Below are 144,179 nucleotides of genomic sequence, written 5' to 3' on the forward strand. Positions count from 1 at the left end.
TCTCTAGCACTGTGACCCACATCTCTAACACTGTGACCCCCATCTCTAGCACTGTGACCCCCATCTCTAGCACTGTGACCCCCAACTCTAGCACTGTGACCCACATCTCTAGCACTGTGACCCACATCTCTAGCGCTGTGACCCACATCTCTAGCACTGTGACCCACATCTCTAGCACTGTGACCCACATCTCTAGCACTGTGACCCACATCTCTAGCACTGTGACCCACATCTCTAGCACTGTGACCCCCATCTCTAACACTGTGACCCCCATCTCTAGCACTGTGACCCACATCTCTAGCACTGTGACCCCCATCTCTAGTACTGTGACCCCCATCTCTAGCACTGTGACCCACATCTCTAGCACTGTGACCCCCATCTCTAACACTGTGACCCACATCTCTAGCACTGTGACCCACATCTCTAGCACTGTGACCCACATCTCTAGCGCTGTGACCCACATCTCTAACACTGTGACCCACATCTCTAGCACTGTGACCCCCATCTCTCTAGCACTGTGACCCCCATCTCTAGCACTGTGACCCACATCTCTAGCACTGTGACCCCCATCTCTAACACTGTGACCCCCATCTCTAGCACTGTGACCCACATCTCTAGCGCTGTGACCCCCATCTCTAGCGCTGTGACCCCCATCTCTAGCACTGTGACCCCCATCTCTAGCACTGTGACCCCCATCTCTAGCACTGTGACCCCCATCTCTAGCACTGTGACCCACATCTCTAGCACTGTGACCCACATCTCTAGCACTGTGACCCCCATCTCTAACACTGTGACCCACATCTCTAGCACTGTGACCCCCATCTCTAGCACTGTGACCCCCATCTCTAGCACTGTGACCCGCATCTCTAACACTGTGACCCACATCTCTAGCACTGTGACCCCCATCTCTAGCACTGTGACCCCCATCTCTAGCGCTGTGACCCCCATCTCTAGCACTGTGACCCACATCTCTAGCGCTGTGACCCCCATCTCTAGCACTGTGACCCACATCTCTAGCACTGTGACCCACATCTCTAACACTGTGACCCCCATCTCTAGCACTGTGACCCACATCTCTAGCACTGTGACCCACATCTCTAGCACTGTGACCCACATCTCTAGCACTGTGACCCCCATCTCTAGCACTGTGACCCCCATCTCTAGCACTGTGACCCACATCTCTAACACTGTGACCCCCATCTCTAGCACTGTGACCCCCATCTCTAACACTGTGACCCCCATCTCTAGCACTGTGACCCACATCTCTAGCACTGTGACCCCCATCTCTAGCGCTGTGACCCCCATCTCTAGCACTGTGACCCACATCTCTAGCACTGTGACCCCCATCTCTAACACTGTGACCCACATCTCTAGCACTGTGACCCCCATCTCTAGCACTGTGACCCCCATCTCTAGCACTGTGACCCGCATCTCTAACACTGTGACCCACATCTCTAGCACTGTGACCCCCATCTCTAGCACTGTGACCCACATCTCTAGCACTGTGACCCCCATCTCTAACACTGTGACCCACATCTCTAGCGCTGTGACCCACATCTCTAGCACTGTGACCCCCATCTGTAGCACTGTGACCCCCATCTCTAGCACTGTGACCCCCATCTCTAGCACTGTGACCCACATCTCTAGCACTGTGACCCCCATCTCTAGCACTGTGACCCACATCTCTAGCACTGTGACCCACATCTCTAACACTGTGACCCCCATCTCTAACACTGTGACCCACATCTCTAGCACTGTGACCCCCATCTCTAGCACTGTGACCCCCATCTCTAACACTGTGACCCACATCTCTAGCGCTGTGACCCACATCTCTAGCACTGTGACCCACATCTCTAGCACTGTGACCCCCATCTCTAGCACTGTGACCCACATCTCTAGCACTGTGACCCACGTGTTGTCCAGGTAGAGGGTGTGTATCCGGGCTCCGTCCCGCAGCGGCTGCAGCTCCGCCATGGCGTCCGTGGCACGGAAGTCTCCGGTGTGAAGGAAGCGGCGGCCGTCGAGGCGCTCAACGAGCAGCATGGCAGCACCTGGGCAGCTGGCGGGGGTGCGGGGGTGGGGCATCGTGAACCTCACTCAGTCAGTCAGTCAGTCACTCAGTCAGTCAGTCAGTCACTCAGTCACTCAGTCAGTCACTCAGTCACTCAGTCAGTCAGTCACTCAGTCAGTCACTCACTCAGTCAGTCAGTCAGTCACTCAGCCACTCAGTCAGTCACTGAGCCACTCACTCAGTCACTCAGCCACTCACTCAGTCACTCAGCCACTCAGTCACTCAGCCACTCACTCAGTCAGCCACTCACTCAGTCAGCCACTCACTCAGCCACTCACTCAGCCACTCAGTCACTCACTCAGCCACCCAGTCACTCACTCACTCAGCCACTCACTCAGCCACTCACTCAGTCACTCAGCCACTCACTCAGCCACTCACCCACCCACATACTCACTCTCACACTCACTCACCCACCCACTCACTCTCTCACTCACACACTCTCACACACACTCACTGGTTGGCGTCCAGCAGCGTGAGTTTGGTGTCCCCCACCCACCCACACTCACATTCTCACACACTCACTCACACACTCTCTCACACACCCTCACACACACACTCTCACACACACACACTCTCACATACACACACACACACACTCTCACACACACTCTCACACACTCTCACACACACACTCACTCTCACACACACACACTCTCACACACACACACTCTCACACACACACACACTCTCTCACACACACACACACTCTCTCACACACACACACACACTCTCACACACACACCCACTCTCACACACACACTCACACACTCACTCACACACTCTCACACACTCTCACACTCTCACACTCACACACTCTCACACTCTCTCACACACACACACACACTCTCACACACACACACTCTCACACACTCTCACACACTCACACACACTCTCACACACACACACACTCTCACACACACACTCTCACACACACACACTCTCACACACACACTCACACTCTCACACCCCCACACACTCTCACTCACACACACACTCACACACTCTCACACTCACACACTCACACACACTCTCACACACACACTCTCTCACACACACACTCTCACACACACACACACACCCTCACACACACACTCTCACACACACACACTCTCACCCACACACACTCTCACTCACACACTCTCAAACACACACACACACTCTCACACACACACACTCACACACACACTCTCACACACACTCTCACACACACACACCCACACTCTCACACACACACTCACACACACTCTCACACTCCCACACACTCTCACTCACACACACACTCACACACACTCTCACACACACACTCACACACTCACACACACACACTCTCTCACACACACACTCTCACACACACACACTCTCACACACTCTCTCTCACACACTCTCTCACACACACACTCTCACACACACACTCTCACACACACACGCTCTCTCACACACACACTCTCACACACACACACTCTCACACACTCTCTCTCACACACTCTCTCACGCACACACTCTCTCACACACACACTCTCACACACTCTCTCTCACACACTCTCTCACACACACACTCTCTCTCCCACCCACTCACTGGTTGGCGTCCAGCAGGGTGAGTTTGCTGTCCCCCACCCACACACACACTCACACCCACACACACACCCACACACACTCTCACACACACTCACACTCTCACACACTCACTCTCTCACACACACCCACACACTCTCTCTCTCACACTCTCACACACTCACACACACTCTCACACACACACACACTCTCACACACACACTCTCACACACACACACTCTCACACACACACTCACACTCTCACACCCCCACACACTCTCACTCACACACACACTCACACACTCTCACACTCACACACTCACACACACTCTCACACACACACTCTCTCACACACACACTCTCACACACACACACACACCCTCACACACACACTCTCACACACACACACTCTCACCCACACACACTCTCACTCACACACTCTCAAACACACACACACACTCTCACACACACACACTCACACACACACTCTCACACACACTCTCACACACACACACCCACACTCTCACACACACACTCACACACACTCTCACACCCCCACACACTCTCACTCACACACACACTCACACACACTCTCACACACACACTCAACAACAACAACAACAACCGCCATTCGCCACTAAGTGGCGGTGACGTCACCACGACGCTTGTGCCAGGCTATGTGCACCCTGAGGCCACGTGAAGTGTCGAACGCCCGCTGGCAGGAGGTCACGGGGCAGACCCAGGTGCCACGGGTCGACTGACTGAGATGACTGGCTGATGCACCACCTGTGCCCCCTACTGTGCCAACCTGCTGTGCTTTAGCCACCCGGCGCTCCGCTCGCTGTTGTGAGCGTCGCTCCTCCGCCCTCCGTAGTTGTTGGAGCGCGACTGCCTCCTACTGCCCAGTAGCATCCTTCACGAGCCTCCTCCACAGAGGCCGATCTTGACACCGCTGGTACTAGTCATCGGCAAGTCCACTCAGCTCCACGTCCTCCTGTACCACATCACTCCATCTCTTCTCTAGCCCGTGCCACGCCCGCTTAGCCCCCTCAATCCGGCCAAACAAAAGCTGTTTCGGCATGCGGTGGCTGGGCATGCGGGCTACATGACCCAGCCATCGCAGCCTTGCCTGCCGGAGGAGCTCACCGATGGGACCCTGCCCAGATCTTTCAAGGATTTGTGAGCTCCTCACACAATCCAGTCTGGTTAAACCCAGGATGGATCGTAGGCAGGTCAGCCTAAATGTTTCTAACCGGCGAAGATGTTCCATTAGGGGGGTCCACGTTTCGCAAGCGTAGAGAAGGGAGGGAATGACCGTGGCCGAGAAGACCTGAAGCTTAGTGCGGAGCGACAGACCAGGTAGCTTCCACACAGCGTTACGCAACCGATGAAAAGATATTGCCGCTCGACTGATTCGGAGTGAGACCTCTGCTGTTAAACTGGAGCCAGTCATAAGCACACTGCCCAGGTATGGGAAACTCTCCACTCTCTCCACAACTGCCCCATCACCGATTGGGAGTTGTGGGGGTGGAGTGTCCGATGGTACAAAATACCCAGGCAGGTGCTTAGTTTTGGTGGGGCTGATGGTAAGGCCCCACCTCTTAGTGGCACGCTCCAGTCTCAGCAGCAGCGTCTCCAACTCCTCCTCTGACTGAGCAGCTATTACCAAGTCATCAGCATACATAACGTGGTTGAGCAATAGGGAGCCATCCCTTGACCGCACCCGGGCATCGATTAGCCTCCCATTATATCTGTACCATATGGAGATTCCCCCGGTACAGCTATTGAAGGCTTCACGAACTACGTGGTCAAAATAGATGTTAAATAATGTGGGAGCCAGAGGACATCCCTGTCGCACCCCAAGGTGTACAGGGAATGGCTCTGACTCCCGGCCACGTAGTTTTACCCGGGCCCGCTCACCATCATGAAGGTCCTTAATGATCGTGAGCAGAGGGTCAGGTACTCCAAAAGCACGAAGAACGACCCAGAGCCCAGGCCTACTGATGGTATCATAGGCCTTGACCAGGTCAATAAAGCAGAGATGTAGGTCTTGTTGGAATTCCCTACACCTCTGCTGTAGCAGACGGACAGAAAATATGGCATCTGTGCAGGACCGCCCTTTCCTGAAACCGCATTGGGGCTCCGCAAGCCTCTCCTCAGCGTGCCTGGCAAGGCGATGCTGAATAATCCTTGCCAGGACCTTTCCCGGCACACTGAGGAGTGAGATGCCCCTGTAGTTGTTACAGTCTGTGCGGTCCCCCTTCTTAAAAAGGGGGACCACCAGGGCATCCTTCCAATCCTGCGGAACCCGTCCAGTGGTCCAGACTGTTGTTATGATGTCATATAGGGCAGTCTGTGCACAAACGCCACCCTCCCTCAGCATTTCGCTTGGGAGATCATCTCTGCCCGCTGCCTTTCCTGGTCTCAGACTCCGGATCGCCTTCAATACTTCCTCAGCAGATGGCACCTCAGCCAGCCACTCACAGGGGGTGACTTCATCCAATATTTGAGGCACCGCAGCCTCAGCAGGGTCATCCTCACCCTGTGCCACGATGTTTTCCTGGCTGTGGGATTTTCCCTCCCCCCGGACCTCACAGAAATGCTCAGCAAATCTGCGAACCTGTTCCTGGGGGTCGGAAATTGGATCACCGTTTTTTCCCCTAATGATGGTAATAGGTGTGGCGCTGCAGGTTACTCTTTTGATGGAGTTAAATAGCGATTTGTGATCACGGGCCACTGAGGCAGACTCCATCTCCTCAGCAACCCGCGACCACCACCCATCCTTGCAGCGCCTCACGGCTCTCCGAACCTCCGAGCGAAGGCTGCGGTAAGCCTCCTCATTCTCTGACGTGGGATTCTGTAGCCGATGACAGTGGGCCTGTCGCTTTTTCTCAACCATCCTGAACAACTCCTCTGTCATCCAGGGTGTCTGGGGAGGTCTGGACCGCGTACCCAAAGCAGCCATTGCAGCTGCATGAGTCACAGTCCTAAACCTCGCCCATTTACCCTCGACATCAGGAGGAGTCGGGGACGATGCCAATCCCAGCCGCAAGCGATGATGAAATTCTCGCTTGCAACTTTCATCAGATAACTGAGACCAGGCCACTTTAGGTTGGAATGGGGTCCTGGGTGTACACCCACCACCGGAGTGGAAGAATGGCAGGCGCATCTTACAGATGACTAGTCGATGGTCAGAGGGCAGATCAGCTCCACGGTAGGTCCTGGTGTCAAGGACATGGGCTCGCATTCGCTGGTCCGTCACTATGTAGTCCAGCAGATGTTCTTGCTTGGACCCGGCATGCATCCATGATGTTGTGTGGATGCGCCGATGCCGGAACAGCGTGTTGGTAATTACAAGCCCATGGGCTGCACAAAAATCTAGCAGCCTCCTACCGTTGTTATTGAGCTGATCTGGCCCATGCCCTCCAATCACTCCAGACCAGGTGCCAGTATCATGACCAACTCGGGCATTGAAGTCACCCAACATGATGACTCTATCCCGAGGGGCCACTTTAGCCAGCACCTGTGACAGGAGGTCATAGAAGGCATCTGACTCATCGGCTTTGCCTGCATCCCTCCACGGATGTTCATCTTCGGTGGGGGCATAAGTAACCACGACCACCATTCCTCGCCTCCGGTTGATGGGAAGGCGAGCCCAAAGTAGCCTGGGGCTTACAGCTTCCCACACCTCACCGCCACGCTCCCACGCCCCCTTCATTCTTTTATTCAAAAGAAGACCCACACCCTGTTGTTTGGCAGTCTGCTGCCCCGAGTAGAGGACTGTCCACCCCTCATGGTGGCAGGAGCCAGAGCCGGTCCACCGGACCTCCTGAATGCCGCATAGATCCAGGCGGTACCGGTCCAGCTCCCGACAGAGGAGTGGTAGCCTCTCCTCTGCAGTGAGCGTTCGAACATTCCACGTGGCCACCCGTAGTGGCTTTTCGTTGTTTCTGGAGTAGCCCCGAGGGTAGGTATTCAATCTCCTGGCTCCGCCAATTGGGGTTTGGCCAGGAGACGTCATAGACGCCTGGCCCCCCGGGGCCTCCGGCACAAGCTTAGTTGTTACATATTTCACTTTAATTCGTGGTTTTGTGGTAATTAATTGAAGGTGGAGGGGTTACCAGCCCCTCGCACCCGTCCAGAGCCCCCGTTTAGCCCCTGTGGTGGACACATATGCCATGAGGGGAGGAGCCAATCAAAATTGGAACTCCCCCCACAGCACTGTCCACGACAGAGTTGCCCGTCCGGCACCGCGAGGAGGTAGGGGGTTGTTTTGCCGGACACACACTCACACACTCACACACACACACTCTCTCACACACACACTCTCACACACACACACTCTCACACACTCTCTCTCACACACTCTCTCACACACACACTCTCACACACACACTCTCACACACACACGCTCTCTCACAAAAAAGACAAAGACAAAGATCCCCCGTATAGCCTACAGACTGTTGGGGCAAGTGCTGTTAGCGAGCACCTATGAAGGCCGGAACGGTACACGAGGGGGTGGGTGGCCAGCACCACGCCCGACCGCCTTTGTCTCCCTAGTGGCAATGTTTACACACCGCACCAGGTACTCATTTGAGGCTGAGTCGACCTAGGGGAGGCCCGGGACCGGTTCAGATAATCGTCACTGGTGTTGGCCGTGAGCGGGAATCGAACCCGGGTCGCCAGGTTCATAGCGCAGCGCGCTAACCGCTACACTATCGCTCTCTCACACACACACTCTCACACACACACACTCTCACACACTCTCTCTCACACACTCTCTCACGCACACACTCTCTCACACACACACTCTCACACACTCTCTCTCACACACTCTCTCACACACACACTCTCTCTCCCACCCACTCACTGGTTGGCGTCCAGCAGGGTGAGTTTGCTGTCCCCCACCCACACACACACTCACACCCACACACACACCCACACACACTCTCACACACACTCACACTCTCACACACTCACTCTCTCACACACACCCACACACTCTCTCTCTCACACTCTCACACACTCACTGATTGGCGTCCAGCAGGGTGAGTTTGACACACACACACACACTCACACACTCTCACACACACACACACTCACTGGTTGGCGTGCAGCAGGGTGAGTTTGACACACACACACACTCACACACTCTCACACACACACACACTCACTGATTGGCGTCCAGCAGGGTGAGTTTGACACACACACACACTCACACACTCTCACACACACACACACACTCACTGGTTGGCGTCCAGCAGGGTGAGTTTGACACACACACACACTCACACACTCTCACACACACACACACTCACTGGTTGGCGTCCAGCAGGGTGAGTTTGACACAACAACAACAACAACAACAACCGCCATTCGCCACTAAGTGGCGGTGACGTCACCACGACGCTTGTGCCAGGCTATGTGCACCCTGAGGCCACGTGAAGTGTCGAACGCCCGCTGGCAGGAGGTCACGGGGCAGACCCAGGTGCCACGGGTCGACTGACTGAGATGACTGGCTGATGCACCACCTGTGCCCCCTACTGTGCCAACCTGCTGTGCTTTAGCCACCCGGCGCTCCGCTCGCTGTTGTGAGCGTCGCTCCTCCGCCCTCCGTTGTTGTTGGAGGGCGACTGCCTCCAACTGCCCAGTAGCATCCTTCACGAGCCTCCTCCACAGAGGCCGATCTTGACACCGCTGGTACCAGTCATCGGCAAGTCCACTCAGCTCCACGTCCTCCTGTACCACATCACTCCATCTCTTCTCTAGCCCGTGCCGCGCCCGCTTAGCCCCCTCAATCCGGCCAAACAAAAGCTGTTTCGGCATGCGGTGGCTGGGCATGCGGGCTACATGACCCAGCCATCGCAGCCTTGCCTGCCGGAGGAGCTCACCGATGGGACCCTGCCCAGATCTTTCAAGGATTTGTGAGCTCCTCACACAATCCAGTCTGGTTAGACCCAGGATGGATCGTAGGCAGGTCAGCCTAAATGTTTCTAACCGGCGAAGATGTTCCATTAGGGGGGTCCACGTTTCGCAAGCGTAGAGAAGGGAGGGAATGACCGTGGCCGAGAAGACCTGAAGCTTAGTGCGGAGCGACAGACCAGGTAGCTTCCACACAGCGTTACGCAACCGATGAAAAGATATTGCCGCTCGACTGATTCGGAGTGAGACCTCTGCTGTTAAACTGGAGCCAGTCATAAGCACACTGCCCAGGTATGGGAAACTCTCCACTCTCTCCACAACTGCCCCATCACCGATTGGGAGTTGTGGGGGTGGAGTGTCCGATGGTACAAAATACCCAGGCAGGTGCTTAGTTTTGGTGGGGCTGATGGTAAGGCCCCACCTCTTAGTGGCACGCTCCAGTCTCAGCAGCAGCGTCTCCAACTCCTCCTCTGACTGAGCAGCTATTACCAAGTCATCAGCATACATAACGTGGTTGAGCAATAGGGAGCCATCCCTTGACCGCACCCGGGCATCGATTAGCCTCCCATTATATCTGTACCATATGGAGATTCCCCCGGTACAGCTATTGAAGGCTTCACGAACTACGTGGTCAAAATAGATGTTAAATAATGTGGGAGCCAGAGGACATCCCTGTCGCACCCCAAGGTGTACAGGGAATGGCTCTGACTCCCGGCCACGTAGTTTTACCCGGGCCCGCTCACCATCATGATGGTCCTTAATGATCGTGAGCAGAGGGTCAGGTACTCCAAAAGCACGAAGAACGACCCAGAGCCCAGGCCTACTGATGGTATCATAGGCCTTGACCAGGTCAATAAAGCAGAGATGTAGGTCTTGTTGGAATTCCCTACACCTCTGCTGTAGCAGACGGACAGAAAATATGGCATCCGTGCAGGACCGCCCTTTCCTGAAACCGCATTGGGGCTCCGCAAGCCTCTCCTCAGCGTGCCTGGCAAGGCGATGCTGAATAATCCTTGCCAGGACCTTTCCCGGCACACTGAGGAGTGAGATGCCCCTGTAGTTGTTACAGTCTGTGCGGTCCCCCTTCTTAAAAAGGGGGACCACCAGGGCATCCTTCCAATCCTGCGGAACCCGTCCAGTGGTCCAGACTGTTGTTATGATGTCATATAGGGCAGTCTGTGCACAAACGCCACCCTCCCTCAGCATTTCGCTTGGGAGATCATCTCTGCCCGCTGCCTTTCCTGGTCTCAGACTCCGTATCGCCTTCAATACTTCCTCAGCAGATGGCACCTCAGCCAGCCACTCACAGGGGGTGACTTCATCCAATATTTGAGGCACCGCAGCCTCAGCAGGGTCATCCTCACTTTGTGCCACGATGTTTTCCTGGCTGTGGGATTTTCCCTCCCCCAGGACCTCACAGAAATGCTCAGCAAATCTGCGAACCTGTTCCTGGGGGTCGGAAATTGGATCACCGTTTTTTCCCCTAATGATGGTAATAGGTGTGGCGCTGCAGGTTACTTTTTTGATGGAGTTAAATAGCGATTTGTGATCACGGGCCACTGAGGCAGACTCCATCTCCTCAGCAACCCGCGACCACCACCCATCCTTGCAGCGCCTCACGGCTCTCCGAACCTCCGAGCGAAGGCTGCGGTAAGCCTCCTCATTCTCTGACGTGGGATTCTGTAGCCGATGACAGTGGGCCTGTCGCTTTTTCTCAACCATCCTGAACAACTCCTCTGTCATCCAGGGTGTCTGGGGAGGTCTGGACCGCGTACCCAAAGCAGCCATTGCAGCTGCATGAGTCACAGTCCTAAACCTCGCCCATTTACCCTCGACATCAGGAGGAGTCGGGGACGATGCCAATCCCAGCTGCAAGCGATGATGAAATTCTCGCTTGCAACTTTCATCAGATAACTGAGACCAGGCCACTTTAGGTTGGAATGGGGTCCTGGGTGTACACCCACCACCGGAGTGGAAGAATGGCAGGCGCATCTTACAGATGACTAGTCGATGGTCAGAGGGCAGATCAGCTCCACGGTAGGTCCTGGTGTCAAGGACATGGGCTCGCATTTGCTGGTCCGTCACTATGTAGTCCAGCAGATGTTCTTGCTTGGACCCGGCATGCATCCATGATGTTGTGTGGATGCGCCGATGCCGGAACAGCGTGTTGGTAATTACAAGCCCATGGGCTGCACAAAAATCTAGCAGCCTCCTACCGTTGTTATTGAGCTGATCTGGCCCATGCCCTCCAATCACTCCAGACCAGGTGCCAGTATCATGACCAACTCGGGCATTGAAGTCACCCAACATGATGACTCTATCCCGAGGGGCCACTTTAGCCAGCACCTGTGAAAGGAGGTCATAGAAGGCATCTGACTCATCGGCTTTGCCTGCATCCCTCCACGGATGTTCATCTTCGGTGGGGGCATAAGTAACCACGACCACCATTCCTCGCCTCCGGTTGATGGGAAGGCGAGCCCAAAGTAGCCTGGGGCTTACAGCTTCCCACACCTCACCGCCACGCTCCCACGCCCCCTTCATTCTTTTGTTCAAAAGAAGACCCACACCCTGTTGTTTGGCAGTCTGCTGCCCCGAGTAGAGGACTGTCCACCCCTCATGGTGGCAGGAGCCAGAGCCGGTCCACCGGACCTCCTGAATGCCGCATAGATCCAGGCGGTACCGGTCCAGCTCCCGACAGAGGAGTGGCAGCCTCTCCTCTGCAGTGAGCGTTCGAACATTCCACGTGGCCACCCGTAGTGGCTTTTCGTTGTTTCTGGAGTAGCCCCGAGGGTAGGTATTCAATCTCCTGGCTCCGCCAATTGGGGTTTGGCCAGGAGACGTCATAGACGCCTGGCCCCCCGGGGCCTCCGGCACAAGCTTAGTTGTTACATATTTCACTTTAATTCGTGGTTTTGTGGTAATTAATTGAAGGTGGAGGGGTTACCAGCCCCTCGCACCCGTCCAGAGCCCCCGTTTAGCCCCTGTGGTGGACACATATGCCATGAGGGGAGGAGCCAATCAAAATTGGAACTCCCCCCACAGCACTGTCCACGACAGAGTTGCCCGTCCGGCACCGCGAGGAGGTAGGTGACACACACACACACTCACACACACACTCTCACACACTCTCACACACACACTCTCACACACACCCACCCACTCTTACTGGTTGGCGTCCAGCAGGGTGAGTTTGCTGTCCCCCACTCTCACTCTCACACACACACACCCACACACACTCTCACTCTTACTGGTTGGCGTCCAGCAGGGTGAGTTTGACACTCACACACTCTCTCACACTCCCACTCACTCACTGGTTGGCGTCCAGCAGGGTGAGTTTGACACACCCACCCACACCCACCCACTCACTGGTTGGCGTCCAGCAGGGTGAGTTTGCTGTCCCCCACCCACACACTCTCACACTCACACCCACTCACACTCTCTCTCTCACACTCTCACACACACACACACACTCTCACACTTACTGGTTGGCGTCCAGCAGGGTGAGTTTGACTCACACACTCTCTTACTGGTTGGCGTCCAGCAGGGTGAGTTTGACACACACACACTCACACACTCTCTTACTGGTTGGCGTCCAGCAGGGTGAGTTTGCTGTCCCCCACCCACACACACACTCACACACTCACACACACTCACACACACTCTCACACACACACTCACACACTCTCTCACACACTTACTGATTGGCGTCCAGCAGGGTGAGTTTGCTGTCCCCCACCCACACACACACTCACACCCACTCACACTCTCTCTCTCACCCACTCACACACTCACACACACTCTCACACTCACTGGTTGGCGTCCAGCAGGGTGAGTTTGCTGTCCCCCACCCACTCACACACTCACACTCACACACTCTCACACACTCTCACACTCACTGGTTGGCATCCAGCAGGGTGAGTTTGCTGTCCCCCACCCACACACACACTCACACACACTGACACACACACACACACACCCACACACACACCCACTCTTACTGGTTGGCGTCCAGCAGGGCGAGTTTGCTGTCCCCCACACACACTCTCACACACACACACACACACTCTCACCCACTTACTGGTTGGCGTCCAGCAGTGTGAGTTTGCTGTCCCCCACCCACTCACACACACACACTGACACACACACACACACTCACTGGTTGGCGTCCAGCAGTGTGAGTTTGCTGTCCCCCACTCTCACACACACACCCACACACTCACACACACTCACACACACTCTCACACTCACTGGTTGGCGTCCAGCAGTGTGAGTTTGCTGTCCCCCACCCACACACACCTCTCACACACTCTCACACACACTCTCTCACACACACTCACACTCTCACCCACTTACTGGTTGGCGTCCAGCAGTGTGAGTTTGCTGTCCCCCACCCACACACTCACACACTCACACACACTCACACACACTGACACACTCTCTCACACCCACTCACTGGTTGGCGTCCAGCAGTGTGAGTTTGACACACACACTCACACACCCACACACACCCACACACACTCACCCACCCACTCTCACTGGTTGGCGTCCAGCAGGGTGAGTTTGCTGTCCCCCACCCACACTCTCACTCTCTCTCACACACACTTACTGGTTGGCGTCCAGCAGGGTGAGTTTGCTGTCCCCCACTCTCACTCTCACACACACACACACCCACACACACCCTCACTCTTACTGGTTGGCGTCCAGCAGGGTGGGTTTGACACTCACACACTCTCTCACACTCCCACTCACTCACTGGTTGGCGTCCAGCAGGGTGAGTTTGACACACCCACCCACACCCACCCACTCACTGGTTGGCGTCCAGCAGGGTGAGTTTGACACACACTCTCTTACTGGTTGGCGTCCAGCAGGGTGAGTTTGACACACCCACCCACACCCACCCACTCACTGGTTGGCGTCCAGCAGGGTGAGTTTGACACACACTCTCTTACTGGTTGGCGTCCAGCAGGGTGAGTTTGACACACACACACCCACACTCTCTCACCCACTTACTGGTTGGCGTCCAGCAGGGTGAGTTTGACACACACACTGACACCCTCTCACCCACTCACTGGTTGGCGTCCAGCAGTGTGAGTTTGACACACACACACCCACTCACACTCTCTCACCCACTTACTGGTTGGCGTCCAGCAGGGTGAGTTTGACACACACTCTCACCCACACTCACACCCACACTTACTGGTTGGCGTCCAGCAGGGTGAGTTTGACACACACACACCCACTCACACTCTCTCACCCACTTACTGGTTGGCGTCCAGCAGGGTGAGTTTGACACACACACACCCACTCACACTCTCTCACCCACTTACTGGTTGGCGTCCAGCAGGGTGAGTTTGACACACACTCACTCACCCACACTCTCACCCACTCACTGGTTGGCATCCAGCAGTGTGAGTTTGACACACACACTGACACCCTCTCACCCACTCACTGGTTGGCGTCCAGCAGTGTGAGTTTGACACACACACACCCACTCACACTCTCTCACCCACTTACTGGTTGGCGTCCAGCAGGGTGAGTTTGACACACACTCTCACCCACACTCACACCCACACTTACTGGTTGGCGTCCAGCAGGGTGAGTTTGACACACACACACCCACTCACGCTCTCTCACCCACTTACTGGTTGGCGTCCAGCAGGGTGAGTTTGACACACACACACCCACTCACACTCTCTCACCCACTTACTGGTTGGCGTCCAGCAGGGTGAGTTTGACACACACACTCACCCACACACACTCTCTCACCCACTTACTGGTTGGCGTCCAGCAGGGTGAGTTTGACACACTCACTCACCCACACACACACTCACTGGTTGGCGTCCAGCAGGGTGAGTTTGCTGTCCCCCACACACACACACACACACTCTCACACACTCTCACACACTCTCACACTCTCACACTTACTGGTTGGCGTCCAGCAGTGTGAGTTTGCTGTCCCCCACACACACACACACACACTCTCACACACTCTCACACACACTCTCTCTCTCTCACACACTCACTGGTTGGCGTCCAGCAGTGTGAGTTTGCTGTCCCCCACCCACACACACACACCCACCCACACACACACACTCACACACACTCTCACACACACTCTTACTGGTTGGCGTCCAGCAGTGTGAGTTTGCTGTCTCCCACACACTCACTCACACACTCTCACACACTCACACACACTCTCACACACACTCTCACACACACTCTTACTGGTTGGCGTCCAGCAGTGTGAGTTTGCTGTCCCCCACCCACACACACACACCCACCCACACACACACACTCACACACACTCTCACACACACTCTTACTGGTTGGCGTCCAGCAGTGTGAGTTTGCTGTCCCCCACCCACACACACACACCCACACACACTCACACACACACTCACACACACCCACACACACACACACACTCACACACACACTCACACTCTCTCTCTCACACTCTCACTCACACTCGCACACACTCTCACCCACTCACTGGTTGGCGTCCAGCAGGGTGAGTTTGACACACACACACACACACTCTCTCACACACTCTTACTGGTTGGCGTCCAGCAGTGTGAGTTTGACACACACACACCCACTCACACTCTCTCACCCACTTACTGGTTGGCGTCCAGCAGGGTGAGTTTGACACACACACTCACCCACACACACTCTCTCACCCACTTACTGGTTGGCGTCCAGCAGGGTGAGTTTGACACACTCACTCACCCACACACACACACACTCACTGGTTGGCGTCCAGCAGGGTGAGTTTGCTGTCCCCCACACACACACACACACACTCTCACACACTCTCACACACTCTCACACTCTCACACTTACTGGTTGGCGTCCAGCAGTGTGAGTTTGCTGTCCCCCATACACACACACACACACTCTCACACACACTCACACACACTCTCTTTCTCTCACACACTCACTGGTTGGCGTCCAGCAGTGTGAGTTTGCTGTCTCCCACACACTCACTCACACACTCTCACACACTCACACACACTCTCACACACACTCTCACACACACTCTTACTGGTTGGCGTCCAGCAGTGTGAGTTTGCTGTCTCCCACACACTCACTCACACACTCTCACACACTCACACACACTCTCACACACACTCTCACACACACTCTTACTGGTTGGCGTACAGCAGTGTGAGTTTGCTGTCTCCCACACACTCACTCACACACTCTCACACACTCACACACACTCTCACACACACTCTCACACACACTCTTACTGGTTGGCGTCCAGCAGTGTGAGTTTGCTGTCCCCCACCCACACACACACACCCACCCACACACACACACTCACACACACTCTCACACACTCTTACTGGTTGGCGTCCAGCAGTGTGAGTTTGACACACACACACCCACTCACACTCTCTCACCCACTTACTGGTTGGCGTCCAGCAGGGTGAGTTTGACACACACACTCACCCACACACACTCTCTCACCCACTTACTGGTTGGCGTCCAGCAGGGTGAGTTTGACACACTCACTCACCCACACACACTCACTGGTTGGCGTCCAGCAGGGTGAGTTTGCTGTCCCCCACACACACACACACACACTCTCACACACTCTCACACACTCTCACACTCTCACACTTACTGGTTGGCGTCCAGCAGTGTGAGTTTGCTGTCCCCCACACACACACACACACACTCTCACACACACTCACACACACTCTCTTTCTCTCACACACTCACTGGTTGGCGTCCAGCAGTGTGAGTTTGCTGTCTCCCACACACTCACTCACACACTCTCACACACTCACACACACTCTCACACACACTCTCACACACACTCTTACTGGTTGGCGTCCAGCAGTGTGAGTTTGCTGTCTCCCACACACTCACTCACACACTCTCACACACTCACACACACTCTCACACACACTCTCACACACACTCTTACTGGTTGGCGTCCAGCAGTGTGAGTTTGCTGTCCCCCACCCACACACACACACCCACCCACACACACACACTCACACACACTCTCACACACTCTTACTGGTTGGCGTCCAGCAGTGTGAGTTTGCTGTCCCCCACCCACACACACACACCCACCCACACACACACACTCACACACACTCTCACACACACTCTTACTGGTTGGCGTCCAGCAGTGTGAGTTTGCTGTCCCCCACCCACACACACTCACACACACTCTCACACACACACTCACACACACTCTCACACACACTCTCACACACACTCTTACTGGTTGGCGTCCAGCAGTGTGAGTTTGCTGTCCCCCACCCACACACACACACCCACCCACACACACACACTCACACACACTCTCACACACACACTCACTGGTTGGCGTCCAGCAGTGTGAGTTTGACACACCTCTCACACACACTGACACACACACTCACTGGTTGGCGTCCAGCAGTGTGAGTTTGCTGTCCCCCACCCTGGTGGCCACGCCCATGGGCAGGACGTGGAGCAGGGACGGCGACACGGAGAGACGCAGCGCCACGAGGCGAGCCGTCACCTGTCGTGGGGGGGTCACGGGGGGGTCACGGCGGGGTCACGGCGGGGTCACGGTGGGTTACCGGGGGGAGGGGTCACGAGGTGTCATTGGGGGTCATGGGGGGGTCACGGCGGGGTCACGGCGGGGTGACGGTGGGTTACCGGGGGGAGGGGTGACGAGGTGTCATTGGGGGTCATGGGGGGGTCACGGTGGGGTCACGGCGGGGTGACGGTGGGTTACCGGGGGGAGGGGTCACGAGGTGTCATTGGGGGTCATGGGGGGGTCACGGCGGGGTCACGGCGGGGTGACGGTGGGTTACCGGGGGAGGGGTCACGAGGTGTCATTGGGGGTCAATGGGAGGTCACGGGGGGGGTCATGGGGTGGAGGGTCACGGGGGGGTCACGGGGGAGGGGGCTCACAGGGGCGGTAACGGGGGCAGGGTCACAGGTCACAGGGGGTCACGGGTCACAGGGGAAGGGGGTCACAGGGGAAGGGGGTCACAGGGGGGGGTCACCGGGGTGGTCTCGAGGGGGGTCACAGGGGGGTCACAGGTGGGGTCACGAGGGGGGTCACGAGGGGGTCACAGGTGGGGTCACAGGGGGTCACAGGTGGGGTCACGAGGGGGTCACAGGTGGGGTCACAGGGGGTCACAGGTGGGGTCACGAGGGGGTCGGCTGTGGGGAACCACCCAATGAGACCGTCCAAGTGGAGATGGAACGGAGTGGTGGTGGTGGTGGTGGTGGTGAGCGTGGTGAGTGTGGTGGTGGTGGTGGTGGTGGGGAGGGTGGTGGTGGTGGTGGTGAGCGTGGTGAGCGTGGTGGTGGTGGTGGTGGTGGGGAGGGTGGTGGTGGTGGTGAGCGTGGTGAGCGTGGTGGTGGTGGTGGTGGGGAGGGTGGTGGTGGTGGTGAGCGTGGTGGTGGTGGGGAGGGTGGTGGTGGTGAGCGTGGTGAGCGTGGTGGTGGTGGTGGTGGTGGGGAGGGTGGTGGTGGTGGTGGGGAGGGTGGTGGTGGTGGGGAGCCTTGTGGTGGTGGTGAGCGTGGTGAGCGTGGTGGTGGTGAGTGTGGTGGTGGTGAGCGTGGTGGTGGTGGTGGTGAGCGCCTCACCTGATTGCAGTAGACGTGGTGAGTGAAGGAGCGGCTGAGTCCGTGGTAGTGATCCGAGTGGAAGTGGCTGAGGAAGTAAAGGCTGCAGCCTTCAACAGAGCCGTAGCTGAACGCGTCCACTGTGATGCCTGTACCTGTGGTGGCACGCTGAGTGAGTGACTGAGTGAGTGACTGAGTGAGTGGCTGAGTGAGTGACTGAGTGACTGAGTGACTAAGTGAGTGGTAGTGGTCCGAGTGGAAGTGGCTGAGGAAGTAAACGCTGCAGCCTTCAACAGCACCATAGCTGAACGCGTCCACTGTGATGCCCGTACCTGTGGTGGCACGCTGAGTGAGTGACTGAGTGAGTGACTGAGTGAGTGGCTGAGTGACTGAATGACTGAGTGACTGACTGAGTGAGTGAGTGACTGAGTGAGTGACTGAGTGTGTGAGTGACTGAGTGAGTGACTGAGTGAGTGACTGAGTGAGTGGGTGAGTGTGTGAGTGAGTGAGTGGGTGAGTGTGTGACTGAGTGACTGAGTGAGAGACTGAGTGAGTGACTGAGTGACTGACTGAGTGACTGAATGACTGAGTGAGTGACTGAGTGTGTGTCTGAGTGAGTGTCTGAGTGAGTGACTGACTGAGTGACTGAGTGACTGAGTGAGTGACTGAGTGACTGAGTGAGTGACTGAGTGTGTGAGTGACTGAGTGAGTGACTGAGTGAGTGACTGAGTGAGTGGGTGAGTGTGTGAGTGAGTGAGTGGGTGAGTGTGTGACTGAGTGACTGAGTGAGTGACTGAGTGAGTGACTGAGTGACTGAGTGAGTGACTGAGTGACTGAGTGAGTGACTCAGTGAGTGTCTGAGTGACTGAGTGAGTGTCTGAGTGACTGAGTGAGTGACTGAGTGACTGAGTGAGTGACTGAGTGAGTGTCTGAGTGACTGAGTGAGTGACTGAGTGACTGAGTGAGTGACTGAGTGAGTGACTGAGTGAGTGACTGAGTGACTGAGTGAGTGAGTGGCTGAGTGACTGAGTGTCTGAGTGAGTGACTGAGTGACTGAGTGACTGAGTGAGTGACTGAGTGAGTGACTGAGTGACTGAGTGAGTGACTGAGTGACTGACTGAGTGTGTGACTGAGTGAGTGACTGAGTGAGTGACTGAGTGAGTGACTGAGTGACTGAGTGACTGAGTGAGCGACTAAGTGAGTGAGTGACTGAGTGAATGACTGAGTGACTGACTGAGTGACTGAGTGAATGACTGAGTGACTGAGTCAGTGACTGACTGAGTGACTGACTGAGTGAGTGAGTGACTGAGTGAGTGAGTGACTGAGTGAGTGACTGAGTGACTGAGTGAGTGACTGAGTGAGTGTCTGAGTGAGTGACTGAGTGACTGAGTGAGTGAGTGACTGAGTGAGTGAGTGACTGTGTGAGTGTGTGAGTGACTGAGTGACTGAGTGAGTGTCTGAGTGAGTGACTGAGTGACTGACTCACTGAGTGAGTGACTGAGTGAATGACTGAGTGAGTGACTGAGTGAGTGACTGAGTGAATGACTGAGTGACTGAGTGAGTGACTGAGTGAGTGACTGAGTGAATGACTGAGTGACTGAGTGAGTGACTGAGTGAATGACTGAGTGACTGAGTGAGTGACTGACTGAGTGACTGACTGAGTGAGTGAGTGACTGAGTGACTAAGTGAGTGAGTGACTGAGTGAGTGACTGAGTGACTGAGTGAGTGACTGAGTGAGTGTCTGAGTGAGTGACTGAGTGAGTGAGTGACTGAGTGAGTGACTGAGTGAGTGAGTGACTGTGTGAGTGTGTGAGTGACTGAGTGACTGAGTGAGTGTCTGAGTGAGTGTCTGAGTGAGTGACTGAGTGACTGAGTGAGTGACTGAGTGAGTGAGTGGCTGAGTGACTGAGTGACTGTGTGAGTGTGTGAGTGACTGAGTGACTGACTGAGTGACTGAGTGAGTGTCTGAGTGAGTGACTGAGTGACTGAGTGAGTGTCACGCTGAGTGAGTGACTGAGTGAATGACTGAGTGACTGAGTGAGTGACTGAGTGAATGACTGAGTGACTGAGTGACTGACTGACTGAGTGACTGACTGAGTGAGTGAGTGACTGAGTGACTAAGTGAGTGAGTGACTGAGTGAGTGACTGAGTGACTGAGTGAGTGACTGAGTGAGTGTCTGAGTGAGTGACTGAGTGAGTGAGTGACTGTGTGAGTGTGTGAGTGACTGAGTGACTGAGTGAGTGTCTGAGTGAGTGTCTGAGTGAGTGACTGAGTGAGTGTCACGCTGAGTGACTGAGTGAGTGACTGAGTGAGTGACTAAGTGAGTGAGTGACTGAGTGACTGAGTGAGTGACTGACTGAGTGACTGACTGAGTGACTGACTGAGTGACTGAGTGAGTGACTGACTGAGTGACTGACTGAGTGACTGACTGAGTGACTGAGTGAGTGAGTGACTGAGTGACTGAGTGAGTGACTGAGTGTCTGAGTGAGTGACTGAGTGAGTGACTGAGTGAGTGACTGAGTGAGTGACTGAGTGAGTGTCACCGCTACCGGGGATGCGTTTGTAGCTAGGGCACTTGCGTGGCTCCGGGTTCGACTCCCGCTCAGAGCCCCCCCCCAGCCACCGGCCCCCTCCCCCCCACCGCCAGCCCCCACCCCTCCCGCGGGGGCCCGTCCCCCTCCCGGCGGTCCCTGCGGGAACAAGGAAGACCAAGCTGGCCCACGCATGGCACTCAACATTACACACAACAACAACAGATACACACACACGCAGATACACACACACGCAGATACACACACACAGATACACACACAGATACACACACAGACACACACACACAGATACACACACACAAATACACACACACAGATACACACATGCAGATACACACACAGATACACACACAGATACACACAGACACACACACACACACAGATACACACACACGTACACACGCACACACATGTACACACACAACAACAACCGCCATTCGCCACTAAGTGGCGGTGACGTCACCACGATGCTTGTGCCAGGCTATGTGCACCCTGAGGCTACGTGAAGTGTCGAACGCCCGCTGGCAGGAGGTCACGGGGCAGACCCAGGTGCCACGGGTCGACTGACTGAGATGACTGGCTGATGCACCACCTGTGCCCCCTACTGTGCCGACCTGCTGTGCTTTAGCCACCCGGCGCTCCGCTCGTTGTTGTGAGCTTCGCTCCTCCGCCCTCCGTTGTTGTTGGAGGGCGACTGCCTCCAACTGCCCAGCAGCGTCCTTCACGAGCCTCCTCCACAGTGGCCGATCTTGACACCGCTGGTACTGGTCATCGGCAAGCCCACTCAGCTCCACGTCCCTCCTGTACCACGTCACTCCATCTCTTCTCTAGCCCGTGCCGCGCCCGCTTAGCCCCCTCAATCTGGCCGAACAAAAGCTGTTTCGGCATGCGGTGGCTGGGCATGCGGGCTACATGGCCCAGCCAACGCAGCCTTGCCTGCCGGAGGAACTCACCGATGGGACCGTGCCCAGATCTTTCAAGGATTTGTAAGCTCCTCACACAATCCAGCCTGGTTAAACCCAGGATTGATCGTAGGCAGGCCAGCCTAAATGTTTCTAACCGGCGAAGATGTTCCATTAGGGGGGTCCACGTTTCGCAAGCGTAGAGAAGGGAGGGAATGACTGTGGCCGAGAAGACCCGAAGCTTAGTGCGGAGCGACAGACCAGGTAGCTTCCACATAGCGTTACACAACCGATGAAAAGATAATGCCGCTCAACTGATTCGGAGTGAGACCTCTGCTGTTAAACTGGAGCCGGTCATAAGCACTCTGCCCAGGTATGGGAAACTCTCCACTCTCTCCACAGCTGCCCCATCACCGATTGGGAGTTGTGGGGGTGGAGTGCCCGATGGTACAAAATACCCAGGCAGGTGCTTAGTTTTGGTGGGGCTGATGGTAAGGCCCCACCTCTTAGTGGCAAGCTCCAGTTTCAGCAGCAGCATCTCCAACTCCTCCTCTGAGTGAGCCACAATTACCAGATCGTCGGCATACATAACGTGGTTGAGCAATAGGGAGCCATCCCTTGACCGTACCCGGGCGTCGATCAGCCTCCCATTATATCTGTACCAAATGGAGATTCTTCCGGTACAGCTACTGAAGGCTTCACGAACTACGTGGTCGAAATAGATGTTAAATAATGTGGGAGCCAGAGGACATCCCTGTCGCACCCCAAGGTGTACAGAGAATGGCTCTGACTCCCGGCCACGTAGTTTTACCCGGGCCCGCTCACCATCATGAAGGTCCTTAATGATCATGAGCAAGAGGGTCAGGGACTTCGAAAGCACAAAGAACAACCCGGAGTCCAGGCCTACTGATGGTATCATAGGCCTTGACCAGGTCAATAAAGCAGAGATGTAGGTCTTGCTGGAATTCCCTACACCTCTGCTGTAGGAGACGGACAGAAAATATGGCATACATGCAGGACCGCCCTTTCCTGAAACCGCATTGGGGCTCCCCAAGCCTCTTCTCAGCGTGCCTGGCAAAGCGATGCTGAATAATCCTTGCCAGGACCTTTCCCGGCACACTGAGGCGTGAGATGCCCCTGTAGTTGTTACAGTCTGTGCGGTCCCCCTTCTTTAAGAGGGGGACCACCAGGGCATCCTTCCAATCCTGCGGAACCCGTCTAGTGGCTCAGACTGTTGTTATGATGTCATGTAGGGCAGTCTGCGCACAAACGCCACCCTCCCTAAGCATTTCGCTTGGGGGATCATCTCTGCCCGCTGCCTTTCCTGGTCTCAGACTCCGGATCGCCTTCAGTACTTCCTCAACAGATGACACCTCAGACAGCCACTCACAGGGGGTGACTTCCTCCAATATTTGAGGCACCGCAGCCTCAGCAGGGTCATCCCCACTTTGTCCCACGTTGTTTTCCAGGCTGAGGGATTCCCCCTCCCCCAGGACCTCACAGAAATGCTCAGGAAATCTGCAAACCTGTTCCTGGGGGTCGGAGATTGAATCATCGTTCTTTCCCCTAATGATGGTAATAGGTGTGGCGCTGCAGGTAACTTTTTTGATGGAGTTAAATAGAGATTTGTGATTGCGGGCCATTGAGGCAGACTCAATCTCCTAAGCAACCCGCGACCACCACCCATCCTTGCAGCACCTCACGGCTCTCCGAACCTCCGAGCGAAGGCTGCGGTAAGCCTCCTCATTCTCTGACGTGGGATGCTGTAGACGATTAGAGTGGGCCTGTCACTTTTTCTCAGCCAGCCTGAACAGCTCCTCTGTCAGCCAGGGTCCCTGGGGAGGTCTGGACCGCGTACCTAAAGCAGCCATTGCAGCTGCATGAGTCACAGTCCTAAACATCGCCCATTTACCCTCGACATCAGGAGGAGTCGGGGACGATGCCAATCCCAGCCGCAAGCGATGATGAAATTCTCGCTTGCAACTTTCATCAGCTAGCTGAGACCAGGCCACTATGGGTTTGAATGGGGTCCTGGGTGTACACCCACCACCAGAGTGGAAGAATGGCAAGCGCATCTTACAGATGACAAGTCGATGGTCAGAGGGTAGATCAGCTCCACAGTAGGTCCTGGTGTCAAGGACATGGGCCCGCATCCGCTGTTCCGTCACTATGTAGTCCAGCAGATGTTCTTGCTTGGACCTGGCATGCATCCTTGATGTTGTGTGGATGCGCCGATGACGGAACAGTGTGTTGGTAATTACAAGCCCATGGGCTGCACAAAAATCTAGCAGCCTCCCACCGTTGTTATTGAGCTGATCTGGCCCATGCCTTCCAATCACTCCAGACCAGGTGCCAGCATCATGACCAACTCGTGCATTGAAGTCGCCCAACATGATGACTCTATCCCGAGGGGCCACTTTAGCCAGCACCTGTGACAGGAGGTCATAGAAGGCATCTGACTCATCGGCCGTGCCTGCATCCCTCCACTGTTCATCTTCGGTAGGAGCATAAGTAACCACGACCACCACTCCTCGCCTCTGGTTGATGGGAAGGCGAGCCCAAAGTAGCCTGGGGCTTACAGCTTCCCACACCTCACCGCCACGCTCCCACGCTCCCTTCATTATTTTGTTCAGAAGAAGAGCCACACTCCCTGTTGTTTGGCAGTCTGCTGCCCCGAGTAGAGGACTGTCCACCCCTCATGGTGGCAGGAGCCAGAACTGGTCCACCGGACCTCCTGAATGCCGCAGAGATCCAGGCGGTACCGGTCCAGCTCCCGACAGGGGAGTGGCAGCCTCTCATTCCAAGTGACCGTTCGAACACTCCACGTGGCCACACGCAGTACCTTTTGTGCTGTTTATGTAGGAGCCCCGAGGGTAAAGATTCAATCTCCTGGCTCCAAATTTTGATTTAAAGCTTTCGTGACTGCAGTAATTCATATTAAAGTCACGTTGAAGGAAAACAATAAAATAATATATGATATATTTTATCATTTTATTGTTCTCCTGGCTCCGTCAAATGGGGTTTGGCCAGGAGACGTCATAGACGCCCGTCCCCCCCCCCCCCCCCGGGGCCTCCAGGCACGAGTTTCGTCCGATAATTTAGTTTTTATCGTCACCGATTCGCGATTCATTTAAAGGTGGAGGCGGGGGGGGGGGGGGGGGCTGCCGGGCCAGAGCCCCCCTTCATCTGGCCGCCGCATCAGCTGCAAACGCCGGTGAGGGGAGGGGCCAATCGGAATCGGCCCTACCTCCCCCCCCCCCCCACGGCACCGCTCGCCACAGCGTTGCCATCCGGCACCACCGATCGGCAGCTGCGGCGGTCGGCGACCCGGGTTCAGTTACCGCTCACGGGCCAACGCCGGTGGCGATTATCTGAACCGGTCCCGGGCCTCCCGCAGGTCGGCTCGGCCTCAAGTGAGTCAACTGGTGCCGTGTTGTGCAGTAGTAAACACCGCCGCCACTGGGGAGAGACAAAGGCGGCCGGGCGTGGTGCTGCTGCTGCTGCTGCTGCTGCTGCTGGGCCACACGCACCCCCTCTGTGTGTGCCACAGTGCCGGTAGGCCTTCATTGGTGCTGCTGCTGCTGCTGCTACTCGCTAACAGCAGCACTTGCCCCCGCAGCCTGCTAAGGCTACACGGGGGATCTTTGTCTTCACAGGCACATGGCGCGCACACACGCACGGTAAGACTCGTGGACGCAGAGCTACTGATGATGGCGACGACGACATTGACGATGACGTTGACGGTGACGCTGACGACGATCATTACCCCGTCCACTCTCCAGGTCTCCTGTCACCTCGCCACTCATTCCACGTCCACCTCCGTCACCTCGTCCACCCCGTCCACCTCCGTCACCTCGTCCACCCCGTCCACCTCGTCCAGCTCCTCCACCCCGTCCACCTCCTCGTCTACCCCTCCCCAAGCGTCCCCCCTCGGCTCCGCCCGACCGCTCAGCCTCAGCCTCAGCCTCCGCCTTCCGAGCCGCGGGCTGCAGGCCGCCGAAGTAGGTCGCGATGTCCGCCTGGCGCAGCGGTCGCCGCGGCGACGGCGGCGGCGGCGTCCCCCCGCACCCAAGCGCAGCCTCCCCCCGCGACGTGCCGTCACCGTCGCCACCGTCGCCACCGCCTCCACCGCCTCCACCGCCTCCACCGCCGCCACCGCCGCCACCGCCGCCACCGCCGCCGCCACCGCCGCCTCCACCGCCGCCACCGCCTCCACCGCCTCCACCGCCACCACCGCCTCCACCGCCTCCACCGCCTCCACCACCACCACCGCCTCCACCGCCTCCACCGCCTCTGTCGCCTCTCCCACGGCCCGCCGCGGAATTCCGTCCGGAACGGGGGACACGGTGGCAAAGGCTGGTCGGAAGTTCCTCCTCAAACTCAAACTCCTCCTCCTCCTCCTCCTCATCCACATCCTCCTCCGCCTCCTCCTCCTCCTCATCCCCCACCTCCTCCACCGCCGCCGATGGCCGCGGTGGCCGCGGCCGAGAGGAGAAGACGTCGTCCTCGCTCCGGTCTCCGCCGTCGTCGTCCGACCCGCTGGCAACTCCTCCGCCACCTCCTCCGTCACCTCCTCCATCACCTCCTCCGTCACCTCCTCCATCACCTCCTCCTCCTCCACCACCTCCTCCATCTCCTCCTCCTCCACCACCTCCTCCATCACCTCCTCCTCCACCTCCTCCATCACCTCCTCCGTCACCTCCTCCGTCACCTCCTCCTCCATCTCCTCCACCTCCTCCTCTGCCCACACCTCTACCTTTATCTCTCCTGGTTGCGTTTATTCCTGCACCACCTCCTCCATCACCTCCTCCATCACCTCCTGCACCACCTCCTCCTCCTCCTCCGCCGTCGCCACCGCCGCCACCGCCGGTGTTGGACGACGAGGTGGAGGAGGATGTGGTGGTGGTGGTGGTGGACGATGAGGCGGAGGAGGACGTGGTGGTGGGCGGTCGCGGTGGTGGTGGTGGTGGTGGGCGACCCGTGGCCCTGGCGGTCGCGAGCAGAGTGTGGGAGTAGTGGCGGTAGTGGAGGGCGACCGCTGACGTACAACGCAGGCCCCGGGGGCATTCTGGGAAGGGTGGGGGGTGAGTCTGTGGGTCTCTGTGTGGTGGTGAGTCTGTGGGTCTCTGTGTGGTGGTGGTGAGTCTATGGGTCTCTGTGTGATGGTGGTGAGTCTATGGGTCTCTGTGTGATGGTGAGTCTATGGGTCTCTGTGTGATGGTGAGTCTATGGGTCTCTGTGTGATGGTGAGTCTATGGGTCTCTGTGTGATGGTGAGTCTGTGGGTCTCTGTGTGGTGGTGAGTCTGTGGGTCTCTGTGTGGTGGTGAGTCTATGGGTCTCTGTGTGATGGTGAGTCTATGGGTCTCTGTGTGATGGTGAGTCTATGGGTCTCTGTGTGATGGTGAGTCTATGGGTCTCTGTGTGATGGTGAGTCTGTGGGTCTCTGTGTGGTGGTGAGTCTGTGGGTCTCTGTGTGGTGGTGAGTATATGGGTCTCTGTGTGGTGGTGAGTCTATGGGTCTCTGTGTGGTGGTGAGTATATGGGTCTCTGTGTGGTGGTGAGTCTATGGGTCTCTGTGTGGTGATGAGTCTGTGGGTCTGTGTGTGGTGATGAGTCTATGGGTCTTTGTGTGGTGGTGAGTCTGTGGGTCTGTGTGTGGTGGTGAGTCTGTGGGTCTGTGTGTGGTGGTGAGTCTATGGGTCTCTGTGTGGTGGTGAGTCTGTGGGTCTGTGTGTGGTGGTGGTGAGTCTATGGGTCTCTGTGTGATGGTGAGTCTGTGGGTCTCTGTGTAGTGATGAGTCTATGGGTCTCTGTGTGGTGGTGAGTCTATGCGTCTCTGTGTAGTGGTGAGTCTATGGGTCTCTGTGTGGTGGTGAGTCTATGGGTCTCTGTGTGGTGGTGAGTCTATGGGTCTCTGTGTGGTGGTGAGTCTGTGGGTCTCTGTGTGGTGGTGGTGAGTCTATGGGTCTCTGTGTGGTGGTGAGTCTATGGGTCTCTGTGTGGTGGTGAGTCTATGGGTCTCTGTGTGGTGATTAGTCTATGGGTCTATGTGTGTGGTGGTGAGTCTATGGGTCTCTGTGTGGTGGTGAGTCTATGCGTCTCTGTGTAGTGGTGAGTCTATGGGTCTCTGTGTGGTGGTGAGTCTATGGGTCTCTGTGTGGTGATGAGTCTATGGGTCTCTGTGTAGTGATGAGTCTATGGGTCTCTGTGTGGTGATGAGTCTATGGGTCTCTGTATGGTGGTGGTGAGTCTATGGGTCTCTGTGTGGTGGTGAGTCTGTGGGTCTCTGTGTGGTGATGAGTCTATGGGTCTCTGTGTGGTGGTGAGTCTATGGGTCTCTGTGTGGTGGTGAGTCTATGGGTCTCTGTGTGGTGGTGAGTCTATGGGTCTCTGTGTGATGGTGAGTCTATGGGTCTCTGTGTGGTGATGAGTCTATGGGTCTCTGTGTGGTGGTGAGTCTATGGGTCTCTGTGTAGTGATGAGTCTATGGGTCTCTGTGTGGTGATGAGTCTATGGGTCTCTGTGTGGTGGTGGTGAGTCTATGGGTCTCTGTGTGATGATGAGTCTATGGGTCTCTATGTGATAAGCCTTTGGCATGAGGTGGCTGGGCATGCGGTGGCCCAGCCACACACAACACCCACACAACAACACCCACCAACACCCACACACAACAACAACACCCACACACAACAACACCCACACACAACACCCACACCCACACACAACAACACAACACCCACCAACACCCACACACAACACTCACACGCAACAACACCCACACAACACCCACCAACACAACACCCACACCACCACCACTCACCTACTTCCCCAGGGCACAGCAGCACAACACCCACACAACAACACACACACACAACACCCACACACAACACCCACACAACAACACCCACACACGTCAACACCCACACACAACACCCACACACAACAACACAACAACACCCACACACAACAACACAACAACACCCACACAACACCCACACACACAACACCCACAACAACACCCACACAACACCCACACACAACACCCACACAACAACACCCACACACAACAACACAACAACACCCACACACAACACCCACACATAACAACACAACAACACCCACACACAACACCCACACGCACAACAACACCCACACACAACACGCACACGCACAACACCCACACACAACACACACACAACACCCACAACACCCACACACAACACAACACCTACACACAACACAACACCCACACAACACCCCCCACACACGTCAACACCCACACAACAACACCCACACAACACCCACACACAACAACAACACCACCACCACTCACCTACTTCCCCAGGGCACAGCAGCACAACACCCACACACAACACCCACACAACAACACCCACAACACTCACACAACAACACCCACACACACAACACCCACACAACACCCACACACACAACACCCACACAACACCCACAACACCCACGCACAACACAACACCTACACACAACACAACACCCACACAACACCCACACACACAACACCACAACAACACCCCCCACACCACCACCACTCACCTACTTCCCCAGGGCACAGCAGTACAACACCCACACACAACAACACACAACACCCACACACACAACACCCACACAACACCCACACACAACAACACCCACACACACAACAACACCCACACAACAACACCCACACACAACAACACCCACACACACAACACCCACACAACACCCACACACAACAACAACACCCACACACAACAACAACACCCACACAACAACACCCACACAACAACACCCACACAACACCCACACAACAACACAACAACACCCACACAACACCACACCCACACACAACACCACAACAACACCCACACACAACACACACACAACACACAACACCACAACAACACACCCCCCACAACACCCACACACAACAACACCCACACAACAACACACACACAACAACACCCACACACAACACCACAACAACACACCCCCCACAACACCCACACACAACAACACCCACACAACAACACCCACACACAACACCCACACAACAACAACACCCACACAACAACACCCACACACAACACCCACAACACCCACACACACAACACCCACACACAACACACACAACACCCACACACAACACCCCCACACACACAACACCCACACACAATACCCACACACAACACCCACACACACAGCACCCACACACACAACACCCCCACACACAACACCCACACAACAACAACACCCACACACAACACAACACCCACACAACACCACAACACCCACCCACACACAACACCACACCCACACACAACACCACCCCCCACACACAACACCCACACACAACACCCACACAACACCACAACACCCACCCACACACAACACCACACCCACACACAACACCACCCCCCACACACAACACCCACACACAACACCCACACAACACAACAACACCCACACAACAACACCCACACACAACACCCACACACAACACCCACCCACACACAACAACACCCCCACACACAACACCCCCACACACAACACCACCCCCACACACAACACCCACCCACACACAACACCACCCCCCACACACAACAACACCCACACACAACACACCCACACAACACCCACACACAACACCCCCCACACACAACACCACAACACCCCCACACCACCACCACTCACCTACTTCCCCAGGGCACAGCAGCACAACACCCACACACAACACCCACACAACACCCACACACAACACCCACACACAACACCCACACACAACACCCACCCACACACAACAACACCCCCACACACAACACCCCCCCCCCCCACACAACACCCACACACAACACCCACACACACAACACCCACACACACAACACCCACACACACAACACCCACACACAACACCACAACAACACCCCCCACACCACCACCACCACCACTCACAACACCCACACACAACACCCACACACAACACCCACACACAACACCCACACACAACACCCACCCACACACAACAACACCCCCACGCACAACACCCCCCCCCCCCCCCCACACAACACCCACACACAACACCCACACACACAACACCCACACACACAACACCCACACACACAACACCCACACACAACACCACAACAACACCCCCCACACCACCACCACCACTCACAACACCCACACACAACACCCACACAACACCACACCCACACACAACACCCACACACAACACCCACCCACACACAACAACACCCCCACACACAAACCCCCCCCCCCCACACAACACCCACACACACAGCACCCACACACAACACCCACACACACAACACCCACACACACAACACCCACACACACAACACCCACACACAACATCACAACAACACCCCCCACACCACCACCACCACCACTCACAACACCCACACACAACACCCACACACAACACCCACAACACCCCCCCCCCCCACACACAACACCACACCCACACACAACACCACACCCACACACAACACCACACCCACACACAACACCACACCCACACACAACACCACAACAACACCCCCCACACCACCACCACCACCACTCACCTACTTCCCCAGGGCACAGCAGCACAACACCCACACACAACACCCACACAACACCCACACACACAACAACACCCACACACAACACCACAACACCCACCCACACACAACACCCCCCACACACCCACACAACACCCACACACCACAACACCCCCACACAACACCACAACACCCACCCACACACAACACCCCCCACACACCCACACAACACCCACACACCACAACACCCCCCACACCACCACCACCACTCACCTACTTCCCCAGGGCACAGCAGCACAACACCCACACACACAACAACACAACACCCACACACAACACCACACCCACACACAACACCCACACACCACAACACCCACCCACACACCACACCCACACACAACACCCCCCCACACAACAACACCCACACACCACAACACCCCCACACAACACCACAACACCCACCCACACACAACACCCCCCACACACCCACACAACACCCACACACCACAACACCCCCCACACCACCACCACCACTCACCTACTTCCCCAGGGCACAGCAGCACAACACCCACACACACAACAACACAACACCCACACACAACACCACACCCACACACAACACCCACACACCACAACACCCACCCACACACCACACCCACACACAACACCCCCCCACACAACAACACCCACACACCACAACACCCCCACAACACCCACACCACCACTCACCTACTTCCCCAGGGCAGAGCAGCACAACACCCACACACACAACAACACCCACACACAACACCACAACACCCACCCACACACAACACCCCCCCACACACAACACCACACCCACACACAACACCCACACACCACAACACCCCCACACAACACCACCACCACCACTCACCTACTTCCCCAGGGCACAGCAGCACAACACCCACACACAACACCCACACACAACACCCACACACAACACCACACCCACACACAACACCCACACACAACAACACCCCACACACCACCACCACCACCACTCACCTACTTCCCCAGGGCACAGCAGCACAACACCCACACACACAACAACACCCACACACAACACCACAACACCCACCCACACACAACACCCCCCACACACCCACACAACACCCACACACCACAACACCCCCCACACCACCACCACCACTCACCTACTTCCCCAGGGCACAGCAGCACAACACCCACACACACAACAACACAACACCCACACACAACACCACACCCACACACAACACCACACCCACACACCACACCCACACACAACAACACCCCCCCCCACACCACCACCACCACTCACCTACTTCCCCAGGGCAGAGCAGGACGCAGCGCTCCACGTGCGCCTCGAGCGCCACAGCACCCAACGCGCTCAGAGGCGCCTGGCAGCTGGGGCAGCGTTGCCCTCCGTGCATCTCCTCATCCACCACCTCATCATCGTCCACCTCGTCACCCCTCAGAGCATTTGCCGCCGTGGCCGAGACCGTGGGACTAGGCCGAAGCCTACCGCTCTTGCCTGAGCAGCTCCGCGGGGCTAGGGGCGCCCTGGGTGGGCGGCTGCGGGGCCGAGGGTCGGGTCGTGCCCGCTTCGGGAGCGGGGAATAGTTCCAAACGTCGTCGTTTCTTTCCTCCTCATCATCCACCTCCACCACCTCCTCATCCACCTCCTCGTCCACCTCGTCACCCCTCGGAGCAATTGCCGCCGTGGCCGAGACCGTGGGACTAGGCCGAAGCCTACCGCTCTTGCCTGAGCGGCTCCGCGGGGCTAGGGGCGCCCTGGGTGGGCGACTGCGGGGCCGAGGGTCGGGTCGTGCCCGCTTCGGGAGCGGGGAATAGTTCCAAACGTCGTCGTTTCTTTCCTCCTCATCATCCACCTCCACCACCTCCTCATCCACCTCCTCGTCCACCTCGTCACCCCTCGGAGCAATTGCCGCCGTGGCCGAGACCGTGGGACTAGGCCGAAGCCTACCGCTCTTGCCTGAGCGGCTCCGCGGGGCTAGGGGCGCCCTGGGTGGGCGGCTGTGGGGCCGAGGGTCGGGTCGTGCCCGCTTCGGGAGCGGGGAATAGTTCCAAACTTCGTCTTCCGACATCGTTTCGAGGGGGCGGATGATAATGATGGTGTTGTGATTTTTTTGTTGTTAAAATTATCTTGCTTCTGTTGCAAAACTAAACGACAAAAAAAATCATTCGAGTGGAGGATTTCGCGTTAAAAATATTGCGGTTCCGATGGACCCCCATAGGCTGAGGTGGGAATCGATTCTCGTTTCTTTGTTCGTGAGTTCGACGAATCGATTTCGTTTGGTTTTTCACACCTGATGATGATTGTTCATTGATTTTTTTTCGGTAAAGTCACGTATGTAGAAATACAATAAAATACAATTATATTGAAACAAAACAATCACGACGTTTAGATCACAACACAAGCAATCTTCATCAGGTGTATGTGCAATCCAGAGGTTGAACACGAAATGTAACACTCTTCCGAAATTCGTGGTCCGCCAGGAAGTGTCTAAACCGTGTTGTTGGCCTGAATGGATGTGGCTTCACGTAAATGTTTTTTTCAGGTTTGTTGAAATTCTCTCCATCTTCTTGTTGTATTTACCTCCATGATTGGTCTTGACACCTGATGAAGATCGCTTGTGTTGTGATCGAAACATCGTGATTGTTTTGTTTGAATGTAATTTGATTGTAATTCTGATGATGATGATGATTGCTTGTGCTTCGATTGAAAGCTTTCGTGACTGCAGGGATTAATCTTCTTTGGTTCTTTCGGTAAAGTCAGGTAGAATGAGAATATTATTACTCTTTGGTTCTATTGGGTAAAGTCACGTAGGTGAAAATAAAATAACAAAAAATAACAAAAAATCACGATGACGTTTCGGCCACAACACAAGCGGCCTTCATCAGGTGAAGAGACGAGACTGTCTGGAGGACAGCGCTGGAGTGGGAAAAGCCACGCTGAGATCACGACATTTAAGCTGTGTGAGAAGAAACAAAGCGCCTTGACAAAGGAATTAACATATAATTTAGCATTGAAATGGCTCATTGAAATAGCTAAGTTAAAGTATACACATCCGCAGAGGCACCCCTTGACAAAGGAATTAGCATATAATTTAGCATTGAAATGGCTCATTGAAATAGCTAAGTTAAAGTATACACATCCGCAGAGGCACCCCTTGACAAAGGAATTAGCATATAATTTAGCATTGAAATGGCTCATTGAAATAGCTAAGTTAAAGTATACACATCCGCAGAGGCACCCCTTGACAAAGGAATTAGCATAGAATTTAGCATTGAAATGGCTCATTGAAATAGCTAAGTTAAAGTATACACATCCGCAGAGGTACCCCTTGACAAAGGAATTAGCGCTGCTTGACAAAGGAATTAGCATATAATTTAGCATTGAAATGGCTCATTGAAATAGCTAAGTTAAAGTATACACATCTGCAGAGGCACCCCTTGACAAAGGAATTAGCATATAATTTAGCATTGAAATGGCTCATTGAAATAGCTAAGTTAAAGTATACACATCCGCAGAGGCACCCCTTGACAAAGGAATTAGCATAGAATTTAGCATTGAAATGGCTCATTGAAATAGCTAAGTTAAAGTATACACATCCGCAGAGGCACCCCTTGACAAAGGAATTAGCATATAATTTAGCATTGAAATGGCTCATTGAAATAGCTAAGTTAAAGTATACACATCTGCAGAGGCACCCCTTGACAAAGGAATTAGCATAGAATTTAGCATTGAAATGGCTCATTGAAATAGCTAAGTTAAAGTATACACATCCGCAGAGGCACCCCTTGTCAAAGGAATTAGCATAGAATTTAGCATTGAAATGGCTCATTGAAATAGCTAAGTTAAAGTATCCACATCCGCAGAGGCACCCCTTGACAAAGGAATTAGCATATAATTTAGCATTGAAATGGCTAATTGAAATAGCTAAGTTAAAGTATACACATCCGCAGAGGCACCCCTTGACAAAGGAATTAGCATAGAATTTAGCATTGAAATGGCTCATTGAAATAGCTAAGTTAAAGTATACACATCCGCAGAGGTACCCCTTGACAAAGGAATTAGCGCTGCTTGACAAAGGAATTAGCATATAATTTAGCATTGAAATGGCTCATTGAAATAGCTAAGTTAAAGTATACACATCCGCAGAGGCACCCCTTGACAAAGGAATTAGCATAGAATTTAGCATTGAAATGGCTCATTGAAATAGCTAAGTTAAAGTATACACATCCGCAGAGGTACCCCTTGACAAAGGAATTAGCGCTGCTTGACAAAGGAATTAGCATGGAATTTAGCATTGAAATGGCTCATTGAAATAGCTAAGTTAAAGTATACACATCCGCAGAGGCACCCCTTGACAAAGGAATTAGCATAGAATTTAGCATTGAAATGACTCATTGAAATAGCTAAGTTAAAGTATACACATCCGCAGAGGCACCCCTTGACAAAGGAATTAGCATAGAATTTAGCATTGAAATGGCTCATTGAAATAGCTAAGTTAAAGTATACACATCCGCAGAGGCACCCCTTGACAAAGGAATTAGCATATAATTTAGCATTGAAATGGCTCATTGAAATAGCTAAGTTAAAGTATACACATCCGCAGAGGCACCCCTTGACAAAGGAATTAGCATAGAATTTAGCATTGAAATGGCTCATTGAAATAGCTAAGTTAAAGTATACACATCCGCAGAGGCACCCCTTGACAAAGGAATCAGCATAGAATTTAGCATTGAAATGGCTCATTGAAATAGCTAAGTTAAAGTATACACATCCGCAGAGGCACCCCTTGACAAAGGAAAAGAGAATATAAGAGAATATTATTATTTTATTCTTTAACATGTTATCTACAAAATGACACCTTGCCAATATTAACTATGTTTCCTATATTTGTATATTTTTTTATTTATTTTTAGATTGTATCTTATGGCTATTTTATATTCTATATTTATTTAATTTTATACACCATAGCCCCTTGGCGGTAGCTAGACTTTGAACCCTTATTATAGTAAGACTTGTTTACCACTTATTTAAGATTTTAGATTCCTACATGTTCAATGTATGCACCATCGTGCCAAAGTAAATTCCGTGTCCGTGTGAACATTCATGGCGAACAAAATCCTTTCTGATTCTGATTCTGATTGTATTAGCAGCAGTAGCAGCAGCAGCGCCTAAGGGAGCTACCGGCACACACACAAGGGGTTTGGTGGCCAGCAACGCGCCCGGCCGCCTTTGTCTCTCCCGCTGTGCCGATGTTTGCTGCACAACCGGCGCCAGGTACTCATTTTAGGCCGAGTCGACTTAGGGGGAGACCCGGGCCCGGCTGTTCAGAGAATCGCCACTGTGGATCCAGCTCGGCTCTCCGCAAGGGCTGGAGGCGTAGCGACGTCCTCCGAGAAAACCGCTCCCCCCGTGGCACGAGTTACGGGCGCACCCGCCAATCACGAGGCCGCTTGCCCGCTACAGCTGGCCCCTACATTTGTCACGTCCTGTTGTGATATCAAGACGGAGGGGTGGGGGCCGACGTCCAGCACCACCACCACCGCCCACGCCGGGCAGGTGGTGGTGCAACGTCTGCCGCTGACTCCTCAACCGCGTCGATCGGCTCCCGCCGGGCTTCCGACGACCGGGTGATCGCCCCCCCCACCCCACCCACCCACCCACCCCTCCCCCCCCCTCCCTGCGCTGGTGGCCGTGAAACCCTGGGGTCAGGGTTCAAGCCCTGGGTCCGGGTGTCTCAGGGGGTTCACGGTGGCCGTGTGGGAGACGCTGAGACCCTGAGGTCAGGGTTCAAGCCCTGGGTCTGGGTGTCTCTCTCTCAGGGGGTTCACGGTGGCCGTGTGGGAGACGCTGAGACCCTGGGGTCAGGGTTCAAGCCCTGGATCTGGGTGTCTCTCTCTCAGGGGGTTCACAGTGGCCATGTGGGAGAACGCTGAGACCCTGGGGTCAGGGTTCAAGCCCTGGGTCTGGGTGTCTCTCTCTCAGGGGGTTCACGATGGCCGTGTGGGAGACGCTGAGACCCTGGGGTCAGGGTTCAAGCCCTGGGGTCTGGGTGTCTCTCTCTCTCTCAGGGGGTTCACAGTGGCCGTGTGGGAGACGCTGAGACCTTGGGGTCAGGGTTCAAGCCCTGGGTCTGGGTGTCTCTCTCTCTCAGGGGGTTCACAGTAGCCGTGTGGGAGACACTGAGACCCTGGGGTCAGGGTTCAAGCCCTGGGTCTGGGTGTCTCTCTCAGGGGGTTCACAGTGGCCGTGTGGGAGAACGCTGAGACCCTGGGGTCAGGGTTCAAGCCCTGGGTCTGGGTGTCTCTCTCTCAGGGGGTTCACAGTGGCCGTTTGGGAGACACTGAGACCCTGGGGTCAGGGTTCAAGCCCTGGGTCTGGGTGTCTCTATCTCTCTCAGGGGGTTCACAGTGGCCGTGTGGGAGACACTGAGACCCTGGGGTCAGGGTTCAAGCCCTGGGTCTGGGTGTCTCTCTCAGGGGGTTCACAGTGGCCGTGTGGGAGACACTGAGACCCTGGGGTCAGGGTTCAAGCCCTGAGTCTGGGTGTCTCTTTCTCAGGGGGTTCACGATGGCCGTGTGGGAGACGCTGAGATCCTGGGGTCAGGGTTCAAGCCCTGGGTCAGGGTGTCTCTCTCTCTCAAGGGGTTCGCAGTGGCCGTGTGGGAGACGCTGAGACCCTGGGGTCAGGGTTCAAGCCCTGGGTCTGGGTGCTCTCTCTCTCAGGGGGTTCACAGTGGCCGTGTGGGAGACACTGAGACCCTGGGGTCAGGGTTCAAGCCCTGGGTCTGGGTGTCTCTCTCTCAGGGGGTTCACAGTGGCCATGTGGGAGACACTGAGACCCTGGGGTCAGGGTTCAAGCCCTGGGTCTGGGTGTCTCTCTCTCTCAGGGGGTACACGGTGGCTGTGTGGGAGACGCTGAGACCCTGGGGTCAGTGTTCAAGCCCTGGGTCTGGGTGTCTCTCTCTCTCTCAGGGGGTTCACGATGGCCGTGTGGGAGACGCTGAGACCCTGGGGTCAGGGTTCAAGCCCTGGGTCTGGGTGTCTCTCTCTCAGGGGGTTCACAGTGGCCGTGTGGGAGACGCTGAGACCCTGGGGTCAGGGTTCAAGCCCTGGGTCTGGGTGTCTCTCTTTCTCTCAGGGGGTTCACGGTGGCTGTGTGGGAGACGCTGAGACCCTGGGTTCAAGCCCTGGGTCTGGGTGTCTCTCTCAGGGGGTTCACAGTGGCCGTGTGGGAGACGCTGAGACCCTGGGGTCAGGGTTCAAGCCCTGGGTCCGCGTGTCTCTCTCTCTCTCAGGGGGTTACAGTGGCCGTGTGGGAGCCGCTGAGACCCTGGGGTCAGGGTTCAAGCCCTGTGTCTGGGTGTCTCTCTCTCTCAGGGGGTTCACAGTGGCCGTGTGAGAGACACTGAGACCCTGGGGTCAGGGTTCAAGCCCTGGGTCTGGGTGTCTCTCTCTCAGGGGGTTCACAGTGGCCGTGTGGGAGACGCTGAGACCCTGGGGTCAGGGTTCAAGCCCTGGGTCTGGATGTTTCTCTCTCTCAGGGGGTTCACAGTGGCCGTGTGGGAGACGCTGAGACCCTGGGGTCAAGGTTCAAGCCCTGGGTCTGGGTGTCTCTCTCAGGGGGTTCACGATGGCCGTGTGGGAGACGCTGAGACCCTGGGGTCAGGGTTCAAGCCCTGGGTCTGGGTGTCTCTCTCTCAGGGGGTTCACAGTGGCCGTGTGGGAGACGCTGAGACCCTGGGGTCAGGGTTCAAAGCCCTGGGTCTGGGTGTCTCTCTCTGTCTCTCTCAGGGGGTTCACAGCGGCCGTATGGGAGACGCTGAGACCCTGGTGTCAGGGTTCAAGCCCTGGGTCTGGGTGTCTCTCTCTCAGGGGGTTCACGATGGCCGTGTGGGAAACGCTGAGACCCTGGGGTCAGGGTTCAAGCCCTGGGTCTGGGTGTCTCTCTCTCTCTCTCTCTCAGGGGGTTCACAGTGGCCGTGTGGGAGACACTGAGACCCTGGGGTCAGGGTTCAAGCCCTGGGTCTGGGTGTCTCTCTCTCTCTCAGGGGGTTCACGGTGGCTGTGTGGGAGACGCTGAGACCCTGGGTTCAGGGTTCAAGCCCTGGGTCTGGGTGTCTCTCTCTCAGGGGGTTCACAGTGGCCATGTGGGAGACGCTGAGACCCTGGGGTCAGGGTTCAAGCCCTGGGTCTGGGTGTCTCTCTTTCTCTCAGGGGGTTCACGGTGGCTGTGTGGGAGACGCTGAGACCCTGGGTTCTGGGTTCAAGCCCTGGGTCTGGGTGTCTCTCTCAGGGGGTTCACAGTGGCCGTGTGGGAGACGCTGAGACCCTGGGGTCAGGGTTCAAGCCCTGGGTCTTTGTGTCTCTCTCAGGGGGTTCACAGTGGCCGTGTGAGAGACACTGAGACCCTGGGGTCAGGGTTAAAGCCCTGGGTCTGGGTGTCTCTCTCTCTCAGGGGGTTCACAGTGGCCGTGTGGGAGACGCTGAGACCCTGGGTTCAGGGTTCAAGCCCTGGATCTGGGTGTCTCTCTCTCTCTCAGGGGGTTCACGATGGCCGTGTGGGAGACACTGAGACCCTGGGGTCAGGGTTCAAGCCCTGGGTCTGGGTGTCTCTCTCAGGGGGTTCACAGTGGCCGTGTGAGAGACGCTGAGACCCTGGGGTCAGGGTTCAAGCCCTGGGTCTGGGTGTCTCTCTCTCTCTCAGGGGGTTCACAGTGGCCGTGTGGGAGACGCTGAGACCCTGGGGTCAGGGTTCAAGCCCTGGGTCTGGGTGTCTCTCTCTCTCAGGGGGTTCACGGTGGCCGTGTGGGAGACGCTGAGACCCTGGGGTCAGGGTTCAAGCCCTGGGTCTGGGTGTCTCTCTCTCTCTCTCTCAGGGGGTTCACAGTGGCCGTGTGGGAGACACTGAGACCCTGGGGTCAGGGTTCAAGCCCTGGGTCTGGGTGTCTCTCTCTCTCACTCTCTCTCTCAGGGGGTTCACAGTGGCCGTGTGGGAGACGCTGAGACCCTCGGGTCAGGGTTCAAGCCCTGGGTCTGGGTGTGTGTCACTCACTCACTCACTCTTTCTCTCTTTCTCTTCGACGTTTATTATAATCTCAATCTAATTTATATTTAATTCTTATACAAAAATATTAAAACAAGGACGGGATTTCAAGCTTTGTTGCATCGAAGATGTCAGAGTTGGAATGACGACGCAGAAGTCTCTCCTGCCCCTCGTGATGATGATGGAAGCGATGGTGATGATGGTGATGATGGTCGTGATGGTGATGGTGGAGATGATGATGATGTTGTTGATGATGTTGATGATTTTGATGAGGATGATGATGTTGTTGATAATGATGTTGATGATGATGTTGTTGATGTTGACGATGATGTTGATGGTGATGGTGGTGTTGGTGATGTTGATGATGTTAATGATGATGTTTATGATGATGTTGATGTTTATGATGATGTTGATGATGTTCATGATGATGATGATGTTGTTGATGATGTTGATGATGTTGTTGATGTTGATGATGTTGTTGATGTTAATGTTTATGATGATGTTGATGATGTTCATGATGATGGTGTTGCTGATGTTGATGCTGATGATGATGTTAATGTTTATGACGATGTCCATGATGTCGATGATGTCGATGATGATGATGTTCACGACGATGCTATGCCCCTATCCGACGCGAGCTGGCACCACGAGAGCCTTCATCAGCTGTCCTCCTCGCTGGACCATCACAACGAGCGCCGCTCCACCACCACCACCTCCACCACCACCACCACCGCCACCACCACCACCACCACCAGCGCTGCGCACAGCTCGCTGTACTGCGGCCGTGCCGGTCATCACCTCGCCGTTGATTGCCACGATGATATCCCCGGCCTGGAGGCCAGCCCTGCTCGCCATCATCAACATCATAAACATCATCATCATCATCAAAATCATCACCAACATTACCACCACCAGCATCATCATCTTCACCAACATCATCATTATTATCACTATGATATTCATCATCAACATCATCAACATCACCACCAACATTACCACCACCAGCATCAGCATCATCATCTTCACCAACATCATCATTATTATCACTATGATATTCATCATCATCATCAACATCATCAACATCACCATCAACATTACCACCACCAGCATCATCATCATCTTCACCAACATCATCATTATTATCACTATGATATTCATCATCATCATCATCAACATCATCAACATCACCATCAACATTACCACCACCAGCATCATCATCATCTTCACCAACATCATCAACATCACCATCAACATTACCACCACCAGCATCAGCATCATCATCTTCACCAACATCATCATTATTATCACTATGATATTCATCATCATCATCATCAACATCATCAACATCACCATCAACATTACCACCACCAGCATCATCATCATCATCATCATCTTCACCAACATCATCATTATTATCACTATGATATTCATCATCATCATCATTATCAACATCATCAACATCATCACCAACATTACCACCACCAGCATCATCATCATCTTCACCAACATCATCATTATTATCACTATGATATTCATCATCATCAACATCACCATCAACATTACCACCACCAGCATCATCATCATCATCATCTTCACCAACATCATCATTATTATCACTATGATATTCATCATCATCATTATCAACATCATCAACATCATCACCAACATTACCACCACCAGCATCATCATCATCTTCACCAACATCATCATTATTATCACTATGATATTCATCATCATCATCAACATCATCAACATCATCACCAACATTACCACCACCAGCATCATCATCATCTTCACCAACATCATCATTATTATCACTATGATATTCATCATCATCATCAACATCATCAACATCATCACCAACATTACCACCACCAGCATCATCATCATCATCTTCACCAACATCATCATCACTATCATATTCATCATCATCACCATCAACATCATCAACACCACCACCAACATTACCACCACCACCAGCATCATCATCATCATCTTCACCAACATCATCATCATCACTATCATATTCATCATCATCACCATGATCATCATCATCACCACCACCAACATTACCACCACCACCACCAGCATCATCATCATCTTCACCAACATCTTTATCACTATCACATTCATCATCATCACCATGATCATCATAATCACTACCGCCATCACCACCATGATCATCATCATCACTACCGCCATCATCACCACCACCATCATCACTACCGAAATCATCACCATCACCACGAACACCACTACCATCATCGTCATCACCATTATCATCATTATGATGAGTGTCAGGGTGAGTGTCGGGGTGAGTGTCAGGGTGAGTGTCAGGGTGAGTGTCAGGGTGAGGGTGAGTGTCAGGGTGAGTGTCGGAGTGAGTGTCAGGGTGAGTGTCAGGGTGAGTGTCAGGGTGAGTGTCAGGGTGAGGGTACTAACGCAGATGCTGGGGTGTCTGGAATCACGGCGTTGATGTAAACTCCGGACAGAGTCACTGGGAACTTTGTGTAGCGGCTCAGCTCACTGAGAAGACTGTGGGGAGTTGGGATACACACACACACAGATACACACAGATAGATACAGATACATACAGATACACACAGATACACACACACAGATAGATACAGATACACACAGATACATACAGATACACACACTGATACACACAGATACACACACACAGATACACACACACAGATACACACACAGACACACACAGATACACATACACACAGATACATACAGATACACAGATATATACACACACACACAGATACACACACACACACACAGATACACACACACAGATACACACACACACAGATACACACACACAGATACACACACACAGATACACACACAGATACACACACACACACTGGTACACACATACACAGATACACACACACAGATACACACACACAGATACACACACACACACAGACACACACACACAGATACACACACACAGATACACACACACAGATACACACACAGATACACACACACACAGATACACACACAGATACACACACAGTGACACACAGACACACAGATACACACACACATAGATACACACACACAGTGACACACACACACAGATACACACACACAGATACACACACACACAGATACACACACACAGATACAACAACAACCGCCATTCGCCACTAAGTGGCGGTGACGTCACCACGACGCTTGTGCCAGGCTATGTGCACCCTGAGGCCACGTGAAGTGTCGAACGCCCGCTGGCAGGAGGTCACGGGGCAGACCCAGGTGCCACGGGTCGACTGACTGAGATGACTGGCTGATGCACCACCTGTGCCCCCTACTGTGCCAACCTGCTGTGCTTTAGGCACCCGGCGCTCCGCTCGTTGTTCTGAGCGTCGCTCCTCCGTCCTCCGTTGTTGTTGGAGGGCGACTGCCTCCAACTGCCCAGTAGCATCCTTCACGAGCCTCCTCCACAGAGGCCGATCTTGACACCGCTGGTACCAGTCATCGGCAAGTCCACTCAGTTCCACGTCCTCCTGTACCACATCACTCCATCTCTTCTCTCGCCCGTGCCGCGCCCGCTTAGCCCTCTCAATCTGGCCAAACAAAAGCTGTTTCGGCATGCGGTGGCTGGGCATGCGGGCTACATGACCCAGCCATCGCAGCCTTGCCTGCCGGAGGAGCTCACCGATGGGACCCTGCCCAGATCTTTCAAGGATTTGTGAGCTCCTCACACAATCCAGTCTGGTTAAACCCAGGATGGATCGTAGGCAGGCCAGCCTAAATGTTTCTAACCGGCGAAGATGTTCCATTAGGGGGGGTCCACGTTTCGCAAGCGTAGAGAAGGGAGGGAATGACCGTGGCCGAGAACACCTGAAGCTTAGTGCGGAGCGACAGACCAGGTAGCTTCCACACAGCGTTACGCAACCGATGAAAAGATATTGCCGCTCGACTGATTCGGAGTGAGACCTCTGCTGTTAAACTGGAGCCAGTCATAAGCACACTGCCCAGGTATGGGAAACTCTCCACTCTCTCCACAACTGCCCCATCACCGATTGGGAGTTGTGGGGGTGGAGTGTCCGATGGTACAAAATACCCAGGCAGGTGCTTAGTTTTGGTGGGGCTGATGGTAAGGCCCCACCTCTTAGTGGCAAGCTCCAGTCTCAGCAGCAGCGTCTCCAACTCCTCCTCTGACTGAGCAGCTATTACCAAATCATCAGCATACATAACGTGGTTGAGCAATAGGGAGCCATCCCTTGACCGCACCCGGGCATCGATTAGCCTCCCATTATATCTGTACCATATGGAGATTCCCCCGGTACAGCTATTGAAGGCTCCACGAACTACGTGGTCAAAATAGATGTTAAATAATGTGGGAGCCAGGGGACATCCCTGTCGCACCCCAAGGTGTACAGGGAATGGCTCTGACTCCCGGCCACGTAGTTTTACCCGGGCCCGCTCACCATCATGAAGGTCCTTAATGATCGTGAACAGAGGGTCAGGTACTCCAAAAAGCACGAAGAACGACCCAGAGCCCAGGCCTACTGATGGTATCATAGGCCTTGACCAGGTCAATAAAGCAGAGATGTAGGTCTTGTTGGAATTCCCTACACCTCTGCTGTAGCAGACGGACAGAAAATATGGCATCTGTGCAGGACCGCCCTTTCCTGAAACCGCATTGGGGCTCCGCAAGCCTCTCCTCAGCGTGCCTGGCAAGGCGATGCTGAATAATCCTTGCCAGGATCTTTCCCGGCACACTGAGGAGTGAGATGCCCCTGTAGTTGTTACAGTCTGTGCGGTCCCCCTTCTTCTTAAAAAGGGGGACCACCAGGGCATCCTTCCAATCCTGCGGAACCCGTTCAGTGGTCCAGACTGTTGTTATGATGTCATATAGGGCAGTCTGTGCACAAACGCCACCCTCCCTCAGCATTTCGCTTGGGAGATCATCTCTGCCCGCTGCCTTTCCTGGTCTCAGACTCCGGATCGCCTTCAATACATCCTCAGCAGATGGCACCTCAGCCAGCCACTCACAGGGGGTGACTTCTTCCAATATTTGAGGCACCGCAGCCTCAGCAGGGTCATCCTCACTTTGTGCCACGATGTTTTCCTGGCTGAGGGATTTTCCCTCCCCCAGGACCTCACACAGATACACACACAGAGATACACACACAGATACACACACACACACAGATACACACACACAGATACACACACACGATACACACACACACAGATACACACACACAGATACACACACAGATACACACACACAGATACACACACACAGATACACACACACAGATACACACACACAGATACACACACACAGATACACACACACAGATACACACACACAGATACACACAGATACACACACACAGACACACACAGATACACACACACACAGATACACACACAGACACACACACACAGATACACACACACACAGGCACACACACACTCACACAGATACACACACACAGATACACACACAGACAGATACACACACACACAGATACACACACACACAGATACACACCACACAGATACACACACACAGATACACACACACACAGATACACACACACACACACAGATACACACACACACACACAGATACACACACACACAAAGATACACACAGAGAATGTGTACACACACACTGAGAATATGTATACACACACACTGAGAATATGTACACACACACAGATACACACACAGACCTCCTCCCGCTCCCTGGTAGAGCTACTCACTGAGGCGTCAGCGTTGACATTCGGATGCCGATGTAGAACTTGCTGGGCTCATTGTGGTCTGAAACACAGGGGGGTCAGTGGGAGGAGGTCACAGCGCTAGAGATGGGGGTCACAGTGCTAGAGATGGGGGTCACAGTGCTAGAGATGGGGGTCACAGTGCTAGAGATGGGGGGTCACAGTGTTAGAGATGGGGGTCACAGCGCTAGAGATGGGGGTCACAGTGCTAGAGATGGGGGTCACAGTGCTAGAGATGGGGGGTCACAGTGCTAGAGATGGGGGTCACAGTGCTAGAGATGGGGGTCACAGTGCTAGAGATGGGGGTCACAGTGCTAGAGATGGGGGTCACAGTGCTAGAGATGGGGGGTCACAGTGTTAGAGATGGGGGTCACAGCGCTAGAGATGGGGGTCACAGTGCTAGAGATGGGGGTCACAGTGCTAGAGATGGGGGGTCACAGTGCTAGAGATGTGGGTCACAGTGCTAGAGATGGGGGTCACAGTGCTAGAGATGGGGGTCACAGTGCTAGAGATGGGGGTCACAGTGCTAGAGATGGGGGTCACAGTGCTAGAGATGGGGGTCACAGTGCTAGAGATGGGGGGTCACAGTGTTAGAGATGGGGGTCACAGCGCTAGAGATGGGGGTCACAGTGCTAGAGATGGGGGTCACAGTGCTAGAGATGGGGGGTCACAGTGCTAGAGATGGGGGTCACAGTGCTAGAGATGGGGGGTCACAGTGTTAGAGATGGGGGTCACAGCGCTAGAGATGGGGGTCACAGTGCTAGAGATGGGGGGTCACAGTGTTAGAGATGGGGGTCACAGCGCTAGAGATGGGGGTCACAGTGTTAGAGATGGGGGTCACAGTGTTAGAGATGGGGGTCACAGTGCTAGAGATGGGGGTCACAGTGCTAGAGATGGGGGTCACAGTGCTAGAGATGGGGGGTCACAGTGTTAGAGATGGGGGTCACAGCGCTAGAGATGGGGGTCACAGTGCTAGAGATGGGGGTCACAGTGCTAGAGATGGGGGGTCACAGTGCTAGAGATGGGGGTCACAGTGCTAGAGATGGGGGGTCACAGTGTTAGAGATGGGGGTCACAGCGCTAGAGATGGGGGTCACAGTGCTAGAGATGGGGGGTCACAGTGTTAGAGATGGGGGTCACAGCGCTAGAGATGGGGGTCACAGTGTTAGAGATGGGGGTCACAGTGTTAGAGATGGGGGTCACAGTGCTAGAGATGGGGGTCACAGTGCTAGAGATGGGGGTCACAGCGCTAGAGATGGGGGTCACAGTGCTAGAGATGAGGGTCACAGTGTTAGAGATGGGGGTCACAGCGCTAGAGATGGGGGTCACAGTGCTAGAGATGGGGGTCACAGTGTTAGAGATGGGGGTCACAGTGCTAGAGATGGGGGTCACAGTGCTAGAGATGGGGGTCACAGCGCTAGAGATGGGGGTCACAGTGCTAGAGATGAGGGTCACAGTGTTAGAGATGGGGGTCACAGCGCTAGAGATGGGGGTCACAGTGCTAGAGATGGGGGTCACAGCGCTAGAAATGGGGGTCACAGTGTTAGAGATGGGGGTCACAGTGTTAGAGATGGGGATCACAGTGTTAGAGATGGGGGTCACAGTGCTAGAGATGGGGGTCACAGCGCTAGAGATGGGGGTCACAGCGCTAGAGATGGGGGTCACAGTGTTAGAGATGGGGGTCACAGTGTTAGAGATGTGGGTCACAGTGTTAGAGATGGGGGTCACAGTGCTAGAGATGGGGGTCACAGTGTTAGAGATGTGGGTCACAGTGTTAGAGATGGGGGTCACAGTGCTAGAGATGGGGGTCACAGTGCTAGAGATGTGGGTCACAGTGCTAGAGATGTGGGTCACAGTGCTAGAGATGTGGGTCACAGTGCTAGAGATGAGGGTCACAGTGTTAGAGATGGGGGTCACAGCGCTAGAGATGGGGGTCACAGTGCTAGAGATGGGGGTCACAGCGCTAGAAATGGGGGTCACAGTGTTAGAGATGGGGGTCACAGTGTTAGAGATGGGGGTCACAGTGTTAGAGATGGGGGTCACAGTGTTAGAGATGGGGGTCACAGCGCTAGAGATGGGGGTCACAGTGTTAGAGACGGGGGTCACAGCGATAGAGATGGGGGTCACAGTGCTAGAGGTGGGGGTCACAGTGTTAGAGATGGGGGTCACAGTGCTAGAGATGGGGGTCACAGTGCTAGAGATGTGGGTCACAGTGTTAGAGATGGGGGTCACAGTGCTAGAGATGGGGGGTCACAGTGTTAGAGATGGGGGTCACAGCGCTAGAGATGGGGGTCACAGTGCTAGAGATGGGGGTCACAGTGTTAGAGATGGGGGTCACAGTGTTAGAGATGGGGGTCACAGTGCTAGAGATGTGGGTCACAGTGCTAGAGATGGGGGTCACAGTGCTAGAGATGGGGGTCACAGTGCTAGAGATGGGGGTCACAGTGCTAGAGATGGGGGTCACAGTGCTAGAGATGGGGGTCACAGTGCTAGAGATGGGGGTCACAGTGCTAGAGATGGGGGTCACAGTGTTAGAGATGGGGGTCACAGTGCTAGAGATGGGGGGGTCACAGTGCTAGAGATGGGGGGTCACAGTGTTAGAGATGGGGGTCACAGTGCTAGAGATGGGGGGGTCACAGTGCTAGAGATGGGGGTCACAGTGTTAGAGATGGGGGTCACAGTGTTAGAGATGGGGGTCACAGTGCTAGAGATGGGGGGGTCAGAGTGCTAGAGATGGGGGTCACAGTGTTAGAGATGGGGGTCACAGTGTTAGAGATGAGGGTCACAGTGTTAGAGATGGGGGTCACAGTGCTAGAGATGTGGGTCACAGCGCTAGAGATGGGGGGTCACAGTGTTAGAGATGGGGGTCACAGTGCTAGAGATGGGGGGGTCACAGCGCTAGAGATGGGGGTCACAGTGCTAGAGATGGGGGTCACAGTGTTAGAGACGGGGGTCACAGCGCTAGAGATGGGGGTCACAGTGCTAGAGATGGGGGTCACAGTGCTAGAGATGGGGGTCACAGTGCTAGAGATGGGGGTCATAGTGTTAGAGATGTGGGTCACAGTGTTAGAGATGTGGGTCACAGTGTTAGAGATGGGGTGGTCACAGCGCTAGAGATGGGGGTCACAGCGCTAGAGATGGGGGTCACAGTGTTAGAGATGGGGGTCACAGTGTTAGAGATGGGGTGGTCACAGCGCTAGAGATGGGGGTCACAGCGCTAGAGATGGGGGTCACAGTGTTAGAGATGGGGGTCACAGTGTTAGAGATGGGGGTCACAGTGTTAGAGATGGGGGTCACAGTGTTAGAGATGTGGGTCACAGCGCTAGAGATGGGGGTCACAGTGCTAGAGATGGGGGTCACAGTGCTAGAGATGGGGGTCACAGTGCTAGAGATGGGGGTCACAGTGCTAGAGATGGGGGTCACAGTGCTAGAGATGGGGGTCACAGTGTTAGAGATGGGGGTCACAGTGTTAGAGATGGGGGTCACAGTGCTAGAGATGGGGGTCACAGTGGTAGAGATGGGGGTCACAGTGTTAGAGATGAGGGTCACAGCGCTAGAGGTGGGGGTCACAGCGCTAGAGATGGGGGTCACAGCGCTATAGGTGGGGGGCACCGTGGATTTGCCGTTCGTGAGTCTCTTTCAGGAAGCGTCGAATGCGGTCCGCGGCTATCGCGAAGGAGATCCCCGCGGTGACCTTGAGGGTGTTGATGCCGATGACCTCTCCATCCTAGCCACTCGCGCACACATCCGGTGACACGCTCGGCCATCAGATACGTACACACACATACACACACACAGATATACACACACATACACACATACACATATACACATACACACACATATACATACATACACATACACACGTACATACACACATACACACACATATACATACACACATACACACACACATACACACAGATATACATACACATACACACATATACATACGTACACACATACAACAACAACAACAACCGCCATTCGCCACTAAGTGGCGGTGACGTCACCACGACGCTTGTGCCAGGCTATGTGCACCCTGAGGCCACGTGAAGTGTCGAACGCCCGCTGGCAGGAGGTCACGGGGCAGACCCAGGTGCCACGGGTCGACTGACTGAGATGACTGAGATGACTGGCTGATGCACCACCTGTGCCCCCTACTGTGCCAACCTGCTGTGCTTTAGCCACCCGGCGCTCCGCTCGTTGTTCTGAGCGTCGCTCCTCCGCCCTCCGTTGTTCTTGGAGGGCGACTGCCTCCAACTGCCCAGTAGCATCCTTCACGAGCCTCCTCCACAGAGGCCGATCTTGACACCGCTGGTACCAGTCATCGGCAAGTCCACTCAGCTCCACGTCCTCCTGTACCACATCACTCCATCTCTACTCTAGCCCGTGCCGAGCCCGCTTAGCCCCCTCAATCTGGCCGAACAAAAGCTGTTTCGGCATGCGGTGGCTGGGCAGCCTTCCCCGCCGGAGGAGCTCACCGATGGAACATTGCCGAGATCTTTCAAGGATTTTTGAGCTCCTCACACAATCCAGTCTGGTTAAACCCAGGATGGATCGTAGGCAGGCCAGCCTAAATGTTTCTAACCGGCGAAGATGTTCCATTAGAGGGGTTCACGTTTCGCAAGCGTAGAGAAGGGAGGGAATGACCGTGGCCGAGAAGACCTGAAGCTTAGTGCGGAGCGACAGACCAGGTAGCTTCCACACAGCGTTACGCAACCGATGAAAAGATATTGCCGCTCGACTGATTCGGAGTGAGACCTCTGCTGTTAAACTGGAGCCGGTCATAAGCACACTGCCTAGGTATGGGAAACTCTCCACTCTCTCCACAACTGCCCCATCACCGATTGGGAGTTGTGGGGGTGGAGTGTCCGATGGTACAAAATACCCAGGCAGGTGCTTAGTTTTGGTGGGGCTGATGGTAAGGCCCCACCTCTTAGTGGCACGCTCCAGTCTCAGCAGCGTCTCCAACTCCTCCTCCGAATGTGCAGGTATTACCAAATCATCAGCATATATAACGTAGTTGAGCAATAGGGAGCCATCCCTTGACCGCACCCGGGCATCGATCAGCCTCCCATTATATCTGTACCACATGGAGATTCCCCCGGTACAGCTATTGAAGGCTTCACGAACGACGCAGTCAAAATAGATGTTTTATAATGTGGGAGCCAGAGGACATCCCTGTCGCACCCCAAGGTGTACAGGGAATGGCTCTGACTCCCGGCCACGTAGTTTTACCCGGACCCGCTCACCATCACGAAGGTCCTTAATGATCGTGAGCAGAGGGTCAGGGACTCCAAAAGCACGAAGAACGATCCAGAGGCCAGGCCTGCTGATGGTATCATAAGCCTTGACCAGGCCAATAAAGCAGAGATGTAGGTCTTTCTGGAATTCCCTACACCTCTGCTGTAGCAGACGGACAGAAAATATGGCATCTGTGCAGGACCGCCCTTTCCTGAAACCGCATTGGGGCTCCGCAAGCCTCTCCTCAGCGTGCCTAGCAAGGCGATGTTGAATAATCCTTGCCAGGACCTTTCCCGGCACACTGAGGAGTGAGATGCCCCTGTAGTTGTTACAGTCTGTGCGGTCCCCCTTCTTAAAGAGGGGGACCACCAGGGCATCCTTCCAATCCTGCGGAAGCCGTCCAGTGGTCCAGACTGTTGTTATGATGTCATATAGGGCAGTTTGGGCACAAACGCCACCCTCCCTCAGCATTTCGCTTGGGGGATCATCTCTGCCCGCTGCCTTTCCTGGTCTCAGACTCCGGATCACCCTCAGTACTTCCTCAACAGATGGCACCTCAGCCAGCCACTCACAGGGGGTGACTTCTTCCAATATTTGAGGCACCGCAGCCTCAGCAGGGTCATCCTCACTTTGTGCCACGATGTTTTCCTGGCTGTGGGATTTTCCCTCCCCCAGGACCTCACAGAAATGCTCAGCAAATCTGCAAACCTGTTCCTGGGGGTCGGAGATTGGATCACCTTTTTTCCCCTAATGATGGTAATAGGTGTGGCGCTGCAGGTTACTTTTTTGATGGAGTTAAATAGAGATTTGTGATCGCGGGCCACTGAGGCAGACTCCATCTCCTCAGCAACCCGCGACCACCACCCATCCTTGCAGCGCCTCACGGCTCTCCGAACCTCCGAGCGAAGGCTGCGGTAATCCTCCTCATTCTCTGACGTGGGATTCTCTAGCCGATGACAGTAGGCCTGTCACTTTTTCTCAACTATCCTGAACACCTCCTCTGTCAGCCAGGGTCTCTGGGGAGGTCTGGACCGCGTACCCAAAGCATCCAATGCAGCTGCATGAGTGACAGTCCTAAACCTCACCCATTTTCCCTCGACATTCGGAGGAGTGGGGGACGATGCCAACCCTAGCCGCAGGCGATGATGAAATTCTCGCTTGCAACTTTCATCAGATAACTGAGACCAGGCCACTTTAGGTCGGAATGGGGTCCTGGGTGTATACCCACCACCGGAGTAAAAGAATGGCAGGCGCATCTTACAGATGACTAGTCGATGGTCAGAGGGCAGATCAGCTCCACGGTAGGTCCTGGTGTCAAGGACATGGGCTCGCATCCGCTGGTCCGTCACTATGTAGTCCAGCAGATGTTCTTGCTTGGACCCGGCATGCATCCATGATGTTGTGTGGATGCGCCGATGCCGGAACAGCGTGTTGGTAATTACAAGCCCCTGGGCTGCACAAAAATCTAGCAGCCTCCTACCGTTGTTATTGAGCTCATCTGGCCCATGCCCTCCAATCACTCCAGACCAGGTGCCAGCATCATGACCAACTCGGGCATTGAAGTCTCCCAACAAGATGACTCTATCCCGAGGGGCAACTTTAGCCAGCACCTGTGACAGGAGGTCATAGAAGGCATCTGACTCATCGGATTTGCCTGCATCCCTCCACGGATGTTCATCTTCGGTGGGGACAAAAGTAACCACGACCACCATTCCTCGCCTCCGGTTGATGGGAAGGCGAGCCCAAAGTAGCCTGGGGCTTACAGCTTCCCACACCTCACCGCCACGCTTACACGCCCCCTGAATTCAGGCAAGACGGCGCCGATGATGGCAGCCTCGGCCGGTTGGTGCGCCCTGTTTTGTCCAGTTTTGTCTTGTTTTGTCTTGAGAGGGGCTTGCTGTTCAACACACTCGTGCTGGTGAGAGAGGCCTGCTGTTCATCACACCCGTGCTGGTGAGAGAGGCCTGCTGTTTTGGGGCCTGCTGTTCATCACACCCGTGCTGGTGAGAGAGGCCTGCTGTTCAGTACACCCGTGTTGAGGGGCCTGCTGTTCAGCACACCCTTGCTGGTGAGAGAGGCCTGCTGTTCAACAAACCCGTGCTGGTGAGAGGGGCCTGCTTTTCAGCACACCCGTGCTGGTGAGAGAGGCCTGCTGTTCAACACACCCGTGCTGGTGAGAGGGGCCTGCTTTTCAGCACACCCGTGCTGGTGAGAGGGGCCTGCTGTTCAGCACACCCGTGCTGGTGAGAGAGGCCGGCTGTTCAGCTCACACGTGTTGAGGGGCCTGCTGTTCAGCACACCCGTGCTGGTGAGAGGGGCCTGCTGTTCATCACATCCGTGTTGGTGAGAGGGGCCTGCTGTTCAGCACACCGGTGCTGGTGAGAGAGGCCTGCTGTTCAGCACACCCGTGTTGAGGGGCCTGCTGTTCAGCACACCCGTGCTGGTGAGAGGGGCCTGCTGTTGAGGGGCCTACTGTTCAGCACACCCGTGTTGGTGAGAGAGGCCTGCTGTTCAGCACACCCGTGTTGAGGGGCCTACTGTTCAGCACACCCGTGCTGGTGAGAGGGGCCTGCTGTTCAACAGACCCGTGCTGGTGAGAGGGGCCTACTGTTCAGCACACCCGTGCTGGTGAGAGGGGCCTGCTGTTCAACACACCCGTGCTGGTGAGAGGGGCCTGCTGTTCAACACACCCGTGCTGGTGAGAGGGGCCTGCTGTTCAACACACCCATGCTGGTGAGAGGGGCCTGCTGTTCATCACACCCGTGCTGGTGAGAGAGGCCTACTATTCATCACACCCGTGCTGGTGTGAGGGGCGTGCTGTTCATCACCCCCGTGTTGGTGAGAGGGGCCTGCTGTTCACTTCCATGCTGGTGAGAGAGGCCTACTGTTCATCACACCCGTGTTGGTGAGAGGGGCCTGCTGTTCACCACTCCCATGCTGGTGAGAGGGGCCTACTGTTCAACACACCAGTGCTGGTGAGGGAGTCCTGCTGTTCAGCACACCCGTGCTGGTGCGAAGATGGCGCTGATGGTGGTAGCCTCAGCCGGTCGGTGCGCCCTGTTTTGTCTTGTTTTGTCTGTCAATTCAGTGTTTTGCCAAGATTTTCGGAGTTCTCTAACAAGAGACGAACTTTTAAATATCAGGGAAACAACTCCTGTGGATTTAATTCCTACTTTTCTGCTTCCAGCGGCAGAATTAGTAGGCATTCTAGTCAATGCCGCGCTAGGCTTTGCTCAAGCAACGAAACGCCGCCCAAGGGGTAAACGGTCGGGGGCTCTAGTACGGCTACGCAGACGCGGGATCCGAACAGTGCTTCCGAGCTTTTTCCTCTCCAACGTACGTTCACTGTACAACAAAATGGATGAACTTCAGCTACTGATGGTAAAAAACAAAGACTTTCTTTCAGCTTCTGCATTGTGCTTCACGGAAACATGGCTGTGTGATTTGATTCCGGACACTTCGCTACAACTAGCAGGATTCCATCTTGTAAGATCGGATCGTGACATAGCACTCTCCGGCAAGACGAAAGGCGGTGGTATTTGTTTTTACATTAACAGTGGCTGGTGTGTAGATGTCACAGTGATTCTGCAACATTGTTCTCCACTCCTTGAATCAATTTTTATAACCTGTAAACCGTTTTACTCGCCTCGCGAGTTCGCGTCGCTCATTTTGGTCGGAGTTTATTTGCCGCCTTGTCCTCAGGTTAAAGAGGCCCAACGCATGCTCGCCGATCAGATTCTGAGTGTGGAGCGAGCAAATCCAGATTCGTTGGTTATCGTACTTGGCGACTTTAACAAAGGTAATCTCAGCCACGAACTCCCCAAATACATACAATTCATTAAATGCCCAACCAGAGAAGGGAACACTCTGGATCACTGTTACACTACAGTCAGTAGAGCCTACCACGCCGTCCCCCGAGCAGCACTAGGACACTCTGACCATGCCATGGTCCACCTGATTCCTGCATACAGGCAGAAACTAAAACTCTGTAAACCTGCTGTGAGGACATCTAAACAGTGGACCAGTGAGGCTGTGGAAGATTTGCGGGCGTGCTTAGACTGTACTGACTGGGATATGTTCACGACTGCTACCAATAGTCTAGATGAACTCACAGAGGCTGTGACGTCCTACATCAGCTTCTGTGAGGACTGCTGTATCCCAACACGTACCAGGGTGAACTTTAACAACAATAAGCCCTGGTTCTCAGCAAAGCTCAGAAGGTTGAGGTTGGAGAAGGAGGAAGCGTTTAGGAGTGGAGATAGAGACAGATTCAAGGAGTCGAAGAACAGGTTTAGCAAAGCGGTGAGAGAGGCTAAACGACTATACTCAGAGAGACTAAAACACCAGTTCTCTACAAACGACGCTGCTTCTGTCTGGAGAGGGCTCAGGCAGATCACCAACTACAAACCCAGAGCCCCCCACACCACTAACGACTCCCGCCTAGCCAACGACCTGAACGAGTTCTACTGTAGATTTGAAAGACAATTGGACTGTCCTGAACCACCCCTTCCAACCCAAGAGGCCCCATCCCCCACCAATACTACAGAGACGACTATCTCCTTTCAGGAGGGAGAAGTTAATAGACTTTTCAAGAGGCAGAATCCACGCAAAGCAGCCGGGCCGGACTCTGTCTCTCCAGCCACCCTCAGGCACTGCGCTGACCAGCTGTCTCCGGTGTTCACCAACATCTTTAACACCTCCCTGGAGACATGCCATGTACCAGCCTGTCTCAAGTCCTCCACCATCATCCCTGTGCCCAAAAAGCTAAGGCCAACAGGACTAAATGATTACAGACCGGTCGCCCTTACATCTGTGGTAATGAAGTCTTTTGAGCGCCTGGTCCTGGCACACCTCAAAGCCATCACAGACCCTCTCCTGGACCCCCTTCAGTTTGCCTACAGAGCCAACAGGTCTGTGGACGATGCAGTTAACATGGCCCTCCACTTCACCCTACAGCATCTGGACGCCCCAGCATCCTACGCCAGGATCCTGTTTGTGGACTTCAGCTCTGCCTTCAACACCATCATCCCTGCCCTGCTTCAGGACAAGCTCTTCCAGCTGAACGTGCCATACACCACCTGTAAATGGATCACAGACTTCCTGTCTGACAGGAAGCAGTGCGTTAAGCTGGGAACACAAGTCTCTGGCTCCAGGTCCATCAGCACCGGAACTCCTCAGGGCTGCGTCCTTTCCCCTCTGCTCTTCTCCCTGTATACCAACAGCTGCACCTCCAATCATATGTCCGTCAAACTATTGAAGTTTGCGGATGACACCACCCTCATTGGGCTGATCTCTGGTGGGGATGAGTCTGACTATAGGTGGGAAGCTGACAATCTGGTGACCTGGTGTAGCCAGAACAACTTAGAGCTAAATGCTCTAAAGACAGTTGAGATGGTTGTGGACTTCAGGAAGAATACAGCACCACTCACCCCCATCACCCTGTTAGACTCCCCAGTAAAAATTGTAGAGTCCTTCCGCTTCCTGGGCACTATTCTCTCCCGGGACCTCAAGTGGGAATTGAACATCAGCTCCCTCACCAAGAAAGCTCAACAGAGGATGTACTTTCTACGGCAGCTGAAGAAATTCAACCTGCCAAAGACAATGATGGTGCAATTCTATACAGCGATCATTGAATCCATCCTCACCTCCTCCATAACCGTCTGGTACGCTGCTGCCACTGCCAAGGACAAGAGCAGACTGCAGCGTATCATCCACACTGCTGAGAAGGTAATTGCCTGCAATCTACCGACCCTCGAGGACCTGCACACGACAAGGTCTATGAGGCGAGCGAGGAAGATTATGGCCGATTTCTCCCACCCTGGACACTCTCTGTTTCAGCTACTCCCCTCCGGCAGAAGGCTTCGGTCCATCAGGACCAAAACCTCACGCCATAAAAACAGTTTCTTCCCATCTGCTGCTGGCCTGTTAAACAAGGCCAAGGGCTAACACTGTTTTTAACATTTGATCTACATAACGACACGTTGCTGATATTAACTATGTTTCCCTATTTGTATTTTTAAATTATATCTTAAAGCTATTTTATATTCGATATTTATTTAATTTTATATACTTCAGCCCCTTAGTGTTAGACTTTTAACCCTTATTATAGTAAGACTTGTTTAAAACTTATTTAAGATTTTAGATTCCTATATGTTGAATGTATGCACCATCCTGCCAAAGTAAATTCCGTGTCGGTGTGAACTTACATGGCGAATAAAACCCTTTCTGATTCTGATTCTGATTCTTTTGTTCAAAAGAAGAGCCACACCTTGTTGTTTGGCAGTCTGCTGCCCCGAGTAGAGGACTGTCCACCCCTCATGGTGGCAGGAGCCAGAGCCGGTCCACCGGACCTCCTGAATGCCGCAGAGATCCAGGCGGTACCGGTCCAGCTCCCGACAGAGGAGTGGCAGCCTCTCCTCTGCAGTGAGCGTTCGAACATTCCACGTGGCCACCCGTAGTGGCTTGTCGTTGTTTCTGGAGTAGCCCCGAGGGTAGGTATTCAATCTCCTGTCTCCGCCAAGGGGTTTGGCCAGGAGACGTCATAGACACCTGGCCCCCCGGGGCCTCCAGCACAAGCTTATTTGTTACATATTTCAGTTTAACTCGTGGTTTTGTGGTAATTAATTGAAGGTGGAGGGGTTACCAGCCCCTCGCACCCGTCCAGAGCCCCCGTTTAGCCCCTGTGGTGGACACATATGCCATGAGGGGAGGAGCCAATCAAAATTGGATCTCCCCCCACAGCACTGTCCACGACAGAGTTGCCCGTCCGGCACCGCGAGGAGGTAGGGGGTTGTTTTGCCGGACACACACACATACACACACAGACACACACACATATATACACACACACGTACACACATACACACATACACACACAGACACACATACACACACATACACACATACACACACACACGTACACACACGCACATACACAGACACACACACATACACACACATACACACACACAGACACACACACATACATACACACACATACACACATACACACACGTACATACACACACACAAACACACACACACACACATACACACACACATACACACACATACACACAGACACACACACAGACATACACACACACATACACACACACAGACACAGACATACACACACACACACATACACACACACGTACACACACATGCACATACACAGACACACAGACACACACACATACACACACATACACACACATACATACACACATACACACACACACGTACACACACACACGTACACACACACACACATACACACACACACACCTGACACACACACAGTAGGTGTGTGTGGGTCACGTGTGTGTGTGTGTGTGGGTCACGTGTGTGTGTGTGTGTGGGTCACGTGTGTGTGTGTGTGTGGGTCACGTGTGTGTGTGTGTGGGTCACGTGTGTGTGTGTGTGTGGGTCACGTGTGTGTGTGTGTGGGTCACGTGTGTGTGTGTGTGGGTCACGTGTGTGTGTGGGTCACGTGTGTGTGTGTGTGTGGGTCACGTGTGTGTGTGTGTGTGGGTCACGTGTGTGTGTGTGTGGGTCACGTGTGTGTGTGTGGGTCACGTATGTGTGTGTGTGTGGGTCACGTGTGTGTGTGTGTGTGTGGGTCACGTGTGTGTGTGTGTGGGTCACGTATGTGTGTGTGTGTGGGTCACGTGTGTGTGTGTGGGTCACGTGTGTGTGTGTGTGGGTCACGTGTGTGTGTGTGTGTGGGTAACGTGTGTGTGGGTGTGTGTGGGTCACGTGTGTGTGTGTGTGTGTGGGTCACGTGTGTGTGTGTGTGGGTCACGTGTGTGTTTGTTGGTCACGTGTGTGTGTGTGTGGGTCACGTGTGTGTGTGTGGGTCACGTGTGTGTGTGTGTGTGGGTCACGTGTGTGTGTGTGTGTGGGTCACGTGTGTGTGTGTGTGGGTCACGTGTGTGTGTGTGTGTGGGTCACGTGTGTGTGTGTGTGGGTCACGTGTGTGTGTGTGTGGGTCACGTGTGTGTGTGTGTGGGTCACGTGTGTGTGTGTGTGTGGGTCACGTGTGTGTGTGTGTGGGTCACGTGTGTGTTTGTGTGTGGGTCACGTGTGTGTGTGGGTCACGTGTGTGTGTGTGTGTGGGTCACGTGTGTGTGTGTGTGGGTCACGTGTGTGTGTGTGGGTCACGTGTGTGTGTGTGGGTCACGTGTGTGTGTGTGTGTGGGTCACGTGTGTGTGTGTGTGGGTCACGTGTGTGTGTGTGTGGGTCACGTGTGTGTGTATGTGTGTGGGTCACGTGTGTGTGTGTGGGTCACGTGTGTGTGTGTGTGTGGGTCACGTGTGTGTGTGTGTGTGGGTCACGTGTGTGTGTGTGTGGGTCACGTGTTTGTGTGTGTGTGGGTCACGTGTGTGTGTGTGGGTCACGTGTGTGTGTGGGTCACGTGTGTGTGTGTGGGTCACGTGTGTGTGTGTGGGTCACGTGTGTGTGTGTGTGTGGGTCACGTGTGTGTGTGTGGGTCACGTGTGTGTGTGTGTGTCACGTGTGTGTGTGGGTCACGTGTGTGTGTGTGTGTGTGGGTCACGTGTGTGTGTGTGGGTCACGTGTGTGTGTGTGTGTGGGTCACGTGTGTGTGTGTGGGTCACGTGTGTGTGTGTGTGTGTGGGTCACGTGTGTGTGTGTGTGGGTCACGTGTTTGTGTGTGTGTGGGTCACGTGTGTGTGTGTGTGTGGGTCACGTGTGTGTGTGTGTGTGGGTCACGTGTGTGTGTGTGTGTGGGTCACGTGTGTGTGTGTGTGTGGGTCACGTGTGTGTGTGTGGGTCACGTGTGTGTGTGTGTGGGTCACGTGTGTGTGTGTGTGGGTCACGTGTGTGTGTGTGTGTGGGTCACGTGTGTGTTTGTGTGTGGGTCACGTGTGTGTGTGTGTGTGGGTCACGTGTGTGTGTGTGTGTGGGTCACGTGTGTGTGTGGGTCACGTGTGTGTGTGGGTCACGTGTGTGTGTGTGGGTCACGTGTGTGTGTGTGGGTCACGTGCTCACCAGGTTCACGAGAGGCCCCCCAGAGTTGCCGTACTTGGGGGTCAGAGACCGGCAACAGAAAAACAAACGCAGAGTGGTCACCACTACTCACCACTACTCACCAAACTCACCACTACACTCACCACTACTCACCACTACACTCACTACACTCACCACACTCACCACTACTACTCACACTCACCAAACTCACCACTTCTCACCACTACTACACTCACCACTACTCACCACTACTCACCAAACTTACCACTACACTCACCACTACTACACTCACCACTACTCACCAAACTCACCACTACACTCACCACTACTACTCACCACACTCACCACTACTCACCACTACTCACCAAACTCACCACTACTCACTACTACACTCACTACACTCACCACTACTACACTCACCACTACACTCACCACTACTACACTCACCACTACACTCACCACTACTCACCACTACACTCACCACTACTCACCAAACTCACCACCACTACACTCACCACTACACTCACCACTACTACTCTCCACTACTACTCACCACTACTCACCACACTCACCACTACTCACCACTACACTCACCACTACTACACTCACCACTACTACACTCACCACTATACTCACCACTACACTCACCACTACTCACCACTACTCACCAAACTCACCACTACACTCACCACTACTACTCACCACTACTATACTCACCACTACTCACCAAACTCACCACTACTCACCACTACACTCACCACTACTCACCACTACACTCACTACACTCACCACTACACTCACCACTACACTCACCACTACTCACCACTACACTCACCACTACTACTCACCACTACACTCACCACTACACTCACCACTACTACACTATACTCACCACTACACTCACCACTACACTCACCACTACTACTCACCACTACTCACCACTACTACACTCACCACTACTACTCACCACTACACTCACCACTACTACACTCACCACAACTACACTCACCACAACTACACTCACCACTATACTCACCACTATACTCACCACTACTACTCACTATACTCACTATACTCACCACTACTCTCCACTACACTCACCACTACTCACCACACTCACCACTACACTCACCACTACTCACCACTACTACTCACCACTACTCACCAATCTCACCACTACTCACCACTACACTCACTATACTCACCACTACACTCACCACTACTACTCACCACTACTCACCTCTACTCACCACTACTACACTCACCACTACTCACCACTACTACACTCACCACTACTCACCACTACTACACTCACCACTACTCACCACACTTGCCCTCACCACTAATACTCACCACTACACTCACCACTACTCACTATACTCACCACTACACTCACCACTACTCACCACTACACTCACCACTACTCACCACTACACTCACCACTACTCACCAAACTCACCACTACACTCACTATACTCACCACTACACTCACCACACTCACCACTACTCACCACTACACTCACCACTACTCACCACTACACTCACCACTACTACTCACTACACTCACCACTACTCACCACTACACTCACCACTACACTCACTACACTCACCACCACTCACCACTACTCACCAAACTCACCACTACACTCACCACTACTCACCACTACTACTCACCACTACACTCACCACCACTACACTATACTCACCACTACGCACCACTACTACTCACCACTACACTCACCATTACTACTCACCACACTCACCACTACTCACTATACTCACTATACTCACCACTACTACTCACCACTACACTCACCACTACAGTCACCACTACTACTCACCACACTCAACACTACTCACCACTACACTCACCACTACTACTCACCACTACACTCACCACTACACTCACCACTACACTCACCACTACACTCACCACTACTCACCACTACTACTCACCAAACTCACCAAACTCACCACTACTACACTCACCACTACTCAGCACACTCACCACTACTCAACACTACACTTACCACTACTCACCACCCTCACCACTCCTCACCACTACTCACCACCACCCTCACCAAACTCACCACTACTCACCACTACACTCACCACACTCACCACTACTACTCGCCACCACCCTCACCACTACACTCTCCACTACGACTCACCACCACTACACTCACCAAACTCACCACTACACTCACCCTCACCACCGCACTCACCACTACACTCACCACTACACTCAGCACCACACTCACCACCACACTCACCACTACACTCAGCACCACACTCACCACTACACTCACCACTACTCACTACTACACTCACCACTACTACACTCACCACTACTACACTCACCCTCACCACTACACTCACCACTACTCACCACTTCACTCACCACTACTACACTCACTACTACTACACTCACCCTCACCACTACTCACCACTACACTCACCACTACCACACTCACCACTACCACACTCACCACTACACTCACCACTACCACACTCACCACTACCACACTCACCACTACACTCACCACTACCACACTCACCACTACACTCACCACTACACTCACCCTCACCACACTCACCACTACACTCACCCTCACCACACTCACCACTACACTCACCACCACACTCACCACCACACTCACCACCACCACACTCACCACTACACTCACCACCACCACACTCACCACCACACTCACCACCACACTCACCACCACCACACTCACCACTACACTCACCACCACACTCACCACCACCACACTCACCACCACACTCACCACCACCACACTCACCACTACACTCACCACCACACTCACCACCACCACACTCACCACCACCACACTCACCACCACCACACTCACCACCACTACTGGTGATGGTGGTGATGATGGTGGTGATGGTGATGGTGGTGATGATGGTGGTGATGATGGTGGTGATGGTGGTGGTGATGATGGTGGTAGTGGTGGAGATGATGGTGATGGTGGTGATGGTGGTGATGGTGGTGATGGTGGTGGTGATGGTGGTGGTGGTGATGGTGGTGATGGTGGTGGTGATGGTGGTGGTGATGGTGGTGATGGTGTTGGTGGTGATGGTGTTAGTGATGGTGTTGATGGTGATGATGGTGGTGATGGTGGTGGTGGTGATGGTGGTGATGGTGGTGGTGATGGTGGTGGTGATGGTGGTGATGGTGTTGGTGGTGATGGTGTTAGTGATGGTGTTGATGGTGATGATGGTGGTGATGGTGGTGGTGATGATGGTGGTGGTGGTGGTGATGATGGTGATGGTGGTGATGGTGGTGATGGTGTTGGTGATGGTGGTGATGGTGTTGATGGTGGTGGTGATGGTGTTGGTGATGGTGGTTGTGACGGTGGTGGCTGTGACGGTGGCGGCCGCGATGTGATTGGCCGATGACTACGGCGATGGCGATGGCGACGACGCTCCTTAGCGGCTCGGCGCTCTCACGTTGATGGTGGCGTCCGTCTGCACGTAGTCGACGTCGAGGTGGGGCAGGCCGAGGTCGCGACCCCCTCGCTGCGCCGAGCTCACCACGCCGGTGGTCACAGAGTTCTGCAGCTTGAAGGGGCTCCCCACGGCCACCACGAACTCGCCCGCCCGGGGCGGCGACGTCGCACGGGCCAGCCGGAGCGCTTGCAGCTTCGCCTGCGGTGGGTGGAGGGGGGTGGTGGTGGGGGGGTGGTGGGTGGTGGGGGGGGGGGTGGTGGTGGGGGGGTGGTGGGTGGGGAGGGGTAGCGTAGACTCAGCACTGTCATAGACTCAGCACTGTCATAGACTCAGCACTGTCACCCATAGACTCAGCACTGTCATAGACTCAGCACTGTCATAGACTCAGCACTGTCATAGACTCAGCACTGTCATAGACTCAGCACTGTCACCCATAGACTCAACACTGTCACCCATAGACTCAGCACTGTCATAGACGCAGCACTGTCACCCATAGACTCAGCACTGTCACCCATAGACTCAGCACTGTCATAGACTCAGCACTGTCATAGACTCAGCACTGTCGTAGACTCAGCACTGTCATAGACTCAGCACTGTCACCCATAGACTCAACACTGTCATAGACGCAGCACTGTCACCCATAGACTCAGCACTGTCACCCATAGACTCAGCACTGTCATAGACTCAGCACTGTCATAGACTCAGCACTGTCACCCATAGACTCAACACTGTCACCTGTAGACTCAACACTTTCATAGACTCAGCACTGTCATAGACTCAGCACTGTCATAGACTCAGCACTGTCATAGACTCAGCACTGTCATGGACTCAGCACTGTCATAGACTCAGCACTGTCATGGACTCAGCACTGTCATAGACTCAGCACTGTCATAGACTCAGCACTGTCATAGACTCAGCACTGTCATAGACTCAGCACTGTCACCCATAGACTCAACACTGTCATAGACGCAGCACTGTCACCCATAGACTCAGCACTGTCACCCATAGACTCAGCACTGTCATAGACTCAGCACTGTCATAGACTCAGCACTGTCATGGACTCAACACTGTCATAGACTCAGCACTGTCACCCATAGACTCAACACTGTCATGGACTCAGCACTGTCATAGACTCAGCACTGTCATAGACTCAGCACTGTCATAGACTCAGCACTGTCACCCATAGACTCAACACTGTCATAGACGCAGCACTGTCACCCATAGACTCAGCACTGTCACCCATAGACTCAGCACTGTCATAGACTCAGCACTGTCATAGACTCAGCACTGTCGTAGACTCAGCACTGTCATAGACTCAGCACTGTCACCCATAGACTCAACACTGTCATAGACTCAGCACTGCCACCCATAGACTCAGCACTGCCACCCATAGACTCAGCACTGTCACCCATAGACTCAGCACTGTCATAGACTCAGCACTGTCATAGACTCAGCACTGTCATAGACTCAGCACTGTCACCCATAGACTCAGCACTCTCACCCATAGACTCAGCACTGTCATAGACTCAGCACTGTCACCCATAGACTCAGCACTGTCACCCATAGACTCAGCACTGTCATAGACTCAGCACTGTCATAGACTCAGCACTGTCACCCATAGACTCAACACTGTCACCTGTAGACTCAACACTGTCATAGACTCAGCACTGTCATAGACTCAGCACTGTCATGGACTCAGCACTGTCATAGACTCAGCACTGTCATGGACTCAGCACTGTCATAGACTCAGCACTGTCATGGACTCAGCACTGTCATAGACTCAGCACTGTCATAGACTCAGCACTGTCATGGACTCAGCACTGTCATAGACTCAGCACTGTCATAGACTCAGCACTGTCATGGACTCAGCACTGTCATAGACTCAGCACTGTCATAGACTCAGCACTGTCATAGACTCAGCACTGTCATAGACTCAGCACTGTCATAGACTCAGCACTGTCACCCATAGACTCAGCACTGTCACCCATAGACTCAGCACTGTCACCCATAGACTCAGCACTGTCATAGACTCAGCACTGTCATAGACTCAGCACTGTCACCCATAGACTCAGCACTGTCACCCATAGACTCAGCACTGTCACCCATAGACTCAGCACTGTCATAGACTCAGCACTGTCATAGACTCAGCACTGTCACCCATAGACTCAACACTGTCACCTGTAGACTCAACACTGTCATAGACTCAGCACTGTCATAGACTCAGCACTGTCACCCATAGACTCAGCACTGTCATAGACTCAGCACTGCCATAGACTCAGCACTGTCATAGACTCAGCACTGTCATAGACTCAGCACTGTCACCCATAGACTCAACACTGTCACCCATAGACTCAGCACTGTCATAGACGCAGCACTGTCACCCATAGACTCAGCACTGTCACCCATAGACTCAGCACTGTCATAGACTCAGCACTGTCATAGACTCAGCACTGTCGTAGACTCAGCACTGTCATAGACTCAGCACTGTCACCCATAGACTCAACACTGTCATAGACGCAGCACTGTCACCCATAGACTCAGCACTGTCACCCATAGACTCAGCACTGTCATAGACTCAGCACTGTCATAGACTCAGCACTGTCACCCATAGACTCAACACTGTCACCTGTAGACTCAACACTTTCATAGACTCAGCACTGTCATAGACTCAGCACTGTCATAGACTCAGCACTGTCATAGACTCAGCACTGTCATGGACTCAGCACTGTCATAGACTCAGCACTGTCATGGACTCAGCACTGTCATAGACTCAGCACTGTCATAGACTCAGCACTGTCATAGACTCAGCACTGTCATAGACTCAGCACTGTCACCCATAGACTCAACACTGTCATAGACGCAGCACTGTCACCCATAGACTCAGCACTGTCACCCATAGACTCAGCACTGTCATAGACTCAGCACTGTCATAGACTCAGCACTGTCATGGACTCAACACTGTCATAGACTCAGCACTGTCACCCATAGACTCAACACTGTCATGGACTCAGCACTGTCATAGACTCAGCACTGTCATAGACTCAGCACTGTCATAGACTCAGCACTGTCACCCATAGACTCAACACTGTCATAGACGCAGCACTGTCACCCATAGACTCAGCACTGTCACCCATAGACTCAGCACTGTCATAGACTCAGCACTGTCATAGACTCAGCACTGTCGTAGACTCAGCACTGTCATAGACTCAGCACTGTCACCCATAGACTCAACACTGTCATAGACTCAGCACTGCCACCCATAGACTCAGCACTGCCACCCATAGACTCAGCACTGTCACCCATAGACTCAGCACTGTCATAGACTCAGCACTGTCATAGACTCAGCACTGTCATAGACTCAGCACTGTCACCCATAGACTCAGCACTCTCACCCATAGACTCAGCACTGTCATAGACTCAGCACTGTCACCCATAGACTCAGCACTGTCACCCATAGACTCAGCACTGTCATAGACTCAGCACTGTCATAGACTCAGCACTGTCACCCATAGACTCAACACTGTCACCTGTAGACTCAACACTGTCATAGACTCAGCACTGTCATAGACTCAGCACTGTCATGGACTCAGCACTGTCATAGACTCAGCACTGTCATGGACTCAGCACTGTCATAGACTCAGCACTGTCATGGACTCAGCACTGTCATAGACTCAGCACTGTCATAGACTCAGCACTGTCATGGACTCAGCACTGTCATAGACTCAGCACTGTCATAGACTCAGCACTGTCATGGACTCAGCACTGTCATAGACTCAGCACTGTCATAGACTCAGCACTGTCATAGACTCAGCACTGTCATAGACTCAGCACTGTCATAGACTCAGCACTGTCACCCATAGACTCAGCACTGTCACCCATAGACTCAGCACTGTCACCCATAGACTCAGCACTGTCATAGACTCAGCACTGTCATAGACTCAGCACTGTCACCCATAGACTCAGCACTGTCACCCATAGACTCAGCACTGTCACCCATAGACTCAGCACTGTCATAGACTCAGCACTGTCATAGACTCAGCACTGTCACCCATAGACTCAACACTGTCACCTGTAGACTCAACACTGTCATAGACTCAGCACTGTCATAGACTCAGCACTGTCACCCATAGACTCAGCACTGTCATAGACTCAGCACTGCCATAGACTCAGCACTGTCACCCATAGACTCAGCACTGTCACCCATAGACTCAGCACTGTCATAGACTCAGCACTGCCATAGACTCAGCACTGTCACCCATAGACTCAGCACTGTCATAGACTCAGCACTGTCACCCATAGACTCAGCACTGCCATAGACTCAGCACTGTCATAGACTCAGCACTGTCACCCATAGACTCAGCACTGTCACCCATAGACTCAGCACTGTCATAGACTCAGCACTGTCATAGACTCAGCACTGTCATAGACTCAGCACTGTCATAGACTCAGCACTATCACCCATAGACTCAGCACTGTCACCCATAGACTCAGCACTGTCACCCATAGACTCAGCACTGTCACCCATAGACTCAGCACTGTCATAGACTCAGCACTGTCATAGACTCAGCACTGTCACCCATAGACTCAACACTGTCATAGGCTCAGCACTGTCACCCATAGACTCAGCACTGTCATAGACTCAGCACTGTCACCCATAGACTCAGCACTGTCACCCATAGACTCAGCACTGTCATAGACTCAGCACTGTCACCCATAGACTCAGCACTGTCACCCATAGACTCAGCACTGTCATAGACTCAGCACTGTCATAGACTCAGCACTGTCACCCATAGACTCAACACTGTCATAGGCTCAGCACTGTCACCCATAGACTCAGCACTGCCATAGACTCAGCACTGTCACCCATAGACTCAGCACTGTCACCCATAGACTCAGCACTGTCATAGACTCAGCACTGTCATAGACTCAGCACTGTCACCCATAGACTCAACACTGTCATAGGCTCAGCACTGTCACCCATAGACTCAGCACTGTCATAGACTCAGCACTGTCATAGACTCAGCACTGTCATAGACTCAGCACTGTCATAGACTCAGCACTGTCACCCATAGACTCAGCACTGTCATAGACTTAACACTGTCACCCATAGACTCAGCACTGTCATAGACTCAGCACTGCCACCCATAGACTCAGCACTGTCACCCAGAGACTCAGCACTGTCACCCATAGACTCAGCACTGTCACCCATAGACTCAGCACTGTCACCCATAGACTCAGTACTGTCACCCATAGAAGCACTGTCACCCATAGAAGCACTGTCATAGACTCAGCACTGCCACCCATAGACTCAGCACTGTCATAGACTCAGCACTGTCACCAATAGACTCAGCACTGTCACCCATAGACTCAGCACTGTCATAGACTCAGCACTGTCATAGACTCAGCACTGTCACCCACAGACTCAGCACTGTCATAGACTCAGCACTGTCACCCATAGACTCAGCACTGTCACCCATAGACTCAGCACTGTCATAGACTCAGCGCTGTCATAGACTCAGCACTGTCACCCATAGACTCAGCACTGTCACCCATAGACTCAGCACTGTCATAGACTCAGCACTGTCATAGACTCAGCACTGTCACCCATAGACTCAGCACTGTCACCCATAGACTCAGCACTGTTACCCACAGACTCAACACTGCCACAGACTCAACACTGCCACCCACAGACTCAACACTGCTACCCACAGACTCAACACTGCTACCCACAAACTCAGCACTGCTACCCATAGACTCAGCACTGCTACCCACAGACTCAGGACTGCCACAGACTCACCACTGCTACCCACAGACTCACCACTGCTACCGACAGACTCAACACTGCTACCCATAGACTCAACACTGCTACCCATAGACTCAACACTGTCACCCATAGACTCAGCTCTGCTACCCATAGACTCAACACTGCTACCCATAGACTCAACACTGCTACCCATAGACTCAGCTCTGCTACCCACAGACTCAACACTGCTACCCACAGACTCAACACTGCTACCCATAGACTCAACACTGCCATAGACTCAGCACTGCTACCCACAGACTCAACACTGCCACCCATAGACTCAACACTGCTACCCATAGACTCAGCACTGCTACCCATAGACTCAACACTGCTACCCATAGACTCAGGACTGCCATAGACTCAGCACTGCTACCCACAGACTCACCACTGCTACCCACAGACTCAACACTGCTGCCCACAGACTCAGCACTGCTACCCACAGACTCACCACTGCTACCCACAGACTCAACACTGCTACCCATAGACTCAGTACTGCTACCCACAGACTCAACACTGCTGCCCACAGACTCAACACTGCTACCCACAGACTCAACACTGCTACCCACAGACTCAACACTGCTACCCACAGACTCAGCACTGCTACCCACAGACTCAACACTGCCATAGACTCAACACTGCCATAGACTCAGCACTGCTACCCACAGACTCAACACTGCCACCCATAGACTCAACACTGCTACCCATAGACTCAACACTGCTACCCGCAGACTCAGCACTGTCATAGACTCAACACTGCTACCCACAGACTTAGCACTGTCATAGACTCAACACTGCTACCCATAGACTCACCACTGCTACCCACAGACTCAACACTGCTACCCATAGACTCAACACTGCTACCCATAGACTCAACACTGCCATAGACTCAGCACTGCTACCCACAGACTCAACACTGCTACCCACAGACTCAACACTGCTACCCATAGACTCAACACTGTCATAGACTCAACACTGCTACCCACAGACTCAACACTGCTACCCACAGACTCACCACTGCTACCCATAGACTCAACACTGCTACCCACAGACTCAGCACTGCTACCCACAGACTCAACACTGCTACCCACAGACTCAACACTGCTACCCACAGACTCAACACTGCTACCCACAGACTCAGCACTGCTACCCATAGACTCAGCACTGCTACCCACAGACTCAACACTGGCATAGACTCAACACTGCTACCCACAGACTCAGCACTGCTACCCACAGACTCAACACTGCTACCTACAGACTCAACACTGCTACCCACAGACTCAACACTGCTACCCATAGACTCAACACTGCTACCCACAGATTCAACACTGCCACAGACTCAACACTGCTACCCACAGACTCAGCACTGCTACCCACAGACTCAACACTGCTACCCACAGACTCAACACTGCTACCCACAGACTCAACACTGCTACCCACAGACTCAACACTGCTACCGACAGACTCAACACTGCTACCCATGGACTCAACACTGCTACCTACAGACTCACCACTGCTACCCACAGACTCACCACTGCTACCGACAGACTCAACACTGCTACCCATAGACTCAACACTGCTACCCATAGACTCAACACTGCTACCCACAGACTCAACACTGCTACCCATAGACTCAGCTCTGCTACCCACAGACTCACCACTGCCACAGACTCAACACTGCTACCCATAGACTCAACACTGTCATAGACTCAACACTGCTACCCACAGACTCACCACTGCTACCCACAGACTCAACACTGCTACCCACAGACTCAACGCTGCTACCCACAGACTCAACACGGCTACCCACAGACTCAACAATGCTACCCACAGACTCAACACTGCCACCCATAGACTCAACACTGCTACCCATAGACTCAGCACTGCTACCCATAGACTCAACACTGCTACCCATAGACTCAGGACTGCCATAGACTCACCACTGCTACCCACAGACTCACCACTGCTACCCACTGACTCAACACTGCCATAGACTCAACACTGCTACCCACAGACTCAACACTTCTACCCACAGACTCACCACTGCTACCCATAGACTCAACACTGCTACCCATAGACTCAGCACTGCCATAGACTAACCACTGCTACCCACAGACTCAACACTGCCATAGACTCACCACTGCTACCCACAGACTCAACACTGCTACCCATAGACTCACCACTGCTACCCACAGACTCAACACTGCTACCCATAGACTCAACACTGCTACCCACAGACTCAACACTGCTACCCACAGACTCAACACTGCTACCCATAGACTCAACATTGCTACCCACAGACTCAACACTGCTACCCATAGACTCAACACTGCCACCCACAGACTCAACACTGCTACCCACAGACTCAACACTGCTACCCATAGACTCACCACTGCTACCCACAGACTCAACACTGCTACCCACAGACTCAACACTGCTACCCATAGACTCACCACTGCTACCCACAGACTCAACACTGCTACCCATAGACTCACCACTGCTACCCACAGACTCAACACTGCTACCCATAGACTCAACACTGCCACCCACAGACTCAACACTGCTACCCACAGACTCAACACTGCTACCCATAGACTCACCACTGCTACCCACAGACTCAACACTGCTACCCATAGACTCACCACTGCTACCCACAGACTCACCACTGCTACCCACAGACTCACCACTGCTACCCACGGACTCAGTAGCAAGTTGGCACAGTAGGAGGCACAGGTGGTGCATCTGCCATTCAAGTCGGTGTGTCCCAAGACCTCCCTGTGCACGTAGCCTGGCACAGCAGTCAACCCCATAGGCACCTGGGCCTGTCACGTGACCTCCTCCTGCAGTTTCCCCCCCCCACCCCAGCCCCTCCCCCCACCCACCTGCGGCCGGATGCGGATGACCGCGAGGTCAGCGCGCGCGTCCACGTGGAGCACGTGCGCCTCGTAGTGGGCGCGGCCTCCTGCGGTCCCGCCCCCGCCCTTGGCCCCGCCCTTGGCCCCGCCCTCGTACAGCAGCACGCGCACGCGGTGGGGGTGATAGTGCGCGTGGTGGTAGTGGGCGTGGCGGTAGTGACGTCGCGGGGGCGGAGCTCGCCCCGACACCACGTGGGCGTTCGTCACAATGAGGCCGTCCTCTGACACCACGAAGCCCGAGCCGCTCGACACGGTCGTAACGTTCCAGGGGTAGCCCGGATGTCTGGGGGGGTGGGGGGGGGTGGTGGGGGTGGGGGGGGGGTGGTGGTGGGGGGCGGGGGGTGGGGGAGTTATGTAAATGTGTGTGTGTGTGAGTCTGTGTGTGTGTGAGTCTGTGTGTCTGTGTGTGTGTGAGTGTGTGTGTGTGAGAGTCTGTGTGTGTGTGTGAGGGTCTGCCCCGTGACCTCCTGCCAGCGGGCGTTCGACACTCCACGTGGCCTCAGGGTGCACATGGCCTGGCACAAGCGTCGTGGTGACGTCACCGCCACTAAGTGGCGAATGGCGGTTGTTGTTGTTGTGTGAGTCTGTGTGTCTGTGTGTGTGTGAGTCTGTGTGTGTGTGTGTGTGAGAGTCTGTGTGTGTGTGCCTGGGTATTTTGTACCATCGGACACTCCACCCCCACAACTCCCAATCGGTGATGGGGCAGTTGTGGAGAGAGTGGAGAGTTTCCCATACCTGGGCAGTGTGCTTATGACTGGCTCCAGTTTAACAGCAGAGGTCTCACTCCGAATCAGTCGAGCGGCAATATCTTTTCATCGGTTGCGTAACGCTGTGTGGAAGCTACCTGGTCTGTCGCTCCGCACTAAGCTTCAGGGCTTCTCGGCCATGGTCATTCCCTCCCTTCTCTACGCTTGCGAAACGTGGACCCCCCTAATGGAACATCTTCGCCGGTTAGAAACATTTAGGCTGGCCTGCCTACGATCCATCCTGGGTTTAACCAGACTGGATTGTGTGAGGAGCTCACAAATCCTTGAAAGATCTGGGCAGGGTCCCATTGGTGAGCTCCTCCGGCGGGCAAGGCTGCGATGGCTGGGTCATTTCGCCCGCATGCCCAGCCACCGCATGCCGAAACAGCTTTTGTTCGCCCGGATCGAGGGGGCTAAACGGGCGCGGCACGAGCTAGAGAAGATGGAGTGATGTGGTACAGGAGGACGTGGAGCTGAGTGGACTTGCCGATGACTGGTACCAGCGGTGTCAAGATCGGCCTCTGTGGAGGAGGCTCGTGAAGGATGCTACTGGGCAGTTGGAGGCAGTCGCCCTCCAAGAACAACGGAGGGCGGAGGAGCGACGCTCAGAACAACGAGCGGAGCGCCGGGTGGCTAAAGCACAGCAGGTTGGCACAGTAGGGAGCACAGGTGGTGCATCAGCCAGTCATCTCAGTCAGTCGACCCGTGGCACCTGGGTCTGCCCCGTGACCTCCTGCCAGCGGGCGTTCGACACTCCACGTGGCCTCAAGGTGCACATGGCCTGGCACAAGCGTCGTGGTGACGTCACCGCCACTTAGTGGCGAATGGCGGTTGTTGTTGTTGTGTGTGAGAGTCTCTGTGTGTGAAAGACTGTGTGTGTGAGTCTGTGTGTGTCAATCTGTGTGTGTCTGTGTGTGTGAGGAAGTCTGTGTGTGTGTGAGAGTCTGAGAGTCTGTGTGTGTGTGAGAGTCTGTGTGAATCTGTGTGTGTGATGATGGCGATGATGGTGATGATGATGATGGCGATGATGATGATGGCGATGATGGTGATGATGATGATGGCGATGATGATGGCGATGATGATGATGATGATGGCGATGATGATGGTGATGATGGTGGTGATGATGATGGTGATGATGATGGTGATGATGACGATGGTGATGATAATGATAGTGGTGATGATGATGGTGATGATGATGATGGTGATGATCATGATGATGGTTATGATGGTGATGATGGTGATGATGATGATGGTGATGATGGTGATGATGATCCCGATGATGATGGTGATGATGGTGATGATGGTGATGATGATGGTGATGATGACGATGGTGATGATAATGATAGTGGTGATGATGATGGTGATGACGATGATGGTGATGATGATGATGATGGTTATGGTGATGATGGTGTTGATGATGATGGTGATGATGGTGATGATGATCCCGATGATGATGGTGATGATGATGGTGATGATGATGATGGTGATGATGATGGTGATGATGATGGTGATGATAATGGTGATGATGGTGATGATGATGGTGATGATGGTGATAATGATGGTGATGATGATGGGGATAATGATGGTGATGATGATGATGGTGATGATGATGGATGATGGTGGGTGATGACGATGATGATGGTGATGATGGTGATGATGATAATGATGGTGATGATGATGGTGATGATGGTGATGATGATGATGTGATGATGATGGTGATGATGGTGATGATGATGATGGTGATGATGATGGTGATGATGGTGGTGATGATGATGGTGATGATGGTGATTATGATGATGGTGATGATGATGGTAATGATGGTGGTGATGATGATTATGGTGATGATGATGGTGATGATGGTGATGATGATGATAATGGTGATGATGGTGATGATGATGGTGATGATGGTGATGATGATGGTGATGATGGTGATGATGATGATGATGATATTGATGATGATGGTGATGATGGTGGTGATGATGATGGTGATGATGATGATGGTGATGATGATGATGCTGGTGATGATTTTGTAACATCTGTGGTGGGAACGCATCAAGGCCTCTCCGTGTTGACTTTGCCCGCAAGGCGGGGAAGTCGAATTCCACACTTACAGCTGCGTCAACACGGAGAGTGAGTGGGGGAGAGTGGTAGAGAGAGAGAGTGGGAGAGAGTGGGGGAGAGTGGGGGAGAGAGAGAGAAGAGTGGGGGAGAGAGTGGGAGAGAGTGGGGGAGAGAGTGGGGGAGAGTGGGGGGAGAGAGTGGGAGAGAGTGGGGGGAGAGAGAGAGAGAGTGGGAGAGAGTGGGGGAGAGTGGGAGAGAGAGAGAGAGAGTGGGGGAGAGTGGGGGAGAGAGTGGGAGAGAGAGTGGGGGAGAGTGGGAGAGAGTGGGAGAGAGTGGGGGAGAGAGTGGGGGAAAGTGGGGGAGAGTGGGGGAGAGAGAGAGAGTGGGAGAGAGAGTGGGGGAGAGAGAGAGATAGGGAGTGGGAGAGAGTGGGAGAGAGAGTGGGGGAGAGAGAGAGTGGGGGAGAGAGAGTGGGAGAGAGTGGGGAGAGTGGGGAGAGTGGGGGAGAGTGGGGGAGAGAGTGGGGGAGAGAGAGTGGGGGAGAGAGTGGGAGAGAGAGAGTGGGAGAGAGTGGGGGAGAGAGTGGGGGAGAGAGTGGGAGAGAGTGGGGGAGAGAGTGAGGGAGAGTGGTAGAGAGAGTGGTAGAGAGAGAGTGGGGGAGAGAGTGGGAGAGAGTGGGGGAGAGAGTGGGGGAGAGAGTGGGAGAGAGTGGGAGAGAGAGTGGGAGAGAGTGGGGGAGAGTGGGGGAGAGTGGGGGAGAGTGGGGGAGAGTGGGGGAGAGAGTGGGGGAGAGAGTGGGGGAGAGAGAGTGGGGGAGAGAGTGGGAGAGAGAGAGTGGGAGAGAGAGAGTGGGAGAGAGTGGGGGAGAGAGTGGGGGAGAGAGTGGGGGAGAGAATGGGGGAGAGAGTGGGAGAGAGTGGTAGAGAGAGAGAGAGAGTGGGGGAGAGAGTGGGGGAGAAAGTGGGGGAGAGTGTGAGAGAGTGGGAGAGAGTGGGGGAGAGAGTGGGGGAGAGTGGGGGAGAGTGGGGGAGAGAGAGAGAGTGGGAGAGAGAGTGGGGGAGAGTGGGGGAGAGAGAGAGATAGGGAGTGGGAGAGAGTGGGAGAGAGAGTGGGGGAGAGAGACAGTGGGGGAGAGAGAGTGGGGGAGAGAGAGTGGAGAGAGAGAGTGGGAGAGAGAGTGGGAGAGAGTGGGAGAGAGAGTGGGAGAGTGGGGGAGAGAGTGGGGGAGAGAGTGGGGGAGAGAGTGGGAGAGAGAGTGGGAGGTGGGGAGAGAGTGGGGGAGAGAGTGGGGGAGAGAGTGGGGGGAGAGTGGGAGAGAGAGTGGGAGAGAGAGTGGGAGAGAGAGTGGGAGAGAGTGGGGAGAGAGTGGGGGAGAGAGTGGGGGAGAGAGTGGGAGAGAGTGGGGAGAGAGTGGGAGAGAGAGTGGGGGAGAGAGTGGGAGAGAGAGTGGGAGAGAGAGAGTGGGAGAGAGTGGGAGAGAGAGAGTGGGGGAGAGAGTGGGGGAGAGATTGGGGGAGAGTGGGGGAGAGAGTGGGGGAGAGAGAGAGTGGGGGAGAGTGGGGGAGAGAGTAGGGGATAGAGTGGGGGAGAGAGTGGGGGAGAGAGTGGGGGAGAGAGTGGGGGAGAGTGGGGGAGAGTGGGGGAGAGTGGGGGAGAGAGTGGGGGAGAGAGAGTGGGGGAGAGAGTGGGAGAGAGAGAGTGGGAGAGAGAGAGTGGGAGAGAGTGGGGGAGAGAGTGGGGGAGAGAGTGGGAGAGAGTGGGGGAGAGAGTGAGGGAGAGTGGTAGAGAGAGAGAGAGAGTGGGGGAGAGAGTGGGAGAGAGTGGGGGAGAGAGTGGGGGAGAGAGTGGGGAGAGAGTGGGGGAGAGTGGGGGAGAGTGGGGGAGAGAGTGGGGGAGAGAGAGTGGGGGAGAGAGAGTGGGGGAGAGAGTGGGAGAGAGAGAGGGGGAGAGTGGGGGAGGAGTGGGGGAGAGAGTGGGAGAGAGAGAGTGGGAGAGAGAGAGTGGGAGAGAGAGAGTGGGAGAGAGAGAGTGGGGGAGAGAGTGGGGGAGAGAGTGGGGGAGAGAGTGGGGGAGAGATTGGGGGAGAGTGGGGGAGAGAGTGGGGAGAGAGAGAGTGGGGGAGAGTGGGGGAGAGAGTAGGGGATAGAGTGGGGGAGAGAGTGGGGGAGAGAGTGGGGGAGAGTGGGGGAGTGAGAGAGTGGGAGAGAGAGAGTGGGAGAGAGTGGGGGAGAGAGTGGGGGAGAGAGTGGGGGAGAGAGTGGGAGAGAGTGGAGAGGTAGAGAGAGAGTGGGGGAGAGTGGGGGAGAGAGTGGGAGAGAAAGTGGGGGGAGAGTGGGGGAGAGTGGGGGAGAGAGAGAGAGAGTGGGAGAGAGAGTGGGGGAGAGAGACAGTGGGGGAGAGAGAGTGGGGGAGAGAGAGTGGGGAGAGAGAGTGGGAGAGAGTGGGAGAGAGAGTGGGAGAGAGTGGGGGAGAGAGTGGGGGAGAGAGTGGGGGAGAGAGTGGGAGAGAGAGTGGGAGAGAGTGGGGGAGAGAGTTGGGGAGAGAGTGGGAGAGAGAGTGGGAGAGAGAGTGGGAGAGAGAGTGGGAGAGAGTGGGGGAGAGAGTGGGGGAGAGAGTGGGAGAGAGAGTGGGAGAGAGAGTGGGAGAGAGTGGGAGAGAGAGTGGGGGAGAGAGAGAGTGGGAGAGAGAGTGGGGGAGAGAGTGGGGGAGAGAGAGAGTGGGGGAGAGTGGGGGAGAGAGTAGGGGATAGAGTGGGGGAGAGAGTGGGGGAGAGAGTGGGGGAGAGAGAGAGTGGGAGAGAGTGGGAGAGAGAGAGTGGGGGAGAGAGTGGGGGAGAGAGAGTGGGAGAGAAGAGTGGGGAGAGAGAGAGTGGGGGAGAGAGAGAGATAGAGAGTGGGGGAGAGAGTGGGAGAGAGAGTGGGGGAGAGAGAGTGGGGGAGAGAGAGTGGGAGAGAGAGTGGGAGAGAGAGTGGGAGAGAGTGGGGGAGAGAGTGGGGGAGAGAGGGGGAGAGAGTGTGGGGGAGAGAGTGGGGGAGAGAGTGGGGGAGAGAGGGGGAGAGAGTGGGGGAGAGAGTGGGGGAGAGAGAGAGTGGGGGAGAGAGAGTGGGGGAGAGAGAGAGAGTGGGGGAGAGAGTGGGAGAGAGTGGTAGAGAGAGAGAGAGAGAGTGGGGGAAAGAGTGGGGGAGAGAGTGGGAGAGAGTGGGGGAGAGAGTGGGAGAGAGTGGGGGAGAGAGTGGGGGAGAGAGTGGGGGGAGAGAGTGGGGGAGAGTGGGAGAGAGTGGGGGAGAGAGTGGAGAGAGAGAGTGGGAGAGAGAGTGGGAGAGAGTGGGAGAGAGAGAGTGGGAGAGAGAGTGGGAGAGAGTGGTAGAGAGAGAGAGAGTGGTAGAGAGTGTGAGAGAGAGAGAGTGGGAGAGAGAGTGGGAGATAGTGGGAGAGAGTGAGAGAGAGAGACTCTAGTGGGAGAGAGTGGTAGAGAGAGAGAGAGTGGTAGAGAGTGAGAGAGAGAGAGTGGGAGAGAGTGGGAGAGAGTGAGAGAGTGATCTAACCGCTGCACCACCGCTCCCCCCAGCTAGTCACACGAAGGGGCAGTGTCTACAAAGACAAAGCTGCCCTGTGTAGCCTCTCACGGACTGCAGGTGTTGAAGGCGCTGTTAGCATGTGGCTGAGTCATTCACAGGGTCAGTCAGACAGTCAGTCACTCAGATAGTCACTCAGTCACTCAGACAGTCAGACAGTCAGTCACTCACACAGTCACTCACTCAGTCAATCAGACAGTCACTCAGTCAATCAGACAGTCAGACAGTCAGTCACTCACACAGTCACTCACTCAGTCAATCAGACAGTCACTCACACACTCAGTCACTCAGATAGTCACTCAGACAGTCACTCACTCAGTCAATCAGACAGTCACTCAGTCAATCAGACAGTCACTCACACACTCAGTCACTCAGTCACACAGACAGTCACTCAGTCAGTCACTCACACACTCAGTCACTCAGTCAGTCACTCAGATAGTCACTCAGTCACTCAGTCAGTCACTCAGACAGTCACTCACTCAGTCAATCAGACAGTCAGACAGTCAGACAGTCAGTCACTGACACAGTCACTCACTGAGTCACTCAGACAGTCACTCACACACTCAGTCAATCAGACAGTCACTCACACACTCAGTCAATCAGACAGTCACTCACACACTCAGTCAATCAGACAGACAACAGTCACTCAGATAGTCACTCAGACAGTCACTCACTCAGTCAATCAGACAGTCACTCAGTCAATCAGACAGTCACTCACACACTCAGTCACTCAGTCACACAGACAGTCACTCAGTCAGTCACTCACACACTCAGTCACTCAGTCAGTCACTCAGATAGTCACTCAGTCACTCAGTCAGTCACTCAGACAGTCACTCACTCAGTCAATCAGACAGTCAGACAGTCAGACAGTCAGTCACTGACACAGTCACTCACTGAGTCACTCAGACAGTCACTCACACACTCAGTCAATCAGACAGTCACTCACACACTCAGTCAATCAGACAGTCACTCACACACTCAGTCAATCAGACAGACAACAGTCACTCAGATAGTCACTCAGTCACTCAGACAGTCAGACAGTCAGTCACTGACACAGTCACTCACTCCGTCAATCAGACAGTCACTCACTCAGTCACTCAGACAGTCAGACAGTCAGTCAGACAGTCACTCATTCAGTCACTCACTCGGTCACTCAGACAGTCACTCACACACTCAGTCAATCAGACAGTCAGACAGACAGTCACTCAGATAGTCACTCAGTCACTCAGACTGTCAGACAGTCAGACAGTCACTCAGTCAGTCAGACAGTCACTCACTCAGTCACTCACTCAGTCAATCAGACAGTCACTCAGTCAATCAGACAGTCACTCACACACTCAGTCAATCAGACAGTCAGACAGACAGTCACTCAGATAGTCAGATAGTCAGTCACTCACACACTCAGTCACTTAGTCACTCAGAAAGACACTCACTCAGATAGTCACTCAGTCACTCAGACAGTCAGACAGTCAGTCACTCACACAGTCACTCACTCAGTCACTCAGACAGTCACTCACACACTCAGTTAATCAATCAGACAGTCAAACAGACAGTCACTCAGTCAGTCAGACAGTCACTCACTCAGTCACTCACTCAGTCAATCAGACAGTCACTCAGTCAATCAGACAGTCACTCACACACTCAGTCAATCAGACAGTCAGACAGACAGTCACTCAGATAGTCAGATAGTCAGTCACTCACACACTCAGTCACTTAGTCACTCAGAAAGACACTCACTCAGATAGTCACTCAGTCACTCAGACAGTCAGACAGTCAGTCACTCACACAGTCACTCACTCAGTCACTCAGACAGTCACTCACACACTCAGTCAATCAATCAGACAGTCAAACAGACAGTCACTCAGATAGTCACTCAGTCACTCAGACAGTCAGACAGTCAGTCACTCACACAGTCACTCACTCAGTCAATCAGACAGTCACTCACACACTCAGTCAATCAGACAGTCAGACAGACACTCAGACAGTCAGTCACTCAGATAGTCACTCACTCAGACAGTCAGACAGGCAGTCTATCAGACAGTCACTCATTCAGCCAATCAGACAGTCACTCACACAGTCACTCAGTCAGTCACTCAGATAGTTACCCAGTCACTTAGACAGTCAGACAGACAGTCTCTCAGACAGTCACTCACTCAGTGAATCAGACAGTCACTCACACTCTCAGTCACTCAGATAGTCACTCAGTCACTCAGACAGACAGTCACTCACACAGTCACTCACACGGTCAGTCAGATAGTCAGTCACTCAGATAGTCAATCAGTCACTCAGACAGTCAGACAGGCAGTCACTCACCCAGTCACTCACTCAGTCAATCAGACAGTCACTCACACACTCAGTCACTCAGATAGTCACTCAGACAGACAGTCACTCACACAGTCACTCACACGGTCAGACAGTCAGTCACTCAGATAGTCAATCAGTCACTCAGACAGTCAGGCAGTCAGTCACTCACTCAATCACTCACTCAGACAGTCAGTCAGATAGTCACTCAGTCATTCAGACAGTCAGGCAGTCAGTCACTCACTCAATCACTCACTCAGACAGCCAGTCAGACAGTCACTCAGTCACTCAGACAGACAGTCACTCACACACTCAGTCACTCAGATAGTCACTCAGTCACTCAGACAGTCACTCACACATTTTCTCACACAGTCACTCACTCAGACAGTCACTCACTCAGTCAGTCACTCACACAGTTAGCCAATCACTCAGTCACTCACTCAGACAATCACTGAGACAGTGAGTTAATCAGACAGTCACTCACACACTCAGTCACTCATTCAGTCAATAAGACAGTCACTCACTCACACAGTCACTCACTCAGATAATCACTCAGTTACTCAGACAGTCAGATAGTCAGTCAGACAGTCACTCACTCAGTCACTCACTCGGTCACTCAGACAGTCACTCACACACTCAGTCAATCAGACAGTCAGACAGACAGTCACTCAGATAGTCACTCAGTCACTCAGACAGTCAGACAGTCACTCACACATTTACTCACACAGTCACTCACTCAGACAGTCACTCACTCAGTCAGTCACTCACACAGTTAGCCAATCACTCAGTCACTCACTCAGACAATCACTGAGACAGTGAGTTAATCAGACAGTCAATCACACACTCAGTCACTCATTCAGTCAATCAGACAGTCACTCACTCAGTCACTCACTCAGATAATCACTCAGTCACTCAGACAGTCAGACAGTCAGTCAGACAGTCACTCACTCAGTCACTCACTCGGTCACTCAGACAGTCACTCACACACTCAGTCAATCAGACAGTCAGACAGACAGTCACTCAGATAGTCACTCAGTCACTCAGACAGTCAGACAGTCAGTCACTCACACAGTCACTCACTCAGTCAGTCAGACAGTCACTCACACACTCAGTCAATCAGACAGTCAGACAGACAGTCACTCAGATAGTCACTCAGTCACTCAGACAGTCAGACAGTTAGTCACTCACACAGTCACTCACTCAGTCACTCAGACAGTCACTCACACACTCAGTCACTCAGTCACTCAGAAAGACACTCACTCAGACAGACACTCAGATAGTCACGCAGTCACTCAGACAGTCAGACAGGCAGTCTATCAGACAGTCACTCACTCAGTCAATCAGATAGTCACTCACACAGTCACTCAGTCAGTCACTCAGACAGTCACTAACACACTCAGTCACTCAGATAGTCACTCAGTCACTCAGACAGGCAGTCTATCAGACAGTCACTCATTCAGCCAATCAGACAGTCACTCACACAGTCACTCAGTCAGTCACTCAGATAGTTACTCAGTCACTTAGACAGTCAGACAGACAGTCACTCACACAGTCACTCACTCAGTCAATCAGACAGTCACTCACACTCTCAGTCACTCAGATAGTCACTCAGTCACTCAGACAGACAGTCACTCACACAGTCACTCACATGGTCAGTCAGACAGTCAGTCACTCAGATAGTCAATCAGTCACTCAGACAGTCAGACAGGCAGTCACTCACACAGTCACTCACTCAGTCAATCAGACAGTCACTCACACACTCAGTCACTCAGATAGTCACTCAGTCACTCAGACAGACAGTCACTCACACAGTCACTCACACGGTCAGACAGTCAGTCACTCAGATAGTCAATCAGTCACTCAGACCGTCAGGCAGTCAGTCACTCACTCAATCACTCACTCAGACAGTCAGTCACTCAGATAGTCACTCAGTCACTCAGACAGTCAGACAGTCAGTCACTCACACAGTCACTCACTCAGACAGTCAATCAGACAGTCACTCAGTCACTCAGACAGACAGTCACTCACACACTCAGTCACTCAGATAGTCACTCAGTCACTCAGAGAGTCAGACAGTCACTCACACATTTACTCACACAGTCACTCACTCAGACAGTCACTCACTCAGTCAGTCACTCACACAGTTAGCCAATCACTCAGTCACTCACTCAGACAATCACTGAGACAGTGAGTTAATCAGACAGTCACTCACACACTCAGTCGCTCACTCAGTCAATCAGACAGTCACTCACTCACACAGTCACTGACTCAGACAGTCACTCACTCAGTCAATCAAACAGTCACTCACACAGTCACTCACTCCGACAGTCACTCACTCAGTCAATCAAACAGTCACTCACACAGTCACTCACTCAGACAGTCACTCACTCAGTCAATCAAACAGTCACTCACTCAAACAGCCACTCACTCAGACAGTCACTCAGTCAATCAGACAGTCACTCACTCAGTCACCCACTCAGTCAATCAGACAGTCACTCACTCAGTCACCCACTCAGACAATCAGACAGTCACTCATTCAGACTGTTACTCACTCAGACAGTCACTCACTCAAACAGTCACTCAGTCAATGAGACAGTCACTCACTAAGTCACCCACTAAGTCAATCAGACAGTCACTCACTCAGTCAGTCACTCACTCAGACAGTCACTCACTCAGTCACTCACTCAGACAGCGAGTTAATCAGACAGTCACTTACACACTCAGTCACTCACTCAGTGAATCAGACAGTCACTCACTCAGATAGTCACTCACTCAGATAGTCACTCACTCAGTCACTCACTCAGACAGTCACTCAGACAGTGAGTTAATCAGACAGTCACTTACACACTCAGTCACTCACTCAGTCAATCAGACAGTCACTCTCTCAGACAGTCAGTCACTCAGTCAAACACTCAGTCAGTCACTCAGTCACTCACTCAAACACTCACTCAGTCACTCACTCAGACAGTCACTCACTCAGTCACTCACTCAGACAGTGAGTTAATCAGACAGTCACTCACACACTCAGTCACCCACTCAGTCAATCAGACAGTCACTCACTCACACAGTTACTCAATCAGACAGTCACTCACTCAGTCAATCAAACAGTCACTCACACACACAGTCACTCACTCAGTCACTCACTCAGATAGTCACTCACTCAGTCACTCACTCAGACAGTCACTCACTCAGTCAGTCACTCACTCAGACAGTCACTCACTCAGAGAGTCACTCACTCAGTCAGTCACTCAGTCACTCACTCAGTCACTCACTCAGATAGTCACTCACTCAGAAGTCACTCACTCAGTCAGTCACTCACTCAGTCACTCACTCAGACAGTCACTCACTCAGTCAGTCACTCACTCAGACAGTCACTCACTCAGAGAGTCACTCACTCAGTCAGTCACTCACTCAGTCACTCACTCAGACAGCCACTCACTCAGACAGTCACTCACTCTGTCACTCACTCAGACAGTCACTCAGACAGTCACTCACTCTGTCACTCACTCAGACAGTCACTCAGACAGTCTCTCACTCAGTCACTCACTCAGACAGTCACTCACTCAGACAGTCGCTCACTCAGATAGTCACACACTCAGTCACTCACTCAGACAGTCACTCACTCACTCACTCAGACATTAACTCACTCAGTCAGTCACTCACTCAGACAGTCACTCACTCAGTTACTCACTCAGACATTAACTCACTCAGTCAGTCACTCACTCAGTCACTCACACAGACAGTCACTCACTCAGAGAGTCACTCACTCAGTCACTCACTCAGTAAGTCACTCACACAGTCAGTCACTCACTCAGTCACTCACTCAGATAGTCACTCACTCAGACAGTCACTCACTCAGATAGTCACACACTCAGACAGTCAGTCACTCACTCAGACAGTCACTCACTCAGTCACTCACTCAGACAGTCACTCACTCAGTCACTCACTCAGACAGTAACTCAGTCAGTCACTCACTCAGTCACTCACAAAGACACTCACTTACTCAGTCACTCACTCAGACAGCCACTCACTCAGAGAGTCACTCACTCAGTCACTCAGTCAGTCACTCACTCAGTCACTCACTCAGATAGTCATTCAGACAGTCACTCACTCAGTCAGTCACTTACTCAGTCACTCACACAGACAGTCACTCACTCAGTCACTCACTCAGACAGTCACTCAGACAGTCACTCACTCAGTCAGTCACTTACTCAGTCACTCACACAGACAGTCACTCACTCAGTCACTCACTCAGACAGTCACTCACTCAGTCACTCACTCAGACAGTAACTCACTCAGTCAGTCACTCACTCAGTCACTTACTCAGACACTCACTCACTCAGTCAGTCACTCACTCAGACAGTCACTCACTCTGTCACTCACTCAGACAGTCACTCAGACAGTCACTCACTCAGTCACTTAGACAGTCACTCACTCAGACAGTCAGTCAGTCACTCACCCACCCACTCACCCACTCACCCACTCAACCACTCACCCACCCACTCACCCACTCTCTCACCCACTCACCCACTCACTCACCCAATCACTCACTCACCCACCCACTCACTCACCCAATCACTCACCCACTCACCCACTCACGCACTCACCCACTCACCCACCCACTCACCCACTCACTCACCCACCCACTCACCCACTCACTCACCCACTCACTCACCCACTCACTCACTCACCTACCCACCCACCCACTCACTCACCCACTCACCCACTCACTCACCTACTCACTCACCCACTCACTCACTCACCCACTCACCCACTCACTCACCTACTCACTCACCCACTCACCCACCCACCCACCCAACTACTCACCCACCCACCCACTCCCCCATCCACTCACCCACTTATTCACCCACCCACTCACCCACCCACCCACTCACCCACTCACTCACTCACCCACTCACCCACCCACCCACTCACCCACTCACTCACTCACACACCCACTCACCCACACACCCACCCACTCACCCACCCACCCACCCACTCACTCACTCACACACCCACTCACCCACTCACCCACCCACTCACTCACCCACTCACTCACTCACACACCCACTCACCCACTCACCCACCCACTCACACACCCACTCACTCACACACCCACCCACACACCCACCCACTCACCCACCCACTCACCCACCCACCCACTCACCCACCCACACACCCACTCACTCACACACCCACCCACTCACCCACTCACTCACCCACCCACTCACCCACTCACTCACCCACTCACTCAGCCACCCTCCCACCCACTCACCCGCCAATGACGTCAATGTGCACCACTGCTGGAGCGATAGTCTCCACAACTTCTGCGATGAAGTTGAACCGCGAACGCAGAGACCCGTAGCGGTCAGCTGGGCACGGGGAGGGGCCACGGGGGGGGAGGGGCCACGGAGGAGGAGGGGCCACGGAGGAGGAGGGGCCACGGGGGAGGAGGGGCCACAGGAGGTGAAGGGCCACAGGGGGGAGGGGCCACGGGGGAGGAGGGGCCACGGGGGGGAGGGGCCACAGGGGAGGAGGGGCCACAGGGGGGGAGGGGCCACGGGGGGGAGGGGCCACAGGGAGGAGGGGCGGGGCAAGGGGGGAGAGAGGGGGGGCACGGGGGGTCACGTGGCCTCCATGTTAGTCATTGGCAGCGTCCTCACAGCAAATGGGCCAAAAAATATTAAAATATGTTCAAAATGTCCCCTCGCCCCACAATAAATTACTCACTCAGACTCACTCGGACTCACTCACTCAGACTCACTCACACAGACTCACTGAGACTCACTCACTCACTCAGACTCACTCACTCAGACTCACTCACTCACTCAGACTCATTCACTCACTCAGACTCACTCACTCACTCAGACTCACTCACTCACTCAGACTCACTCACTCAGACTCACTCACTCACACAGACTCACTCACTCATACTCACTCAGACTCACTCACTCACTCAGACTCACTCACTCACTTATACTCACTCAGACTCACTCACTCACTCAGACAGACTCACTCACTCAGACAGACTCACTCGCTCAGACTCACTCACTCACACAGACTCACTCAGACTCACTCACTCAGACTCACTCACTCAAGACTCACACACTCACTCACACAAACTCACTCACTCACTTAGACTCACTCACACAGACTCACTCACTCACACAGACTCACTCACTCAGACTCACTCACTCACTCAGACTCACTCACACAGACTCACTCACTCACTCAGACTCACTCACACAGACTCACTCACTCACTCAGACTCACTCACTCACTCACACAGACTCACTCACTCACTCAGACTCATTCACTCACTCAGACTCACTCACTCAGACTCACTCACTCACTCAGACTCACTCACTCACTCAGACTCACTCACTCACTCAGACTCACTCACACAGACTCACTCAGACTCACTCAGTCAGACTCACTCACTCAGACTCACTCACTCACTCAGACTCACTCACACAGACTCACTCACTCACTCAGACTCACTCACACAGACTCACTCACTCACACAGACTCACTCACTCACTCACACAGACTCACTCACTCACTCAGACTCATTCACTCACTCAGACTCACTCACTCAGACTCACTCACTCACTCAGACTCACTCACTCACTCAGACTCACTCACTCACTCAGACTCACTCACACAGACTCACTCAGACTCAGTCAGACTCACTCACTCAGACTCACTCACTCAGACTCACTCACTCAGACTCACTCACTCACTCAGACTCACTCACTCAGACTCACTCATACAGACTCACTCACTCACACAGACTCACTCAGACTCACTCACTCACACAGACTCACTCACTCAGACTCACTCACTCACTCAGACTCACTCAGACTCACTCAGACTCACTCACTCACTCAGACTCACTCACACAGACTCACTCAGACTCACTCAGTCAGACTCACTCACTCAGACTCACTCACTCACTCAGACTCACTCACACAGACTCACTCACTCACTCAGACTCACTCACACAGACTCACTCACTCACACAGACTCACTCACTCACTCACACAGACTCACTCACTCACTCAGACTCATTCACTCACTCAGACTCACTCACTCAGACTCACTCACTCACTCAGACTCACTCACTCACTCAGACTCACTCACTCACTCAGACTCACTCACACAGACTCACTCAGACTCACTCAGTCAGACTCACTCACTCAGACTCACTCACTCAGACTCACTCACTCAGACTCACTCACTCACTCAGACTCACTCACTCAGACTCACTCATACAGACTCACTCACTCACACAGACTCACTCAGACTCACTCACTCACACAGACTCACTCACTCAGACTCACTCACTCACTCAGACTCACTCAGACTCACTCACTCACTCAGACTCGCTCACTCAGACTCACTCACTCAGACTCACTCACTCAGACTCACTCACTCACTCAGACTCACTCACTCAGACTCACTCACTTAGACTCACTCACTCAGACTCACTCACTCAGACTCACTCACTCACACAGACTCACTCACTCACTCAGACTCACTCACTCAGACTAACTCAGACTCACTCACTCAGACTCACTCACACAGACTCACTCACTCAGACTCACTCACTCAGACTCACTCACTCAGACTCACTCACTCACTCAGACTCACTCACTCAGACTCACTCACTCACTCAGACTCACTCACTCAGACTCACTCACTCAGACTCACTCACTCAGACTCACTCACTCACACAGACTCACTCACTCAGACTCACTCACTCAGACTCACTCACTCAGACTCACTCACTCACTCAGACTCACTCACTCACACAGACTCACTCACTCACTCAGACTCACTCACTCAGACTCACTCACTCACACAGACTCACTCACTCACTCAGACTCACTCACTCAGACTCACTCACTCAGACTCACTCACACAGACTCACTCACACAGACTCACTCACTCACACTCACTCACTCACTCAGACTCACTCACTCACTCAGACTCACTCAGACTCACTCACTCAGACAGACTCACTCACTCAGACTCACTCACTCACTCAGACTCACTCACTCAGACTCACTCACTCAGACTCACTCAGACTCACTCACTCAGACTCACTCACTCACACAGACTCACTCACTCACTCAGACTCACTCAGACTCACTCACTCAGACTCACTCACTCACTCAGACTCACTCACTCAGACTCACTCACTCAGACTCACTCACACAGACTCACTCACTCAGACTCACTCACACAGACTCACTCACTCACTCAGACTCACTCAGACAGACTCACTCACTCAGACTCACTCACTCAGACTCACTCAGACTCACTGACTCACTCAGAATCACTCACTCAGACTCACTCACTCACTCAGACTCACTCACTCACTCAGACTCACTCACTCAGACTCACTCACTCACACAGACTCACTCACTCAGACTCACTCACTCACTCAGACTCACTCACTCACTCAGACTCACTCACTCAGACTCACTCACTCAGACTCACTCACTTACACAGACTCACTCAATCATTCAGACTCACTCACTCAGACTCACTCACTCAGACTCACTCACTCACTTAGACTCACTCACACAGACTCACTCACACAGACTCACTCACTCAGACTCACTCACACAGACTCACTCACTCAGACTCACTCACACAGACTCACTCACACAGACTCACTCACTCACACAGACTCACTCACTCACACAGACTCACTCACACAGACTCACTCACTCACTCAGACTCACTCACACAGACTAACTCACTCACTCAGACTCACTCACTCACACAGACTCACTCACTCAGACTCACTCACTCAGACTCACTCACTCACTCAGACTCACTCACTCACACAGACTCACTCACTCACACAGACTCACTCACTCACTCAGACTCACTCACTCAGACTCACTCAGACTACATGACCCAGCCAACGCAGCCTTGCTTGCCGGAGAAGCTCACCGATGGGAATGTGCCCAGATTTTTCAATGATTTGTGAGCTCCTCACACAATCCAGCCTGTAGGTTAAACCCAGGATAGATCGATCAGCCTCCCATTGTATCTGTACCAGATGGAAATTCCCCCGGTACAGCTATTGAAGGCTTCACGAACTACGTGGTCAAAATAGATGTTAAATAATGTGGGAGCCAGAGGACATCCCTGTCGCACCCCAAGGTGTACAGGGAATGGCTCTGACTCCCGGCCACGTAGTTTTACCCGGGCCCGCTCACCATCATGAAGGTCCTTAATGATCGTGAGCAGAGGGTCAAGTACTCCAAAAGCACGACCCAGAGCCCAGGCCTACTGATCGTATCATAGGCCTTGACCAGGTCAATAAAGCAGAGATGTAGGTCTTGTTGGAATTCCCTACACCTCTGCTGTAGCAGACAGACAGAACATATGGCATCTGTGCAGGACCGCCCTTTCCTGAAACCGCATTGGGGCTCCCCAAGCCTCTCCTCAGCGTGCCTGGCAAGGCGATGTTGAATAATCCTTGCCAGGACCTTTCCCGGCACACTGAGGAGTGAGATGCCCCTGTAGTTGTTACAGTCTGTGCGGTCCCCCTTCTTAAAGAGGGGGACCACCAGGGCATCCTTCCAATCCTGCGGAACCCGTCCAGTGGTCCAGACTGTTGTTATGATGTCATATAGCGCAGTCTGTGCACAAACGCCGCCCTCCCTCAGCATTTCGCTTGGGAGATCATCTCTGCCCGCTGCCTTTCCTGGTCTCAGACTCCGGATCGCCTTCAGTACTTCCTCAACAGATGGCACCTCAGCCAGCCACTCACAGGGGGTGACTTCTTCCAATATTTGAGGCACCGCAGCCTCAGCAGGGTCATCCCCACTTTGTGCCCCAATATGTTTTCCTGGCCGAGGGATTTCCCCTCCCCCAGGACCTCGCAGAAATGCTCAGCAAATCTAATGATGGTGATAGGTGTGGCGCTCCAAGTCACTGTTTTGATGGAATTAAAGAGTGATTTGTCCAGAGAGTCGTGATGATATCATGCAGGGCAGTCTGTGCACAGATGCCACACTTCCTCAGCAAACACCAAAACGCACACACAGCCACACACAGACTCAGTAACTCGCAAAGTCACACAAAGCCCCATACAGACTCACTCCCTCGCTCACACAGACTCACACAGACTGTTTCACTCACTCACAGACTCACACAGACTTACTCACTCACTCACAGACTCACACAGACTCACTCACTCACTCACAGGCTCACTCACTCACTTACAGACTCACACAGACTCACACAGACTCACTCACTCACAGTCTCACTCACTTACTCACTGCCTCACACACTCACTCACAGACTCACACACTCACACATTCACAGACTCACTCACTCACAGACTCACTCACACACTCACTCACAGACTCACACACTCATTCACAGACTCACTCACTCACAGACTCACTCACACATTCACAGACTCACTCACTCACAGACTCACTCCCACGCTCACAGTCTCACACAGACTGTTTCACTCACTCACAGACTCACACAGACTCACTCACTCACTCACAGGCTCACTCACTCAGACTCACTCACTCCCTCGCTCACAGACTCACTCACAGACTCACACAGACTGTTTCACTCACTCACAGACTCACTCACAGGCTTACACAGACTCACACAGACTCACTCACTCACTCACAGGCTCACTCACTCACTCACAGTCTCACTCACTCACTCACTGCCTCACACACTCACTCATTCACAGACTCACACACTCACACATTCACAGACTCACTCACTCAAAGACTCACTCACTCACAGATTCACTCAGACTCACACCTTCACTCACTCACAGACTCACTCACTCACAGACTCACAGACTCACTCACTCACACACTCACAGACTCACTCACTCACAGACTCACAGACTCACTCACTCACACACTCACAGACTCACAGACTCACTCACACACTCACAGACTCAATCACTCACTCACAGACTCACAAACTCACTCACAGACTCACTCACACACTGGCTTACACACTCACACACTCACACACACTCGCTCACACTCACAGACTCACTCACAGACTCACACAAACTGTTTTACTCACTCACAGACTCACTCACTCACTCACAGACTCACTCACAGACTCACACAGACTCACACACAGTCTCACTCACTCACACACTCACTCACAGACTCACTCACTCACAGACTCACTCACTCACAGACTCACTCACTCACTCACAGACTCACTCACAGACTCACACAGACTAATTCACTCACAGACTCACTCACTCACTCACAGACTCACTCACTCGCTCACTGCCTCACAGACTTACACACACTCACAGACTCACTCACACACACACTCACTCACAGACTCACTCACTCACTCACCACGTGACACGTCACTCACTCACCACGTGACACGTCACTCACTCACCACGTGACATGTCACTCACTCACCACGTGACACACTCACTCACCACGTGACACGTCACTCACTCACCACGTGACACGTCACTCACCACGTGACACGTCACTCACTCACCACGTGACACGTCACTCACTCACCACGTGACACGTCACTCACTCACCACGTGACACGTCACTCACTCACCACGTGACACGGTCACTCACTCACCACGTGACACTCACTCACTCACCACGTGACACACTCATTCACCATGTGACACGTCACTCACCACGTGACACATCACTCACTCACCACGTGACACGTCACTCACTCACCACGTGACACGTCACTCACTCACCACGTGACACGGTCACTCACTCACCACGTGACACTCACTCACTCACGACGTGACACGTCACTCACCACGTGACACGTCACTCACCACGTGACACGTCACTCACTCGCCACGTGACACGTCACTCACCACGTGACACGTCACTCACTCACCACGTGACACGTCACTCACCACGTGACACGTCACTCACTCACCACGTGACACGTCACTCACTCACCACGTGACACGTCACTCACTCACCACGTGACACGTCACTCACCACGTGACACGTCACTCACTCACCACGTGACACGTCACTCACTCACCACGTGACACGTCACTCACCACGTGACACGTCACTCACTCACCACGTGACACGTCACTCACTCACCACGTGACACGGTCACTCACTCACCACGTGACACGGTCACTCACTCACCACGTGACACGTCACTCACTCACCACGTGACACACTCACTCACCACGTGACACGGTCACTCACTCACCACGTGACATGGTCACTCACTCACCACGTTACACGGTCACTCACTCACCACGTGACACGTCACTGACTCACCACGTGACACGTCACTCACTCACCACGTGACACGTCACTCACTCACCACGTGACACGTCACTCACTCACCACGTGACACGTCACTCACCACGTGACACGTCACTCACTCACCACGTGACACACTCACTCACCACGTGACACGTCACTCACTCACCACGTGACACGTCACTCACCACGTGACACGTCACTCACTCACCACGTGACACGTCACTCACTCACCACGTGACACGTCACTCACTCACCACGTGACACGTCACTCACTCACCACGTGACACGGTCACTCACTCACCACGTGACACTCACTCACTCACCACGTGACACACTCATTCACCATGTGACACGTCACTCACCACGTGACACATCACTCACTCACCACGTGACACGTCACTCACTCACCACGTGACACGTCACTCACTCACCACGTGACACGGTCACTCACTCACCACGTGACACTCACTCACTCACGACGTGACACGTCACTCACCACGTGACACGTCACTCACCACGTGACACGTCACTCACTCGCCACGTGACACGTCACTCACCACGTGACACGTCACTCACTCACCACGTGACACGTCACTCACCACGTGACACGTCACTCACTCACCACGTGACACGTCACTCACTCACCACGTGACACGTCACTCACTCACCACGTGACACGTCACTCACCACGTGACACGTCACTCACTCACCACGTGACACGTCACTCACTCACCACGTGACACATCACTCACTCACCACGTGACACGTCACTCACTCACCACGTGACACGTCACTCACTCACCACGTGACACGGTCACTGACTCACCACGTGACACGTCACTCACTCACCACGTGACACGTCACTCACTCACCACGTGACACGTCACTCACCACGTGACACGTCACTCACTCACCACGTGACACGTCACTCACCACGTGACACGTCACTCACTCACCACGTGACACGTCACTCACCACGTGACACGTCACTCACTCACCACGTGACACGTCACTCACTCACCACGTGACACGGTCACTGACTCACCACGTGACACGTCACTCACTCACCACGTGACACGTCACTCACTCACCACGTGACACGTCACTCACCACGTGACACGTCACTCACTCACCACGTGACACGTCACTCACCACGTGACACGTCACTCACTCACCGGCTGCCCTCTCGGTCAGCGCCGCCCTTCGGGATTCCAATCCTGTGGCTGCCCCCGCTGCTGCCGCTGCCGATGATGATGATGGTGATGATGGTGATGCCGATGATGATGCCGATGATGATGGTGGTGATGACGATGGTGGTGATGGCGATGATGAAAGAAGGGCAACGTCCGGGCAGCCAGAGGAGGCTCCGCAGGGCAGGTCGGCAGCTTCAGCTTCAGCTGCTGCTACAGCTGCTGCTGCTGCCCTTGTGGAGACGATGCCCTGGTCAGCTGCTGCTGCTGCTGCTGCCCTTGTGGAGACGATGCCCTGGTCAGCTGCTGCTGCTGCTGCTGCTGCCCCGGTGGTGGTAGAGAAGCTTCCCTGGTCAGCTGCTGCTGCTGCTACTGCTGCTGCTACACCTTCAGCTGTTACCGCTGCTGCTGCCCTGGTGGAGACGATGCCCTGTGCACCTACACCTACACCTTCAGCTACAGCTGCTGCTACACCTTCAGCTACAGCTGCTGCTGCCCTTGTGGAGACGCTGCCCTGTGCACCTACACCTACACCTTCAGCTACAGCTGCTGCTGCTACAGCTGCTGCTGCTGCTGCCCTTGTGGAGACGATGCCCTGTGCACCTACACCTTCAGCTACTGCTGCTGCTACAGCTGCTGCTGCCCTGGTGGAGACGCTGCCCTGTGCACCTACACCTACACCTTCAGCTACAGCTGCAGCTGCTGCCCTTGTGGAGACGCTGCCCTGGTCAGCTGCTGCTGCTGCTACAGCTGCCCCGGTGGTGGTAGAGAAGCTTCCCTGGTCAGCTGCTGCTGCTGCTGCTGCCCCGGTGGTGGTAGAGAAGCTTCCCTGGTCAGCTGCTGCTGCTGCTACTGCTGCTGCTACACCTTCAGCTGCTACCGCTGCTGCTGCCCTGGTGGAGACGCTGCCCTGTGCACCTACACCTACACCTTCAGCTACAGCTGCTGCTACAGCAGCTGCAGCTGCCCTGGTGGAGACGCTGCCCTGTGCACCTACACCTACACCTTCAGCTACAGCTGCTGCTGCTACAGCTGCTGCTGCTGCTGCCCTGGTGGAGACGCTGCCCTGTGCACCTACACCTACACCTTCAGCTACAGCTGCTGCTACTGCTGCCCTGGTGGTGGTGGTGGTGATGGTGGTGATGGTGGTGATGGTGGTGATGGTGGTGATGGTGGTGGTGAAGCTGCCCAGGGCGGCTGCGAGCAGGGGGAGGAGAGCGGCGAGGTTCATGGCAGCTCCACGTGGGGTGGGGTGGGGGTGGTGCGCGTGTCCGACGTTCCGGGGGTCTGATCCGCTCGTCGGGAAGACTGCAGCAGCAGTAGCAGGGATGGAGCTGACTGTGGGTGGTGGTGGTGGGGGTAGGGGTGGTGGTAGGAGTGGTGGGGGTGGGGGGTGGTGGTGGGGGGTGGGGGTGGTGGTGGGGGGGAGTGGGGGGGATAGGGGGGGCGGAGCTTGGTGGTGAAAAGAGGGGGCGGAGGAAACACCGCACGAGGTGGTGGTGGTGGTGATGGTGGTGATGGTGGTGATGGTGGTGATGATGGTGGGGATGGTGGTGGGGATGGTGGGGATGGTGGTGGTGGTGGTGATGGTGGTGATGGTGGTGATGGTGGTGATGATGGTGATAGAGGTGATGGTGGTGATGATGGTGGGGATGGTGGTGGGGATGGTGGGGATGGTGGTGGTGATGGTGGTGATGGTGGTGATGGAGGTGATGGAGGTGGTGGTGATGGTGGTGATGGTGGTGATGGAGGTGGTGGTGGTGGTGGTGGTGGTGATGGCGGTGATAGAGGTGATGGTGGTGATAGTGATGGTGGTGGTGGTGATGGTGATGGTGGTGATGGAGGTGATGGTGGTGATGGTGGTGATGGTGGTGGTGATGGTGGTGATGGTGGTGGTGATGGTGATGGAGGTGATGGTGGTGATGGTAATGGGGGTGGTGATGGTGGTGGTGTTGATGGTGGTGGTGATGGTGATGGTGGTGATGGTGGTGATGGTAATGGGGGTGGTGATGGTGGTGGTGATGGTGGTGGTGGTGGTAATGGGGGTGGTGATGGTGGTGGTGATGGTGGTGGTGATGGTGATGGAGGTGATGGAGGTGATGGTGGTGATGGAGGTGATGGTGATGGAGGTGATGGAGGTAATGGTAGTGGTGATGGTGATGGGGGTGGTGATGGAGGTGATGGGGGTGGTGATGGAGGTGATGGTGATGGTGATGGAGGTGATGGGGGTGGTGATGGAGGTGATGGGGGTGGTGATGGAGGTGATGGGGGTGGTGATGGAGGTGATGGGGGTGGTGATGGAGATGATGGTGATGGTGATGAAGGTGATGGAGGTAATGGTAGTGGTGATGGTGATGGGGGTGGTGGTGATGTTGGTGATGGGGGTGATGATGATGTTGGTGATGGAGGTGAAGGATGTGATGGAGGTGATGGAGGTGATGGTGGTGATGGAGGTGATGGGGGTGATGGTGGTAATGGTGATGGAGGTGATGGTGGTGATGGTGATGGGGGTGGTGGTGGAGGTGATGGGGGTGATGGTGATGTTGGTGATGGGGGTGATGATGATGTTGGTGATGGAGGTGAAGGAGGTGATGGAGGTGATGGAGGTGATGGTGGTGATGGAGGTGATGGGGGTAATGGTGGTGATGGAGGTGATGGGGGTGATGATGATGTTGGTGATGGAGGTGAAGGAGGTGATGGGGGTGGTGATGGTGATGGAGGTGATGGTGGTGGTGGTGGTGATGGGTGATGGTGGTGATGGTGGTGATGGTGGTGATGGTGGTGATGGTGATGGAGGTGATGGTGGTGATGGTGGTGATGGGTGATGGTGATGATGGTGATGATGGGTGCTGATGGTGATGATGGTGATTGGTTGCCACCTGCCGGTGAATTTGCCACACAAACTCCGGTTCGCGCACGCACGCAGAGAGAAACTCCTCCGCCGAGTTTGACTTTCCCGAGTGGCCGTGTTAAAATAATCGCGGTTCAGCTCCCCGTGTCTTCCCTGGTTAATCTTGCCAGCGAGGTGTGGGGTGGGACAAGGGGGGTGAGAGGGCGTTCATCCTCCCCTTCGTCGTTGACGTCAAACTCCCCCCCTCCCCCCATGACATCGTGAGACACAGCGTGGCCCCGGGAGCCCTTCGGCTAGTCCGCTGAAGTGGTTGTGCCACACCTGATGACGATTGCTGTGGTTGTGCCACACCTGATGACGATGGCTGTGGTTGTCCCACACCTGATGACGATGGCTGTGGTTGTGCCACACCTGATGACGATGGCTGTGGTTGTCCCACACCTGATGACGATGGCTGTGGTTGTGCCACACCTGATGACGATGGCTGTGGTTGTGCCACACCTGATGACGATGGCTGTGGTTGTGCCACACCTGATGACGATGGCTGTGGTTGTCCCACACCTGATGACGACGGCTGTGGTTGTCACACACCTGATGACGATGGCTGTGGTTGTCCCACACCTGATGACGATGGCTGTGGTTGTGTCACACCTGATGACGATGGCTGTGGTTGTGTCACACCTGATGACGATTGCTGTGGTTGTGCCAAAGCTGATGACGATTGCTGTGGTTGTGCCACACCTGATGACGATGGCTGTGGTTGTCACACACCTGATGACGACGGCTGTGGTTGTCACACACCTGATGACGATGGCTGTGGTTGTGCCACACCTGATGACGATGGCTGTGGTTGTGCCACAGCTGATGACGATGGCTGTGGTTGTCCCACACCTGATGACGATGGCTGTGGTTGTGTCACACCTGATGACGATGGCTGTGGTTGTCCCACACCTGATGACGATGGCTGTGGTTGTGCCACACCTGATGACGATGGCTGTGGTTGTCCCACACCTGATGACGATGGCTGTGGTTGTGTCACACCTGATGACGATGGCTGTGGTTGTCCCACACCTGATGACGATGGCTGTGGTTGTGCCACACCTGATGACGATGGCTGTGGTTGTCCCACACCTGATGACGATGGCTGTGGTTGTGCCACACCTGATGACGATGGCTGTGGTTGTGTCACACCTGATGACGATGGCTGTGGTTGTCCCACACCTGATGACGATGGCTGTGGTTGTCCCACACCTGATGACGATGGCTGTGGTTGTGCCACACCTGATGACGATGGCTGTGGCTGTCCCACACCTGATGACGATTGCTGTGGTTGTCCCACACCTGATGACGACGGCTGTGGTTGTCCCACACCTGATGACGACGGCTGTGGCTGTCCCACACCTGATGACGATGGCTGTGGTTGTCCCACACCTGATGACGATGGCTGTGGTTGTCACACACCTGATGACGATGGCTGTGGTTGTGCCACACCTGATGACGATGGCTGTGGTTGTGCCACACCTGATGACGATGGCTGTGGTTGTGCCACACCTGATGAAGACGGCTGTGGTTGTCCCACACCTGATGACGATGGCTGTGGTTGTCCTGATGACGATGGCTGTGGTTGTGCCACACCTGATGACGATGGCTGTGGTTGTCCCACACCTGATGACGATGGCTGTGGTTGTCACACACCTGATGAAGACGGCTGTGGTTGTGTCACACCTGATGACGATGGCTGTGGTTGTCCCACACCTGATGACGATGGCTGTGGTTGTGTCACACCTGATGACGATGGCTGTGGTTGTGTCACACCTGATGACGATGGCTGTGGTTGTCCTACACCTGATGACGATGGCTGTGGTTGTCCTGATGACGATGGCTGTGGTTGTCCCACACCTGATGACGATGGCTGTGGTTGTCACACCTGATGACGATGGCTGTGGTTGTGTCACACCTGATGACGATGGCTGTGGTTGTCCCACACCTGATGACGACGGCTGTGGTTGTCCCACACCTGATTACGGTCGCTTGCGTTCCGATCGAAACGTCGCATTTTGATATTTCCCCTCCCCCCCCGCCCACCACCAAAGTGACTTCACCGAAAGAACCAAAGAGCTCGGATTCCTGCATTCACGAAAAGCTTCAACTCGACATCGTGGGTCACAAAGACAAAGATCCCCCCCGTGTATCCTCTAACAGACTGCAGGGGCAAGTGCTGTCAGCGAGCGGCAGCAGCAGCAGCAGCGGCAGCGCCTACGAAGGTCTACCGGCACTGTGGCTACACACAGTAGAGGCGGTGGGTGGCCCAGCACCACCACCACCACCATTACCATCATCACCACCACCACCATCATCACCACCACCACCACCATTACCATCACCATCACCATCACCACCACCATTACCATCATCACCACCACCACCACCACCATCACCACCACCATTACCATCATCACCACCACCACCACCATCATCACCACCACCATCACCACCACCACCATCACCACCACCACCATCACCACCACCACCATCATCACCATCACCACCAAAATCACCATCATCACCACCACCACCACCATCACCACAACCACCATCACTACCACCACCACCACCACCATCACCACCACCATTACCATCATCACCACCACCACCACCATCATCACCACCACCATCACCACCACCATCACCACCACCACCATCACCACCATCATCACCACCACCACCACCATCACCACCACCATTACCATCATCACCACCACCACCACCATCACCACCACCATTACCATCATCACCACCACCACCACCATCATCACCACCATCACCACCACCACCATCACCACCACCACCATCACCACCACCACCATCATCACCATCACCACCAAAATCACCATCATCACCACCACCACCACCATCACCACAACCACCATCACTACCACTACCACCATCACCACCACCATCACCACCACCACCACCATCACCACCACCACCATCACCACAACCACCATCACTACCACCACCACCACCACCATCACCACCACCATTACCATCATCACCACCACCACCACCATCATCACCACCACCATCACCACCACCATCACCACCACCACCATCACCACCATCATCACCACCACCACCACCATCACCACCACCATTACCATCATCACCACCACCACCACCATCACCACCACCATTACCATCATCACCACCACCACCACCATCATCACCACCATCACCACCACCACCATCACCACCACCACCATCACCACCACCACCATCATCACCATCACCACCAAAATCACCATCATCACCACCACCACCACCATCACCACAACCACCATCACTACCACTACCACCATCACCACCACCATCACCACCACCACCACCATCACCACCACCACCATCACCACCACCACCATCACCACCATCACCACCATCACCACCACCACCATCACCACCATCACCACCACCACCATCACCACCATCACCACCATCACCACCACCATCACCACCATCACCACCACCACCATCACCACCATCACCACCACCACCATCACCACCATCACCACCATCACCACCACCATCACCACCATCACCACCACCACCATCACCACCACCACCGCCACCACCGCCGGTCCGCCTTCATCTCCAACACGTCGGCCGACGTTTACACACCGCTTAATGTCAAGGCCGAGCCGGTCGACCCGGGGGAGGCCCCGGGTCGACAGCCGCCACCACCCGCCCCCCCCACCCCACCCCGCGCCCCCTGGACGTCCCTTCTTGCCCTGCCTGGTATCCCCGTGGATTCTATCTTGGACGCTCTGGGGAACTGCCCAGCCAAGATCCTCCAGAGCCGCTGGCGCCGCGGCTTTGCCGTCAGCCTCGCTGACGCACCGCCTCCAGCCATCGTGACTTGCTCGCAACAGTGTTCATGCTGCCGCTACCCACGCCACCACCACCATCACCACCACCATCACCACCACCATCACCACCTCCACCACCATCACCACCATCACCACCACCATCACCACCACCATCACCACCTCCACCACCATCACCACCATCACCATCACCACCATCACCACCATCACCACCTCCACCACCATCACCACCATCACCACCACCACCACCATCACCACCACCACCACCATCACCACCACCATCACCACCATCACCATCACCACCACCATCACCACCATCACCATCACTACCACCACCACCATCACCACCACCACCACCATCACCACCACCACCACCACCATCACCACCACCATCACCACCATCACCATCACCACCACCATCACCACCATCACCATCACTACCACCACCACCATCACCACCACCACCACCACCATCACCACCACCATCACCACCATCACCACCACCACCATCACCACCACCATCACCACCACCATCACCACCACCACCATCACCACCACCATCACCACCACCATCACCACCACCACCATCACCACCACCACCTCCACCACCATCACCACCACGCCAGGACAGAGAAGGAATCCACTCATTTCATTCCATCTCCACCCCATGCGCAGATTGCTCCTTCATCCACAGCTCCCTCCTCCATCCACAGCTCTCTCCTTCATCCACAGCTCCCTCCTTCATCCACAGCTCCCTCCTTCATCCACAGCTCCCTGCTTTACCCACAGCTCTCTCCTCCATCCACAGCTCCCTCCTCCATCCACAGCTCTCTCCTTCATCCACAGCTCCCTCCTTCATCCACAGCTCCCTCCTTCATCCACAGCTCCCTGCTTTACCCACAGCTCTCTCCTCCATCCACAGCTCCCTCCTTCATCCACAGCTCCCTGCTTTACCCACAGCTCTCTCCTCCATCCACAGCTCTCTCCTTCATCCACAGCTCCCTCCTTTACCCACAGCTCTCTCCTCCATCCACAGCTCTCTCCTTCATCCACAGCTCCCTCCTTTACCCACAGCTCTCTCCTCCATCCACAGCTCTCTCCTTCATCCACAGCTCCCTCCTTTACCCACAGCTCTCTCCTCCATCCACAGCTCTCGCCTTCACATACAGCTCCCTCCTTCACCCACAGCTCTCTCCTCCATCCACAGCTCCCTCCTTCATCCACAGCTCTCTCCTCCATCCACAGCTCTCTCCTTCATCCACAGCTCTCTCCTTCATCCACAGCTCCCTCCTTTACCCACAGCTCTCTCCTTCATCCACAGCTCCCTCCTTTACCCACAGCTCTCTCCTCCATCCACAGCTCTCTCCTTCATCCACAGCTCCCTCCTTTACCCACAGCTCTCTCCTCCATCCACAGCTCTCTCCTTCATCCACAGCTCCCTCCTTTACCCACAGCTCTCTCCTCCATCCACAGCTCTCGCCTTCACATACAGCTCCCTCCTTCACCCACAGCTCTCTCCTCCATCCACAGCTCCCTCCTTCATCCACAGCTCTCTCCTCCATCCACAGCTCTCTCCTTCATCCACAGCTCTCTCCTTCACCCACAGCTCCCTCCTCCATCCACAGCTCCCTCCTTCACCCACAGCTCCCTCCTTCATCCACAGCTCCCTCCTTCATCCACAGCTCTCTCCTTCATCCACAGCTCCGTCCTTTACCCACAGCTCTCTCTTTCATCCACAGCTCCCTCCTTCATCCACAGCTCCCTCTTTGATCCACTGCTCCCTCCTTTACCCACAGCTCCCTCCTTCATCCACAGCTCTCTCCTCCATCCACAGCTCTCTTCTTCACCCACAGCTCTCTCCTTCACCCACAGCTCTCTCCTCCATACACAGCTCTCTCCTCCATACACAGCTCTCTCCTCCATCCACAGCTCCCTTCTTTACCCACAGCTCTCTCCTCCATCCACAGCTCTCTCCTTCATCCACAGCTCTCGCCTTCACATACAGCTCCCTCCTTCACCCACAGCTCTCTCCTCCATCCACAGCTCCCTCCTTCATCCACAGCTCTCTCCTCCATCCACAGCTCTCTCCTTCATCCACAGCTCTCTCCTTCATCCACAGCTCCCTCCTCAATCCACAGCTCTCTCCTCCATCCACAGCTCCCTCCTTCATCCACAGCTCTCTCTTCCATCCACAGCTCTCTCCTTCATCCACAGCTCTCTCCTTCATCCACAGCTCCCTCCTCAATCCACAGCTCTCTCCTTCATCCACAGCTCCCTCCTTCATACACAGCTCTCGCCTTCATCCACAGCTTTATCCTTTACCCACAGCTCCCTCCTCCATCCACAGCTCCCTCCTCCATCCACAGCTCTCGCCTTCATCCACAGCTCCCTCCTTCATCCACAGCTCTCTCCTCCATCCACAGCTCCCTCCTTCATCCACAGCTCCCTCCTTCATCCATGGCTTTCTCCTTCATCCACAGCTCTCTCCTTCACCCACAGCTCCCTCCTCCATCCACAGCTCCCTCCTTCACCCACAGCTCCCTCCTTCATCCACAGCTCCCTCCTTCATCCACAGCTCTCTCCTTCATCCACAGCTCCGTCCTTTACCCACAGCTCTCTCCTTCATCCACAGCTCCCTCCTTCACACACAGCTCCCTCCTTCATCCACAGCTCCCTCCTTCATCCACAGCTCCCTCTTTCATCCACTGCTCCCTCCTTTACCCACAGCTCCCTCCTTCATCCACAGCTCTCTCCTCCATCCACAGCTCTCTTCTTCACCCACAGCTCTCTCCTTCACCCACAGCTCTCTCCTCCATACACAGCTCTCTCCTCCATCCACAGCTCCCTTCTTTACCCACAGCTCTCTCCTCCATTCACAGCTCTCTCCTTCATCCACAGCTCCCTCCTTCATCCACAGCTCTCTCCTTCATCCACAGCTCTCTCCTTCATCCACAGCTCCCTCCTTTACCCACAGCTCTCTCCTCCATCCACAGCTCTCTCCTTCATCCACAGCTCCCTCCTTCATCCACAGTTCTCTCCTTCATCCACAGCTCCCTCCTTTACCCACAGCTCTCTCCTCCATCCACAGCTCCCTCCTTCATCCACAGCTCTCTCCTCCATCCACAGCTCCCTCCTTCATCCACAGCTCCCTCCTTCATCCACAGCTCCCTCCTCCATCCACAGCTCCCTCCTTCATCCACAGCTCCCTCCTTCATCCACAGCTCTCTCCTCCATCCACAGCTCTCTCCTTCATCCACAGCTCTCTCCTTCATCCACAGCTCCCTCCTCAATCCACAGCTCTCTCCTTCATCCACAGCTCCCTCCTTCATACACAGCTCTCGCCTTCATCCACAGCTTTATCCTTTACCCACAGCTCCCTCCTCCATCCACAGCTCCCTCCTCCATCCACAGCTCTCGCCTTCATCCACAGCTCCCTCCTTCATCCACAGCTCTCTCCTCCATCCACAGCTCCCTCCTTCATCCACAGCTCCCTCCTTCATCCATGGCTTTCTCCTTCATCCACAGCTCTCTCCTTCACCCACAGCTCCCTCCTCCATCCACAGCTCTCTCCTTCATCCACAGCTCCCTACTTCATCCACAGCTCCCTCCTTTACCCACAGCTCTCTCCTCCATCCACAGCTCTCGCCTTCATCCACAGCTCTCTCCTTCATCCACAGCTCCCTCCTTTACCCACAGCTCTCTCCTCCATCCACAGCTCTCTCCTTCATCCACAGCTCCCTCCTTCATCCACAGCTCTCTCCTTCATCCACAGCTCCCTACTTCATCCACAGCTCCCTCCTTTACCCACAGCTCTCTCCTTCATCCACTGCTCTCTCCTTCATCCACAGCTCCCTCCTTCATCCACAGCTCTCTCCTTCATCCACAGCTCTCTCCTTCATCCACAGCTCTCTCCTCCATCCACAGCTCCCTCCTTCATCCACAGCTCCCTCCTTCATCCACAGCTCTCGCCTTCACATACAGCTCCCTCCTTCACCCACAGCTCTCTCCTCCATCCACAGCTCCCTCCTTCATCCACAGCTCTCTCCTCCATCCACAGCTCTCTCCTTCATCCACAGCTCTCTCCTTCATCCACAGCTCCCTCCTCAATCCACAGCTCTCTCCTCCATCCACAGCTCCCTCCTTCATCCACAGCTCTCTCCTCCATCCACAGCTCTCTCCTTCATCCACAGCTCTCTCCTTCATCCACAGCTCCCTCCTCAATCCACAGCTCTCTCCTTCATCCACAGCTCCCTCCTTCATACACAGCTCTCGCCTTCATCCACAGCTTTATCCTTTACCCACAGCTCCCTCCTCCATCCACAGCTCCATCCACAGCTCTCGCCTTCATCCACAGCTCCCTCCTTCATCCACAGCTCTCTCCTCCATCCACAGCTCCCTCCTTCATCCACAGCTCCCTCCTTCATCCATGGCTTTCTCCTTCATCCACAGCTCTCTCCTTCACCCACAGCTCCCTCCTCCATCCACAGCTCCCTCCTTCACCCACAGCTCCCTCCTTCATCCACAGCTCCCTCCTTCATCCACAGCTCTCTCCTTCATCCACAGCTCCCTCCTTCACACACAGCTCCCTCCTTCATCCACAGCTCCCTCCTTCATCCACAGCTCCCTCTTTCATCCACTGCTCCCTCCTTTACCCACAGCTCCCTCCTTCATCCACAGCGCTCTCCTCCATCCACAGCTCTCTTCTTCACCCACAGCTCTCTCCTTCACCCACAGCTCTCTCCTCCATACACAGCTCTCTCCTCCATCCACAGCTCCCTTCTTTACCCACAGCTCTCTCCTCCATTCACAGCTCTCTCCTTCATCCACAGCTCCCTCCTTCATCCACAGCTCTCTCCTTCATCCACAGCTCTCTCCTTCATCCACAGCTCCCTCCTTTACCCACAGCTCTCTCCTCCATCCACAGCTCTCTCCTTCATCCACAGCTCCCTCCTTCATCCACAGCTCTCTCCTTCATCCACAGCTCCCTCCTTTACCCACAGCTCTCTCCTCCATCCACAGCTCCCTCCTTCATCCACAGCTCTCTCCTCCATCCACAGCTCCCTCCTTCATCCACAGCTCCCTCCTTCATCCACAGCTCCCTCCTCCATCCACAGCTCCCTCCTTCATCCACAGCTCCCTCCTTCATCCACAGCTCTCTCCTCCATCCACAGCTCTCTCCTTCATCCACAGCTCTCTCCTTCATCCACAGCTCCCTCCTCAATCCACAGCTCTCTCCTTCATCCACAGCTCCCTCCTTCATACACAGCTCTCGCCTTCATCCACAGCTTTATCCTTTACCCACAGCTCCCTCCTCCATCCACAGCTCCCTCCTCCATCCACAGCTCTCGCCTTCATCCACAGCTCCCTCCTTCATCCACAGCTCTCTCCTCCATCCACAGCTCCCTCCTTCATCCACAGCTCCCTCCTTCATCCATGGCTTTCTCCTTCATCCACAGCTCTCTCCTTCACCCACAGCTCCCTCCTCCATCCACAGCTCCCTCCTTCACCCACAGCTCCCTCCTTCATCCACAGCTCCCTCCTTCATCCACAGCTCTCTCCTTCATCCACAGCTCCGTCCTTTACCCACAGCTCTCTCCTTCATCCACAGCTCCCTCCTTCACACACAGCTCCCTCCTTCATCCACAGCTCCCTCCTTCATCCACAGCTCCCTCTTTCATCCACTGCTCCCTCCTTTACCCACAGCTCCCTCCTTCATCCACAGCTCTCTCCTCCATCCACAGCTCTCTTCTTCACCCACAGCTCTCTCCTTCACCCACAGCTCTCTCCTCCATACACAGCTCTCTCCTCCATCCACAGCTCCCTTCTTTACCCACAGCTCTCTCCTCCATTCACAGCTCTCTCCTTCATCCACAGCTCCCTCCTTCATCCACAGCTCTCTCCTTCATCCACAGCTCTCTCCTTCATCCACAGCTCCCTCCTTTACCCACAGCTCTCTCCTCCATCCACAGCTCTCTCCTTCATCCACAGCTCCCTCCTTCATCCACAGCTCTCTCCTTCATCCACAGCTCCCTCCTTTACCCACAGCTCTCTCCTCCATCCACAGCTCCCTCCTTCATCCACAGCTCTCTCCTCCATCCACAGCTCCCTCCTTCATCCACAGCTCCCTCCTTCATCCACAGCTCCCTCCTCCATCCACAGCTCCCTCCTTCATCCACAGCTCTCTCCTTCATCCACAGCTCCCTCCTTCATCCACAGCTCCCTCCTTTACCCACAGCTCCCTCCTTCATCCACAGCTCTCTCCTCCATCCACAGCTCTCTCCTTCATACACAGCTCTCTCCTTCATCCACAGCTCTCTCCTTCATCCACAGCTCCCTACTTCATCCACAGCTCCCTCCTTTACCCACAGCTCTCTCCTTCATCCACTGCTCTCGCCTTCATCCACAGCTCTCTCCTCCATCCACAGCTCTCTCCTCCATCCACAGCTCCATCCTTCATCCACAGCTCTCTCCTTCATCCACAGCTCCCTCCTTTACCCACAGCTCTCTCCTTCATCCACAGCTCTCTCCTTCATCCACAGCTCCCTCCTTTACCCACAGCTCTCTCCTTCATCCACAGCTCTCTCCTCCATCCACAGCTCTCTCCTTCATCCACATCTCTCTCCATCACACACAAACTGCTCCTTCAACCATACACTCCTCCATCATCCACAGCTCCCTCCTACATCCACAGCTCTCCGCCATCACACGCAGATATCCCTCCTACATCCAACGGCTCTCTCCTCCTGTCACTCTTCCGACGCCGCCTCTTACCCCCCACGGGCCCCCTCTCCCATTCGCTCCGCTTCCCCCAATCCCCGCCTCATCTCCGGCCACCCATCGCACGTCGCCGCACCTCAGACAGCCTCTCCCTCCTCGTCTCCAGACGCCGACCTCCCCCCCCCGCCCGCCCGCCCCCCATTCATCGTCCCGCGGGGTCACGCCCGGGTCAAGTCGGTGGCAGGGATTGATGTCAGCGTGTAAGCGGGGACAGGGAGTGCCGTTTGTTTGTGGGGGAGGAGTGCCGTTACAATATACCCAACGTTGGGGACACGTGCACACACGCACACGGAGAGCAACATCAACCCCCCCTTCCTACCGTGTATACTTGTCCGAGCCGCCGTGGCAACAAGCATCCTGCGACTCAGGCGCGCGGCCTTCCCGGGCACACAAACACAAACGTTTGTGTGCCCGGGCACGTAATGGGCAGCACATCTACCGGCAGGGGAAGAAGCAAGTTGAGCTGTGATGCTGCTGCCGCTGCTGCTGGTGCTGGTTGTTGTTGTGGTGGTGGTTGTTGTGCTGGTGGTGGTGGTGGCGTTGGTGGTGGTGGTGGTCGTGCTGTTGGTGGTGGTGGTCGTGCTGTTGGTGGTGGTCGTGGTGGTAGTGGTGGTCGTGCTGTTGTTGGTGGTGGTGGTGGTGGTCTTGGTCGTGGTGGTGGTGGTGCTGTTGGTGGTGCTGTTGGTGGTGGTGCTGTTGGTGGTGGTGCTGTTGGTGCTGTTGGTGGTGGCGGTCGTGGCGGCTGCCGCCGCACTGAAAGTGAAGGGGCAGAGTTGGTGGCGCCGGGTCCAGGCTGCGGCCTAGCCGTAGGCCCGAGGCGCCTCCCGCCCTCGCCTGGAGGCACGGCTGGCCATCCCTCACAAGCACGGGCACAGCTACGAGGCGCGGCCCCCTTGCGGGGCGGGGGTCCGACCACACGCCAGGTCCGGAGCTGAGTACCGAACAGGGGGCAGAGCCGGGGACGGAGGACACAGTCCCCGACCCGGACTCGAACCCGGATGACTTTAGCCCAGGTCCGAGCTCGGAGCCAGAGGCAGGCGCTAATCGGTATCCAGATTCCAACGCGGAGCCCGGGGCAGACTCAAAGCAACATTTAAAATCAGGCCCAGGCCCAAGCTCAGACCTGGAGCCGCATCCAGACGTGAATGCCAACTCGGATCCGGATACTGAGCCGGATCCAAACACAGGGCCGCATCCGGATCGTAATGGAGACCCAGGAAGTGGCCCGGACTCCAATCTCAGCCCAGGCCCGGCCGTCAGATCGAGCACAGGCATAGATCCAAATCCAGCTGCCGACATCAGACCAGATCCAGCCATCAATCCAAACCCAGACCCGCTGCGGGTGAAGCCTGATCCAGATGCAAAAACGGGGCTGCAGGCCAACCTTAATCCAGGCCCGAGCAAGAGATCCAAAGTTAGGTCGAAATCCGGACCTGGACTCCAATGCAAAGGCAGATCCGGATATCGGCCCGAGTTCAGATCCACACAGCAGACGGGATCCAGATGGCAATTCCGCCGGGCGCTGCGGCAGCGACACGGAGCCAAGTTCAGCGCCAGACGCTGGCCTCGATCCACATCCAAACCCTGACGGGAATCCGGACAGAGGTCCAAACGCAGACGACTCGGAGCCTGACATCGACCTGCCTGGCAGCGGTTCCTCTAGCGTCAGGGTCGCTGCTTCGGTGGATGAAGAAGCGGCGGTGGCGGCAGCAGAATGAGGATGAGGAGCAGGGCCCAGAGCCGACGGCCCTGAGCATCCCGGACGAGCCCCCAACGCGACGCGGCCGAGCGGCCGCTGCCGCTTGGTCTTGTAGCGCCAAGTTCTGGAACCAGATCTTGACCTGCGTGGGGGTGAGCCGGAGCGTGGATGCCAGGTGGCCGCGCTCGGGGGCCGAGAGGTAGCGCCGGTGCCGGAAATGCCCCTCGAGATGCAGCACCTGGCGGGGGGGGGGGGGGGGGGCGGGAGGGGAGAGTTGCGTTGAGGACGGCGGTGCCAAGGGGAGCTGGGAGCCCCTGGTAGAGGCCTGCGTGGATCACATGGGCTTCGCGGTAAGGGAATCGCACGATGCCGGATGCAATCACCGGCGGAACGCCGTGCTGCTCAAACCGTGAAATGCCGTGGGTTCACTCTGCAACACGACCGGTGTCGGGGCTAAAGTGGTGGGCTACTTTCGCCCTCGGCGAAACGCGACGCTTTTTGCGCTGATTTGGCCGTGTCGGGTGGTGGTGGGGTTACGAGACCACGTTTAGTAAAATAACGCGACCTAACCCCACAGGAAACTCTTATCGTGAACGACATTCTTCTTCGGTTCTTTCGGTAAAGTCACCACGTAGAATGAGAATACAATAATAAAATAACACAATGAAATTCTCAACGACGTTTCGGCCACAACACAAGCGGCCTTCTTCAGGTGAAAGGAACAGACCTGTCGGGACGACGGAGCTTGAAGCAAGAAGCGTCACGTTCGCAGAAGGCGAAAGTAGTCCACCGCTGAAGCTCCGTCGTCCCGACAGGCCTGTTCCTTTCACCTGAAGAAGGCCACTTGTGTTGTGGCCGAAACGTCGTGAGAATTTTATTGTGTTATTTTATTAACTTATTATTTTATTCTCATTCTACGTGGTGACTTTACCGAAAGAACCAACGAAGATGAATCCTTGCAGTCACGAAAGCTTTAAATCGAAAATTAATTAGATACTGGTCGCGAAAAGCCTCCCGCGCGTTAAACTCGCGTGGGCTTTGTGGGTTTGATGGCTAGAGCCTGCCGGCGTTGAGAGACCGGCCTCCCGGCAATCGGAATTCTCCACAGGTGAACGCAGACTGACGAAAGTAACCCCTGTACTTTGCCAGGCAAGGCCCGATCGAGCTACGGAGTTGCCTCTTTTCCACAGCGACCTGGCCGCAGTTGGTGGCTCGACAAGGCCGCTCATCACGTTCGTGCACCTGTGGCGGCAACCGCGAAGAAACGCTCCGAACGCGTGGGGGGGAAAACCGGAGGGACCCGGAGGAAATTCCACGCAACCACGGAGAGAGAGAGAGAGAGAGACGCAGACTCCAAATCTACAGCGGCAGGAGCGGCGGCAGCAGCAGCAGCAGCAGGCGTCTTCAGGGTCGGGATCGAACCCACGCCCTCCTGCGTACCGGGCGAGGTAGTCAACATCTCACCACGGAGAGGGAGAGAGACGCAGACGCCAAATATACAGCGGCAGCAGCAGCAGCAGGCGTCATCAGGGTCGGGATCGAGCCCATGACCTCCTGCATACCGGGCGAGGTAGTCAACATCTTTCAGGGTAATCGAACCCACGACCTCCTGTATACCAAGCGAGGTAGTCAACATCTCTCAGGGTAATCGAACCCACGACCTCCTGTAGACCAAGCGAGGTAGTCAACATCTCTCAGGGTAATTGATCCCACGGGACCTCCTGTAGACCAAGCGAGGTAGTCAACATCTCTCAATGTAATCGATCCCACGGGACCTCCTGTAGACCAGGCGAGGTAGTCAACATCTCTCAGGGTAATCGAACCCACGACCTCCTGTATACCAAGCGAGGTAGTCAACATCTCTCAGGGTAATCGAACCCACGACCTCCTGTAGACCAAGCGAGGTAGTCAACATCTCTCAGGGTAGTCGATCCCACGGGACCTCCTGTAGACCAAGCGAGGTAGTCAACATGTCTCAGGGTAATCGATCCCACGGGACCTCCTGTAGACCAAGCGAGGTAGTCAACATCTCTCAGGGTAATCGAACCCACGACCTCCTGTAGACGAAGCGAGGTAGTCAACATCTCTCAATGTAATCATTCCCACGGGACCTCCTGTAGACCAGGCGAGGTAGTCAACATCTCTCAGGGTAATCAAACCCACGACCTCCTGTAGACCAGGCGAGGTAGTCAACATCTCTCAATGTAATCGATCCCACAGGACCTCCGGTAGACCAAGCGAGGTAGTAAACATCTCTCAATGTAATCGATCCCACGGGACCTCCGGTAGACCAAGCGAGGTAGTCAACATCTCTCAGGGTAATCGAACCCACGACCTCCTGTAGACCAAGCGAGGTAGTCAACATCTCTCAGGGTAATCGAACCCACGAACTCCTGTATACCAAGCGAGGTAGTCAACATCTCTCAATGTAATCGATCCCACGGGACCTCCTGTAGACCAGGTGAGGTAGTCAACATCTCAATGTAATCGATCCCACGGGACCTCCTGTAGACCAGGCGAGGTAGTCAATATCTCTCAGGGTAATCGAATTCACGACCTCCTGTATACCAAGCGAGGTAGTCAACATCTCTCAATGTAATCGATCCCAAGGGACCTCCGGTAGACCAGGCGAGGTAGTCAACATCTCTCAGGGTAATCGAACCCACGACCTCCTGTATACCAAGCGAGGTAGTCAACATCTCTCAATGTAATCGATCCCACGCAAATTCGTGAAGCGTTCCATATATTTTTTTGTCCGGCAAAACAACCCCCTACCTCCTCGCGGTGCCGGACGGACAACTCTGTCGTGGACAGTGCTGTGGGGGGAGGGCCAATTCCGATTGGCTCCACCCCTCATGGCGTCTGTGACCACCACAGGGGCTAAACGGGGGCTCTAGACGGTGCGAGGGGCTGGTAACCCCTCCAATTTCAATTAATTACCACGAAACTACGACACACACATACACACACATACAAGAACAACAACCGCCATTCGCCACTAAGTGGCGGTGACGTCACCACGACGCTTGTGCCAGGCTATGTGCACCCTGAGGCCACGTGAAGTGTCGAACGCCCGCTGGCAGGAGGTCACGGGGCAGACCCAGGTGCCACGGGTCGACTGACTGAGATGACTGGCTGATGCACCACCTGTGCCCCCTACTGTGCCAACCTGCTGTGCTTTAGCCACCCGGCGCTCCGCTCGTTGTTCTGAGCATCGCTCCTCCACCCTCCGTTGTTGTTGGAGGGCGACTGCCTCCAGTAGCGTCCTTCACGAGCCTCCTCCACAGAGGCCGATATTGACACCGCTGGTACCAGTCATCGGCAAGTCCACTCAGCTCCACGTCCTCCTGTACCACATCACTCCATCTCTTCTCTAGCCCATGCCGCGCCCACTTAGCCCCCTCAATCCGGCCAAACAAAAGCTGTTTCGGCATGCGGTGGCTGGGCATGCGGGCTACATGACCCAGCCATCGCAGCCTTGCCTGCCGGAGGAGCTCACCGATGGGACCCTGCCCAGATCTTTCAAGGATTTGTGAGCTCCTCACACAATCCAGTCTGGTTAAACCCAGGATGGATCGTAGGCAGGCCAGCCTAAATGTTTCTAACCGGCGAATATGTTCCATTAGGGGGGTCCACGTTTCGCAAGCGTAGAGAAGGGAGGGAATGACCGTGGTCGAGAAGACCTGAAGCTTAGTGCGGAGCGACAGACCAGGTAGCTTCCACACAGCGTTACGCAACCGATGAAAAGATATTGCCGCTCGACTGATTCGGAGTGAGACCTCTGCTGTTAAACTGGAGCCAGTCATAAGCACACTGCCCAGGTATGGGAAACTCTCCACTCTCTCCACAACTGCCCCATCACCGATTGGGAGTTGTGGGGGTGGAGTGTCCGATGGTACAAAATACCCAGGCAGGTGCTTAGTTTTGGTGGGGCTGATGGTAAGGCCCCACCTCTTAGTGGCACGCTCCAGTCTCAGCAGCAGCGTCTCCAACTCCTCCTCTGACTGAGCAGCTATTACCAAATCATCAGCATACATAACGTGGTTGAGCAATAGGGAGCCATCCCTTGACCGCACCCGGGCATCGATTAGCCTCCCATTATATCTGTACCATATGGAGATTCCCCCGGTACAGGTATTGAAGGCTTCATGAACTACGTGGTCAAAATAGATGTTAAATAATGTGGGAGCCAGAGGACATCCCTGTCGCTCCCGAAGGTTAACAGGGAATGGCTCTGACTCCCGGCCACGTAGTTTTACCCGGGCCCGCTCACCATCATGAAGGTCCTTAATGATCGTGAGCAGAGGGTCAGGTACTCCAAAAGCACGAAGAACGACCCAGAGCCCAGGCCTACTGATGGTATCATAGGCCTTGAACAGGTCAATAAAGCAGAAATATAGGTCTTGTTGGAATTCCCTACACCTCTGCTGTAGGAGACGGACAGAAAATATGGCATCTGTGCAGGACCGCCCTTTCCTGAAACCGCATACACACATACATACACACATACACACACACAGACATACACATACACGCACAGACACACACACACACACAGCTCCTCACCTGAGTCTGTGAGAAGAGACCACGTGGCCTCCGCGCGCGCCTCGAGCAGCACGCGGCGCCGCTGCCGTTGCTGGTCACGCGGCGAGCGTCATCGTCGTCATCGTCGTCGTGGCCCCTCCCCCCCGTAGCCCCGCCCACCGCCACGGGCTGGCAGACCACGTGGGCGGCGGTCGACGCTTGGAGGTGGCGAGAGGCGGTGGAGGTCATTGCCACAAAGGCAAAAGCAAAGCGGGCCCAGGTAGCCTGCAACAGACTGCAGGGGCAAGTGCTGTTAGTAAATACAAAGCCTCCCCCAGGTAGCCTTCAACAGACTGCAGGGGCAAGTGCTGATAGTAAATACAAAGCTCCCCCAGGTAACCTGCAACAGGCTGCAGGGGCAAGTGCTGTTAGTAAATACAAAGCTCCCCCAGGTAGCCTGCAACACACTGTAGGGGCAAGTGCTGTTAGTAAATACAAAGCCTCCCCAGGTAGCCTGCAGCAGACTGTAGGGGCAAGTGCTGTTAGTAAATACAAAGCCCCCTCCAGGTAGCCTGCAACAGACTGTAGGGGCAAGTGCTGTTAGTAAATACAAAGCTCCTCCAGGTAGCCTTCAACAGACTGCAGGGGCAAGTGTTGTTAGTAAATACAAAGCCTCCCCCAGGTAGCCTGCAACAGACTGAAGGGGCAAGTGCTGTTAGTAAATACAAAGCCTCCCCAGGTAGCCTGCAACAGACTCTAGGGGCAAGTGCTGTTAGTAAATACAAAGCTCCCCCAGGTAGCCTGCAACAGACTGTAGGGGCAAGTGCTGTTAGTAAATACAAAGCTCCCCCAGGTAGCCTTCAACAGACTGTAGGGGCAAGTGTTGTTAGTAAATACAAAGCTCCCCCAGGTAGCCTTCAACAGACTGTAGGGGCAAGTGCTGTTAGTAAATACAAAACTCCCTCAGGTAGCCTTCAACAGACTGTAGGGGCAAGTGCTGTTAGTAAATACAAAGCCACCCCAGGTAGCCTGCAACAGACTGTAGGGGCAAGTGTTGTTAGTAAATACAGAGCCTCCCCAGGTAGCCTTCAACAGACTGTAGGGGCAAGTGTTGTTAGTAAATACAAAGCTCCCCCAGGTAGCCTGTAACAGACTGTAGGGGCAAGTGCTGTTAGTAAATACAAAGCTCCCCCAGGTAGCCTGCAACAGACTGTAGGGGCAAGTGCTGTTAGTAAATACAAAGCCCCTCCAAGTAGCCTGCAACAGACTGTAGGGGCAAGTGCTGTTAGTAAATACAAAGCTCCCCCAGGTAGCCTGTAACAGACTGTATGGGCAAGTGTTGTTAGTAAATACAAAGCCTCCCCAGGTAGCCTTCAACAGACTGCAGGCGCAAGTGCTGTTAGTAAATACAAAGCCTCCCCAAGGTAGCCTGCAACAGACTGTAGGGGCAAGTGCTGCTAGTAAATACAAAGCCTACCCCAGGTAGCCTGTAACAGACTGCAGGGGCAAGTGCTGCTAGTAAATACAAAGCCTACCCCAGGTAGCCTGTAACAGACTGTAGGGGCAAGTGTTGTAAGTAAATACAAAGCTCCCCCAGGTAGCCTGCGACAGACTGTAGGGGCAAGTGCTGTTAGTAAATACAAAGCTCCCCCAGGTAGCCTGCAACAGACTGCAGGGGCAAGTGCTGCTAGTAAATACAAAGCCTACCCCAGGTAGCCTGTAACAGACTGTAGGGGCAAGTGTTGTAAGTAAATACAAAGCTCCCCCAGGTAGCCTGCGACAGACTGTAGGGGCAAGTGCTGTTAGTAAATACAAAGCTCCCCCAGGTAGCCTGCAACAGACTGTAGGGGCAAGTGTTCTTAGTAAATACAAAGCCTACCCCAGGTAGCCTGTAACAGACTGTAGGGGCAAGTGCTGTTAGTAAATACAAAGCCTCCCCAGGTAGCCTGCGACAGACTGTAGGGGCAAGTGTTGTTAGTAAATACAAAGCCTCCCCAGGTAGTTGCTACAGACTGTAGGGGCAAGTGCTGTTAGTAAATACAAAGCCTCCCCAGGTAGCCTGCAACAGACTGTAGGGGCAAGTGCTGTTAGTAAATACAAAGCTCCCCCAGGTAGCCTGCAACAGACTGTAGGGGCAAGTGCTGTTAGTAAATACAAAGCTCCCCCAGGTAGCCTGCAACAGACTGCAGGGGCAAGTGCTGTTAGTATATACAAAGCCCCTCCAGGTAGCCTGCAACAGACTGTAGGGGCAAGTGCTGTTAGTAAATACAAAGCTCCCCCAGGTAGCCTGTAACAGACTGGAGGGGCAAGTGCTGTTAGTAAATACAAAGCTCCCCCAGGTAGCCTGCAACAGACTGTAGGGGCAAGTGCTGTTAGTAAATACAAAGCTCCACTAGGTAGCCTTCAACAGACTGTAGGGGCAAGTGTTGTTGGTAAATACAAAGCCTCCCCAGGTAGCCTGCAACAGACTATAGGGGCAAGTGCTATTAGTAAATACAAAGCTCCCCTAGGTAGCCTGCAACAGACTGTAGGGGCAATTGCTGTTAGTAAATACAAAGCCTCCCCAGGTAGCCTTCAACAGACTGTAGGGGCAAGTGCTGTTAGTAAATACAAAGCTCCCCCAGGTAGCCTGCAACAGACTGTAGGGGCAAGTGTTGTTAGTAAATACAAAGCTCCCCTAGGTAGCCTGTAACAGACTGTAGGGGCAAGTGCTGTTAGTAAATACAAAGCCACCCCAGGTAGCCTGCAACAGACTGTAGGGGCAAGCGCTGTTAGTAAATACAAAGCCTCCCCAGGTAGCCTTCAACAGACTGTAGGGGCAAGCGCTGTTAGTAAATACAAAGCCCCTCCAGGTAGCCTGCAACAGACTGTAGGGGCAAGTGCTGTTAGTAAATACAAAGCCCCTCCAGGTAGCCTGCAACAGACTGTAGGGGCAAGTGCTGTTAGTAAATACAAAGCTCCCCCAGGTAGCCTGCAACAGATTGTAGGGGCAAGTGCTGTTAGTAAATACAAAGCCTCCCCCAGGTAGCCTGCAACAGACTGTAGGGGCAAGTGCTGTTACCGAATAGGTGGGTGGCCAGCACCACCACCACGCACCGCCACCTATGTCTCACACATACACACGCACACACAGACACACATACACACACATACACACCCACATACACACACACACATTCACACATACACACACACACTGACACACATACACACACACATACACACACATACACACACACATACACACACAGAGACACACATACACACACACATACACACATACACACACACATACACACACATACACACATACACACACATACACACACTCACATACACACATACACACACACATACACACATATACACACATATACACACACACACATATACACACACATACACACATACACACACACATACACACACTCACACATACACACACATATACACACATACACACTCACATACATGCATACACACACACACATACACACACACATACACACACATATACACAAATACACACACACACATACACACACATACTCAACACACATACACACACTCACATACACACACACATACACACATACACACACACACATACACACAGACACACTCAGTCACTCACTCACACACATAGACACACCTACTCACACCTACTCACTCACTCACACAAACAGACTCACAGACACACATACATGCATACACACACACACTCACATACACACACAGACACACTCAAAACACACCTACATACACACACATACACACAAAGACACACTCACATACACACATACATACACACACAATCACATACATTCACACATACACACACACTCACACAGACACACTCACACATACACACAGACATACACACACACACAGACACACTCACACATACACACTCAGAAACAGAGACACACAGATACACAGAGACACACACACACTCACACACACACAGACACACACACAATCACACCTACTCACCTACTCACCCATTCACTCACTCGGCTATTCACTCAGACACTCACTCAATCAATCAGTCACTCTCACTCTCTCAGTCACTCAGTCACTCGCTCACTCACTCAGTCACTCACTCAGCCACTCACTCACTCAGTCATTCACTCAGTCACTCAGTCACTCACTCACTCAGTCAGTCGCTCACTCACTCAGTCACTCACTCAGCCACTCAGTCACTCACTCACTCGCTCACCAGCTCACTCAATCACTCACTCAAACTCAATCACACAGACACACTCACACCTACTCACCTACTCACCCATTCACTCACTCAGTCACTCACTCAGTCACTCACTCACTCAGTCACTTACTCACTCAGTCACTCACTCAGTCACTCACTCAGTCACTCAGTCACTCACTCAGTCACTCGCTCACTCACTCAGTCACTCGCTCAGCCACTCACACACTCACACACTCACTCAGTCGCTCACTCACTCACACACACTCACACCTACTCACCCATTCACTCACTCAGTCACTCACTCACTCACTCAGTCACTCACTCAGTCAGTCAGTCCCTCACTCACTCAGTCATTCACTCAGCCACTCACTCAGTCACTCACTCACTCACTCAATCGCTCACCAGCTCACTCAGTCACTCACTCACTCAGTCACTTACTCACTCAGTCACTCACTCAGTCACTCAGTCACTCGCTCAGCCACTAACTCAAACACACACTCACTCAGTCGCTCACTCACTCACACACAGACACACTCACACCTACTCATCTACTCACCCATTCACTCACTCAGCCACTCACTCACTCAGTCAGTCGCTCACTCACTCAGTCACTCACTCAGCCACTCACTCAGTCACTCGCTCACTCACTCAGTCACTCGCTCAGCTACTAACTCACACACACACTCACAGCTACTCACCTACTCACTATTCGCTCACTCAGCCACTCACTCACTCACTCAGTTGCTCACTCACTCACACACAGACACACTCACACCTACTCACCTACTCACCCATTCACTCACTCAGTCACTCACTCACTCAGTCACTCACTCACTCAGTCAGTCGCTCACTCACTCAGTCACTCACTCAGCCACTCACTCAGCCACTCACTCAGTCACTCACTCAGTGACTCAGTCACTCACTCACTCACACTCACTCAGTCACTCACTCAGTCACTCGCTCAGCCACTCACTCACACACACACACTCACACCTACTCACCTACTCACCCATTCACTCACTCAGTCACTCACTCACTCAGTCACTCACTCAGTCACTCACTCAGTCACTCACACTCACTCAGTCACTCACTCACACACACACACTCACACCTACTCACCTACTCACCCATTCACTCACTCAGTCACTCACTCACTCCGTCACTCACTCAGCCACTCACACACTCAGTCACTCACTCACTCAGTCATTCACTCAGTCACTCAGTCACTCACTCAGTCACTCAGTCACTCACTCACTCACACTCACTCACACTCACTCCCTCAGTCACTCACTCTGTCATTCGCTTACTCACTCAGTCACTCGCTCAGTCACTCAGTCACTCACTCACTCAGTCAGTCGCTCACTCACTCAGTCACTCACTCAGCCACTCACTCAGTCACTCGCTCACTCACTCAGTCACTCGCTCAGCTACTAACTCACACACACACACTCACAGCTACTCACCTACTCACCATTCACTCACTCAGCCACTCACACCCTCACTCAGTCGCTCACTCACTCACACACAGACACACTCACACCTACTCACATACTCACCCATTCACTCACTCAGTCACTCACTCACTCAGTCGCTCACTCACACACAGACACACTCACACCTACTCACATACTCACCCATTCACTCACTCAGTCACTCACTCACTCAGTCACTCACTCACTCAGTCAGTCGCTCACGCACTCAGTCACTCACTCAGCCACTCACTCAGCCACTCAGTCACTCACTCACACTCACTCAGTCACTCACTCAGTCACTCGCTCAGCCACTCACACACACACACTCACACCTACTCACCTACTCACCCATTCACTCACTCAGTCACTCACTCACTCAGTCACTCACTCAGCCACTCACACACTCAGTCACTCACTCACTCAGTCACTCACTCAGTCACTCAGTCACTCACTCACTCAGTCACTCACTCAGTCAACGCTGCCTTGCCTGCCGGAGGAGCTCACCGATGGGACAGAGACACACACACAGACACACACACAGAGACACAGACACACACAGACACACACACACAGACACACACACACAGACACACACAGACACACACACACAGACACACACAAACAGACACACACACACACACAGACACACACACAGACACACACACACAGACACACACACAGACACACACACAGACACACACACACACCCACAGACACACAGACAGAGACACACACACACACATACACACACACAGGCACACACACACAGACACACACACACACACAGACACACACACACACCCACAGACACACACACAAACACACACAGACACACACACACACCCACAGACACACACACACAGACACACACACACACAGACACACACAGACACACACACACACACACAGACACACACACAGACACACACACACAGACACACACACACCCACAGACACACAGACAGAGACACACACACACACATACACACACACACAGGCACACACACACAGACACACACACACACAAACAGACACACACACACCCACAGACACACACACAAACACACACAGACACACACACCCACAGACACACACACACAGACACACACACACACACACACCCACATACACACAGACAGAGACACACACACACACATACACACACACACAGGCACACACACACAGACACACACACACACACAGACACACACACACACCCACAGACACACACACACACCCACAGACACACACACACACACAGACACACACACACAGACACACACACACACAGAGACACACACAGACACACACACACAGACACACACACACACCCACAGACACACACACACAGACACACACACACACACAGACACACACACAGACACACACACACAGACACACACACACATAAGGGGTGGCCACCACCACCACGCCCGGCCGCCTTTGTCTCTCCCCCAGTGCTGGCGAAGGTCGCCACCACCCAGACAAAGCGGTCACCTCTCAGTTTGGGGTCCCCAACGTGGTGGTGATGGTGATGGTAGTGGTGGTGATGGTGGTGGTGATGGTGGTGGTGGTGATGGTGATGATGGTGGTGGTGATGGTGGTGGTGATGCTGGTGGTGGTGATGGTGATGATGGTGGTGGTGATGGTGGTGGTGATGGTGGTGGTGATGGTGGTGGTGATGGTGGTGGTGGTGATGGTGGTGGTGTTGGTGGTGGTGATGGTGGTGGTGGTGATGGTGATGGTGGTGGTGATGGTGGTGGTGGTGATGGTGGTGGTGATGGTGGTGGTGATGGTGGTGATGGTGGTGGTGATGGTGGTGGTGGTGGTGATGGTGATGGTGGTGATGGTGGTGGTGATGGTGGTGGTGATGGTGGTGATGGTGGTGGTGATGGTGGTGGTGGTCGTGGCGATGGTTGTGGTGGTGGTGATGGTGGTGGTGATGGTGGTGGTGATGGTGGTGGTGATGGTGGTGGTGGTGGTGATGGTGGTGGTGGTGGTGATGGTGGTAGTGATGGTGGTGATGGTGGTGATGGTGATGGTGGTGATGGTGGTGGTGGTGATGGTGGTGGTGATGGTGGTGGTGATGGTGGTGGTGTTGGTGGTGGTGATGGTGGTGGTGGTGATGGTGGTGGTGGTGATGGTGGTGGTGGTGATGGTGGTGGTGATGGTGGTGGTGATGGTGGTGATGGTGGTGGTGATGGTGGTGGTGGTGGTGATGGTGATGGTGGTGGTGGTGATGGTGGTGGTGATGGTGGTGGTGATGGTGGTGATGGTGGTGATGGTGGTGGTGATGGTGGTGGTGATGGTGGTGGTTGTCGTGGCGATGGTTGTGGTGGTGGTGGTGGTGATGGTGGTGGTGATGGTGTTGATGGTGGTGGTGATGGTGGTGATGGTGGTGGTGATGGTGGTGGTGGTGGTGGTGATGGTGGTGGTGGTGATGGTGGTGATGGTGGTGGTGATGGTGGTGATGGTGGTGATGGTGGTGGTGGTGATGGTGGTGGTGATGGTGGTGGTGATGGTGGTAGTGGTAGTGATGGTGGTTGTGGTGATGGTGGTGGTGGTGGTGATGATGGTGATTTTGGTGGTGATGGTGATGATGGTGGTGGTGGTGATGGTGGTGGTGGTGGTGATGGTGGTGGTGGTGATGGTGGTGGTGGTGATGATGATGGTGGTGGTGGTGGTGGTGATGATGGTAATGGTGGTGGTGATGGTGGTGGTGATGGTGGTGATGGTGGTGATGGTGGTGGTGATGGTGGTGGTGGTGGTGATGGTGGTGGTGATGGTGGTGGTGGTGATGGTGGTGGTGGTGATGGTGGTAGTGGTGGTGATGGTGGTAGTGATGGTGGTGGTGATGGTGGTGATGGTGGTGGTGGTGGTGGTGATGGTGGTGGTGATGGTGGTGGTGGTGATGGTGGTGGTGTTGGTGGTGGTGATGGTGGTGGTGGTGGTGATGGTGATGGTGGTGATGGTGGTGGTGGTGGTGATGGTGGTGGTGATGGTGGTGGTGATGATGGTGGTGGTGATGGTGGTGGTGATGGTGGTGGTGGTGGTGATGGTGATGGTGGTGGTGATGGTGGTGGTGATGGTGGTAGTGGTGATGGTGGTGATGGTGGTGATGGTGGTGGTGATGGTGGTTGGTGGTCTTGGCGATGGTTGTGGTGGTGGTGATGGTGGTGGTGATGGTGGTGGTGGTGGTGATGGTGGTGATGGTGGTGGTGGTGATGGTGGTGGTGGTGATGGTGGTGGTGGTGGTGATGGTGGTGCCAGTGATGGTGGTGGTGGTGGTGATGGTGGTGATGGTGGTGGTGATGGTGGTGATGGTGGTGATGGTGGTGGTGGTGGTGGTGGCGATGGTGGTGACGGTGGTGATGGTGGTGACGGTGGTGATGGTGGTGGTGATGGTGGTGTTGGTGGTGGTGGTGTTGATGGTGGTGGTGGTGATGGCGTTGATGGTGTTGATGGTGGTGGTGTTAGCGGTGGTGATGGTGGCGGTGATGATGGTGTTGATGTTGATGGTGTTGGTGGTGATGTTGGTGGTGATGTTGGTGGTGATGTTGGTGGTGATGTTGGTGGTGATGTTGCTGATGTGATAATGATAATAGTGATAACCCAGTCCAACGCTCACACAGGGAGAGATGTCAAACCCCGTGTTCTCTCCCTCCCGGAGGAACACGAACTTCAGAATCGCCACCCACCAACTCGCGTCTTAGTTACATTTTGACTTTCATTGTTGTTAAAGATCCGTAAATCACCAAGGCGTTTGGACAGATTTCTCAACAAAGCACTCGCACAGACTCCACCACACACTCCTATCCGGTACGATCACCTCCTTCCGTCGTGTAAGCTTAGCAGAGGACACGGAAGGTCTGATATACTCGAAGCCCTCTAGCAGGGAGGGATACCAAGTCAGTCACTCACTCAGTCACTCACTCAGTCAGTCACTCAGTTACTTAGTCAGTCACTCAGTCAGTCACTCAGTCAGTCACTCAGTCACTCACTCAGTTACTTAGTCAGTCACTTAGTCACTCGCTCACTCACTCAGTTACTCACTTAGCCACTCACTCAGTCACTCAGTCACTCACTCAGTCACTCACTCAGTCACTCAGTCACTCACTCAGTCAGTCACTCAGTTACTTAGTCAGTCACTCAGTCAGTCACTCACTCAGTCACTCACTCAGTCAGTCACTCAGTCACTCACTCAGTCACTCACTCAGTTACTTAGTCAGTCACTCAGTCAGTCACTCACTCAGTCAGTCACTCAGTCAGTCACTCACTCAGTCACTCGCTCACTCACTCAGTCACTCGCTCACTCACTCAGTCACTCACTCACTCAGTCACTCACTCACTCACACGCTCACACACTCACTCAGTCACTCACTCACTCAGTCACTCACTCACACGCTCACACACTCACTCAGTCACTCGCTCACTCACTCAGTCACTCGCTCACTCACTCAGTCACTCACTCAGTCACTCACTCACTCAGTCCCTCACACGCTCACACACTCACTCAGTCACTCACTCACTCACTCAGTCACTCACTCAGTCACTCGCTCACACAGTCACTCACTCAGTCACTCACTCACTCACACACTCAGTCACTAACTCAGTCAGTCACTCACTCACTCAGTCACTCGCTCACTCACTCAGTCACTCGCTCACTCACTCAGTCACTCACTCAGTCAGTCACTCACTCACTAAGTCACTCACTCACTCAGTCACTCACTCAGTCACTCAGTCACTCACTCACTCAGTCACTCACTCACTCACACACTCACACACTCAGTGACTCACTCACTCAGTCACTTGTTCACTCACTCACACACTCAGACACTCAGTCACTCAGTCACTCACTTAAACACTCACTCACTCAGTCACTCGCTCACTCGCTCACTCCGTCACTCGCTCCCTCACTCAGTCACTCGCTCAGCCACTTAGTCACTCACTCAGTCACTCACTCAGTCACTCACTCACTCAGTCAGTCACTCAGTCACTCACTCACTCAGTCAGTCAGTCCCTCACTCACTCAGTCACTCACTCACTCAGTCACACACTCACTCACACATTCACTCACTCACTCAGTCACCCACCTACTCACCCACTCACTCACTCAGTCACTCACTCACCAGCTCACTCACGCACTCACACACCAGCTCACTCATTCACTCACATACCCACTCACACACTCACTCAGTCACACACTCACTCACACACTCACTTACCAGCTCACTCAGTCACTCGTTCACCATCTCACTCACTCAGTCACTGGCGCGCTCAGTCACTCACTCACACATTCCCTCAACAGCTCACTCACTCGCTCACCAGCTCACTCACTCGCTCATTCAGTCACTCACTCACACACTCAGTCACTCACTCATTCAGTTACCCACTCAGTCACGCACTCACTCAGTCACTCACTCATTCAGTTACTCACTCACACACTCACTCGCTCACCAGCTCACTCACTCGCTCACTCAGTCACTCACTCACACACTCACTCAGTCACTCACTCATTCAGTTACTCACTCACTCAGTCACTCGCTCACCAGCTCACTCACTCGCTCACTCAGTCACTCACTCAGTCACTCGCTCACTCAGTCACTCACTCACCTCACTCACCATGGGAATATTTGTCTTTGTCTCAGCACTTGCCCCTACAGCCCTGGTAGAGGCTACCTGGGGGATCTTTGTCTCAGCACTTGCCCCTACAGCCCTGGTAGAGGCTACCTGGGGGATCTTTATCTTTGTCTCAGCACTTGCCCCTACAGCCCTGGTAGAGGCTACCTGGGGGATCTTTGTCTGTGTCTCAGCACTTGCCCCTACAGCCCTGGTAGAGGCTACCTGGGGGATCTTTATCTTTGTCTCAGCACTTGCCCCTACAGCCCTGCTAGAGGCTACCTGGGGGATCTTTATTTTTGTCTCAGCACTTGCCCCTACAGCCCTGCAAGAGGCTACCTGGGGGATCTTTGTCTGTGTCTCAGCACTTGCCCCTACAGCCCTGGTAGAGGCTACTTGGGGGATCTTTATCTTTGTCTCAGCACTTGCCCCTACAGCCCTGGTAGAGGCTACCTGGGGGATCTTTATCTTTGTCTCAGCACTTGCCCCTACAGCCCTGGTAGACGCTACCTGGGGGATCTTTGTCTGTGTCTCAGCACTTGCCCCTACAGCCCTGGTAGAGGCTACCTGAGGGATCTTTGTCTGCGTCTCAGCCCTTGCCCCTACAGCCCTGGTAGAGGCTACCTGGGGGATCTTTGTCTGTGTCTCAGCACTTGCCCCTACAGCCCTGGTAGAGGCTACCTGGGGGATCTTTGTCTGTGTCTCAGCACTTGCCCCTACAGCCCTGGTAGAGGCTACCTGGGGGATCTTTGTCTGTGTCTCAGCACTTGCCCCTACAGCCCTGGTAGAGGCTACCTGGGGGATCTTTGTCTGTGTCTCAGCACTTGCCCCTACAGCCCTGGCAGAGGCTACCTGGGGGATCTTTGTCTGCGTCTCAGCCCTTGCCCCTACAGCCCTGGTAGAGGCTACCTGGAGGATCTTTGTCTGTGTCTCAGCACTTGCCCCTACAGCCCTGGTAGAGGCTACCTGGGGGATCTTTGTTTGTGTCTCAGCACTTGCCCCTACAGCCCTGGTAGAGGCTACCTGGGGGATCTTTGTCTGTGTCTCAGCACTTGCCCCTACAGCCCTGGTAGAGGCTACCTGGGGGATCTTTGTCTGTGTCTCAGCACTTGCCCCTACAGCCCTGGTAGAGGCTACCTGGGGAATCTTTGTCTGTGTCTCAGCACTTGCCCCTACAGCCCTGGCAGAGGCTACCTGGGGGATCTTTGTCTTTGGGAGTCCTGCGCGGAAGATGGCGGCGGTTACTTTGAGATGTTGACTACCTCGCCAGGACTACAGGAGGTCGTGGGTTCCATCCTTGACAGCTCAGAGATGTTGACTACCTCGCCTGGTATACAGGAGGTCGTGGGTTCGATCCCAGACCCTGACGATGCCTGCTGCTACTGTATATGTGGAGTCTGCATCTCTCTCTGTAGCTATGAGATGTTGACTACCTCGCCTGGTATACAGGAAGTCGTGGGTTCCATCCTTGACAGCTGAGAGATGTTGACTACCTCGCCCGGTCAACAGGAGGTCGTGGGTTCCATCCCTGACAGCTGAGAGATGTTGACTACCTCGCCAGGTCTACAGGAGGTCGTGGGTTCCATCCCGGACCCCGACGTCACCTCTCTCTAACGCAGCTAGATTTGAAGCCTTTCCGTGACCGCAAGGACTCATACCCGTTGTTTATTTTTTGCCCAGTAAAGGTAAAATTAAAAAACAAACTGAATCAAGATATAGGAGTAGATTTTACCCTTTTAACTGGCACAAAAACTGACACCTTTATTCAAGGCATCATGTTTGCAATAACCACAACACAAGCAGTCAAAATGCAAACAAAAAAGACAACTCTGATAATAATATGCACTGTCCTTGAATTTGATTGGTCCACACCCGAGACAGCTTTTCTTAGAGCCTAGTATTCATTGGTGTTGGACCAGAAGACGCCAAAAGGCGTACAACTCAAAAACAGCGCACTATCAGAGTATTGAGGGCTCGGGGTGAGCATTTACATTATGAGACCTTTGCCAGTAACAAGATATAGTAATGAGGTTTTTACCCTTTTAACTGGCACAAAAACTGACGCCTTTATTCAAGGCATCGTGTTTGCAATAACCACAACACAAGCAATCAAAATGCAATCAAAAAGACTGTTTTTGAGTTGTACGCCTTTTGGCATCTTCTGGTCCAACACCAATGGAGACTAGGTTCTAAGAAAAGCCGTCTCTGGTGTGGACCAATCAAATTCAAGGACAGTGCCAATATTATCATCAGAGTTGTCTCTTTTTGTTTGCATTTTGACTGCTTGTGTTGTGGTTATTGCAAACACGATGCCTTGAATAAAGGCGTCAGTTTTTTGTGCCAGTTAAAAGGGTAAAATCTATTCCTATATCTTGTTTACTGGCAAAGGAGGTCTCACAATGTAAAACTGAATCAAATCACGACGTTTCGGAGACGCAGGCTTGCGTTGCCTCCGAAACTTCGCGATTTAATTCCGCCGTGGCTGATCACCGTCACGATGCTGTGGGCTGATCGCGACATAACTTTCTCCGACGCGAAGGTTCTCTGCAAGCCCACGGGTTTTTTGTTTTTTTTTTAAATCAGAGATTTGTCCACGAGGCAATTCGGATCAACACAACCACAGACGCAATTTCAACCGAGAGGATGGTTTCAGATTAAGCAACCATTGGAAAGACGTTCTGAATCGAGCCAAACATTAACGTAATTTTCAACGCTTAAATTCCCTTTTCACACCATCATATATGTCAACTCCCCCACCTCTCTAAAACCTCGCCCGTCTGCACAAGCTCCCCCACCTGTACATCGTTCGTCATGTGCTAAGTCCGCCAGTTAAATGCTAAATTGTTTACGCTAATCTGAGCTGGGGGCTCTGTGCTCCACTCCAGCGCTGTCCCCTAGACGGGTCCCTTGCTCCCTTCGCCCGATGAAGGCCCGCTCGTGTTGTGGGCCGAAACGTCATGAATTTTATTTATTCATTTTTTTGACGCGACTTTACCCGAATAGAACCGCAGAGTATCGTCGCGATTTGACGAGAGTTGGCTCCTTTTATTTTAGTTTTACTTTACCCGCGTGAGTTTACCAAGGAGTGTAAAACACACACACACACAGCTCCCTGAACGTCCGCTATCTACGGGCTAACGTGACACACACACACACACACTGCCAACTCAACGCTTTAGCTCTCCGGCTATCAGTGCCCTAGGGGAGGCTAGCCTGACCCGACCCACTTACCTCGCCTGGTCTACAGGAGGTCGTGGGTTCCATCCCTGACAGCTGAGAGATGTTGACTACCTCGCCTGGTCTACAGGAGGTCGTGGGTTCCATCCCTGACAGCTGAGAGATGTTGACTACCTCGCCTGGTCTACAGGAGGTCGTGGGTTCCATCCCTGACAGCTGAGAGATGTTGACTACTTCGCCTGGTCTACAGGAGGTCGTGGGTTCCATCCCTGACAGCTGAGAGATGTTGACTACCTCGCCTGGTATACAGGAGGTCGTGGGTTCCATCCCTGACAGCTGAGAGATGTTGACTACCTCGCCTGGTCTACAGGAGGTCGTGGGTTCCATCCCTGACAGCTGAGAGATGTTGACTAACTCACCTGGTATACAGGAGGTCGTGGGTTCCATCCCTGACAGCTGAGAGATGTTGACTACCTCGCCTGGTCTACAGGAGGTCGTGGGTTCCATCCCTGACAGCTGAGAGATGTTGACTACCTCGCCTGGTGTGCAGGAGGTCGTGGGTTCCATCCCTGCCAGCTGAGAGATGTTGACTACCTCGCCAGGTCTACAGGAGGTCGTGGGTTCCATCCCTGACAGCTGAGAGATGTTGACTAACTCACCTGGTATACAGGAGGTCGTGGGTTCCATGCCTGACAGCTAAGAGATGTTGACTACCTCGCCTGGTATACAGGAGGTCGTGGGTTCCATGCCTGACAGCTGAGAGATGTTGACTACCTCGCCTGGTCTACAGGAGGTCGTGGGTTCCATGCCTGACAGCTGAGAGATGTTGACTACCTCGCCTGGTATACAGGAGGTCGTGGGTTCCATCCCTGACAGCTGAGAGATGTTGACTACCTCGCCCGGTATACAGGAGGTCGTGGGTTCCATCCCTGACAGCTGAGAGATGTTGGCTACCTCGCCTGGTCTACAGGAGGTCGTGGGTTCCATCCCTGACAGCTGAGAGATGTTGACTACCTCGCCTGGTCTACAGGAGGTCGTGGGTTCCATCCCTGACAGCTGAGAGATGTTGACTACCTCACCTGGTATACAGGAGTTCGTGGGTTCCATGCCTGACAGCTGAGAGATGTTGACTACCTCGCCTGGTCTACAGGAGGTCGTGGGTTCCATGCCTGACAGGTGAGAGATGTTGACTACCTCGCCTGGTCTACAGGAGGTCGTGGGTTCCATCCCTGACAGCTGAGAGATGTTGACTACTTCGCCTGGTCTACAGGAGGTCGTGGGTTCCATCCCTGACAGCTGAGAGATGTTGACTACCTCGCCTGGTATACAGGAGGTCGTGGGTTCCATCCCTGACAGCTGAGAGATGTTGACTACCTCGCCCGGTCTACAGGAGGTCGTGGGTTCCATCCCTGACAGCTGAGAGATGTTGACTATTGCCTGGTCTACAGGAGGTCGTGGGTTCCATCCCTGACAGCTGAGAGATGTTGACTACCTCGCCTGGTCTACAGGAGGTCGTGGGTTCCATCCCTGACAGCTGAGAGATGTTGACTACCTCGCCAGGTCTACAGGAGGTCGTGGGTTCCATCCCTGACAGCTGAGAGATGTTGACTACCTCGCCTGGTCTACAGGAGGTCGTGGGTTCCATCCCTGACAGCTGAGAGATGTTGACTACCTCGCCTGGTCTACAGGAGGTCGTGGGTTCCATCCCTGACAGCTGAGAGATGTTGACTACCTCGCCTGGTCTACAGGAGGTCGTGGGTTCCATCCCTGACAGCTGAGAGATGTTGACTACCTCGCCTGGTCTACAGGAGGTTGTGGGTTCCATCCCTGACAGCTGAGAGATGTTGACTACCTCGCCTGGTATACAGGAGGTCGTGGGTTCCATCCCTGACAGCTGAGAGATGTTGACTACTTCGCCTGGTCTACAGGAGGTCGTGGGTTCCATCCCTGAGAGCTGAGAGATGTTGACTACCTCACCTGGTATACAGGAGGTCGTGGGTTCCATGCCTGACAGCTGAGAGATGTTGACTACCTCGCATGGTATACAGGAGGTCGTGGGTTCCATCCCTGACAGCTGAGAGATGTTGACTACCTCGCCTGGTATACAGGAGGTCGTGGGTTCCATCCCTGACAGCTGAGAGATGTTGGCTACCTCGCCTGGTCTACAGGAGGTCGTGGGTTCCATCCCTGACAGCTGAGAGATGTTGACTACCTCGCCTGGTCTACAGGAGGTCGTGGGTTCCATGCCTGACAGCTGAGAGATGTTGACTACCTCGCCTGGTCTACAGGAGGTCGTGGGTTCCATCCCTGACAGCTGAGAGATGTTGACTACTTCGCCTGGTCTACAGGAGGTCGTGGGTTCCATCCCTGAGAGCTGAGAGATGTTGACTACCTCGCCTGGTATACAGGAGGTCGTGGGTACCATGCCTGACAGCTGAGAGATGTTGACTACCTCGCCTGGTATACAGGAGGTCGTGGGTTCCATGCCTGACAGCTGAGAGATGTTGACTACCTCGCCTGGTATACAGGAGGTCGTGGGTTCCATGCCTGACAGCTGAGAGATGTTGACTACCTCGCCTTGACGAGTGGGACCGGGCACGGGTCCAGCTGGGATGGAGTGTCTGCGCGTACGAAATACAAATGACGTGTTAAAAAAACGAAAGCAGTCATTGCACGAAAGGATCTGGCCTTTTAACGGGTATTTCGCGAGGCAATTTTAACACGTTGCACGAGCATGAACGACGCAAAATGCACGTCCTGACTCCCGGTCAAAGTGCGCCATCTAACGGGGAAAATCGGGGCATTACAGGAGAAAGAGGAGCATTGAATTTAATAATAATAATAATGATGATGACGACAGTTGGACAAGTTCGGCGGACCGAATTAAAAAAAAACGCAACGTGCTGTGCTTTGCCCATGTCTGGCCTTGGCTGGTATTTAATATTCAGTCTCCGTAGCTGTGTTCGTGATCCCCCCAGGGTCTACAATATTCAGTCTCCGTAGCTGTGTTCGTGATCGCAGGGTCCTCAATATTCAGTCTCCGTAGCTGTGTTCGTTCACCCCCAGGGTCTTCAATATTCAGTCTCCGTAGCTGTGATCGTGATCCCCCAGGGTCTTTAATATTCAGTCTCCGTAGCTGTGATCGTGATCCCCCAGGGTCCTCAATATTCAGTCTCCATAGCTGTGTTCGTGATCCCCCAGGGTCTTCAATATTCAGTCTCCGTAGCTGTGTTCGTGATCCCCCAGGGTCTACAATATTCAGTCTCCGTAGAGCTGTGATCGTGATCCCCCCAGGGTCCTCAATATTCAGTCTCCGTAGCTGTGTTCGTGATCCCCCAGGGTCTTCAATATTCAGTCTCCGTAGCTGTGTTCGTGATCCCCCAGGGTCTTCAATATTCAGTCTCCGTAGCTGTGTTCGTGATCCCCCCAGGGTCTACAATATTCAGTCTCCGTAGCTGTGTTCGTGATCCCAGGGTCCTCAATATTCAGTCTCCGTAGCTGTGATCGTGATCCCCCAGGGTCCTCAATATTCAGTCTTGGTAGCTGTGATCGTGATCCCCCAGGGTCTACAATATTCAGTCTCCGTAGCTGTGATCGTGATCCCCCAGGGTCCTCAATATTCAGTCTTGGTAGCTGTTTTCGTGATCCCCCAGGGTCCTCAATATTCAGTCTTTGTAGCTGTGTTCGTGATCCCCCAGGGTCTTCAATATTCAGTCTTCGTAGCTGTGATCGTGATCCCCCAGGGTCTTTAATATTCAGTCTTCGTGTAGCTGTGTTCGTGATCCCACAGGGTCTACAATATTCAGTCTTTGTAGCTGTGTTCGTGATCCCCCAGGGTCTTCAATATTCAGGCTCCGTAGCTGTGATCGTGATCCCAGGGTCTTCAATATTCAGTCTTCGTAGCCGTGATCGTGATCCCCCAGGGTCTTTAATATTCAGTCTTGGTAGAGCTGTCTCAAGCTGTGATCGTGATCCAACAGGGTCTTTAATATTCAGTCTTCGTAGAGCTGTGTTCGTGATCCCCCAGGGTCTACAATATTCAGTCTCCGTAGAGCTGTGATCGTGATCCCAGGGTCTACAATATTCAGTCTCCGTAGCTGTGATCGTGATTCCCCAGGGTCCTCAATATTCAGTCTCCGTAGCTGTGATCGTGATCCCCCAGGGTCTACAATATTCAGTCTCCGTAGCTGTGATCATGATCCCCCAGGGTTTACAATATTCAGTCTTCGTAGCTGTGTTCGTGATCCCCCAGGGTCTTTAATATTCAGTCTCCGTAGAGCTGTGATTGTGATCCCCCAGGGTCCTCAATATTCAGTCTCCGTAGCTGTGATCGTGATCCCCCAGGGTCTACAATATTCAGTCTTCGTAGCTGTGATCGTGATCCCAGGGTCTACAATATTCAGTCTCCGTAGCTGTGATCGTGATCCCCCAGGGTCTACAATATTCAGTCTTTGTAGCTGTGTTCGTGATCCCCCAGGGTCTACAATATTCAGTCTTTGTAGCTGTGTTCGTGATCCCTCAGGGTCTACAATATTCAGTCTTCGTAGCTGTGATCGTGATCCCAGGGTCTACAATATTCAGTCTTTGTAGCTGTGTTCGTGATCCCCCAGGGTCTTCAATATTCAGTCTCCGTAGCTGTGTTCGTGATCCCCCAGGGTCCTCAATATTCAGTCTTCGTAGCTGTGATCGTGATCCCAGGGTCTACAATATTCAGTCTTTGTAGCTGTGTTCGTGATCCCCCAGGGTCTTCAATATTCAGTCTCCGTAGCTGTGATCGTGATCCCAGGGTCTTCAATATTCAGTCTCCGTAGCTGTGATCGTGATCCCCCAGGGTCTACAATATTCAGTCTCCGTAGCTGTGTTCGTGATCCCCCAGGGTCTTCAATATTCAGTCTCCGTAGCTGTGTTCGTGATCCCCCAGGGTCCTCAATATTCAGTCTTTGTAGCTGTGTTCGTGATCCCCCCGGGTCTACAATATTCAATCTTCGTAGAGCTGTGTTCGTGATCCCCCAGGGTCTACAATATTCAGTCTCCGTAGCTGTGTTCGTGATCCCCCAGGGTCTTCAATATTCAGTATTTGTAGCTGTGTTCGCGATCCCAGGGTACTCAGTATTCAGTCTCCGTAGAGCTGTGTTCGTGATCCCAGGGTCTTAAATATTCAGTCTCCGTAGCTGTGATCGTGATCCCCCAGGGTCTACAATATTCAGTCTTTGTAGCTGTGTTCGTGAACCCCCAGGGTCCTCAATATTCAATCTCCGTAGCTGTGTTCGTGATCCTAGGGTCTTCAATATTCAGTCTTTGTAGCTGTGTTCGTGATCCCCCAGGGTCTTCAATATTCAGTCTCCGTAGCTGTGTTCGTGATCCCCCAGGGTCTTCAATATTCAGTCTCCGTAGCTGTGTTCGTGATCCCACAGGGTCTTCAATATTCAGTCTCCGTAGCTGTGTTCGTGATCCCCCAGGGTCCTCAATATTCAGTCTCCGTAGCTGTGTTCGTGATCCCCCAGGGTCTACAATATTCAGTCTCCGTAGAGCTGTGTTCGTGATCCCAGGGTCTTCAATATTCAGTCTTTGTAGCTGTGATTGTGATCCCCCAGGGTCTACAATATTCAGTCTCCGTAGAGCTGTGATCGTGATCCCCCAGGGTCTTCAATATTCAGTCTCCGTAGCTGTGTTCGTGATCCCCCAGGGTCCTCAATATTCAGTCTCCGTAGAGCTGTGATCGTGATCCCCCAGGGTCTTCAATATTCAGTCTCCGTAGCTGTGTTCGTGATCCCCCAGGGTCTTCAATATTCAGTCTTTGTAGCTGTGATCGTGATCCCCCAGGGTCTACAATATTCAGTCTCCGTAGAGCTGTGTTCGTGATCCCAGGGTCTTCAATATTCAGTCTTTGTAGCTGTGATTGTGATCCCCCAGGGTCTACAATATTCAGTCTCCGTAGAGCTGTGATCGTGATCCCCCAGGGTCTTCAATATTCAGTCTCCGTAGCTGTGTTCGTGATCCCCCAGGGTCCTCAATATTCAGTCTCCGTAGAGCTGTGATCGTGATCCCCCAGGGTCTTCAATATTCAGTCTCCGTAGCTGTGTTCGTGATCCCCCAGGGTCTTCAATATTCAGACTTCGTAGCTGTGATCGTGATCCCCCAGGGTCTACAATATTCTGTCTTTGTAGCTGTGATCGTGATCCCCCAGGGTCTTCAATATTCAGTCTCCGTAGCTGTGTTCGTGATCCCCCAGGGTCTACAATATTCAGTCTCCGTAGCTGTGTTCGTGATCCCCCAGGGTCTACAATATTCAGTCTCCGTAGCTGTGTTCGTGATCCCCCAGCGTCCTCAATATTCAATCTTCGTAGAGCTGTGTTCGGGGTGCACCTTTAATTCACCTCCAGGCAGACCCTCTAGAGGTATCCTGGAAGGGCTCCCCCCAACCCCCAGCCCCCCGACAGCCTCCCCCCCCCCCCACCTGGAGTAAGGGAGAACCCCGCATCCCTTAGGACCAGCTCCATCTCGACCCACCCCACCACCTTGCGCGTAGTTCCGTAGTGTCTGCCAAAGGAGGCAGGAGGCCCCTTTCGTAGGCGACGCTGTGTGTGTGTGTTGTGTGTGTGCTGTATTCGCTCCACCAACGTCAGAGGGCGTCTCTCAACGCGTAGCGGGTAAGCGGCCTCTCCCCACCACGAGAGCCTGTTGAACAGGGTCCCTGCAGGGTGGGCTGGTAGGAACATTGGAATTTATACTGGTAGGAACGAAGATTGTAAACTGAGCGTACCAGCCTGCAATAGATTAATGTGTCCGTCCGTCCGTCCGCCCCCTTTCAATACTTTAACGAAGTGAAATCTCGTGTTTGTTGGGGTCTAAAAATAAAATTGCGCAGAATTCCAATGTCCCTACCAGCCCAGCCTGCAGGGACCCTGTTTATCAGAGTTGTCTCTTTTTGTTTGCATTTTGATTGCTTGTGTTGTGGTTATTGCAAACACGATGCCTTGAATAAAGGCGTCAGTTTTTGTGCCAGTTAAAAGGGTAAAAACCTCATTCCTAAATCTTGTTACTGACAAAGGAGGTCTCATAATGTAAATGCTCACCCCGAGCCCTCAATAACTCTGATAGTGCGCTGTTGTTGAGCTGTACGCCTTTTGGCGTCTTCTGGTCCAACACCAGTGGAGAGACTTAAAGGGCTCTAAGAAAAGCCGTCTCGGGTGTGGACCAATCAAATTCAAGGACAGTGCCAATATTATACTGGTAGGAGCGAAGTTGTAAACTGAGTGTACCAGCCTGCAATAGATTAATGTGTCCGTCCGTCCGTCCGGCACCTTTCAATACTTTAACGAAGTGAAATCTCGTGTTTGTTGGGGTGTAAAATCAGCAAATGGACAGCGCAGAGACTTGTCCTACCAGCCCACCCTGCAGGGACCTGTTCACTTCGTTAAAGTATTGAAAGGGGACGGACGGACAGACGGACACATTAATCTATTGCAGGCTGGTACACTCAGTTTACAACTTCGCTCCTACCGAGTTTAACCCGCCAATTCTTTCAAATGTTCCTTGGCTGTCACACCCTGATGATGATGACGACGATGATGGCTGCTTGTGGTGTTGCAGTCGAAACGTTCGTGAGAATTTTTTTTATTGTTTTATAAATATTTTTATTAATATTTTATTGTTTTCCCTTCCACGTGGTGGTGACTTTACCGAAAGAACCAAGAATAATAATTGTATTGTTTTACAATATTTTTATTATTTTATATTTTTATTATTTTATTGTTTCCCTTCTACGTGGTGGTGACTTTACCGAAAGAACCAAGAATAATAATTTTATTGTTTTATATTTTTATTATTTTATTTTTTTCCCTTCCACGTGGTGGTGACTTTAACCGAAAGAACCAAGAATAATAATTTTATTGTTTTGCAATAATTGTATTGTTTTATATTTTTATTATTTTATTGTTTCCCTTCTACGTGGTGGTGACTTTACCGAAAGAACCAAGAATAATAATTTTATTGTTTTACAATAATTTTAATTGTTTTATATTTTTATTATTTTATTGTTTCCCTTCTACGTGGTGGTGACTTTACCGAAAGAACCAAGAATAATAATGTTATTGTTTTACAATAATTTTATTGTTTTATATTTTTATTATTTTAATGTTTCCCTTCTACGTGGTGGTGACTTTACCGAAATAACCAAGAATAATAATTGTATTGTTTTACAATAATTTTATTGTTTTATATTTTTATTATTTTATTGTTTCCCTTCAACGCGGTGACTCTACCGAAAGAACCAAGAATAATAATAATTGTATTGTTTTACAATAATTGTATTTTTATTATTTTATTGTTTCCCTTCAACGTGACTTTACCGAAGGTTATTGTAGTCGTGACTCATACAATACTGCTACGCAGGTCAATGTTATACGCGCTGCGCCTAACAATGCCGCTACACGGGCGAGCATACCCTACAGACTCCCACTGTAGCTACAGGACAGTGGGTAAAGGCGGTGTGTGCATACGCGATCCGACGCTCCAGTTGTACTGCTGTGCCAGGCTAGGTGCATGAGGAGGAGGTCACGGGACAGACCCTGCAGGTGCCGTGGGTTGTACCGCTGTGCCAGGCTAGGTGCATGAGGAGGTGGTAACGGGGAAGAGCCATTAGACACTACACTATACACACTCACCCACTCGCCCGTCAATCAATCTCTTCTCTAGCCCGTGTCACTCAGCCACCCGCTCACCTACACGCCCACTCACTCACACACCCACTCACCTATATACTCACCCACTAAGCTACACACTCACTCACCTACACACTCACTCACCTACACACTCACCCACTCACCTACACTCACTCACCCACCCACTCACCTATATACTCACCCACTCACCTACACACTCACCACTCACCTACAGACTCACTCACCCACTCACACGTCAATCAATCTCTTCTCTAGCCCGTGTCACTCACCCACCCACTCACCTACACGCCCACTCACTCACCCACCCACTCACCTATATACTCACCCACTAAGCTACACACTCACTCACCTACACACTCACTCACCTACACACTCACCCACTCACCTACAATCACTCACCCACCCACTCACCTATATACTCACCCACTCACCTACACACTCACCACTCACCTACAGACTCACTCACCCACTCACCCGTCAATCAATCTCTTCTCTAGCCCGTGTCACTCACCCACCCACTCACCTACACACCCACTCACTCACCCACCCACTCACCTATATACTCACCCACTAAGCTACGCACTCACTCACCTACACACTCACCCACTCACCTATATACTCACCCACTAAGCTACACACTCACTCACCCACTCACCTACAGACCCACTCACTCACCCACCCACCCACCTATATACTCACCCACTCACCTACACACTCACCACTCACCTACAGACTCACTGACCCACTCACCCGTCAATCAATCTCTTCTCTAGCCCGTGTCACTCACCCACCCACTCACCTACACACCCACTCACTCACCCACTCAGCCATATACTCACCGACTAAGCTACGCACTCACTCACCTACACTCACTCACCCACCCACTCACCTATATACTCACCCACTAAGCTACGCACTCACTCACCTACACACTCACCCACTCGCCTACACTCACTCACCCACTCACCTACACACTCACCACTCACCTACAGACTCACTCACCCACTCACCCGTCAATCAATCTCTTCTCTAGCCCGTGTCACTCACCCACCCACTCACCTACACACCCACTCACTCACTCACCCACTCACCTATATACTCACCCACTAAGCTACACACTCACTCACCCACTCACCTACAGACCCACTCACTCACCCACCCACTCACCTATATACTCACCCACTCACCTACACACTCGCCCACCTACACACCCATCATTCCATCTCTTCTCTAGCCCGTGACACTCACTCACCCACTCACCCACTCACCTACACACTCACCCACTCGCTCACCCACTCATCCACTCACCCACTCACCTACACACTCACCCATCACTCCATCTCTTCTCTAGCCCGTGTCACTCACCCACACACTCACACACTCACCCACCCACTCACCCACTCACCCACCCACTCACTCACTCAGCCACTCACCCACCCACTCACTCAGCCACTCACTCAGCCACTCATTCGCTCACTCAGCCACTCACCCACCCACCCACTCACCCACCCACTCAGCCACTCATTCACTCACCCACTCACCCAGTCACTCACCCACTCATTCACTCACCCACTCATTCACTCACCCACTTATTCATCCACCCACTCACTCACCCCCCAACCCACCCACTCACTCACCCACCCACTTACCCACTCACCCGCCCACTCACTCACTCACTCACCCACCCACTCACTCATCCACTCACCCACTCACCCACCCACTCACCCACTCACTCACTCACTCAGACAACCACCCACCCACCCACTCACTCACTCACCCACTCACCCACCCACTCACTCACTCACCCACTCACCCACCCACTCACTCACCCACCCACTCACTCAGCCACTCACCCACCCACTCACTCAGCCACTCACTCACCCACTCACTCACTCACCCACTCACTCACTCACTCACCCACTCACTCACTCAGCCACTCACCCACTCACTCACCCACTCACTCACTCACTCACCCACTCACTCACTCACTCACCCACTCACTCACTCACTCACCCACCCACTCACTCACCCACCCACTCACCCACACACTCACCCACTAAATGGAGTCTCACTCAGAAGGGTTCATCTTTAATGGACCCAGGTCACGTGACCTGGGTCACCTGACCTGTGCCCCCTGACCTGGGTCACCTGACCTGGGTCACGTGACCTCTAAGCCCCCTCCTCCTCCGTCGCTTAGCAACCGGACCGTCGTCTAATTGGTCAGCAGCGATGACATCACCAGGAAGCTTCCTCTTCCTGGAACGAAAAAAATCATCATCATCATGATCACCATCATCATCATGATCACCATCAACATCATGATCACCATCATCATGATCACCATCACCATCATCACCATCATCATCACTATCATCAACATCATCACCATCATCACCATCATCATCACCACCATCATCATCATCATCACCATCATCACCACCATCATCATCATCACCATCATGATCACCATCATCAACATCACTCAACATCACCATCATGATCACCATCATCATCATCACTATCATGATCACCATCATCACCATCATCATCATGATCACCATCATCATCATCACTCAACATCACCATCATCATGATCACCATCATGATCACCATCATCATCATCACCATCATGATCATCATCATCACCAGCATCATGATCACCATCATCATCATCACCATCACCATCACCAGCATCATCATCATCATCAACATCATCACCATCATCATGATCACCATCATCATCATCATGAACATCATCACCATCATCATCAACATCACCATCGTCATCATCACCATCATCATGATCACCATCATCATGATCATCAACATCACCAACATCATCATCAACATCACCATCATCATCATCATGATCACCATCATCATCATCACCATCATCATCATCATGATCACCATCATCATCATCACCATCACTCAACATCACCATCATCATCACCATCATGATCACCATCATCATCACCATCATGATCACCATCATCATCATCATGATCATCATCATCATCACCATCATCATCACCATCATCATGATCACCATCATCATCACCATCATCATGCTCACCATCATCATCATGATCACCATCATCATCATCATCACCATCATCATGATCAACAGCATCATCATCAACATCATCACCATCATTATCAACATCCCCATCATCACCATCACCATCATCACCATCACTCAACATCATCATCATCACCATCATCAACATCATCATCAACATCATCACCATCATCATCATCACCACCATCATCATCATCAACATCATCATCATCATCAACATCATCATCATCACCATCATCATCATCACCATCAACATCATCACCATCATTATCATCACCACCATCATCATCATCACCACCATCATCATCACCATCATCATCATCACCATCATCACCATCACCATCATCAACATCACCATCATCAACATCACCATCACCATCATCATCAACATCATCATGATCATCATCACCATCATCATCAAAATCATCACCATCATCATCAACATCATCACCATCATCATCAACATCATCACCATCATCATCACCATCATCACCATCATCACCACCATCATCATCAACATCATCATCATCATCACCATCATCATCAACATCATCATCATCATCACCACCATCACCATCAACATCACCATCAACATCACCATCAACATCACCATCATCATCACCATCATCATCATGATCATCATCATCATCAAAATCATCACCATCATCATCAACATCATCACCATCATCATCAACATCATCACCATCATCATCACCATCATCACCATCATCATCACCATCATCAACATCATCATCATCACCACCATCACCATCAACATCACCATCAACATCACCATCAACATCAACATCATGATCATCATCACTCAACATCATCAACATCAACATCACCATCACAAACATCACCATCATCAACATCACCATCATCAACATCACCATCATCATCACCACCATCACCATCATCATCACCATCATCATCATCAACATCATCATGATCATCATCACCATCATCATCATCAAAATCATCACCATCATCATCAACATCATCACCATCATCATCAACATCATCACCACCATCAACATCACCATCAACATCACCATCAACATCATGATCATCATCACTCAACATCATCAACATCAACATCACCATCACCAACATCACCATCATCAACATCACCATCATCAACATCACCACCATCATCATCAACATCATCAACATCACCATCATCAACATCATCACCATCAACATCACCATCATCATCACCACCATCACCATCAACATCATCAACATCACTCAACATCACTCAACATCAACATCGCTCAACATCACCATAATCATCATCAACATCATCAGCAACCTCACCACCATCATCACCATCATTCAACATCATCAACATCATCAACATCACCACCATCAACACCATCAACACCATCAACACAATCAACACCATCAACCAACATCATCACCATCACCCAATATCATCATCAACATCATCATCATCACCGTCAACATCATCACCATCAACATCACCATCATCAACATCACCACAGTCCCTGCCACAGTCACCACCACCATCACCATCACCACCACCATCACCACCACAGTCACCACCACCACCGTCACCACGACCACCACCACAGTCACCACCACCACCGTCACCACGACAGTCACCACCACCACCACAGTCACCACCACCACCACAGTCACCACCACCACCACAGTCACCACCACCACCACAGTCACCACCACCACCACCACCACCACAGTCACCACCACCACCACCACAGTCACCACCACCACCACCACCACCACAGTCACCACCACCACCACAGTCACCACCACCACCACCACCACAGTCACCACCACAGTCACCACCACAGTCACCACCACCACCACAGTCACCACCACAGTCACCACCACCACAGTCACCACCACCACCACCACAGTCACCACCACCACAGTCACCACCACAGTCACCACCACAGTCACCACCACCACCACCACCACAGTCACCACCACCACCACCACCACAGTCACCACCACAGTCACCACCACCACCACCACCACAGTCACCACCACCACCACAGTCACCACCACCACAGTCACCACCACCACAGTCACCACCACCACAGTCACCACAGTCACCACCACAGTCACCACCACCAGTCACCACCACCACAGTCACCACCACCAGTCACCACCACCACCACAGTCACCACCACCACCACAGTCACCACCACCACCACAGTCACCACCACAGTCACCACCACCACCACAGTCACCACCACCACCACCACAGTCACCACCACCACAGTCACCACCACCACCACCACAGTCACCACCACAGTCACCACCACAGTCACCACCACAGTCACCACCACCACAGTCACCACCACAGTCACCACCACAGTCACCACCACCACCACAGTCACCACCACCACAGTCACCACCACAGTCACCACCACAGTCACCACAGTCACCACCACCACAGTCACCACCAACACAGTCACCACCACCACCACCACCACAGTCACCACCACCACAGTCACCACCACCACAGTCACCACCACCACAGTCACCACCACCACAGTCACCACCACCACCACCACAGTCACCACCACCACAGTCACCACCACCACCACCAC

The 144,179-nt window shown here is 53.6% G+C and overlaps 3 protein-coding genes and 2 long non-coding RNA genes across 5 annotated transcripts in view; all 5 read right to left on the reverse strand.

Moving 5' to 3' along the window:
* The window catches only part of LOC116937613 (DNA cross-link repair 1A protein-like), a 51,719-nt gene extending 29,962 nt beyond the window's left edge, over window positions 1-21,757 (reverse strand). Inside the window, exons 1-4 of the mRNA XM_032944766.2 lie at window positions 21,677-21,757; window positions 19,148-19,281; window positions 17,947-18,065; window positions 1,913-2,059 (exon numbers count right to left, since the gene is read on the reverse strand). Of these exons, the coding sequence (XP_032800657.2) occupies window positions 1,913-2,059; window positions 17,947-18,002 (203 nt within the window). The 5' untranslated portion in view covers window positions 18,003-18,065; window positions 19,148-19,281; window positions 21,677-21,757. The remainder of the gene's footprint in view (window positions 1-1,912; window positions 2,060-17,946; window positions 18,066-19,147; window positions 19,282-21,676) is intronic.
* Window positions 21,758-26,541: 4,784 nt separating this feature from the next.
* Window positions 26,542-34,446, reverse strand: LOC142923812 (uncharacterized). The gene is made up of 3 exons (XM_076064788.1): window positions 33,479-34,446; window positions 26,729-27,649; window positions 26,542-26,567 (listed from the first exon to the last, which is right to left on the reverse strand). The coding sequence occupies exons 1-3, from the start codon at window positions 34,263-34,265 to the stop codon at window positions 26,542-26,544; spliced, it is 1,734 nt and encodes a 577-aa protein (XP_075920903.1). The 5' UTR covers window positions 34,266-34,446.
* A 6,812-nt stretch (window positions 34,447-41,258) lies between these two features.
* On the reverse strand, window positions 41,259-96,956 carry LOC116937902 (uncharacterized). The gene is made up of 9 exons (XM_076064790.1): window positions 95,589-96,956; window positions 87,393-87,489; window positions 73,402-73,717; window positions 64,720-64,917; window positions 61,264-61,296; window positions 50,613-50,727; window positions 46,987-47,044; window positions 43,682-43,774; window positions 41,259-42,083 (listed from the first exon to the last, which is right to left on the reverse strand). The coding sequence occupies exons 1-9, from the start codon at window positions 96,832-96,834 to the stop codon at window positions 41,864-41,866; spliced, it is 2,376 nt and encodes a 791-aa protein (XP_075920905.1). The 5' UTR covers window positions 96,835-96,956; the 3' UTR covers window positions 41,259-41,863.
* A 41,161-nt stretch (window positions 96,957-138,117) lies between these two features.
* On the reverse strand, window positions 138,118-140,229 carry LOC142923811 (uncharacterized). Its single transcript, XR_012940869.1, has 2 exons — window positions 138,894-140,229; window positions 138,118-138,843 (listed from the first exon to the last, which is right to left on the reverse strand). It is a non-coding gene; the product is annotated as an uncharacterized LOC142923811 (long non-coding RNA).
* Window positions 140,230-140,566: 337 nt separating this feature from the next.
* Window positions 140,567-144,179, reverse strand: part of LOC142923813 (uncharacterized) — a 4,673-nt gene continuing 1,060 nt past the window's right edge. The window contains exon 2 of the long non-coding RNA XR_012940870.1: window positions 140,567-140,750. This is a non-coding gene — a long non-coding RNA (uncharacterized LOC142923813). The remainder of the gene's footprint in view (window positions 140,751-144,179) is intronic.

Source organism: Petromyzon marinus, unplaced genomic scaffold (assembly GCF_048934315.1).
Source record: "Petromyzon marinus isolate PM22_M1 ecotype Great Lakes invasive population unplaced genomic scaffold, UKy_Petmar_22M1.pri1.0 PM_Scaffold_73, whole genome shotgun sequence".
Classification (NCBI taxonomy): Eukaryota; Metazoa; Chordata; class Hyperoartia; order Petromyzontiformes; family Petromyzontidae; genus Petromyzon; species Petromyzon marinus.

Excerpts from the sequence above, each read along its gene's own strand:
- LOC142923812 (XM_076064788.1), bottom strand. The coding sequence starts at position 34,265 with ATGTCGGAAGACGAAGTTTGGAACTATTCCCCGCTCCCGAAGCGGGCA. Across the intron at positions 27,650-33,478 it reads GCTCTGCCCTGGGGAAGTAG|AATGCCCCCGGGGCCTGCGT; the intron begins GTGAGTGGTGGT and ends CACCCTTCCCAG. Across the intron at positions 26,568-26,728 it reads CGGTGGCGGCGGTGGCGGCG|CCCGCGGCTCGGAAGGCGGA; the intron begins GTGGAGGCGGTG and ends GGCGGCCTGCAG.
- LOC116937902 (XM_076064790.1), bottom strand. The coding sequence starts at position 96,834 with ATGAACCTCGCCGCTCTCCTCCCCCTGCTCGCAGCCGCCCTGGGCAGC. Across the intron at positions 87,490-95,588 it reads GCTGACCGAGAGGGCAGCCG|CTGACCGCTACGGGTCTCTG; the intron begins GTGAGTGAGTGA and ends CCCCGTGCCCAG. Across the intron at positions 50,728-61,263 it reads GGGGGCCTCTCGTGAACCTG|GATGGAGAGGTCATCGGCAT; the intron begins GTGAGCACGTGA and ends GCGAGTGGCTAG.